The 142,570-nt window shown below is 47.1% G+C and overlaps 4 protein-coding genes across 4 annotated transcripts; 2 read left to right on the forward strand and 2 right to left on the reverse strand.

The window, feature by feature from the left end:
- Positions 1–9,410: 9,410 nt before the first annotated feature.
- LOC309534178 (uncharacterized protein) lies at positions 9,411–31,802 on the reverse strand. The gene is made up of 16 exons (XM_082226272.1): positions 31,540–31,802; positions 31,194–31,320; positions 29,892–29,979; positions 26,457–26,564; positions 24,639–24,764; positions 23,899–23,950; positions 22,360–22,420; positions 20,931–21,022; positions 19,379–19,552; positions 17,321–17,362; positions 14,826–14,981; positions 13,777–13,850; positions 13,364–13,412; positions 12,119–12,176; positions 11,220–11,299; positions 9,411–9,782 (listed from the first exon to the last, which is right to left on the reverse strand). The coding sequence occupies exons 2-16, from the start codon at positions 31,300–31,302 to the stop codon at positions 9,741–9,743; spliced, it is 1,311 nt and encodes a 436-aa protein (XP_082082398.1). The 5' UTR covers positions 31,303–31,320; positions 31,540–31,802; the 3' UTR covers positions 9,411–9,740.
- Positions 31,803–51,058: 19,256 nt separating this feature from the next.
- Positions 51,059–74,010, forward strand: LOC309534167 (BPI fold-containing family B member 2-like). The gene is made up of 16 exons (XM_082226243.1): positions 51,059–51,142; positions 53,005–53,141; positions 55,108–55,213; positions 55,340–55,444; positions 56,444–56,590; positions 58,243–58,300; positions 58,941–59,001; positions 62,050–62,141; positions 64,296–64,490; positions 65,501–65,542; positions 66,669–66,845; positions 69,219–69,286; positions 69,904–69,949; positions 71,864–71,927; positions 72,083–72,159; positions 73,633–74,010. Exons 2-16 carry the CDS (start codon positions 53,036–53,038, stop codon positions 73,672–73,674), a joined length of 1,386 nt encoding a protein of 461 aa, XP_082082369.1. The 5' UTR covers positions 51,059–51,142; positions 53,005–53,035; the 3' UTR covers positions 73,675–74,010.
- Positions 74,011–76,254: 2,244 nt separating this feature from the next.
- LOC309534702 (BPI fold-containing family B member 4-like) lies at positions 76,255–99,666 on the reverse strand (the record flags this gene model as incomplete). The annotated part of the gene is made up of 15 exons (XM_082227009.1): positions 76,255–77,099; positions 79,079–79,155; positions 81,038–81,101; positions 82,304–82,346; positions 83,935–84,002; positions 84,123–84,290; positions 85,384–85,440; positions 88,318–88,494; positions 89,304–89,395; positions 91,087–91,150; positions 91,981–92,044; positions 93,093–93,248; positions 94,032–94,136; positions 96,967–97,075; positions 99,549–99,666. 15 exons carry the CDS (start codon positions 99,664–99,666, stop codon positions 77,076–77,078), a joined length of 1,386 nt encoding a protein of 461 aa, XP_082083135.1. The 3' UTR covers positions 76,255–77,075.
- Positions 99,667–107,257: 7,591 nt separating this feature from the next.
- Positions 107,258–130,102, forward strand: LOC309534156 (BPI fold-containing family B member 6-like). Its single transcript, XM_082226215.1, has 16 exons — positions 107,258–107,332; positions 110,273–110,453; positions 111,630–111,729; positions 113,698–113,802; positions 114,417–114,563; positions 115,982–116,045; positions 116,190–116,250; positions 117,783–117,874; positions 120,130–120,306; positions 121,053–121,097; positions 123,509–123,667; positions 124,124–124,197; positions 126,424–126,469; positions 127,414–127,477; positions 128,690–128,769; positions 129,746–130,102. The coding sequence occupies exons 2-16, from the start codon at positions 110,324–110,326 to the stop codon at positions 129,830–129,832; spliced, it is 1,431 nt and encodes a 476-aa protein (XP_082082341.1). The 5' UTR covers positions 107,258–107,332; positions 110,273–110,323; the 3' UTR covers positions 129,833–130,102.
- The last annotated feature ends 12,468 nt before the right edge of the window (positions 130,103–142,570 follow it).

Consider the following 142,570-nt stretch of genomic DNA (forward strand, 5'->3'; position numbering starts at 1 on the left):
TTCCACTGTCTCCCGCAGTTTGGTCAGACTCATGTTAGTAGCTTCGAGAATACTGTCCCACCATCTCGTCCTCTGTCGTCCCCTTCTCCTTGTGCCCTCCATCTTTCCCAACATCAGGGTCTTTTCCAGGGAGTCTTCTCTTCTCATGAGGTGGCCAAAGTCTTGGAGCCTCAGCTTCAGGATCTGTCCTTCCAGTGAGCACTCAGGGCTGATTTCTTTCTGAATGGAGAGGTTTGATCTTCCTGCAGTCCATGGGACTCTCAAGAGTCTCCTCCAGCACCAGAATTCAAAAGCATCCATTCTTCGGTGATCAGCCTTCTTTATGGTCCAGCTCTCACTTCCATACATCACTACTGGGAAAACCATGGCTTTAAGTATACGGACCTTTGTGGGCAAGGTGATGTCTCTGGCAGGATGATACCTCATAGCAAATCAGGGAGCCCATGGTCCATCTACTCAAGGATCGACTCTGCTGGTGAGCAGCAGCTCTCTGTGGTCTCCAGTGAAAAGAGAGTCTCTTTCCCAGCTCTGCTTCCTGCAGAGTCTGGGACCACTGGCATGCTAGGTCCTCCTCCTGAAAGGCTTTGCCATATAGAAAACCAGCTCCTTCATCTCTGTACTGGATGTGAAATTACTGTCAGGTCTTCTTCTCGGTGAGGCCAGTTTCATGTATGCAAGTGTTATGTACTGAGTTGAATAGGATCCAAACTGCAGCAGTCTGATTGGTCCTAGAAGAATAGGATCCAAATTGCAGCAGTCTGATTGGTCCTAGAACAATGCAGCAGTATGATTGGTTGGCAGGAACCACCCAATCATGCTCCAGATAGAAGTGAATCCACAACCTGATTGGCTTACAGTAGAATTCCGGAATTAGCCAATCATGTGCAGCCCATTGTGTAAATAGTGTATATAAAGCAGATACTGTGAGGGGACTATTATTCATTCCTCCTCACCACTATGGGCTGAATAAAGAGCATGAAATCACTTTGCGACTCTGAGTATATTTCAGCAAGGATGCAACCTGACTACAAGACTGGTAAGAACCAGCTGAAGGGAAACTTACAGGGTCCATGTAAGGTTCAAGGAGTGAAGCAAAGCTTCCCATCATGCCGCGGTCATGTAGCAATGCTTCCCTTCCACCAGAACACAAGCTATACAGTACAGGTAAAACATATGCCATGTTAGCTGTCTCCACTATTAAAACTTTCTCAAAGGATACATGCTCTGATTTTACCATCGACTTAATTAATCAAGAAACCAAAGACACTGTTTTACCTGGTGAAATTGTGCTTATGCCCACCCAATTGGCAGGCCCACTACCTCCTAAAATCGCAGGTTTAATTTTACCCAAATTTTCTGCGGCAAAGGAAGGAATCCAGGTTATTCCAGGAGTCCTGGAGCCTGACTATGTGGGCACAATAATGGTTCAACTTTGGAGCCATATGCCCATGCAGCTAAAGAAGGGTGAGTCTTGGGCGCATTTGGTGGTGCTCCCTTTTCACCATACTGCTTCTATTATGGATAGTAATTTGCACGAGCTCTCTCCTTTCCCCCCCACAGCTGTTAGCTGTAATCCAGCGGTCATCAGAAACTTCTTCGTAAGTACAAAATAAATGGCAAGGTTCTGGAAGGCTTGATTGACACGGGCGCGGACATTTCTGTAATTTCCAGTAGTTGCTGGGACCCCACGTGGCCCCTTGAGTCTGCCTCTGCAGTTTGGGGTGTAGGTGGACCTCAAACCTCTTCCAAAAGCGTACAGTGGCTGCCTGTTTCTCTGCCTGATAGCTCTGAAACCATTGCATATATCCAGCCCTGTGTGTTAAAAATCCATCTCAATCTGTGGGGCAGAGACTTACTACAACAATTACAAGCTACCATTCAATTTAATGAGTAAGCTTGCACTCCCCCTCAACTGGAAATCAACCACCCCGGTATGGGTAGAACAATGGCCCATAACGGGGGAAAAAGCTACTTGCTTTAAAAGGATTGGTGAATCAACAATTATCGGCAGACCATATCGAGTCCTCAGTTAGCCCCTATAATACCCCCATCTTCGTCATAAAAAAGAAGAGTGGGAAATGGAGATTTCTCCAGGATTTAAGGAAAAGTAATGAAATCCTTGAACCCATGGGGCCTTTGCAGTGTGGTCTGCCTAATCCAAATGTTGAAGCACGTAATCGTAAGCAGGTACTCGCTTGGTGTTAAATAAGGATCAGGCAGACTCAGCATTGGAGAATAAGAAGGTGAGAGAACAGGCGAAGTCCCGACAGACTGGAGGAGGGCAAATGTTGTCCCTATTTTCAAAAAGGGGGAAAGAGAGGACCCAAATAATTACCGCCCAGTCAGTCTGACATCAATACCAGGGAAGATTCTGGAACAGATCATTAAGCAAACAGTCTGTGAGCACCTAGAAAGGGATGCTGTGATCACCAATAGTCAGCATGGATTTCTGAAAAATAAGTCATGTCAGACTAACCTGATCTCGTTTTTTGACAGAATTACAAGCCTGGTAGATGAAGGGAACGCAGTGGATGTAGCCTACCTTGATTTCAGCAAGGCATTTGACAAGGTGCCCCATGATATTCTTGTAAAGAAGCTGGTAAAATGCGGTCCTGACTATGCTACCACTCAGTGGATTTGTAACTGGCTGACTGACCGAACCCAAAGGGTGCTCATCAATGGTTCCTCTTCATCCTGGAGAAGAGTGACTAGTGGGGTGCCACAGGGTTCTGTCTTGGGCCCGGTCTTATTCAACATCTTTATCAACGACTTGGATGATGGACTCAAGGGCATCCTGATCAAATTTGCAGATGACACCAAACTGGGAGGGGTGGCTAACACCCCAGAGGACAGGATCACACTTCAAAATGACCTTGACAGATTAGAGAACTGGGCCAAAACAAACAAGATGAATTTTAACAGGGAGAAATGTAAAGTATTGCACTTGGGCAAAAAAAATGAGAGGCACAAATACAAGATGGGTGACACCTGGCTTGAGAGCAGTACATGTGAAAAGGATCTAGGAGTCTTGGTTGACCACAAACTTGACATGAGCCAACAGTGTGACGCGGCAGCTAAAAAAGCCAATGCAATTCTGGGCTGCATCAATAGGAGTATAGCATCTAGATCAAGGGAAGTAATAGTGCCACTGTATTCTGCTCTGGTCAGACCACACCTGGAGTACTGTGTCCAGTTCTGGGCACCACAGCTCAAGAAGGACACTGACAAACTGGAACGTGTCCAGAGGAGGGCAACCAAAATGGTCAAAGGCCTGGAAACGATGCCTTATGAGGAACGGCTAAGGGAGCTGGGCATGTTTAGCCTGGAGAAGAGGAGGTTAAGGGGTGATATGATAGCCATGTTCAAATATAGAAAAGGATGTCACATAGAGGAGGGAGAAAGGTTGTTTTCTGCTGCTCCAGAGAAGCGGACACGGAGCAATGGATCCAAACTACAAGAAAGAAGATTCCACCTAAACATTCGGAAGAACTTCCTGACAGTAAGAGCTGTTCGACAGTGGAATTTGCTGCCAAGGAGTGTGGTGGAGTCTCCTACTTTGGAGGTCTTTAAGCAGAGGCTTGACAACCATATGTGAGGAGTGCTCTGATGGTGTTTCCTGCTTGGCAGGGGGTTGGACTCGATGGCCCTTGTGGTCTCTTCCAACTCTATGATTCTATGATTGCCAGGCAATAAGGACCCAGTTTGGAATCTCTTCCAAAAGGAACTGGGACACCGATTGACAGAAATCCAGAGGTCTTATACCTGAGCAGATCACAGCAAATCATAGATCATGAGACAACCATGAGGGACTCACGATATTGTCAGTGAAAATTAGCCAATTAGCAAGCTTCTTGCCATGCTTCCAGCTCCTGGTCAAGCACTGGTCAAGCACAGAGTTCTAGTTCTGCTTTCCGCTGCTTGCAGTGACGCTCTGTCTAACCTCTCCCCTAGTTATGACAGGACAGGGAGTTTGGAGATTTTGTGGTTTTGCTCTTCCTGTTCTGTGGATTAATTTAGCCTGTATCTGAGGGGATTTTGTACCAGTATCTCTGATTCACGTCTCCCCCTTGTCCAGGGTACACAGATGTTTGTAGGGGAAAGGTCGGCTCCTAACTTTGCTGTTTCAAGCAGTTTGCAGTTAGCTAAGGCACAGCTTCCCTTTGATTCAAAATGGATTTTAAAATACTGTAAGCCCTGATCATGTGTGAGCATATATGAATATATTGATTACTGTTAACTGATTATATGGATAGCATAGGGGTAGCCCTTCTTCCTTGCCTCAATGTGATCCCACATTCTCATCAATTGGCTATAATAGATTTGCAAGATTGTTTCTTCTCCATTCCCCTACAGGAGAAGGATCGTAAATTCTTTGCTTTCACTGTTCCTATGTTAAATAACAGCCAGCCCACGGAACGGTAGTCCTACCGCAAGGAATGGTGAATTCCCTCTCCATGTGCCAACAAACATCAGCCATGGCACACCCTGTTGCTTAAGCCGTTTGTCCATCGTATTACCCAAAAAGCATCATCTGTCCCGCTCTCGATATCGCTGCAATATTGAACTGACTAACAATTGTGATAATTCTATTTCTCTTCCCAGTAGGTCTGAATATATCTCTTTAGCTGTTTCTCTCCTAGGAGTCCCTGGATTGGCTGTACGCAATAGTAGGAACATTAACTCTTTAGCTTGTTCTGCAGCAAAAGCCCTGGATTTTACTTCTCAAGCGCTTCATCTTCTAAATAAAGAGCAGAGTGAACTCCAGCATGGTCTTCTGCAGAACCGCGCTGCTATCGATTATCTATTGATGCGTCATCATTACAGCTGTGAACAAGTGGATGACATGTGCTGCTTTAATACTACTGATAATTCCAAAGCCATCCAAAAGCAAATCTCTCATTTGCAAAATCTTACACACCACATTAAACAGGACGTTGGACTTTCTGGCCTGTGGGATTCATTCACCCAGTGGCTCACTGGCTGGTTGCCAAACCTGAATTGGCGTCGTAATCTCTTTCAATATGCCATTGTCATAGTATGTATATTGATTTTGCTATGTTGCTTCCTCCAATGCATTCCTGGACTCATAAGTCTTTTGTCTCGGCTTCTCTCTCCCCCTCAGCCACCCAATAAAATCATTGCTGCCTACTTTGCGAAATTGCAGCATCAGCAGTAAACATTAGGGATCATGTGGGCAGACTTATTTCGGGCATGCGCTGGCATACCACGTATCCCGAAGTATTTTTGTCCCATCTGTGAGGAGAACCTGAGCTTGCAGGGTTAAACAGCTCAGAGTGTACGCCCTGCCTACTGTTGGGAGGGGGGAAATTCTGCGTCATTTCCAAGAGTCTCCTGCCTTTGTCTCTCTCTTCTTTCGCTTTTGAGGAGAGAGGACGTGTTTTCACGATGCTGTTCGCTGTGATAGATAATGGATAGTCTGCTGTAAATAAAACTGCTTTTAGCTGCTAAGATCCTGAGTGGACTTTATTTAAGCACACTGAAGGATGCACTGGAGTTTTTGCAGCTTTCTCTTACCGCTGCTGATCTCTGCTTTTGCTCAGAGCATCGGAATGTGGAGTTTGGAATGCAGAGGCCTGGCCAAGAGACTGCACAGCCGAAGCGGGCCAGACGCCAGGCTTATCTGAGCAATAAATCAATCTCCTTCAGACCATCAACCCTGGCGAACTTATTTCGGGCATGCGCTGGCATACCACGTATCCCGAAGTATTTTTGTCTTATTCACCCAGAGCACCTCACAAATAAGAAAAGAAAGGGGGAGATGAAGGGAAGCATTGCCACATGACTGCGGCATGATGGGAAGCTTTGCTTCTGCACATAACTGTGGCATGATGGGAAGTCTTGCTTCTAAGCTTTACTTCTGCTCACGCTGCACAAACTGTGCTGATGCTAAGACATTCTCTCATCACCCTGGTACATTCTGTTCACCTTGAGTTCACACCATATCAATCTGTACTTATCCCTCTGTGTACATTCCTTTTCGTACCGCCCTGGTACGGGCAGTCCATTAGTAGCACCACATCGATCATGATAAGAAGGAAACCATGCCGGTCTAAACTCCACGTTCCTTTTCCCAAACTTTAACCTATCAATGATTAATGTCTTATATGCAATAATTAATGTCTTATATGCAACCCTTGCTTTGTACTTATGTTAACCAATCAGCAACAAGCACATACGTGGCAAACACTGTAATATCCATTAAAAGGGACTCTCCGGGGCTTGCTCGGAGATGCCTTCCGTATGACACCTACCTACTCGCCTGTCGTTCATTTCAACCCAACAAAGGAGGGTTCCAGCATGTACAGTAAAATAATGGGTTGAATAAGGTTGCATTTCAAGGCATGTGGTCAGAGGTGAGATAGTTGGGTGAAAGCAGGTGGTCGGGTAGAGAATGAACAGCTAACATGGCATATATTTTACCTGTACTGTATAGTTTGTGTTCTGGTGGAAATTCTTTCAGCTCTGTCTGGTAATGCCATCCCAGATAAAGTCTGTCCAGCTGGGAATCTGGATGTGAGCCTCTGTACTTCAAGTAGACCTGAAGGAGCATCTCCAACCCCATCATTCTGCCCAGACACTGAGGTCCAGCTCCAAGGGCCTTCTGGCGGTTACCTCTGTCAGTATTTGTAAAAAAAAAAAAAAGGGGGGGGTTTCTGACCTCCCTTTGTCACCTCAGCCTGGTCCTCGGACCCTTATCGGCATAAAAGAGTCCACGAGAAAAGTATCCTTGCAGAGTACTTTCTGCTTTTATTCTTAAAAGTCTTTCTGCAAAAGCGACTGACCAACTGTATACACACCAACACTTCTAGCTTTCACTAACCAACCAACCAACCAACCAACCAACCCAACAACAAACTAACATTTCTCACTCTATATATACAACCCGGTGCAGGCTGCTGACTCATGCTGACCCAGCTTTTTAAGCATTAAAGAAACAGCGGCCAATTTTTAGCCGTGACAACCTCGCTGCGAGATGCCAAGTTATAGGGAACCAGGCAGAGGGCCTTCTTGGTGGTGGCGCCCACCCTGTGGAACACCCTCCCATCAGATGTCAAGGAAATAAACAACTATCTGACTTTTAGAAGGCAGCCCTGTTTAGGGAAGTTTTTAATGTTTGATGCTTTAGCGTGTTTTTAATATTCTGTTACAGGACATGGGTGGTGCTGTGGCCTAGGGCTTGCTGATCAGAAGGTCAGCAGTTGGAATCCCAGAGATGCGGTGAGCTCCCATTGTTTGGTCCGAACTCGTCCAAGTGCAAGTAGATAAAAAGGTACCGCTCCAGCAGGAAGGTAAAAGCTATTTCCGTGCGCTGCTCTGGTTCGCCAGAAGCGGCTTAGTCCTGCTGGCCACATGACCCGGAAGCTGTATGCTGGCTCCCTCGGCCAGTAAAGTGAGATGAGCGCTGCGACCCCAGAGTCGTTCGTGACTGGACCTAATGGTCAGGGGTCCCTTTCCCTATACCTTTAATATTCTGTTGGGAGCCGCCCAGAGTAGCTGGGGAAACCCAGCCAGATGGGCAGGGTATAAATAATAAAATTGCTGCTGCTGCTGCACACACACACACACACACACACACACTCCATTTTTACCCCCATCCTCCTGCCTGATGAGTTCTGCAAGGGCAAAACCTGAGGCCAAGGACCCAGAGGAAGCTCTCTGGCAGTGCCACCCCCTGGACTAGGCTGCTTCTAAGTCAGAAGTCAGCAAAGTCGGGGCTGGCTGAAAGAAAATTGGAAATGTGCAATTTTTGGAAAAAAAATATCTGAAAAATGAGGTCACTCCCTCCTCACTTTTCTGTTATTTCCCCAAATCTTCAGAAACAAACGGGGAGGAAAAGGGGGTGGAATTGGGGTGGTTTCTCCTCCCCAAAAAACCTTTTTGATCCTTCTTCCAGGCCTTCACACCCCTAGGAAAAACTGGGGTTTGTCAGGCAGTGCCCCACCCTCTTCCGTAAAGCGCTTTGGGTTTCGAGTGCCCGGGCGACAGTCAAAGCGAGTGCCAGGCCTTGTGTCTCTGTGGGGTCTCTTCCACTCATCAGTTCCTCACTTCTGATCTGAATATAACCAGAGTGCACTTAGCTGCCTCTTTGTTTCCTCCTCACTTGCAGAGCCAGCTGCATTGTGGCACCGGCGGGAGCTTTGATCGTAATTCCTCCGACATCAAAGCGTCCTCCGCGCTTTTAGTCTCTGAGCAAAAGGAGCTCTTCTAATGTGCCGCCTGCTAAGTTGGCATCAAAGGGAAGAGGAGCCCGTGGGGAACTGGCACTAAACTGAGTCAGTCGGAGTGCGGAAAGTGGCAGCAAGAGAACTGCAATTTTCTAAACCAGCCTCCGCCAACGTGGCGCCCTCCGGGAACTACAAGTCCCATCAGCCCACAGCCATTGCCTGGGCGCCTCCCGATCTGTGGGGGTTTTGTGGGCGTGTTCTGCAATGGGCCAATGGTGCCCTGGGCCATCCTAAAGAGGATGGGGCAAGCTTGTTTTCTCCTGCTCTGGAAGGTAGGAAGTGGTTTCAGCTGGCTGCTCAGACCGCATGGCTCTCACCAGCCACTCCTGAGATTTTATACCAGCAATTTACTTCCCCCCAGGGGCCAAGAAATACAAAGCCTCTGTTTCTTTCTCCTCACATTATACACTGTTTTTGTTCAGGCTAGTCAGTAAAGTGCTATCTGGATATATTTCTCTCTGGACTCCATCTGAATTATTTAAGTGACTTTGTTAACACATAAAGGCAGCTTTTCCACATCGATTGATTGGGGTCTGCCTGCACCATACTGTGGTCCTGTCTCTGTTAGCTGTGGCTTCCATTTTGGATTGTGCCACACACACACATCATGGCATTTTGTGATGGATGCCCATTGCACTTCCTTCAAATTCCATATGGGACCAGTGTCCCCAAAAGATTGGAGACCCCCCGTACTAACATGTAAGCAATGCAGCTGCGTGCAAAGCAGAGCCTTGGTTAGGTGCGAATATCTCAAGCAGTGAGGAGCTAGCTGAGAATTTGATCATTTAGTGCGATAGCGTCTCAACTTTGGAATTCTCTGCCTCTTGAGGCCAGGCAGCTGTTTTTGCCATATTCTTTTCGGTATCTGCCGAAAGTGTTCTAGTTCACACGAACCCGTCCAGTGGCTTAGAAAGTTGATGCAAGTTTTAATCTGTTTTAACTCTCTGCATGTTTTAAAGTATTGCAGATTATTCCTGATTTTGTCATTTCACCTTTTTGTAAACCGCTTTGAGGTGTGTGTGTGTGTGTGTTTGTTTGTTTGTTTGTTTGTTGAATCCAACAGTGCATAAATTTGACAAAGCAATTAAATAAAGAAATATCAAACACCACAACTCAGGAATGCAGCCCAAAGATTCTTTAATGAAACAACTGTCTTCTCACCCTTTAGCACTTAAAATCACCCCTGAAAAACTGCCCTTAAGCAAAATAAGCACTGCTATTTTCCTAGAAAAATAGGTGCCAGAACTCACCACAAACGCCTCCCTTGTTCTCTTAGAATGGCACCAACTGAGTTCCAGCTGAAAAAAGCCCTGATTGCAAGATCTAAAGATGTGCACAATTGAAGATACACCCCTGTGCATGATTGACCCCATTCCATTAAAGAGAACATAGAGAAATCAACCACCCGGGTTTCCCCGCCTTTCCCCCTTCTGAGCGAAGCAAAGGGACCGCTCTGGCTTCCGTCGAAGGGTCTTCTCCAGCCACCCGAGGTCATCAGGGCAGGTAGTTCAGGTTGCAGCACCACATGGCAAATTTCTGTTTAGGAAAAAAAAAGGGCCAGAAGAGATTGGGTGAGAATGATGAACCTCCCATTTCACCACTGGATTCCACCCTCATCAACTCAGGCCCCTATAAATTCTGGCACCTGAGGCAGAAAAGCCAAACAGTGGACACATGCCCTCCGGGGAAGGGGAATTGGGGCCACTGCATTACGTTAACACCCGTGTCGCCTTTGTAAGAACTCCATCATTTAGTGTGGCAGCATCCAAACTTTGGAACTCCCGGCCTATGGACATCAAAGTGGCAGGACACTTTTTGGCACCTGCTAAAAACATTCTTGTTTCGACAAGCCCATCCAGGTGCTTAGAAAGCTGACGGGACTTTTAATCTATTTCAGTAATTAAACTTTCCGTATACATTTCCCTTGTACAATTATATTTCTTGCATTGTTACACATTCCTTGTACACATTTTCTTTTCTCTTTTTTGCAAGGCCCCTCGAGGTTTTCCTTTCCCAACCATAGGGTGTATATAACTTTTATGAAATAATAAACTCGGGGCACAATTCCTTTGGGAAGTTCTCCTGCACAGGCCCTTTTGGAATGAATGGGGGCATGGGGGGGAGGTGGCAACGGAAGGAATCCTGGCAAACAGGGACCCTTTCAGGACACAGTAAAGGTAAAGGGACCCCTGAATCTGGGGTTGCGGCGCTCATCTCGCTTTACTGGCTGAGGGAGCCAGCGTACAGCTTCCGGGTCATGTGGCCAGCAGGACTAAGCCGTTTCTGGTGAACCAGAGCAGCGCATGGAAATGCCGTTTACCTTCCTGCCGGAGCGGTACCTATTTATCTACTTGCATTACGTGCTTTCGAACTGCTAGGTTGGCAGGAGCAGAGACCGGGCAACGGGAGCTCACCCCATCGCGGGGATTCGAACCGCTGACCTTCTGATCAGCAAGCCCTAGGCTCAGTGGTTTAACCCACAGCGCCACCCGCGTCCCTCGGGAAACAGCAGGAGGGAGATAAATGAAACGAAGCTTTTCTATGGGAAGTGAAAAGCGGGATGGGTTGAAGCGTAAGCCTGTCAGGGGCAGCTAAAGAGATCCTTGGTGGTAGTCAAGCTATAGCCAAAGGTAGACCTTCCTCACCCCAAACTCCCCCCGTTCTCATGGCTACTAGCCAGAATGGCTCTCATCTGCCTCCAGAGCTGGAGTTAAAATACCAGAACAGAATAAAATTCACACAAGCGTTTCTGAGCTCAACATCAAGAGGCACGGAGTTCCAAAGGGTAGCTGCTGCCACACTAAATGATCAAGTTCTTACGAATACAGAAGAGGGATTATGGAACACAGTGCTCCCCCCCCCCCGCATTATTTCCCAATTCTCCCGTTTCTTACATCCCCCATTCTCTCCCCAAATGGAGATTTAGGCACTCCCACCCAACACTGGCATACAAATTATAGTCTCTCTTCTCACCGGGATAACAATGACGTCACGGCAGGAGGAACAGGCACAGTTTATGGGGAAAGGCCAGGGGAATCCGCCCACCAGCCTCTCTGCAGGAGAAGATGGGGAATAAAAAAATGATCATGCAGTTATGGCTGTGCCCACATCGCAAGAGCTAAAGATGGATACCCCTGGCATTTTTGCCTTGGAGCACTTACGATACGATACAATATCTTTATTGTCATAGTCCCATACAGAACAATGAAATTGAAAATCTACATAAGACATTCAAAACCCCCTAAAAACTCTGAAACCCCATCTTAAAACACAATATACTATAGAGACCCCTTATGCTGTGTTTAGAACCAGAATTGCATTTGTGTAGAAACTGTTTCTCAGGTGGCTAGTCCTAGTCTTTATAACCCTGTACCTTCTTCCAGAAGGCAGAAGCTGAAAGAGATCATTTCCGGGGTGCGCACTAACCTGCGCTAACTCTGCAGCTTTCTTATGGCACCTGGAAGCGTAGATTTGATCCAAGGTGGGAAGAGGGCACCCAATTATTCTCTCCACTATATACTGCAGAGAGGGAGTCCGGCCTGCATTTGGTGCAGATAAAGTCCCACCAAGCAGCTTGGGCTTTTTGAGTCCTCCAAGCCTTTGGCAACACACAATATTTGAGTTATTTTTTCTGCCACACTTTTTATTTTATTTTTTACCCACACGGAAGTTGCCATTCTCACAAGGCTTTCCATTGGGGGGCAAGTGAGGATTGGGGGCCCCCCGACATTCATGTCAAGTGTCCCCGAATGCTGGAACCTTTAAACCGACCATCCCCTAGATTTCGCTGCGGCGAAGTCGCCAGGGGATGCTTGAGGCGGTGCAAATCTCACCAGCCGTGTCAGCAAAACGCGCCCCTGAGCGACACTCACCGTTGAATAAGTTCTGGCAGTGTGTCCTTATCGGAAACAGTTCCTCTATCACGGAGCCCTGCGAAAAGAAAACCCTCCACGCGTCAAGAGAGAGGCAGATGGGAATCATGGAACTGTGGACTTTGAAGGGGTCCCCGAGGGTCACGTAGTCCAACCCGCTGCAGTGCAGGAACCACGTCTAAAGAATCCACGGCTCATGGCCACGCAGCCTCCAAATGAAGGAGAATGGGGCCACCTTCTGAGGCATCGCACCTTTCCTGCATTTGCTCTTGCTTTCCGTATAGGGAAGAAAGGGAGTGGGGCAGCAGGGTGAGTCGGAGACCACCAGCCTTTGGGCCAAAGGGGTGGACTAGATGCCTTTTGGGGTCCCTTTCAAAGCAACTGGAAAGAGACTGGGGGAAAGGTAGGTGAGTAGCACTTCTACCAGGGTGTGTTGGATAATAATAATAATAATTTATTATTTGTACCCTGCCCATCTGTCTGCGTTTCCCCAGCCTCCCTGGGCGGCTTCCAACAAAGATTAAGAAACATTAAAAGCTTCCCTAAAGAGGGCTGCCTTCAGATGTCTTCTAAAAGTCTGGTAGTTGTTCTCTTTGACATCTGGTGGGAGGGTGTTCCACAGGGCGGGTGCCACCACTGAGAAGGCCCTCTGCCTGGTTCCCTGTAACTTGGCTTCTCGCAGGGAGGGAACCGCCAGAAGGCCATCGGAGCTGGATCTCAGTGTCTGGGCTGAACGATGGGGGTGGAGACGCTCCTTCAGGTATACTGGGCAGAGCCCTGAATGGCATAGATCAAGAGTTGGGGGCTTCGACAAATGCTAGTAATTTTAGAGGCGTGAAGACCCCAAGGAAGACCACGGGGAGAACCATCGAGCCCAGAAAGTGCAAGATGCAAGGCGGGAGCGTATTCTCTGCATTGCAACCAGCATCGCTTCAGCACCAGTTCCACTCTGCCATGGCTTCCCCTCAAGGAATCATGGGAATTGTAGTTGGGTGTCAAGGCTGGGGGGTCTCTGCTAGAGGTCCCTGCCACCCTCAAAACCACAGGGCCCCGATTCCCTAGAGAGAGGGAAGAGATGTGTCACTCGGTTTAAAATCTGTGCGGTCGATCTGCCCTACAATGGCCTGGGCAAAAATTCATGAGATGTTGATTTTGCCCAACTAAAAGCTGGAGGGGGGAAAGGGCTGAGTGAGGTCAGCTCCACCCATGAGCCCCGCTGCCCCCATTAAATCACCCGATACTTACATAAACCGTGCAAGGGCTCCCGCTGCAAGCAGCTGTAATCTGGAGGTCGCTGGGGAGAGAGGAATGAGCCGCTGTGATGCGAGGCAGAGCCACCCATCCCCATCCATTCCCCAACTTTCAATCCCAAGCCAGCCCCAGGTCTCTTTGCAACTTTCAATCTATATGCCCTCTTTCCTTCCTTGCATTCACAGCCTGAGCCCTGCATCCCTGCTTTCTGAGACAGGCCTCTCCAACATCTGGGGACCTTTCCAGAGCCAGGAAAAGTCAGGTTGTGTGCGGGGAGGAAGAAGCGTCACGGGTGCCCACAAACAACGCTCTCTGCCCCAAGCCCACCACAGCTGCCCACGAGGGCCTCCATGCACAGTCCCAAGGGACCTAATCCAAACCAGGGGAAGGGTCCTTGCATGCATTACCTTATCACATCCACCGACAACAGTAGCAGTCCTCTTTGGCAGTCAATGGCCGGGCGGAGAATTAGTCTCACTCTCTGAAATTGGAATGCAAAGAGCATCAAGGTCGAACCGAGGGCCAGGGGAGATTGAGAGGAATCCGGGTTTTTTTTAGGATGGAAGAATGAGGAAATCCCGACTAAAGAACAGTGGGAAGAGAAACTGATGGATTATGTGGAATTGGCAAAATTGACACATAAACTACGTGACAAGGATAACTGTGACTTTAAAGAAGAATGGGAACCTTTTACGAAGTACTTAAAGAAACAACAAAATGAACTGGACTCCTTGGCAGGTTTGGAATAAACATTCACAAACTCTTTATTGGTAATATAGATAAAGGGTAAAGGGACCCCTGACCATTAGGTCCAGTCGTGGCCGACTCTGGGTTTGTGGTGCTCATCTCGCTTTACTGGCCGAGGGAGCCGGCGTACAGCTTCCGGGTCATGTGGCCAGCATGACTAAGCCCTTCTGGCCAACCAGAGCAGCGCACGGAAACGCCGTTGACCTTCCCGCCAGAGCAGTACCTATTTATCTACTTGCACTTTGACATGCTTTCGAACAGCTAGGTTGGCAGGAGCAGGGACCAAGCAACAGGAGCTCACCCCGTCGCGGGGATTCGAACCGCCGACCTTCTTATCGGCAAGCCCTAGGCTCTGTGGTTCAACAGAGCCACCCGCATCCCATAAAGTGAAATAAGCATGTGCAAAATTAAACGCGAAGCTCAGGTCGCACAGAGGAGTGGCTCGTCTTTCACCAATTTATTGCCTTTCATTTATAGCTGCGTGTTGCTTGCTTTTAGGAGCCTAGAGAGCACGTGTGCCTAATAGTTCATATTTTCAGTACAGCAGGGTGGGGAGATCGGGGAAGACGCACTTCTTGTTGAGACCAAGGAGCAAAACAAGAATTGGAGAGGGAAATAGGTGTAGATAAAATCTTCATTGAGGTTTTCAGAAAATCCCACCCCTGATTCTCGGCTCCTGAAGGGTCACTTGCCCGGTGTTTTTACTTACCGCTGTGGCTTGAAGGAGGGCAACAAACTCTGACTGGGAATAGCCAATATCGATATGCAGCTCAGCATCAAGATAGACATAGTTAGCAGTAAGCTGGATGGAGATGCTTGTGCAGGAGAACTTCAGCAAAGAAGGAAGATCCGCTGGACATTCAATCTGTCGGAAAAGAGGGTAGATGTGATCTCTCAGGATCATCTATCCTGGCTCTGGTGCACGTCATCAGTGGGGTGGAAGTTATCAATCAATCAATCAATCAATCAATCAATCAATCAATCAATCCTTATTACGGTCCAGAGACCCAGCAAAGCAACGCACAATTCAGACAGTCTACCTCCAGGTTAAACAACTTAAAGATAGGGATCCTTGGTTCTTGCAACCACCGATAAAAACTTTGCCACGGCTAATGTTCTAGCATTTGTCCGGTCTTCCAATAGGAACCTGACATAGTGAGCCTCTGATTTTCCCGGGAAAGGTACCAGCAAGGGTAATATCAGTTCAGCCCTGGCTTGCTCATATTTTGCACAGTGCAACAAAATATGTTTTATGGAATCGATGTCTTGAGCACACGAGCAAAGTCTGTCCTGGTAGGGAACTCCTCTCAACCTGCCATCCAACACTGCAGAAGGAAAGACGTTTATTCTGGCTTTGGTGAATAACCTTCGGTCATTTGGTACTGTCAGGTTTTTAACGTAAGGTGTTATGGAAGTTATCTTTTAGAGGGAAGACCAATTTGGTATTTAAGGAGCTGTCAGTCAGTCAGTCAGTTTTATTGCACATAGCCAAAGGCTGCCGCAATGTACACAGAATCATTCAGCAATTAAAAGAAAATATACTGAATTGATACTTAAAACATTTATATTATCAAGACATTACCTACTCTAAACAGAGCTATAAAAGTACCTTACTATACAAATTAAGACATCAAACAATAAAATTTGTAAGCTAAGATTACCACATGGCCACTAATATATTAAAAATAATGTTAATTAATACAATGTGCAATTATATTCGGAGTTTGGTGATAAAGATAGAATATAGCTTGATGTAAAGGTAAAGGTAAAGGTAAAGGTACCCCTGCCCGAACGGGCCTGTCTTGACAGACTCTGGGGTTTGTGCGCCCATCTCACATCTATAGGCCGGGGGCCAGCGCTGTCCGGAGACACTTCCGGGTCATGTGGCCAGCGTGACAAAGCTGCATCTGGCGAGCCAGCGCAGCACACGGAACGCCGTTTACCTTCCCGCTGGTAAGCGGTACCTATTTATCTACTTGCCCCCGGGGGTGCTTTCGAACTGCTAGGTGGGCAGGCGCTGGGACCGAGCAGCGGGAGCGCACCCCGCCGCGGGGATTCGAACCGCCGACCTCTCGATCGGCAAGCCCTAGGCGCTGAGGCTTTAGCCCACAGCGCCACCAGCGTCCCATAGCTTGATGTAGATAGGGTCAAATAAATTCATCTCCTTTACAGTTGGTGGCTACCTTGGGTATATAATTTGCTCTAATTTGATAAAGTGATAGAAGAAAACACAAAATTATTTTTAAAAGGCATATAATATCCTTTTGGAATGGGAGACCAAAGATGAAGAAGGAAAATCAGTAATGATTAAATGGGCGCAAGATGTAGGACATAATATACAATTTCAATAATATACAATGACCCTGGGTCTCCCTTCCAACTCTCCCGTTCTATAATTCTATGAAATCAACTTCTCTCACCAGGAGATGCTGGCGTTTTTGTTTAGAAATTGCTAAACATTGGTTTTCTGCAGCAGGCCTGTCGATAAGATTCGTGGCATGCTCAGGTGTGGCCCTGTTGCTCTGGTCGAGAAACTGACCTGCCAGCTCAGGGAGGCCAGAGGCAAGATCTCACCATATGAGATGGGACAATCAAGTGAGACAACCTCCCCAGACCCACAGAAACATCTGGAGAGATTTCAATGTGCAACATAAACTTGTTCTAAGCAGCGGTTCCAGCTATAAGCTGCTGCTGTTGGTTGTATTTTAAATTGTGTTTCTCTCATGTGGGAGAACAATAAAATGCTTTTGAAAAAGCCAGCCCAGAGGATTCTTCACTTTCAGGCGGAGCTGGCTTCGCAGTTTGTGCGACAGACCAGCAAATCCTGATTCAGCTGGCAGTCCTTCCTGTCCCCATTGAAGCCCCTAAAAACATCTGCAAAGCTGCTCCATGGACAGAGCGGAGAGATGTGCTGGCGACAACACAGGCGCTAGCCAATTGGCTCCCGCTGCGCAGCATCAGCTGAACCAAGCTGCAAACTTGCAAGGCTGGTTTCCAGAGCTTCTCCTGGGGAGAGGAAAAGGGTATCGTTGTCCGGAACTTGTTGAGGGGTGTTTCCAAAGTGGTTGTTATCGCTCCCAAAATGTTGTGTCCGTCGCTCACACGCAGGGGCCCCAGGAAGCCATTTTGCCACCCTGCCAGCCCATGAACAAATCTCTGAAAATCTCCCCCTCCCCTGACACACAGCCAAGGAGGATCACGTACCTCAGGGATGTGGCTCATTATTAAAGTGGTGGTCACAGTCGACTGCGGAAAGAAAATACATCTTGATTATAATGTTCTGCCATGGTCCCCCCCCCCCCATGCTGAGCTCTGTTCAAAGAGTCAACCAGGAGATTTCTTAAATTAAAAGAAATTTAAGGATTATTTAGTAAAATATCCTAAGATAATATAAGTAGTAATATTTGTGAGTACCAAATTGGCTTGGGAGTTAAATGTTTTAAATTGTATGACACTATGGATAGAAGTGAATATGATAAGAAAGAAAGATGTTAATTGATTAAGTTAATCTTATTGGAAATTAGTATTGGAAAACTGCTATAATGAAATATATGGAAAATCAGCTAGAGGGATTTGAAGAAGTCAACTAACAATGGTAATAAAAGTGGGAGTATAATAGTTAGGATGAATGTTTGTATGTTTGTTTGGTTTTTTATATGTATTTTTTTTCTTTTTTGTTTATGTTTGTTATAAATTTGGAAAATCAATTAAAAAATGGGGGGGGGGGGAGGAGACACGCTGTCTGAAAGGATGTCTCCCTGGATACTTAAACTGAGGCTTGAGGTTGTGTGAAGCCACAGAGAGAAGACGAAACAGATGTCCTGTTGCAAATGGCACCGGATACTACCCTTCTATTTATGACAGGGGCTGGATCTACATTGATCTTACAGAACGTTATTTTTTAATAACGTTTAGAACGCTGAATGGCAGTTTCCCACTGTCGGTGGCTCTCTGCTCTGCAGCACCCCCTGGTGTCACATTTTAATAACACATTTTAAACGTTATCAATGGCAAGTGTAGAACAGCCCTAAGGGGATCGTGGCTAATTGTTCTGGGGTTTTTAAAATCTGGCGTTTTAATTGTAGTTGTTCCTTTCTGTAGATTTCCCCATTTTTCTAAAAACGCACACATCTGCTTTGCGATCCAGATGTGAAAAGCGGAGAGTGTTTGTGTGGGATGTAATCCTTTGGCGAAGTCAAATTGAGTCAATTGAGTCAATCACCCATCTCCTACTACCCTCCTGAGAAAAACCCCACCCTCCCACTATATATAAGGGTCTGGTGACTTCTGTTTCAGTGTACCTGAAGAATTGTGCATGCAGACAAAAGCTTAGAAGAAGTGTGCATGCAGACAAAAGCTTATACCCAGAACAAACTTAGCTGGTCTCTAAGGTGCTACTGGAGAATTTTTTAATTTATTTCGACTGCATCAGACCAACAAGGCAACGTACCTGACTCTAGTAAACTTCTTGCTACTTTTAAGGAAAGACTCTCGTGTCTTTATTATTTTAAGAAGGATAAAAGGCGACACCAGGAATTATCCCTCTGAGAAAGCCAAATTGGATTGTTTAACTAAAGAGATTCAAACAAATCTGCAAACTAGTTTCTTGCAGTATTGAGGGGAAGGAATTATAATACTTAATCAATATAGCCTTTCCTACTATCCTTACTTTAAGAAGTATGAAGCAGAGAATTACCTGCCCAGATAAACAAACTGGTCCCTGAATCTCGGGATCCCAGGGCTTCAGCTGAATCGGATCAAGCTGCCATCTTTGCACAGGCTTCATATTTCACTGAGCGGGGCAAAAATATTTCCGGTGTTGACTCTCTGACTCAGTGCTTCCTAAAGGTGGTGGAAGCAACTGGGGGGGGCAGTAGGATTTGGGGGGGCACTAAGAAGCAGAGGGGCAAAAGGGCACTGAAGGTGTCAATGACTTCCAGACTTTGAAAAGCTGGTAGACCTGGATCAAGCTGATCACCTCGGCTGCATTAATTAAGCTAAACGAACAAATAAATTGGGTTGTGGATAAATGTGCAATTAATTGTTACTGGTTTGGATTTTATTGTGTTATTCTCTTCCTTGGCAGGTTGTGCAAACCGCTGCTCTTTTGATGATGCTTTTTTAACAGGGTAAAGTTAGGGGGCACTGGGGGTGATCTTGTGGAATCAAGGGGGCAGTGGGCTCCCCCCAAAAATCAGCGCACACTGCCTCCAGCTTGTTGTCAATTGCCCAGGGAAAGGGCCCTCATTGTGCAGAACTCACCTGGGTGACCTCACGGCTGAACAAATCTCTTGCCCTCAAAGTTGAAAAGATGTTGCCCATGTCAGCTTCGTTGAAATAATAACAGAAGTGTCCGTCAGGAACGAGGGTGGCTGGCGGGTAGTAGATGGGATAGGTGGGCCAGGGAACCACAGCTCCTCCGCAGGACATTTGAGGCTGCAAGGAGAACAAGAGGGGGGAAATTCAGTGGGACCCAACCACAGTCGCTGTGATGGCCTGGGATTCGGACTCGGAGGCGGAACCTGAGGGATCCCGGCCTGCACAGGATTCCCCGCCTCCAGATCCAGCTGAGCCGGGGCTGGGGCTTGAGCCTGAAGGGTCCTCCTCACCTGTGCTGGATCCTCAGGTGCAGGCGTCAGCTGAGTCTGCTCTGGCTCCTGGGGTGATGGAGGACCCATTGCTCCACTCTCAGCCCCGTCAGAGGAATCTGAGGTTGCCTCTGGGTCTGGTCACCCTCCAGCCTCTCCTGAGCTGCAGAGGCTCAGGGCAGAGAGGCGGAGGGAACTGGGTTCCTGCAGGAGGATGGCTCGCCTCCAGGGCAGGAGAGGCGAGTCACCTGAGGATCAGGGCCACCCTATGCCTCAGGACAGATAAAAGCCGGCCAGCCCCAGTCCCAAGTTGTGGGAGCAACATTGTTGGTTGCTAGTTCCTGCCTGAACCCTGTCCTGCTTTCCTCTCTGAGCGCCTGACCTGCCCTGGCTCCCAGCTTGCAAGCCTGTTCCTGACTTCACCCGACTCCCTGCCCTGCACCCAGCTCCAGCTACTACGGACTGCCTCCACGTTGCACCTCTGACCATGGACCGGACTTGGACCTCGCCTCTTGGGTAACCCACAGGACCAGCACAGTCACCGTGAGTCAGCCTGCACCCGAACATAAGATCTGGAGGCAAGAGGAAAGTCACTGGCTGGAAAACGACCCATGGCAGGCCCAGCGGCCTTTCAGAAAGCAGGTGGGAAGGTCAGAGCGCCAACTGCTAAAGGAACTGCCAGCCCAGAGAGCAGCAAGCTGAGATTCCTGCGCTGCAGCCGGTTGAACTAAATGACCCTTGGGGCAGGAGCATAGCGTGGGTTGCTGGTACCCGGGATAGGGCAGGTGTTGCAGTGCCCTGGTGGACTGGTCAGTCCATAGCTATCAACGTTTCCCTTTTTTAAAGGGAATTTCCCTTATTCCAAATAGGATTCCTCGCAAGAAAAGGGAAAAGTTGACAGCTATGGGTCAGTCCCTTCACCAGCCAGCGTCTAATCAAGGGAGTCTCTCCTTGCAAGCTTGCCGATCAGAAGGTCGGCGGTTCGAATCCCCGGGACGGGGTGAGCTCCTGTTGCTCGGTCCCTGCTCCTGCCAACCTAGCAGTTCGAAAGCACGTCAAAGTGCAAGTAGATAAATAGGTACCGCTCCGGTGGGAAGGTAAACGGCGTTTCCGTGCACTGCTCTGGTTCGCCCGGCCCTAATTCTAGCCCTCCCTCCCTGCATCCATTATTCAGACTGACTCCCTCTGAGCCTGTAACAAACCTCCTAGAAGATGAAGCCACTCACCACTACAGGCAAATCCAAGTAGCCGGTGTTGAGTTGAGGCGGATAGGGCCTTGTGCAGATGTACTGGCAGCCTGTGAAGAACGGCGTTGGCTCTGGGGGAGAAAGATTGGGAGTTTTCCAAAGCTGGACCACAAAGCACAGCAGAACAGTAGCCCAAACAGGGATGGCTGGCAGCTCTTGCGACTGATGGGGCAGGAGGCCGGGAGTCAGGCAGTAGGTGGCGCCAGAGAGCCAATGTCAGGCAGACGCAACCCGGTCTGGTCTCCATCTTGCCCCCTGCTGAGTTCTGCAAGGGACAGCACTGAGACTAAGGGGGGGGCGAGAGGTGGTACCAACCTCTCGGCTAGAAGTACATAAGAAAAATGCTTTTTGAACCAAATGGCCACACCTTTAGCATTTGTCAAAGTATCCGTGAGGTATACCTGTTACCCCCCCAATCTTTCATTCATAAAGATTTATCCTGTTCCATTAAATGAGCCTCCTGTAAATAGGCAACGTATGCCCTCGAAATTTTAAATACATTAAATTACATTTTGATTCTCAGATTCTCACAACTCTTTTACATTAAGACTAACTGCATCCCTTAATTTAACCTTAATTTCCCCAATACCCATTCATTTTATGACTCGTACCATTTAACAAATATCTAATACAGTGGCACATCTGGTTGTGAATGGGATCCTATTGTTTTACATGTGGAATGTGGGCAGGGCAGGGGTCATATTCTGTTATTTATTTTGCAAGAGCGATATAACGCTTTGCTTTAATGGAAAAAAAACCTCTTAACCATTTACATAGAACGGTGTGCAATATCCATTAACAATAGCTTTAAAAACAATGCATTTTTTAAAAAACCTGTAAAGATATAAGCAAAAAATCAGCAGTTTGAAAAAGCAAATGCATAGTAGGCTTGCCTAGCGAAAAATGGCTTTAGTGGGTGTTGAAAAAAGTACCAGCCAAGGCATTGATAGGGAGGGAGTTCTGAAGAATAGGGACTTTCACCCCACCCCAAAAAATCCAAATGAAACTTTTTTCTCTCAAAACCTTTACTTCAAAAACAAAAAAAAGGAGAATCCCAGGACTGGGAACCAAAGACCTATTTAATGCTATTTTTGACCCTCAGACCATCAGCTTTAGCCTCCTCCCAGGTGACCTCATTCCTAATGCCATTTGTGTCCTCTGCGTTGGCCAAAACCCATTTGCGTTCATTTTCAGAGCAGAGTTCAGCTGCGCTATTGGTTTCTGCAGTGGCCAACTCTGGCCATCACTGGGTTAATGTGAAGGCGCAGAGTTTTCTGGCTAAATATCATCTTATTGTGCCTGTTTAGACATTCTATTCTTTTGCGTACTACTTTGCGATTTTCTTAAAATATCAAAGCGACTCGTGAGTCTTTTAAGTAAACCAGTGGTGCACCCCATTAGCGCTTACGAAGTTGGAGGCCTAAGCCAATGTTCAGCTGTGTGATTATCTTCTGGGCTTGGCCACAAACCTGCAGAAAAAGAGAAGGTCCAGTGGTCAGAAACTTGGAACTCCTGCCTCTTGAGATCAAGCAGGTGCCTTCATGCCCCACTCTTTTTGGGGACTCTTTTGTGGGATGTGATCCACTGGAGCAGTCAAGTACAACATTACCTGTATTGCTAGAGTGGACATACAGGGGATGACCGTCCAGCCAGTCAAGCTTCCTGTTCCACTGGTCTGGAGCGTCCTCCCTCTGCATGTGACCTGGGAGATGGGCACAGCCCTGGCTGACTCCATAAAAGAGCAGAGTCACGCACCCATCTTAAGCTTTCTCTCACACACATTCACCTGCTCTCTTGCTTGCTGATCTCTTACTGCAGTGCTGCTCTCCTGCTGCCATTTTGTTCTCTTAATGTAATTTCGCTGTCTGCTGGCTCTCAGCCAGCAGCACATGAGTTCAATCTCCACGTGAGATGAACTCACAGATTCTGATAAACTACTAGCTAAAGCCTGCCTTTCAGGGATCAAATCGTGAACTGAAATGTGAGTGAACCTTTTCAAAATAAATTTTAAAATTCTCCAGTAGCACCTTAGAGACCAACTAAGTTTGTTCTGGGAATAAGCTTTTGTGTGCATGCTTTTACCTGGTCTTGAAAGGTCATGGCCACCTATTAGTCACATGAAATAGAAGTCACCAGACCCTTATATATACTGGGAGGGTGGGGTGGGGTTTTTCTCAGGAGGGTAGTAGGAGATGGGTGATTGACTCAATGGGTATGGTGAACCTGTGGACGACTGTTAACAACTGCAATTAGTCCTACAGGGAAAAGCAAAGGATAGCATGCAGATAGTATGCAATGACAAACCTAGACAGCATCTTAAAAAGCACAGACATCACCTTGCCGACAAAGGTCCGTATAGTTAAAGCTATGGTTTTCCCAGTAGTGATGTATGGAAGTGAGAGCTGGACCATAAAGAAGGCTGATTGCCGAAGAATGGATGCTTTTGAATTCTGGTGCTGGAGGAGACTCTTGAGAGTCCCATGAACTGCAAGAAGATCAAACCTCTCCATTCTGAAGGAAATCAGCCCTGAGTGCTCACTGGAAGGACAGATCCTGAAGCTGAGGCTCCAAGACTTTGGCCACCTCATGAGAAGAGAAGACTCCCTGGAAAAGACCCTGGAAAAGACCCTTGAGAAGGGGACGGCAGAGGACGAGATGGTGGGACAGTGTTCTCGAAGCTACGAATATGAGTCTGACCAGACTGAGGGAGGCAGTGGAAGACAGGAGTTCCTGGCGTGCTCTGGTCCAGGGGATCACAAAGAGTCTGACATGACTAAACAACAACAACAATAAAGCATAGATGCACAAGAGACACCAGATTCGCCTGAAGAGAGCATTGCAGAGGTAGAGGCCTCCGATCAACTGACTTTCCTTCCTGTTTTTTGGAACTGCTTTGTTGATGTGGGGCTGCTAGCAGAGGGGAGATAAAATGCTTTGTGAGACCTACCACAGGATTCAGCACAGGGGCCAGGATTTGCGCCACTACTGGCAGCTGCAAACTACAAAAGAAGAAGAAGAAGGAATTAAGTTAGCAGAGAGGTTCTTTGGAATCCTGCTCCTCTTTCCTTTCTTCATATTCTGTTTTTATCGTTCATTTCATTTATGCATCGCTTCCCATAAGTGCAATTGAACCAGCCCCCCGGCAGAGATCCCCCTTGTGCCCTGCCAGCAGGGGGTGCTGGAGAGCATGGAGGGTGAAGTTCAGATCCTGCTTCCTCACGGCCGGCCCAGCAGCTCTGGCAGAAAGCGGGTTAGGGTTGGGTTGCAATACTGCTGCGCCCTCTCCAGGACTGGGGGGCAGGAGTGAGCCCCTGCCCCATTGCATGCAACAGGTTCCCTCCGCACCACACCCCTGGGGGAGGGGCGCCTTGCACACCCCACCTGGGCAGCATTTTCATGCACTCCAGCCCTGCATGGAAGCTGTAGCCCTTTGCCTCCCCGGGTCTTTCTTCTTGGGCGATGCCTCGTAGCCGAGGAAGATTGTCTTCCATAAACACAGTTTGAACAGTGAGCCCGTAAGTGACTGTGGAGGCCAGTTCTGGACCCACACCTCCTTCCACAGTGGCCCCTGAACAAGCTGCTTTGACAGCTCAGGGCATTTCCCCTTGTTGTGGGAAAGAGAGGCGCTCGACCGTCCCCCGCCTGTCCCGTCCCCCCGCCAAGGAAAGGTAGTTGCGCATCACCTACGTGATCAGTGGGTCTGCACTGATTTCCACGTACTCCGAAGAGCAGCTGCCAACGCTCAGCCCCAAAGGTACCAGCACCAGCCGGGTGGTAGCACAAAATGCGACGCGCACTGTGGCCGGTAGCAGCCTAAGCAGAGAGGAGAGGAAGGTCAGCTGCTATCCATCCCTGATTCGAGAGGTGAGGCCGAAACGAGGGCACTATGGCCGCCAACACCACCCCAGACGAGGCACGGCTCAGTGGCCAGGCGTGCGCTCTGAACACAAATGGTCCCAGGTTCAAATCTTGGCATCCTCAGATAAGACTGGAGAGCCACTGCCAGTAATGGAGCAAAATCAGATTTAGGGCGTTGGCGGTGGTTCCTCCACACAGGGTGCCTAGCCAAGGGGGCACAGAATTGTGCAGATCTATAATGGAGAAGATCCATTTGGGGCTTGCACAGGGCGCCATATTGGAGGAATCAAATGGGATTTAGCTGCCCCAGCGTCCCTGGCATCCCTTCACACCCCCCCCACTCCCGTGATGGGTGAATCATTGCAAAAGACAGCAGTTTACAAGAAAGGAATAAGGAAGTGAAATTATCTTGAGAGGGAGACTAATCTTGAAATTTGCTTATAAATCATGCTCCCTAGCGGAGGAACCGGTGGGGTGGAATTCTTCCTTGCTTCTAAAAAATTTATAATCTTGCTCTGGGAATGCTCATATATCCTGCAACAATATTACAAAAGATTACCTTCCTCCCCTTGAAAATTTAAGGGCCAATATTTGCAGCCTATTAAAGTGCTCAAGGAAATGGAATCTGTAAAATATAGCCACTAATTTTACTCTTCGGTTTAATTTGCATGCAAAAGGCAGGAAAATGTCAGTAGAAATGCTCCTCTAGACAAAGATGAGAAACATCAAACATTTTTTTTATTCCCTTCTCTTCTGCTCAATATTTCCTAGATAGATAGAAAGATAGATGATGATAGATGATTGATACATAGATAGATAGATAGATAGATAGATAGATAGATAGATAGATATAGATAGATAAATAGATAGATAGATAGATGATAGATAGAGATACCTATTCAAAGATATACAAAAATACAAACCCACAGCAAAGTATATTTTTATAATATACGGAATTAAAACAGCTACTTAATTGGGAAAAAAGAACAAAGGCAGAAAGAACGAAAAGAAAAGAAAGGCCTTGAGAAAGAGAAAGAGAAAGAGAAAGAGAAAGAGAAAGAGAAAGAGAACGATGGCCATATTATGAAGGTCCATCCAGAGCACAGACAGCATGCAGTTAGAAGACCATGCAAAAAGCAGCCCCCGATGTTCCTATGTGCCCTTAGCCATGCTGTCACGGGACGATGTGAAATGACAAATCATCTGGAGAGCCACCCTCCCATCCGATTTTTCTTTAGCGCTCTTAAATGCAAGACAGAGGATGTCATGAGCCAGGCCATGTGTTCCTTTCATTCATTCTCCTGCATATTTCATCTTGGCGTGTGGAGATGTTCCTTCACTTGCCTAGTGAGCAAAGGCCAGGTTTGCCTTTGTTGATCTGCCCCTTTTCACCTCTGGTGTGGCCTTTCCCACCCAGCCAGAATAGACTGGCCCCTTACGCCCAGCAGGCGCCAAGGGGAAGGGGTGCCAAGAGATCACCACCCCCCTGTCCTCAAACCACAGAGCTCACGGCCAAGGGGAGAGTCTTGCCGTGCGCGAGCAGCCGGGCAGAGCGGGCGCAAAGGCTTTTGCAGTTTTGTCTTCACAACTTTCAGCAACGAAGGGTCTCCCAAATCTGCCCAGAGACCCAGGATGCATCTTACTCACAGCAAAGAGCACTTGATCTGGACCGCGAAGCACCCAACAATGTCCACTCCATAGGGCGGCCTGAAAGCCACGCTCACACTCTTAAATGTCAGGACATCGAATCGGCAGCTGCAGAAAAGGAAAAGGAGCTGTTAGGAGGGGGCTGAGCAGCACCAGCCGAAGTTTCCACGACCCAAGGAAAACATGCTCCTTGCGACACAACCCTTTGCCAGCCATTTCCATGGTGGACAAGGGATCTTCCGGCTATGGTCATCGCAAGCTCCGGCGTGTCAGCATTTACTACTATGCGACTGCGTAGTAGCAAAAAAGCAAGGAGGCTGCCCAAGAATTGGGGTCTTGGGGTTTTTTACCCCCATGTAGATATATGCACCTTTGAAGCAATTCATTAAGATATGGGCCACATGAACTCCTGCATTGATTTTGCAAAGTTTTTTGCAGATAAAGTCGCTCAGATTCGGGAAGAGGTAGACTCCACCGTGGGAGCAGGGCTGGGGCGGGAGAGTGCTAGAGTCCTGTCTAGTCAAGTGGTGTGGGATCAATTCCAATCTGTTACCTTCGAGGATGTGGACAGGCTGCTTGGACGAGTGAAACCAACCACCTGTTTCCTTGATCCTTGCCCATCCTGGCTTATAAAAGCTAGCCGGGAAGGGCTGGGCGATGGGCTTCGTGGGGTGGTGAATGCTTCCCTCTGTGAGGGAGCCTTCCCAGACCCGCTGAAAGAGGTGGTAATCAAACCACTTCTTAAAAAACCATCTTTAGATGCGGCCAATATTGCCAACTATCGCCCAGTCTCAAATCTTCCATTCTTGGGCAAGGTGACTGAGCTGGTGGTTGCTGAACAACTCCAGGTACACCTGGAAGAAGCGGACCATTTGGATCCCTTCAAGTCGGGATTCAGGCCTCATCATGGGACTGAAACTGCCTTGGTCGCACTGGTCAATTATCTCCGGCAGGCTAGGGACAAAGGTGAGAGCTGTTTCCTAGTTCTGCTGGATCTCTCAGCGGCTTTTGATACCATCGACCAAAGCATCCTTCTGGACCGTCTTGAGGGGCTGGGAGCTGGGGGCACTGTCATACAGTGGTTCCGCTCCTTCCTCCTGGGCCATGTCCAGAAAGTGATGGTGAGGGATAAGTGTTCAGACCCCTGGGCTCTCACTTGTGGGGTGCCTCAGGGTTCTGTCCTCTCCCCCATGCTTTTCAACATCTACAAGCAGCTGCTGGGAGAGATCATCAGGGGGTTTGGGCTGGGTGTCCATCAGTATGCAGATGACACCCAGCTCTACCTCTCTTTTAAATCAGAACCAGTGAAGGCGGTGACGGTCCTGCGTGAGTGTCTGGAGGCGGTTGGAGGATGGATGGCGGCTAGCAGATTGAGGTTGAATCCTGACAAGACAGAAGTACTGTTTTGGGGGAACAGGAGGTGGGCAGGGCTGGGGGACTCCCCGGTTCCGAATGGGGTAACTGTGACCCTGAAGGACCAGGTGCGCAGCCTGGGAGTGATTCTGGACTCACAGCTGACCATGGAGGAGCAGGTCAATTCTGTGTCCAGGGCAGCTGTCTACCAGCTCCATCTGGTACGCAGGCTAAGACCCTCCCTGCCTGCAGGCTGTCTTGCCAGAATAGTGCATGCTCTAGTCATCTCTCGCTTGGACTACTGCAATGTGCTTTATGTGGGGCTACCTTTGAAGGTGATCTGGAAACTACAACTAATCCAGTATGTGGCAGCTAGACTGGTGACTGGGAGTGGCCGCCAGGACCACATAACACCAGTCCTGAAAGACCAACATTGGCTCCCAGTACATTTCCAAGCACAATTCAAAGTGTTGGTGCTGACCATTAAAGCCCTAAACGGCCTCGGTCCCATATACCTGAAGGAGCGTCTCCACTCCATCATTCTGCCCGGACTCTGAGGTCCAGCTCCAAGGGCCTTCTGGCGGTTCCCTTGCTGCGAGAAGCCAAGTTACAGGAAACCAGGCAGAGGGCATTCATGGTGGTGGCCCCCACCCTGTGGAACGCCCTCCCACCAGATGTCAAAGAGAAAAACAACTACCAGACTTTTAGAAGACATCTGAAGGCAGCCCTTTTTAGGGAAGCTTTTAATGTTTAACAGACCACTGTATTTTAATATTTTGTTGGAAGCCGCCCAGAGTGGCTGGGGAAACCCAGGCAGATGGGCAGGGTATAAATAAATTATTATTATTATTATTAAGCATCTGAATTATTAGTAAAGTTCTATTCAGGTGGGTGACAGCCATTGTTTTAGAGACCAATGATTCCCAAAGTGGGCAGTACTTGTAGGAATGTTTATAAATGCTCTGAGAGGATCTATTTATTGGATATTATCCTTCCTTGCTCACATTTGTGAGTTCAGCAGAGTGCCATCACTTTGCAGCTTAAAAGGGAAGCTTTGATAGGCTAGCTTTAGCCTTGTAGTTTAAGTAATCCAGGATGCTTTAAGGCAGACTGGATTCTCCTGGGTCTCTCTTCTTAAGTAACTCTACTGGCATCTATCAATAATCAATTCTGGGCCCATAGTCTTTGTACGGATATGTATAGATGCTAGGAGAGGGACTGCCACGGGGGGGGGGCAGTGGGATTACCCAGGGTGGGGCGCTAAGAGGCAAGGAGGTGCTGGAGTTGCAAAAAACTTATCAGACCTTGAAAATCTGGCATCACTGGATAACATTCATCCATTTGATTGAACGGTTTCATTTGGATTTTGAATAAATGTACAAGTCATCATGACAGTTTTGAATTTCACTGTGTGGTTCTTCTTAGTAGGTCATGCAAACCACCATTCTGAATAAGGCTTTCTAGAGGGTAAGGCAAGGGGCATTGGGGATGGGTTTATGGAACCAAAGGGGCAGTAGCCCCCAAAAGTATGGGGACCACCGATTTAGACGTATTTAGATGTTTGCTCCAGTCGTATGGCTTTAACCAGCCTCTTTTGTTTCAGAAAGAATGGAGTCTGAAACTAGCATTTCTCTCCTCTACTTTTACCTTTTATAACTAAGCAACGTTTTAAACTGCCTGTGCATTTTTTCTGATTGCTGTATGGAAAAGCACATGAACCTGACCTTTGGACAGTTTGTAAGTAAAGTACTTTATGACTTACCGGATATGTGGCCTCTCTCTGTGCTAGGGAAGTGGGATAGCTTGGGGAAAGCTTTTAAATGGGGACATTGTGCGAATCACCAGAAGGACACATTTGAAAGGTTTCACAGCCCAGATTTCTACACTTCTCTTTGCTGTGTGTTTTGCCATGCTACATCTCTGCTGGAGAGTCTTCTCACCAAAGAGCGCTTGCCCCAATCTTGGGTCTTGGCTTCCAGGATTCCAAGAGAAACAAGAACCCGGAGCAACTTGGAGAGGTGAACTTGTCTCCCATGAAAGCATCTAAACTAATGACTTCCCGGCAGGAAGATCATTACTCACCCAACCAGGCCAGGAAGGGCGGGGCCAGGGAGCTGTTGGATAGGACCTTGCATTGATTGCACCCAGTAATCTTTTGTGGAAAGGCAATCTGTAAAGACAACACAAACAGGAGATTATTGGAGAAGGGAGAGGCAAGGACCAGGTTCTTCAACGCCCTGGAACAAGCCAGGGTTGGTGCAAGCCAGCAGTCTTCCACCTTCAGCATTGGGAAAGTCGTGGCCATGAGAAAAGTTCATTTATTTCAGCAATTCAACTGAAAAGGTGAAACTAATATATGAGGTAGACTCATGACATGCAAAGCGAGATCATGGCGTACAGCTATTTGCAATTCTTCTTTTGCTGATTTCATTTAATATTCTACTTTTTTGAGATTGTTTATTTGGGGTTTTCATCAGCTGTACACCATGATCATCACAATTATAACAAATAAAGGCTTGACATATCTCACGTTGCATGTCATGAGTCTATCACATACATTAGTTTCACCTTTTAAGTTGAATTGCTGAAATAAATGAACTTTTCCACGATATTCTAATTTTCCGAGTTTCACCTGTATATAAAGCTGTATAAAAAAAAATTATAATCAGAGGTCAGCTAGCTCTTACAGAAAGATGCCATTCTTAATTGCCTGCTCAAGCCTGATGGAATAATTGCAAAAGTTTTCAGCAGGTATCTGGAAGTTGGAACGTCTGGCTGAACCTTGCCCGCCTGGGAAGGGAACCCATCTAGGAGAAGGAAAGCGCTCATCCAAAACCTCCACTGCCTTGCAGGGAATCTTTGGGAGAGGAAAAGGCTCCATCACATTGCTCTGCTTTCCTCTGGACCACATCAGTGGGGCTGAGAGGGAGGTCTTGTCCTCTGGGCATCCCAGGACCTCCAAAGACACTGCCCAGTCTTGTCCCCCAGAGAGGTCGCTTTGGTGCTGCTAGTGCAGCAGTTTGACTTCACCCCTGGAGGCACACTCCAATGTCTCTGAAGACAGACAGATGCCAACCACAACCCTATAGATGCCACACAGCTCCAGAATGTCTTAAAGGTCGTAGCTGGTGGTGCACAAGGAAGGAATCCCAGGAAAGGTGAAGGCTCAAGAACTCTTTGCGCCCTCGGAAAACTACAGTTCCCCTGGTTCTCTGAGGGAGGGGAGGCAGGGGAAGGAACCGTGTCTGGAACCTGTTCGTATGGGTGGTTGTTGCATCCGAGAAACACACCAAGCGTTGAGCTACCTGGGGGTTTTCTGCAAAATAAATAAATGGTTGGCTTGGGGATTTTAAGTGGCACATTCGCAGGGGCAGATTCCCTTACAGTTTTCCAGCCCGGTTTGAGTGACTCTGCAGCCACTGATGCCCAAGGCGCCATGGAAGGAGAGGACGACACTCAGAAGGGCGACACTCAGAAGAACAGTCTGTGCCATGGCGACTTCTGCAGCTACCTGGAGAAAGAGAGACAGCCAAAATGCGTCAAAGGGCTTTGTTTGGCCTCCTTCATTAAAGCAGCACGTGTCTAGCTCACAATTTGAAAGTATGTTTAATTACTGTTGAAAATGATATGTTGAAAAATTAATTTAAAATAATATTTCTTTTAAAAAGGCACCCTTTCAAGTCTACCCCACCACTTCATCTCGAACCGCCCCTCCTCCCAGTCTCCTTACCTTCTGTTGCTGGTTGATCTGGGCTGGGTGGTTGGTGGCTGCCTTGGACAGCCCTCCCCCAGGTGGCAAAAGGTGTGCATTATATAGACCAGCAAGGCAGGGCCAGTGGAGCCTAAAATTAGGAAGGCGTGGCCAAAATAATAGCTGAGAGAGAGGGGTCGCGCTGCAAAGAGCCAAGCCACTTCAGACTGTGAGAAAAGGTTGAATGTGTCTCCTTAGCTATGAACAGGCCATTCAGACCAGGAGCAGCCTGGCTGGTGCACATCATGGGCTCTGAACTCAATGCTTGTTGGGTGTGCTGTCTCTGGTGAGCTTAGGGGAGGAAGAAAGAGAGGAAGGAAGGAAGGAAGGAAGGAAGGAAGGAAGGAAGGAAGGAAGGAAGGAAGGAAAGTCAGGGTTTTTTTAAACAAGTTTCCTTCCCCCAGGTTCTACAGGTTGTTTGGCTGCTATCTGCAAAACACATTTCTATCCATTAAGCCTGAAAATACGTTATTTTTCAGCTTCCAGTTTGATGCCATTTGTTCTAGATAAGAATCAGCAGCAATTTAACTTTGAGGTGGCATCACCAAGCGATGCAAGCAGGACAAACAGAGGCAGGGAAGAGCTTCCATTTATTCCTGAGTTAAAGGCAAACCTATAGAATCCACGCTTTCCAAGACAATGCGCTAACAGAAAGGCTGGAGCCAGCCTTTGGAACTGGCGCTTTCCTGACCGTTGCAGTGCTGTTTGCCAGCCCAGGGATGCGTACAAAAACAAATATACCAGGGCAAACGGTGCATAAAAATGCATGCTGTAATAAAAACAACATGCAAAAAATATATGAGAGTGGGAAATGTGCACAGTGGGAGAAACTGACGCTAAAAGTTTGATGTATTTTCATGAGGACTTAAAAAAAAGATCACATGGAAATGTGCACAGCTAAACTCAAGACTGAAAAGTCAGAAAGAGTCACCCATCCCTAATTACATATTGTGTATTTACAGACCTCTTGTGTTTATATATAGTTTTAATTCTATTGATGTTTAGGTGTTTTTTAATGTTTGGGTTTCCCCACCAGGGGCGGAGGAAGGGGGGGTGATACGCCCCGGGTGTCACCACTGAGGGGGGTGACAAAATGCCAGGCAGCACTCACTGCAGGGCCTGCAGCACGTCTGAGCCATGCGTCTCTCCTGGTCCGCCCACTGCCTCCCCCCCCCAGCATCCTGCCCTGGCTCACACCGCCCCGCGGGCGACTGGCCCCTCGGCACAGGGCACACGCGCCGCCCCAGGAGCCCAATTGGCTTGCTCCACTGCTGTTTCCCCCCCCCCCTATGTTTTTAGCTGGCTCTGTTTCATGTGTAAGCTGCCTTGAGTCTCTGCCAGGGGAAAAAGCAAAGCATCAATCACTCTATAACAAATAATAATGTTAATAATCAGGGCATGGGCAGAAATGGTTGGTGCCCACCCACTCCAACGCCACTGCTGTGACCAAGACCAAGACCCCGTATGCTTCAGAATATTTTGGAAAAGGAGATGATATTAATAGACAGGATTGTAAGTTGTTTTTATATGCAGCGACAGCAGCAGGAATATTATTGGCACAAAAATGGAAGCAAGAAGAACTGCCAAAGAAAGAAGAATGGAGGATGAAGTTGATGGACTACGCAGAATTAGATAAATTAACAGGAAGGATTCGAAACCTGCGGGATCATAGATACTTAGAAGACTGGAGTAAATATATGAACTATTTGAAAAGTAATTGTGATGAGCAGATTATGCTAGTAGGACTGCAGGAGGTTTTGTAAGGTGGATTATTCGAAATATTGCAAGAAAGACTATGAAGAGAATCATTAGTTAAGGACAATTAAATGTAGTATAGAAACTAAGAAATGCATAAAGGTAAAGGTAAAGGGACCCCTGACCATTAGGGTCAGTCGTGGCCGACTCTGGGGTTGCAGCGCTCATGTCGCTTTACTGGCCAAGGGAGCCCGCATACAGCTTCCGGGTCAGGTGGCCAGCATGACTAAGCCGCTTCTGGCGAACCAGAGCAGCGCACAGAAACGCCGTTTACCTTCCCGCCGGAGCGGTACCTATTTATCTACTTGCACTTTGACGTGCTTTCGAACTGCTAGGTGGGCAGGAGCAGGGACCGAGCAACGGGAGCTCACCCCGTGGCAGGGATTCGAAACGCCGACTTTCTGATCGGCAAGTCCTAGGCTCTGTGGTTTAACCCACAGCGCCACCCGCATCCCTAAGAAATGCATAATAAGTGATAAAGAACGGAAAATCATCAGAGGTGTTGATGGAAGTCTAAAAAATATTGTATAAGATTAGAAGTTATGTTGTATGACTGTTGGAACTGATATGTTAAAAAATCAATAAAAATGTATATTAAAAAAAACCCACAGAATATTTTGGGAAAGGGTTGGATGGAACCGGAGGAGGTGGAGCCGGGATACGGAACGCGGGGCGAGCGAGCGAGAGGGTCGTGTGAAATGGCGTTTCGTGATAGCTGACGAGATCAGCAAGGCGCAGGTGGCGCAGCCAGGAGGGGACACCATCTTTGGGGAGGGAACAGAGGTTTCTTAAGCTGGGCACACAGCTTTGTGCTTTCTCTTTCGCTGCGCACACCGGGTCACCTGCCCACCCTCCCTAATTTTAGGTCTCGTGTGTTGACCTTGCTATGCCTGTCATGGGGTCGTCTGCAGGGACCTGGTAGGAATTTTGTCCAATTGGCTGATTGGTGCCATTTGGTTTTTGCCTACTGTTTTAATTCCGTATATTATAAAAAGATACTTTGCTGTGGGTTTGTATTTTTGTATATCTTTGAATATGTATCTATCTATATATCTATATATCTATATATCTATATATCTATATATCTATATATCTATATATAATATAATATAATATAATATAATATAATATAATATAATATAATATAATATAATATAATATATATAATGAGCAGAAGAGAAGGGAATTAAAAAAAAAGACATTTCTCATCTTTGTCTAGATGAGTGTTTCTAATGACATTTTCCTGGCTTTTGCATGCAAATTAAACGGAAGAGAAAAATTTTGTGTGTGTTTTATAGATTGTTTGAGCAGACCATGCCATAGTTATGACCCTGCCCTCATTTTACAGTTTCTGACCTTCTTGTCCAATGTTTCTCGTTTTTAAAAATATATTAATATTTTTTATTGGTTTTTCCTCATATTTTCCAGTATATCAGCCTTTTAAACAGCATTTCAAAATCTTTGGCTATCACAGCCTAAGACTTCCTTCAGCCTCAACTGGTGGTTTTCTAAATTCCTTTCTAATTATGCATTTTGTTACTAAAGTTATTGCTATAAATTCAAATCTAAATTCTTAATTCTTTTCACAATAATTTCTATGTTACTCCTTACAAAACTTCTTTTAACCCTACAAGCGATGTCAATTGGTTACAGCTGCTTTCCAAATATGTCGAAAACTTCTTCCATTCCTTTAGGAAAGTCTGGTCCTGCTGGTTCCAAATTTTCCCGGTGAATCTCGCCATCTCAGCATAGTTCATCAATTTCTCTTGCCACTCATCTTTCGTTGGCATTCCTTCTTCCTTCCATCTTTGGGCGAACAATATCCTTGCTGCAGTTATGGCATATAAAAACAATTTTTTATCATTCATATGAATTTCTGTACCCACAATACCCAACAGAAGGGCTTCTGGTTTTTTAACAAATGTATATTTCAACATTTTTTTCAATTCGTTATAAATCATTTCCCAGATGTCCTTCACTTTCTTACATTCCCACCACATTTGGTAAAAAGTACCCTCCTTTTCTTTACATTTCCAACATTTGTTATCACTTTTGTACATTTTAGCTAACTTCACTGGTGTTATATACCACCTGTACATCATTTTCATAATGTTTTCTTTCAATGCACTGCAAGCAGTAAATTTTATTCCCTCTTTCTATAATTTTTCCCAATCCTCTATTTGTATATTATGACCAATATCTTTGGCCCAATGAATCATAACCGATTTAACTCCCTCATCTTTCAAATGCCATTCCAACAGTTATTTATACATTTTAGATAATATTTTAACTCTGTTATTTAATAACTCCAATTCATATCTTGATTTTGTGTAGCTGAATCCATTTTTATTTTTATCTTCTTTAAACATTTCATTGACTTGACGATAATGCAACCAATCATTCACCATACATTTTACATCTTCATGTGGCTTTAGCTTCCATTGGTTCTCCCTCTCTATTACTAATTATTCATAGGTGGCCCAATTTTTACTCATATTTCTCTTTTTTACATTCATTGCCTCAAGCGGTGAGAGCCACCATGGTGTCTTACGTTCTAATAGATTTTTATATCTATCCAACACCTCATACAATGACTTTCAAAATATGTGGTTTCCAAATCCTTTATGAACTTTTACTTTGCCATACCATAGATATGCGTGCCATCCTAATCTGTTGTCAAATCCTTCTAGATCTAAAAGATCTGTATTCTCCAATAATATCCAGTCCCTTAACCAACAAAGGCATGATGCTTCATAATACAATTTCAAATGTGGTAGGGAGAAGCCTCCTCTTTCTTTTATATCTGTTAACAGTTTAAATTTACCGGTAATTCTTGGCTTCTTCCCTTGCCAGATAAATCTTGAAATTGCTTTTTGCCACTCTCTAAAGATACCAACTCCATTAATTATTGGGATTGATTGAAATAAAAACAAGATTTTCAGTAGCACACACATTTTAATAACTGAAATCCTACCCATTAAGGATAGTTTCATTCTTCCCCACACTTCTAAGTCACTTTTAGTACCATTCCATACCAGTGTGTAATTGTCTTTAAATAAATTTATATTTTTCGATGTTAACCAGATTCCTAGGTATTTAACTTATTTAACAACCTCTATTCCACTCTGATGCTGCAATGTATCAATCAAATCTCAGTTCATATTTTTCAATAACATTTTTGTTTTTTTCTTATTTAATTTGAAACCTGCTACTTGTCCGAATTGTTCTATTCCTTCTAGTGCTTTTCTAGCACTAGTTATGGTTCTTCCACTGTTCTGAAGGGTAAAATTAGTGGCTATATTTTATAGATTCCATTTCCTTGAGCACTTTAATAGGCTGCAAATATTGGCCCTTAAATTTTAAAGGGGGGGGGGAGGTAATCTTTTGTAATATTGTTGCAGGATATATGAGCATTCCCAGAGCAAGATTATAAAATTTTTACAAGCAAGGAAGATCACAAGAATTCCACCCCACCGGTTCCTCCGCTGGGGAACATGATTTATAAGCGAATTTCAAGATTAGTCTCCCTCTCAAGATAACTTCACTTCCTTATTCCTTTCTTGTAAACTGCTGTCTTTTGCAATGATTCACCCATCACGGGAGTGGCGGGTGTGTGTGTGAAGGGATACCAGGACGCTGGGGCAGCTAAATCCCATTTGATTCATTTGATTCCTCCAATATGGCGCCCTGTGCAAGCTCCAAATGGATCTTCTCCATCACAGATCTGCACAATTCTGTGCCCCCTTGGCTGGGCACCCTGCGCGGAGGAACCACCGCCAACGCCCTAAATCTGATTCTGCTCCACTACTGGCAGTGGCTCTCCAGTCTTATCTGAAGATGCCAAGATTTGAACCTGGGACCATTTGTGTTCAGAGCGCACGCCTGGCCACTGAGCTGTTCCTCGTCTGGGGTGGTGTTGGCGGCCATAGTGCTTCATCAGCACCTGCCGGGCCTTGACCACCCAGCCCTCGTTTCGGCCTCACCTCTCGAATCAAGGATGGATAGCAGCTGACCTTCCTCTCCTCTCTGCTTAGGCTGCTACCGGCCACAGTGCGCGTCGCATTTTGCGCTATCATCCGGCTGACGGTGCTACCTTTGGGGCTGAGCATCGGCAGCTGCTCCTCGGAGTACGTGGAAGTCAAAGTAGACCAACTGATCGAGTAGGTGATGTGCAACTTCCTTTCCTTGGCAGGGGAACAGGTGGGGGTTGGTCGAGCACCTCTCTTTCCCACAAGGGAAAATGCCCTGAGCCCTCAAAGATTCCAGCCACGTCTATCACCAGATCTAGGAAAGCAGCATGTTCCACTGTGGAAGGAGGTGTGGGTCCAGAACTGGCCTCCACAGTCACTTACAGGCTCACTGGTCAAACCGTGTTTATGGAAGACAATCGTCCTCGGCTACGAAGCATCGCCCAAGAAGAAAGACCCGGGGAGGCAAAGGGCTACAGCTTCCATGCAGGGGTGGAGTGCATGAAAATGCTACCAGCATGAGTTTGACCAAACTGCAGGAGGCAGTGGAAGACAGGAGTGCCTGCCGTGCTCTGGTCCAGGGGGTCACGAAGAGTCGGACACGACTAAACGACTAAACAACCACAACATCATCCTGCCATTGACTGGGTGGGTGCAGAGGAATGGTGTGAGGAACCAGCTGGGAAACCCCCAGGGGAAGAAGGTTCAGAGCCTGGGGATTGGTGGTGGGACAACAATGAGTGGTCAGAGGGAGAAGAGGGAGAAGACTGGGAGAAGGAGGTATCAGAAGGTGAAGAGGCAACAGGGCTTAGTGAGCGGGGAGAGTCTGTGGCAGAGAGAGGTTCAGACTCAGAGGCAGAAGCTGAAGTGGGAGGGAGGCCAAGAGACAGAGATGGTTCATGCTGGTGAAGAAGCAAAGGTGTCTTTTCCTCCTGCTGTGATGAGCTCCCCTTAGCACTGGTCTTCCAGTACCAGGAGAGGCATGAAGAGGGTGGAGGAGAAATTAGCGCCATGCAGGCGCAGTCTCAGATTGCTTGGGGAAAACCCTGGAGAGGAGGCAATTTTGGGGAGGCAGGGACCTTCAGTCTCAGCAACTGCTTCTTGGGGGCTAAGACTTGCGGGAGATGAGTTGCTGTGCTCATTAGGCCTGACGCTCCTGTGCAGATCCCGCTTTTGCTAATAAAGATTTAACTCTAACTCGCTCTGTGTAATTTACCGCAGGCTCGCTCCTGTCACATACTATGAATCCTATGTCCTGTAGTTAACTATTCTATTCATAGCAATTCTGCACTCGGGTTCCTCCACCCAGGTGACCTGCATCTCCTGCATCCCAGAATAAGTGTCTTCGTTGAGCTGTGACCGTGAGCAGGAGAAACCCAGAGAGAAACGGCTGCTTCAGATTTTCCCAGAGTAGCTGCACTCATGCTTGCTGCCACTGGGGAGCACTAAAAGACAAGGCAAAGATTGTTTCCAGCTGAGCTTGCAACTCAGTTAGCTCAGAAAGTGCCCCCCCAAACCCTAGTTTAAACTAATGAAAGCAAGCAAGCAAGCCTGGTTCGAAACTGACTTACATTCCCGTAGTCAAAATAAAAAAATTCCTTCCTGTAGCACCTTAAAGACCAACTAAGTTAGTTCTTGGTATAAGCTTCAGTGTATCTGAAGAAGTGTGCATGCACACGAAAGCTTATACCAAGAACTAACTTAGTTGGTCTTTAAGGTGCTACAGGAAGGAATTTTTTTATTTTGACTATGGCAGACCAACACGGCTACCCATCTGTAACTACATTCCCGTACTTCAGCTCAGTTTAAGCTGAGCAGATGGCTACTGCATTTGAAAAGGGAGGAAAGCAATGTGTTGGGTGTGTTGGGGCTCCACCCCCATGGGAATGACTTCTGATGATGATGATGATAATAATAATAAAAATAACTTTATTATTTCTATCCTACCCTTCTGGCTGGGTTTCCCCAGCCACTCTGGCGGCTTCCAACAGAAGGTTAAAAATACATTTTTAGACTACAATGAACTGGGTCATCTCAACTCTTTCTCTCTCTAAAGCAATTAATTGCAGCTTCTGCACCTTCTCACTTCTCTTGAGAAATCTGGAGTCGTCCTGAACAGGAGTGGAAGAATCTGTCAATTTCGGGGGTTTTCCTCAGGTTCTCATTTTCACAATCTTAAACCCAGTTCTCCATGTTTCTATATCAGTTTTTTTACAATGTCTTCACGAACATTCATCAATATTTGAGTGCAAATTTCTCCTGGCACATTATATTGTTTGGTATACACAAATGGGCATACCATACCCTCCAACATTTCTCTGACGAAATAGGGACGTCCCATTACACAAGTTTGTACCCCAAAGATCTGACTGGGTTGCCCCAGCCAGCTACCAACTTATATAAAAATATGATAAAACGTTAAACATCAGAAAAACCCTTCCCTATTCAGGATTGCCTACAGAGGTCTGGGAAGTTGAATAACTCCATACCCTCCAACGTTTCTCCAATGAAAATTGGGACATCCTAAGGAAAAGTGCAGATGACACAACCTTGATGGCAGAAAGTGAGGAGGAATTAAAGAACCTTTTAATGAGGGTGAAAGAGGAGAGCGCAAAATAGGGTCTGAAGCTCAACATCAAAAAAACGAAGATCATGGCCACTGGTCCCATCACCTCCTGGCAAATAGAAGGGGAAGAAATGGAGGCAGTGAGAGATTTTACTTTCTTGGACTCCATGATCACTGCAGATGGTGACAGCACTCACGAAATTAAAAGACGCCTGCTTCTTGGGAGAAAAGCAATGACAAACCTAGACAGCATCTTAAAAAGCAGAGAGATCACCTTGCCGACAAAGGTCCGTATAGTTAAAGCCATGGTTTTCCCAGTAGTGATGTATGGAAGTGAGAGCTGGACCATCAAGAAGGCTGATCGCCAAAGAATGGATGCTTTTGAATTATGGTGCTGGAGGAGACTCTTGAGAGTCCCATGGACTGCAAGAAGATCAAACCTCTCCATTCTGAAGGAAATCAGCCCTGAGTGCTCACTGGAAGGACAGATCCTGAAGCTGAGGCTCCAAGACTTTGGCCACCTCATGAGAAGACTCCCTGGAAAAGACCCTGATGTTGGGAAAGATGGAGTGCGCAAGGAGAAGGGGACGACAGAGGACAAGATGGTTGGATAGTGTTCTCGAAGCTACCAGCATGAGTCTGACCAAACTGCGGGAGGCAATGGAAGACAGGAGTGCCTGGCGTGCTCTGGTCCATGGGGTCACGAAGAGGTGGACGTGACTAAATAACAACAAAGGAAAAGTGGGACAATCTGGGATCAGATCAGAAACCGGGACAGCTTCTCTACATCAGAGATGTCCCTGAAAAATAGGGACACTTGGAGGGTCTGGTATACACACATAACTATTATACACACATGTGTATGGCTGTTGGGTCCATGGGCATTTGAACAATTACGATACGAGGCGGATGCTGTACTCAGCAGTGAACTGGTCCTCAGTTTTTGTACCTATTTAGACTTTCTTTAAAAAATGAGTAGAACTTTTTGGAATTAAACAGAAAGCACAGAAACCTTCCCACTTCTTCCCTGCTCAGAGTGGGCTGTTTTAGTAGCTGATATTGGTTCACAGAATCTAGTGTGTCTCATTTCCGCCCTCGAGTGCTGCTTCGGCCTGTCGCCTTCCCCCTCGGGCTTTGACGCTCCCGTCGCTGATGCAATTCCAGCAACACCTGTGGCTCCCTGTCAGAAGCAATCAGTTCCAAGGGACTGAACTCACGGAGGTGGCGCTGGAGATGGTTTATGGGCTCAGCCGCCTCCATCAGGAGCTGTCTCCCTTTGCAAACAGATTTGTTAGCCTTTGCCTCAAAGTAATGGGATTTGGTTCGGGGATATTCTTAATAAGCAGAGGCTGTGCAATTTCTTCCCTTCTTGCCCGCCTGCTCTTCTTATGTTTTCGACAAATGACAAAGAAAGCGCCACCCTTTGCCATTGGAGGAAACGGCAAATATCTTTTCCGAAAGTCTCTCTCTGCCATCCCAAATCCGCTGCATATTTTGGATATTTTCTGCTCCCAAGTCAAATGGACAAATTTGGGGGAAACGAGACAGGGGACTCGTTTTAATATTCTGTTTTTAATATTCTGCTGGAAGCCGCTCAGAGTGGCTGGGGAGGCCCAGCCAGATGGGCGGGGTATAAGTAATAAATTATTATTCTTATCAGTACTTTTTTTCCTTAAAAAAATGTTTAGGGGTACTCTCATTTTCCTACTCATATTGAAATACTGCCCCTCAATGAGGCCAAACTTAGATTCACAAAATGTTTAGGGGTATGTCAATAAAAAGTTTGTGAATGTTTATTCAAAACCTGCCAAGGACTCCAATTCACTTTGTTGCGTCTTCAACTTTGAAATCACAGTTATCCTTGTCCCATACCTTATGTGTCAGTTTTGCCAGTTCTGCATAGTCCATCAGTTTTTCTTGCCATGATTCTTTAGTTGGAATTTCTTCAGTCTTCCATCCTTGTGCTATCAGGACTCTCGCGGCCGTTGTCGCATACATGAAGATGTTTTCCAGCTTTTTTGGCAGGTCTTTCCCTACAATCCCTAACAAAAATGCTTCAGGTTTTTAAAAAAATGTTAGATGGAACATTTTCTTCAATTCACAACATTATGATGGAAGATTGGGAAAAATTATGAAAAACTGATTTAAAATTTACAGACTGTTCCCTGTCGAAGGAGAATGATATGAAGATGATGGACAGATGGTATATGACACCAGTGCAGTTAGGGAAAATGTACAAAACTAGTTCAAATATATGTTGGAAGTGTAAGGAAAAGGAGGGGACATTTTATCATATGTGGTGGGATTGTAAGGTAATTAAATTTTGGGGGGAAATGGTATACCCCCACCTGCATTTTGACTTTGTGTGCCTGAAACCCCCCTTTTATGAGAGCCCATGCCAGTTCCTATTTCATTCCCTTGCAGATCATTTCCTAGTGATTTCCAACCGCCCCCTCAGCCAAGCCGTTTTGTCAAACTGAAAAGCTGGGAGAAGACGAGAGGAGCAGAAAGAGAGATGTCAAGATCTGGTCTGGCAGGTTTTTCCAAGTGATCAGAGGGAGCGCTGAGTAAATAGCCAACTTAGAACTTCAGGACATAAATCAACCTGCCAGTCAGCCAGGCCAAGGGGAGAAAAAGAGATCAAGCTGTAACAGCATTTAAGGAGAACTGGAGAATGTCTGCAGACCATACGTAGAACAGGTTAAATCATTAGCAGGTTTAGAGTAAAATTAGCTGTAAAAGTTGCATTGAGACTAAGATGAGAAAAATAACGTATGGTTGGATTATAATGTGCAGCAGTAATTGTTATTTGGAGGAAACCATGGAAGGGAAGTCGACGTTTAATGTACTGTTATTAATAAGGTGTGAATAAAAGTTGTTGTTGTTTAGTCGTTTAGTAGTGTCCGACTCTTCGTGACCCCATGGACCAGAGCAAGCCAGGCACTCCTGTCTTCCACTGCCTCCCCCAGTTTGGTCAAACTCATGCTGGTAGCTTTGAGAACCCTGTCCCACCATCTCAGTCCTCTGTCATCCCCTTCTCCTTGTGCCCTCCATCTTTCCCAACATCAGGGTCTTTTCCAGGGAGTCTTCTCTTCTCATGAGGTGGCCAGAGTATTAGAGCCTCAGCTTCAGGATCTGTCCTTCCAGTGAGCACTCAGGTCTGATCTCCTTCAGAATGGAGAGGTTTGGTCTTCTTGCGGTCCATCGGACTCTCAAGAGTCTCCTCCAGCACCAGAATTCAAAAGCATCCTTTCTTTGGTGATCAGCCTTCTTTATGGTCCAGCTCTCACTTCCATACATCACTACTGGGAAAACCACAGCTTTAACTATACGGACCTTTGTTGGCAAGGTGATGTCTCTGCTTTTTAAGATGCTGTCTAGGTGAATATATGTATTGTTGAAAAATTATTGTTGAAAAGAGAGAGAGAGAGACAAAGCTTCTGAAGGTTTAGGTTTAAACAGCATCCACAGAGGGATGGTGTGTGTGTGTGTGTGTGTGTGTGTGTGTGTGTGTTGGGTGTGTGAATTGCTGGTTGTGCTCATTTTTCCACACAGACACACACAGGAACCTGTATCTTGGAATCTTGGGCGCCTGTGATTCATGCAATTCAGGAATCACAGCTAAACACCCCTGAGAGATGGCTATCCAACCTCTGCTTAAAAACGTCCAAGGAACGAAAGTCCAGCGCCTTCTCGATTAATAATGTCCCTCTCCTTTTTACAGTATGTTTCCTTTGCATCAAAATAAGTGAGGTGCAATAACGTAACACCAACAAATTTCACATAATTTTGCCGCAGTGGGCAGCGATACAAATAATGTGCTTTTTGGTGGAAGGCAAACTGCAGCAGAACGGGGAAACCTTCTTCAGAAAAAGCATTTCAAGGTCCGGATAGCAGTTTTCACATCTAGGAGGGCTTTGGTCTCTCCCCAAAAGTTGGCTGCTGATTCCAAGAGGAGAATATCACTGCAGGGGCCACAGTCAGCCTGTTTGATAGTCCAGCCTGGCTTTTTGTTTAAGAAGCGGCCTTTATCTCTGTGAGAAAAGAAAGAAAGGAATGCAGGGCGTGATCAGGCGAACCGCCCTGAGACCTCTGGGTATAGGGCGGCATATAAATTCGATTATTATTAATAATAATAACAATAAGGTACAGATATCCTCGATTGTTCTGCAACCTTATCATGGAGCCTGCACTGGAAAATTCAGTTCATGAAGTTCACAGACCACAGTGTGAGAACCTCATTCTGGTCAAAACAGATCAGGGTCTTTCAAGTGTGTGGGACACACTCACCACTTTGTGGAACGACAGATTCCACAGCACAACACCCCACCATTTTTTTATTTTTGGCTACTGAGAACACTTCATAAGAAGAGCATCTGCTGGTTCGGCCAATGGTCCATCTAGCCCAGCCTCCTGTTCTCACAGGGGCCGACCAGATGTCCATAATGGAAAACCTGCAAGCAGGATGGTTTTTTTTTTACAGTATTAACTTGTATTAACATAGCTGTTAACTTTCCCTTTTTTTAAAAAAAAATGATATTTATTAAGAATTTTCAAATTACAAGAAAAACAAAGAAAAGAAGAAGGAAAAGGAAAAAAACCCCAACCACAATCACAATCAAAAAACAAAAATAAACCACAAAAATTTTAAAACAAACACAATATTCCCAAATCCTTAACTGTCATTGCCTTATTTCATCGACCTCCTCACACCTCCCTCTTTTGTATTCTGGTTATTAATTATCACAGCAAATCCTTTCCATTTTTCAAGCAGGATTTGATTGCAAGAGCAGCTCTCCTCTCCTGCAGTTTCCAGGGACCAGCATTCAGAACCATTGCTGCCTCTGACTTAGAACTTCGCCATTGTGGCTAATAATAATAATAATAATAATAATAATAATAATAATAATAATATTTTTTTATTTATACCCCGCCCTTCCTGGTTCAAAAACCGGGCTCAGGGCAGCTAACAACAAATTTAAAACACTTTAAAACACTTAATTATAAAAGCAGCATAAAATACAGTATAAAAATATGAATAATAATAAAAATCAAAAATCAATTAGATAATCCCCAGGGCTAGCTGGCTGAATTGGTCCTACTTGGGCCAGCGAGGAGACCAGGGGAGAATTAGCTGTGGGATCCCAGAGCGGGTAATCTTCATAAAAAGGGGAGTGGGAGGGAAGAGAAGGGAAATAAAAGATCAGGCTGAATTCAAATTAAAGGCCAGGCGGAATAGCTCTGTCTTACAGGCCCGAGGGAAGGAGGTTAAATCCTGAAGGGCCCTGGTCTCATGGGACAGAGCATTCCACCAGGTTGGAGCCATCACTGAGAAGGCCCTGGCCCTGGTGGAGGATAGGGCCCGGGACCTCTAAACTATGGTTATTCATGGACCTTAAGGTCCTCTGAGGGGCAGACCAGGAGAGGCACTCCTGTAGATACAAGGGCCCTCAGCCACAAAGGGCTTTAAAGGACCAGCACCTTGAACCTGACCCAATACTCCACCGGGAGCCAGTGCAACATAGCCCCAGACCTCCAGGGATGTCAGCAAGTAGCGCTAAGGACACGTCAGCCAAGGATTTGCCTTTGGAGAGGGAAGAGAGCAAAGCCCGGGCTTAGCTTTTGAGTAAACACTTTCTGTTGAACTTTGAGGAGCCTGTGCCCTTTCTGCCGTGCTCACACCCTCTTTGTAAGTCGCTGTGGTTTTCTAAGAGCTTTATGCTTGATAAAGCGTGGGAGGGCTGCCCATCCCATCTCACCATGTCCTTGACGTTAGTTTTGAATTTCAGAAGCAGAACACAAGGGGGAGGGTCTTCTGAGGGCTCCATCGACACAGCCAAATTGGTGTGGCAGAAATATACATAGCTGTCAACTTTTCCCTTTTCTTGCAAGGAATCCTATTTGGAATAAGGGAATTTCCCTTAAAAAAGGGAAACGTTGACAGCTATGGAAATATAGCAATGTGTAAGACATTATCCACATCTTGTGAAATATACTCGGAGTCCTGTAGTGATTTCATGCTCTTTATTGTAGCTTGTAAAACAGTGACTGAATTGCTCCTCAAACCTCAGGCTTTTATATACATTATTTACACATTGAGTCCTTTTTGATTGGCTCATTCTGCTCCCCTCCTGGAGCCTGATTGGTCTTTTCCTGCAGGTCAATCAGTTGTTGCATTCTAGGATCCTCCTTGCCTATTGCTCTAGGATCCAAGGTTAGTACATCTTGCCTCTTTGCCCCACTCACTCCCAGTACCTGCAAGTCAGTGGGAAGACCGATACAGTGGTACCTCGGGTTACATACGCTTCCGGTTACAGACGCTTCAGGTTACAGACTCCACTAACCCAAAAATAGTACCTCGGGTTAAGAACTTTGCTTCAGGATGAGAACAGAAATCGTGCTCCAGCGGTGCAGCAGCAGCAGGAGGCCCCATTAGCTAAAGTGGTGCTTCAGGTTAAGATTAGTTTCAGGTTAAGAATGGACCTCTGGAACGAATTAAGTACTTAACTTGAGGTACGACTGTATGTTGGACTGCAGTTTTGCATATGTCATCCTCAGGTACCACTTGCCAGATTTCTGCAGGCATCTGGCTGGCCACTGTGACAACAGAATGCTGGTCTGATCCAGCCGATGCTGTTCTTAGAATCATAGAATTGTAGAGCTGGAAGAAACACCAAGGATCACTTAGTCTCCCCCCCTGCACCACCACCTTCTGTTGAACAGCCCTCAGAAAGTTCTTCCTGATGTTGAGTGGGAATCTCCTTTCTTGGAACTTGAAGCCATTGGTTCGGGTCCTGCCTTCCAGAGCAGAAGAAAAGAAGTTTGCTCCACCTTCCACATGGCAACCATGAAGATGGCTATCATATTTCCTCTCAATCTCCTGTTATCCAGGCTAAACATACCCAGTTCCATCAACTGTCCTCCTAAAGCTTGGTTGTGTGGCGAGTTCCCGTCCGCCCCAGTGGAAATAATGACACATGACACAATTATTAAGGTTAATGGGCCAAATAAAGCCACAACTTTATTGGTTACAGGTGATGAGCAGTATTGGCTTAGGCATTGGTCCTAACCGACTATATCTGGCTTCAGCCCATCCACTTGAAGTCCGGGAAGGGTTAACCACCAGTAGGGGGAGTCCTGCTGATGCACATCAACTAGGAACTCCCCCAGGGTCACCGATAGGCTTCGGATTGGCTGGCCAGGAGGTGACATGGCTGGGGATCCCCGCCATCGCACGGGGGCTGGGTTCCAGCTGCCTCACGCGTGGTGGGGCTGTGAAGCCCGCAACTCCACCTCCTCTGAAGGGCGGAAGTAGCTTTTCCAGACCCTTGACCATCTTGGTTGCCCTGCTCTGCACACTTTCCAGCTTGACAACGTCCTTCTTAAAATGTGGTGCCAGAACTGGACACAGGGCTCCAGGTGCAGTCTGACCAAGGCAGAATAAAGTAAAGGTAAAGGGACCCCTGACCATTAGGTCCAGTTGTGGCCGACTCTGGGGTTGCGGCGCTCATCTTGCTTTATTGGCCAAGGGAGCCGCTAAGTTCTTGCACAGCTCTTACAACTCTGGCACATGTTGCCATACAACTCTGGTCCTCTCATTGGCTTGATCTAGCAGAACTCTTATCATGTTCAGAGAATGGCAACCAAAATCACCCAGTATATGGAGAAACTCTCCCATGAGGAAAGGTTGCAGCACTTGAGATTTTCCCCCCTTCAAGTTTAGTTTACAGAAAAGGTGACTAAGAAGCAGGTGTGATGATGAGGCCCTAACTACTGAAGGTAAAATAAAGGTAAAGGGACCCCTGACCATTAGGTCCAGTCATGGCCGACTCTGGGGTTGCGGCTCTCATCTCACTTTACTGGCCGAGGGAGCCGGCATACAGCTTCTGGGTCATGTGGCCAGCAGGACTAAGCCGCTTCTGGCGAACCAGAGCAGCGCACGGAAACGCCGTTTACCTTCCCGCCAGATCAGTACCTATTTATCTACTTGCAATGGGAGCTCACCCCGTTGCGGGGATTTGAACCGCCAACCTTCGGATCGGCAAGCCCTAGGCTCTGTGGTTTAACCCACAGCGCCACCTGCATCCCTCAGAATAGAGTAGGAGACGCGGGTGGCGCTGTGGGTTAAAGCCTCAGCGCCTAGGGCTTGCCGATCGAAAGGTCGGCAGTTCGAATCCCCGCGGCGGGGTGCGCTCCCGCTGCTCAGTCCCAGCGCCTGCCAACCTAGCAGTTCGAAAGCACCCCCGGGTGCAAGTAGATAAATAGGTACCGCTCACCAGCGGGAAGGTAAACGGCGTTCCGTGTGCTGCGCTGGCTCGCCAGATGCAGCTTTGTCACGCTGGCCACGTGACCCGGAAGTGTCTCCGGACAGCGCTGGCCCCCGGCCAATAGATGTGAGATGGGCGCACAAACCCCAGAGTCTGTCAAGACTGGCCCGCTCGGGCAGGGGTACCTTTACCTTTATTACTTCACTTGATTGAAACATCCGACTTCTGTCAATGCAGCCTGGATTCCCATTCACTTTTTTTTGTTAAACTTGTGGTCTGCTAAGACACCCAGACCCTTTTCACCTGTGCTACTGGCAAGCCAGGTGTCACCCATCTTGTATTTGTGCAGCTGGTTATTCCTGCTTAAGTGCCGAACCTTAAGTGACCTTAAGTGATGCTCTTCAGTGTGATGGGCAGGTGAACCCAAAGGTGAAACCTTTGTGGTTTGCTCCTAAGTGGCAGAGAAGGTAGCCCTTTTGCAACGTCAAGATCTCTTTAGCAAGTCCAGGATCAGGATGCTGAAAGATGGGAAAGGACTCGGAAAGCAAATAAACCTGCTAGTTCATAACAAAGGGATGCCTAAATGGCTTAGGAACTCAGGAGAAAGAGTGTTGACTCAGAGATGCTCTGCTCTTGCAACTTTCACTGGGGCGTTTCAAAAAGAGCCATTAACACACATGCCCCGTGCCCACTTCAGGTGCTGTCTCAACAAACAAAAGAGCCAGGAGAATAAATCCCATATCCAGGCATGTCGTAAGCGATGCACACAGACCTCCTCTCCTTTGCAAAAGTTATTTGGGCAATGAACTGAATTTTAGGAAACTGGCCCCAGAGGGGGGAGTCACATTTGTCTGTGGCAGCCAAACCAAGATGATTCCTGCTTGGTCTCTTCCAACTCTATGATTCTATGATTCCCTAACAGCTTAGACGGGGGTCAGCAAACTTTTTCAGCAGGGGGCCAGTTCCTCAGACCTTGTCGGGGGCCGGACTATATTTTGAAAAAATAATAATAAAATGAACGAATTCCTATGCCCCACAAATAAGCCAGAGATGCATTTTAAATAAAAGGACACATTCTACTCGTGTAAAAACACACTGATTCCTGGACTGTCCGTGGGCCGGATTGAGAGGGCGATTGGGCTGGATCCGGCCCCTGGGCCTTAGTTTGCCTACCCATGGCTTAGAAGATTAGCTAGAAGGCAACCTTGAAGCCTATGGTTGCTGTGGAATGGTTGAAAGGCTGAGCTTTGAACCCGGAAACGCCTCTCTTGGACTCACTCAGTGCACGGGAGGGAGAGACTGTGTTGCGTAGTGGTTAGAGTGTTGGGCTGGAGAGGCCCAGGTTCAAATCCACAGACTAACCTACCTCAAAAGGCTGTTGTGAGAATAAAAATGGGGTGGGGAGGAGGACTATTCATGCCCCCTTGGAGGTCCTTGGAGGAAAGGCACCTAGGACAGGAGCCAATGAATGATGTGAGGATTACTGAGATAATACAGTTATGTGCCACCCCATTCTCAAAGCAGTGAGAGGCTCTGGGAATTCCAGGTCCTTACCCAGAGTTTGGTTTCCTTGGGATGGGGGTCAGCAGAGACTCTGGAGTTTTTAACATATATGGTTTTATTTACACACTTATACAACTTGAGCATAGACGTGAGTGGCGCTGTGGGTTAAACCACAGAGCCTAGGACTTGCCAATCAGAAGGTTGGCGGTTCAAATCCCCGCGACGAGGTGAGCTCCTGTTGCTCGGTCCCTGCTCCTGCCCACCTAGCAGTTCGAAATCACCTCAAAGTGCAAGTAGATAAATAGGTACCGCTCCGGCGGGAAGGTAAATGGCGTTTCCGTGCGCTGCTCTGGTTCGCCAGAAGCGGCTTAGTCCTGCTGGCCACATGACCTGGAAGCTGTACACTGGCTCCTTCGGCCAATAAAGTGAGATGAGCGCCACAACCCCAGAGGTGGCCATGACTGGACCTAATGGTCAGGGGTCCCTTTACCTTTACAACTTGAGTACAGGATAGGGGGTGCTCACAGCATCAACACCCCAGGAGATATTTCTTCTCCATCAGTCACAGCTTTGGTTCCAGCACAGAGCAAGCCGGTCCCTGTTTCTCCCCCCACAGCCAGGTGAGGTGGGGGGAGGGGAAGAGGAAAGGCCCACCCATGAGCCTGGAGGACATAATAATAATAATAATAATAATAATAATAATAATTGATACCCCACCCATCTGGCTGGGTTTCTCCAGCCACTCTGGGAGGCTTCCAGCAGAATATTAAAATACAATAATATATTAAACATTAAAAGCTTCCCTAAACAGGGCTGCCTTCAGATATCTTCTAAAAGTCTGGTAGTTGTTGTTCTCTTTGACATCTGGTGGGAGGGCGTTCCACAGGGCGGGTGCCAATACCCATCCCTTCATTGCAGCTCCTGCAACACAGCTTCTTCGGATCAGGACCCTTGAGTGGACAGCGGAGGTCATTGCCTTCCAAAGAAACTTGTTCAGCAGTAGAATCCGCCATTAGATTTTAACTCACACCGGGTACGGGACTCCAAGAATTCATCCAGATAGACCCCTTCGGACAAACAATACAAATGAAATGCCTTTCGTCCTTTGCAAACGAAAAAAATGTGTCATAAAGGGCTAGCAGTTCCCGCTGGATCCTAAAGATTGACTTGGTGGGGTGTGAATCCCAGATGCCTTGTCATCTCAGAAGCTCTGACTTGCTAATCCTCTCCCCGTTTGACCAGGCACGGTGCTTCTTTGAGAGTGATGGATGGATAGATTGATTGGTTGCATCCCAAATATACATTGTGGGTTGTGTGCAGAAAGCAGGCTCCCCATTTTCCCACAAGTAAATGTTTCACGCCCTCGGCAAACCTGAGCTTGACATGTCTCCTGACCTTCAGTTTTTTGTCCACACCTGGTAGTCAAATAAAAGCCAAGTCTCCTTTGCCCACAGAAGCAAGGGAGGCAGCAGAAGTGGTCCAGCCAGCATCTCTGGGACCTATCACCTCCCCAAAGCAGTAAGGTAAGATCTGAGTCTCTGGGTGGGCTGGTGAGCTAAAGTACCCCTGAACAACAGCCACCCAACCTCTCTTTAGAAACCTGCAAGGAAGGAGAGTTCGCCACCTGCAGCCAAAGATGTACCACCTTTTCCAGTGCACCTGAAAAGCCAAAAAATCACAGCATCCGAGAGCTAGAAGGGAATCTTGTGGCTCGTCGCAGGTTGTAACTGCAGCATCCATGACCGATTGCTCTCCAGCCTCTGCTCTTTATTATTATTATTGTTTGTTGTTGTTTAGTTGTTTAGTCATGTCCGACTCTTTGTGACCCCCTGGACCAGAGCACGCCAGGCCCTCCTGTCTTCCACTGCCTCCCGCAGTTTGGTCAATGCTGGTAGCTTCGAGAACACTGTCCCACCATCCCATCCTCTGTCGTCCCCTTCTCCTTGTGCCCTCCATCTTTCCCAACACAGGGTCTTTTCCAGGGAGTCTTCTCTTCTCCTGAGGTGGCTAAAGTATTGGAGTCTCAGCTTCAGGATCTGTCCTTCCAGGGAGCACTCAGGGCTGATTTCCTTCAGAATCAATAGGTTTGATCTTCTTTCAGTCCATGGGACTCTCAAGAGTCTCCTCCAGCACCAGAATTCAAAAGCATCAATTCTTTGGTGATCAGCCTTCTTTATGGTCCAGCTCTCACTTCTTCTTCTTCTTCTTCTTCTTCTTCTTCTTCTTCTTCTTCTTCTTCTTCTTCTTCTTCTTCTTCTTCTTCTTCTTCTTCTCTTCTTCTTCTTCTTCTTCTTCTTCTTCTTCTTCTTCTTCTTCTTCTTCTTCTTCTTCTTCTTCTTCTTCTTCTTTTATTATCATCATTATTCTTTCATGCAGTAAGAATTTCCAGGCTGCATAGGGTGGGAATTGGTATTTGGTAGAATCATAGAGGGTCCTCTAGCCCATCCCCTGCAATGCAGCAATCTCAGCTAAAGCATCCATGACAGGTGGGCATGCGCAGAATGTTACTAGTCCCTCTGTGGTCTAAACCTCTGAGCCTCTTGGGCTTGCCGATCGGAAGGTTGGTGGTTCGAATCCCCGTGACGGGGTGAGCTCCCGTTGCTCCGTCCCAGCTCCTGCCAGCCTAGCAGTTTGAAAGCACACCAGTGCAAGTACATAAATAGGTACCGCTCCGGCGGAAAGGTAAACAGGTTTCCGTGTGTTCTGGTTTCTGTCACGGTGTCCTGTTGAACCAGAAGTGGTTCAGTCATGCTGGCCACAGGACCCGGAAAGCTGTCTGGGGACAAACACTGACTCCCTCAGCCTGAAAGCGAGATGAGTGCTGCAACCCCAGAATTGCCTTTGACTGGACTTTACCGTGTAATAATAATAATAATAATTTATTATTTATACCCCGCCCATCTGCCTGGGTTTCCCCAGCCACTTTGCGCGGCTTCCAACAGAATATTAAACTACAATAACCTATTAAACATTAAAAGCTTTCCTAAACAGGGCTGCCTTCAGATGTCTTCTAAAAGTCTGGTAGTTTTTGTTCTCTTTGACAACTGGTGGGAGGGCATTCCACAGGGCGGGTGCCACCACCGAGAAGGCCCTCTGCCTGGTTCCCTGTAACTTGGCTTCTTGCAGTGAGGGAACCGCCAGAAGGCCCTCGGAGCTGGACCTCAGTGTCCGGGCAGAACGATGCGGGTGGAGACGCTCCTTCAGGTATACTGGACAGAGGGGCCCTTTCCCTTCTTACCTTGTGAGTGAGTAGGCATTTCAGATTGTAGCATGTTGAAGGCACTATTTGCTCCCGTGGACCTTCTGTTGCTGGTGTTCAGAAGCTGCAAGATCCTGTGGGTTTTGACCATTGTCCTTTCTCTCGTGCCTCTTCCTTTCCCCCTAGGTTGCCCAACGGCTGCACCACAACGCAGAAGATGTTGAAGCTTTGCGTCCTGAGTGTCCTCCTTTGCCTCCTTGTCCCCTCGCAAGGGTCCACCCCAGGGACTGTAGTGAGGGTCAACCAAGAAGCCCTTGAGTATGGTGAGTGCCCTCTCCACAGCACCTTTCATCTCTTGAAGACCTGGACTCAACATTAATGAATTTTTGCATTCATGCAAGAATTAGCACGAATGACACAGCCCAACCGACTCACGTTCCTGGATGCTTGTAGGTCTTTCGGTGTTCTGTGGTGCTATGCACTCTATTCAGAACCTATTCTGAATGGATTTTCCCCAAATTGATTTTTGAATTCTGAATTTATTGTTATTCACGTTTTATACTGTATTTTATGCTGTTTTTTGTTGTATCAATTAAGTGTTCTAAATTTGTTAGCTGCCCTGAGCCCATTTTTTGAACCGGGAAGGGCGGGGTATAAATAAAAAATTATTCTTATTCTTATTCTTCAGAGTAGACCTGTTGAAAGCAATGTGTGAAAGCCCGTGTAGTGTAGTGATTGGACTAGGACCTGGGAGCAGAGGCGCTGTCTTGCACCCAAGATTAGGAGCTGGGGCTGGCATGTGGGGCACATGCAATGTCATGCATGCAACATGCATCACACATGTGATATCATGCGCACAACGCACATCACATCACATTGGTTGGGGAGGCCAAGCCTAGAGCCCAGCGTGGCGCAGCTTCCTCTCTCATGCTCAGGAGGAGCCAGCGAATGATCTGCTCTCCACTCGGCCTCTTCCACCCCCTGCCAGCAGATATTGAGGGGGACAGAGACTTCTCCACACCCAAGGAGTTGGCGCAGCTGCCTGGGAGACACCAGGGTTCAAATCCCCACTTGGCCATGCCACTCCCTGGGGGGCCAGACACTGCCTCTCAGCCTAGCCAACCTCACAAAATTGTTGTGAGGATTAAATGGGGGGGGGGGCAGGAGAACCAGGTCTGCCATGTTTGAGCTCCCTGGAGGAAAAGGTGAGATATAAATGCAATAATCAACCTCCACCAGGGCCAGGGCCTTTTCAGTGGTGGCTCCGACCTGGTGGAATGCTCTGTCCCATGAGACCAGGGCCCTGCAGGATTTAACCTCCTTCTGTCAGGCCTGTAAGACAGAGCTATTCCACCTGGCCTTTAATTTGAATTCAGCCTGATCACCCCCCCTTCCTTCCCTCCCCCTCCCCTTTTTTGAGACCCCACAGCTAATTCTCTCCAGCCTCCTTTCTGGCCCAAGTAGGACCAATTCAGCCAGCTAGCCCTGGGGATTATCTAATTGATTTTTTATTCTTATTGTTATTCATGTTTTTATACTGTATTTTATGCTGCTTTATAATTAAGTGTTTTAAAGTGTTTTAAATTTGTTTTTAGCTGCCCTGAGCCCAGTTTTTGAACAGGGAAGGGCGGGGTATAAATAAAATTCTATTATTATTATTATTATGGATCTAAGTTGCGCATGCCCATTAATTAGGGCTGCCATATTTCAAAAAGTGAAAATCCAGACACAAAAGTTGTTGAGCTCTTTTTTTGGGAAATTCAGCCACTTCCAAATGCCATATACTGTACCTGGATTTCCCCAGACATTTTCAACCCATTTTGAAAAATTCTGGAAGGACACATATTTTGATGGACAAATCCCAGATATGGAATGGAAAACAAGCGAGGGCCCAGACAAAGAAGAATTGCCACTTAAGCTGGTGGAATATGGGCAGCTTGCAGACTTAACATATAGAATAAGACAACAAGAAGAACATAACATTTAGAGAAGATTGGGAAATGTTTGTTGAATATATGGGGGGAAATTGTGTACACTTGAAAACACAGGCAGCATTAAGATAAACTCAACAGTGTAAATAAGTTTTGATGGATGCAATAATGGAATACTGGATGGTATAGTTTTTGTAAAATATGCAGAGATTTAGGATATGTAAAATGAACAATGGAAAGAGAAGAATGGAAGTTATTGATATTGTAAGGATGTTTAAATGAGTATTTAAAATTGTAAAACAGAAAATCTAATAAGAATTATATAAAAAAAGTGCCCCTTCTCTTAATATCTCCACAGTCTGCCAGCAAGGGAAGCCATCCTTGCTGCGAGGTCTCATGGTCATTCAGATCCCGAATTTCATGAGCCCACGAACCATTATCGGATCACTTCTGAAGGTCGTGGGGTGAGTGATGTCTCTCGCAGGGGTTTCTGGAACCCAAGGAGGTGGTGGTCCAAAAAAGTTTAGGAACCACTGCATTCGAGTTTTGATGGTTATTTATTCCCCCCTCCCCTTCCCCTCCTTTTGCAGAATCCGAGTTTTGAACGCTCAGCTCCCTCATCTCTCCGTGAAGCTGATCCCAAGGACTGGCGTCCAGCTGTCCCTCAGTGCTCAGCTGCACATCCGAGGCAGCGTGTGAGTGCCCTGCTTCCGGTTCGGAGTTCTACGGGGTGGTTAACTTAGGATACTAGCAGTCGCTATCAGACCCAGGTGTCAGGGCAGGTGCCGCAGGATCATGAGCTAGGTAATCTGGAAGGCCTGGATCTCCAGGTGGGTGAGAGGGCCTTGAAATACGTTTTAAAAGGTATTAAGAAGACCTCATGCAGTTTGCAAGCTTCAGCCCATCAGAATGTGGCTGCAAATTGAAGCATACTCTATGGGAGATCTGCTCTCTTCCACTATTGACTATGGATACGGATATGGATGCGAATATTATATTATTTATACCCCACTCATCTGGCTGGGTTTCCCCAGCCACTCTGGGCGGCTCCTAACAGAATTTTAAAAACAGGATAAAAGATCAAACATTAAAAACTTCCCTGAACAGGGATGCTTTCAGATATCTTCTAAAAGTCAGATAGTTGTTTATTTCCTTGACATCTGGTGGGAGGGCGTTCCACAGGGTGGGCGCCACCACTGAGAAGTCCCTCTGCCTGGTTCCCTGTAACTTGGCTTCTTGTAGGGAGGGAACCGTCAGAAGGCCCTTGGAGCTGGACCTCAGTGTCCAGGCAGAATGATGGGGGTTCTCTGTCTCTCCTTCTCTCTCCTATTACTTTCTTGATCTTTCTTTCTTGATCTTTCTTTCTTTCTTTCTTTCTTTCTTTTTCAGAGTTTTAGGTGCAAGTGATGTAAAACAAGACTTTAGGTTGAGTAAACTTTGATAGTAAACTTTGGAGTATGAAAGCTCCATGTTTGCCAACTTGACATTTAATAAGAGGTTGAAAAATTCAATTGTGTAGGAGGTTTTGGAGGAGCACTTTCAATTTAGCTACAGAACTGTGGGCGGGTTAAGCCAGCTCCCATGAGAGCAGCAAGCCGTGCACTCCTTAGTCTTGGGGCGAACCGAGAGGCGCGAGCTCCCTGGGCTGACCTTGAGCACCCTCAACTGACCTTTCCCCTTGCCCCTTGGTGCAGCTTGATTGCTCCAGTGGAGCTGAGGGTGGGCTCCTCCATCCTGCTCGACGTCCGTGTCATGAGGAGCCCCCATGGATTCCCCATCCTGAGCGTCACGGCCTGCAAGTCCCTTCTGGGAGACGTGGACATCCTTCTGGGAGGTAGCAAGTGAGTAATGGATACCTGTGCGCAGGTTGGGCTTGACTTGTGCTTTCTTGCAAGTGGGATGAAGTTTCACCTTAGCTAGATTTCGTTCTCCTACCCTGAAAAATATAATAATAATAATATAATAATATCTTTATTGTCATTGCCCCCTCTCGGGGACAACGAAATTACTTGGCTGCTCCATCCACCCAGGTAGGGCACTCCACACAAAATCAAAACAACTATAAAAACACTAATTAAAACAATACAGTATAAAACAGCAAGGAAGATTAGATGACTTTCAAAGTCCAGGCTTCCCATTCAGGGCCGAGATTGCTCTGGGGAAGAAGCTGTTCTTAAGACGGCTCGTTCTTGTCTTCAGCGTCCTGTATCTCCGTCCCGACGGCAGGAGCTCAAAGAGACAGTGACCAGGATGCGATGGATCTTTTACTATGTCCAGTGCCTTCCTATGGCACCTTGTGGCATAAATCTGCTCTAAGGTGGAGAGTGGGCAGCCAACAATGCTCTCTGCTGCCTTAACAACTCTGCACAACCCCAACATGTCCCGGGTAGTACAGCTTCCGTACCACACACATAAGCCATAAGTGAGCACGCTCTCAATGGCACAGTGATAGAAGGCAAGCAGCAGTTTCTGCGGAAGATGGTTTTTCCTTAGAATTCTCAAAAAGTACAGTCTCTGCTGCGCCTTCTTCACAAGCCCCCTTGTGTTGACACTCCAGGACAGATCCTCTTGTAATTCAAAAAGAGAGTTTTGTTGAGCAGCCTGGGTCTATTACTAGATTCATCTCCTGCTAGCGAACTCTCATCACCTGAAGAACATCTGAAGAACATTTCTATGTAATCTGAAGAACGTTTTTATCTAATCCTCTCTGCTATGTCCCACTTGTCTTCCATCATGGAACTCAAGGTGGGAAGCAGATGGGTCCTAGGCAGTCTCCCTCCAGCCCACCCCACAATTTTTTGGGATACAGACTCTTCTCCCTGGGAGAGAAATCTCTGTCCATAGATTTGCAGAGGGGGTGAGGGTGGTGGAAAAAAAGACAAGAGGTTCCCTAGGAAACAGTGGGGTGGGGAAAATGTCACCCTCCTGCCAAGGATTCTATCTCCTTAAAGGTCATTTGTGGGGATGGTCTTTTGTCCCTCTCCACTGTGGATTGTATGGGACTGAGGTGGCGCTGTGGGTTAAACCACAGAGCCCAGGACTTGCCGATCAGAAGGTTGGTGGTTCAAATCCCCATTACGGGGTGAGCTCCCGTTGCTCGGTCCCTGCTCCTACCCAGCTGGCAGTTCGAAAGCACCTCAAAGTGCAAGTAGATCAATAGGTACCGCTCCGACGGGAAGGTAAACGGCGTTTCCGTGCGCTGCTCTGGTTCACCAGAAGTGGCTTAGTCATGCTGGCCACATGACCTGGAAGCTGTACGCCGGCTCCCTCGGCTAGTAAAGTGAGATGAGCGCCACAACCCCAGAGGCGGCCACGACTGGACCTAATGTTCAGGGGTCCCTTCACCTTTTTATTGTGGATTGTGGATGATCACCTCTTGGCTCTCTTCTAATGGAAAAAAAATATGCATATGAAAGTTGTATGCAAGAGGAAAATTGAAAGTGTTTGAACACTTGCTCTTTCTGATTCTTCGCCTCTGTGTCCTGCTCTCCAGTTTGCTGGGCTTCCTGAAACCCCTTCAGAACCACATCCGTGCTGTCTTGGTTGACAAGGTAAACTGCTTTGCTCATTCCTGTCCATTTTAGCACGCACGCACGCACGCGTGCACACACACACACACACACACACACGAGAAAGGTCTTTGCTCCGGACCTGATCATGAGGCAATGCGAGGCAGTCATCTCAAGCAACCAAGTATCTTGGGTTCTGCAGGGTTGCTGTCGACAAAGTGTGTTGGGATGTGAGAGGCAGGACGCCTTGGACTTGCCTCTTCTCTTCCCTCCCCTCCCTCTCCCTAAAGACAGTAAGACATGGATGGAAGGGTAAAGTAATCAAAGATGTAGAAGGGTTGGGGGGAAAGCGAGTCAGTGGCTCTATGTACTGGCTCCACTGTACTGTGGAGAGTGTATTAACTTACGGTCTGTGTGTGTGGTATGGGAGTTGAACAGTCAGGGAAAAAACAATGCTGTCCAGGGTTGTAAAGACTGTGGAGAGAATAATTGGGTGCCCTCTTCCCACCTTGGATCAAATCTATGCTGAGAGGAGATAGGAGAGCCACAAGGTAGGGAGGCCCACCTGATAGCTGCACAGCGATCTGTTGATGAAACTCTCGCGTGACGAGACAAAGAGCAAACCCCTTGCAGCTGACTCACTGACCCTCCTTCCCCATCCCTCACTTTCCCTTTCACACAGATGTGCCTGAGTCTCTCCAGCGTGGTCCTGGGACTGAATGCCAAGCTGGGCACTTTGGTTGGTAAGTTGCCGCACGAAGGGAGGAGCTTCTGGGTTCCCCTGCCCGCCCATCCCATAAAACTCATAGCAGAATCGAGGGCTATCTGTGCACCACACATTGTGGAAACGCAGAGTAAAAAATATTCTATTATTTTCGATAACATCATCATCATCATCAACAACAACAACAATAATAAATTAAGAAGTGCGCCACCTCCCAATGGTGAAACAGCCATGTAATGCATTTCAATGCATTTAAACTGACAAGTGTGACCTCAAGGGCCATTACAAAATGCACCAGAGAAAGGACTTCTTCATGGCCTAGGACCCTCGTACCTATGGGACCGCCTCTCCCGGTCTGCCCCACGGAGAGCCTCAAGGTCCATAAATAGCAACACCCTAGTGGTCCAGGGCCCTAAGGAAGTTAGATTGGCTTCAACCAGAGCCAGGGCCTTTTCAACACTGGCCCTGGCCTGGTGGAATGCTCTGCCTCATGAGACCAGGGCCCTGCGGGATCTGATTTCTTTCCGCAGGGCCTGTAAGACAGAGTTGTTCTGCCTGGCCTTTGGCTTGGAATCAACTTGATCCCCTCTTTCCTTTTTTCCTTTCTTCTTCTGTAATGGAACTCCTATCTGGGGACTTCCCTGGCTTTTTTCTGGCCCACGTAGGACCAGTCTGGATAGTTAGCCTTGGTGACGACTTGACGTTTTCATCCCCCAAAAAGCTTTTGAGTTTCTGCTGAAATGAGGCAGCATTTTAATGTTGTATTTTAATCTTGTTTTTTAAAGTTGTATTTCAATCAATTGTTTCATATATGGTGTTAGCCGCCCTGAGCCCGGTCTTGGCTGGGGAGGGCGGGGTATAAATAATAATAATAATTATTATTCTGAAGCAAATAGTTAAACTATGGAGCTCCCTTCCACAGTAAGGGCTACTAGCCTAGATGACTTTAAATGAGGACTAGGCAAATTCATGGAGGAGGGGAGGGCTATTGATGGCTACTAGGCAGGATGGCCTTACTCCACAGCTGGCGGTAGTGATGCTTCTGAATTCCAGGGGCTAGAAGCCACAGGAGGGGAGGATGCTCAAATCCTGTTCAGTTGCTGTGAGAACAGGATTCCGGACTAGATGGGCCAAAGCCTGATCCAGTGAGCTCTTTATATATCCTTAGAATTTCTCATGATGGCATCAGAAAATGCCAACGATGAGAGGAAAGGTGAAGAAAGGGGGAACAGCCTGAGTCTTTTACATAACTTGCTTGCAAAGGGATTGGGCAGAAAACCAACTCACCCGATAGGTGTGGGGACCTTGTTGATGCAAGGTAGAGCTCAGTTTACCTGTTGGAGGAGGAACGTCCTCTTTGCTCCGCTCCAGAGCCCAGTGTCGGTTTCTCCTGAGCCCCTCTGCCCTGTTTTGATCCCTCTTAATGGGAAAATTAAATATGCTTTAAGGGCCGTGTAAGGAGGAAGGTCAATATTGACCAGCACCTGCTCAGTCAACAGAAGATTACAAGAGCCACCTTCCTGCAACAAGGTCCTGGAGCTGAGCCAGCTGGGAAGATATTTCGGAGAATTGCAGTGGCCTGTGTGTTTATGTGTGTTCCTGGTGAATGTTAGGGAGCCTTGAAGGTTCCTTTTCTTTTGAATATCAGATATATTTTGCTGAGAAAACAGCTGCAAGGTTCATTCCCTGACTGGCTCTCTGTTGGCCTACTGGCTTTGACCAGGTCCATACTGGTTCTCTTGTGAGATCTTGGGGCTGTGCGGTTTTGTGTGGGTTCTCATAGGCAGTTTCAACAGCAAGCCGACAGATCTGGGTCAAGGGCAGAGCTTCCCCATGTTCAGGATACCCACACAGCCCCATTGGGTAGATCTCATGCATCCCTTATAGAAGGTTCAACTTCACTCCTCCCTTCTGAGGCTGCTGAGATAGCAAAGACCACTGCAAGGCAGAGTAGAACCTAATTTGTTATCAACACAAAAATATGACGCTTCAGTGTGCAGGGTCAGCCCACTGAGCCGTCTAGTGGCTGTATGATTATAGTTCGATAACAAATTATTTTGCATCCTTTCTTATTTACCCAATTAGAGAGTGCAAGCTTGTAGGCAGGGATTCTCCCCACCGTTAAAAAAAAGCTTTATTGAAAATTGTAAAAACATTTGCCAAACACAACGTGTTGTCTCCCAAGACGAATTCATGTACAGATGTTACGTCTTGTATGCAGCCATCCATACAGCATCAAAACAAACTTTTCTATTACAGATTAAGCTCACAGCCACAGGATAGGCTTCAGTCTAAAGCGTTTAGGTCATTTCTCCATAGCGGTGTATTTTTAAGTCTTACTCTTCTTACTCACAACATATTATACCCTGCTCTATATATAAAAAGGCCCTCAGATTGGCTTATAAAAACCAGTACTAAGTCCTCGGTCCCTGACGTCAAGCTCTAAAAAGGCACAACACACAAGGAAAGAGGAAGGTGCGAGAAGGAGGAAAAAGCAAATTCATGCAGAAGTTCTTAAAAGTTGCAGCTGATGCCCGTGGCAGTTCTTAGTGTCTTCACCGAATCATAGGACTTTGGAGTTGGGGGGACCCCAAGGGTCATCTAGTCTAGCCTGCTGCAATGCTGGATTCTTAAATTGCAATTTAACCTGTATTTTAAATTGGGTTCCCCCCCTTCTCCCTCTCTTTCCCCCCTATTATGTTTTAACTGTGATTTTATTTTATTGGTGTTAGCTGCCCTGAGCCTGGCTCTGGCCGGGGAGGGCAGGATATAAATAAATAAATAAATAAATAAATAAATAAATAAATAAATACATAATAATTATTATTATTCCCTTGAGAAAGAGCAGTCCTGCCCTTGAATCACCCTCCAGATCAGACCCAGGAGCACAGGTAGTGGACAGGGTGCAGACCAGAGGGCAGGGCACCTTGTACAGTACTTGAATTGGAAGGTACTTCATTACGACGATTGATTTATGAATGATGATGAAACTGCAGAGCTAAAACTGCACACAGAGTCCTCGGTGTAACCCAATGTCCTTTTTGTGCCATCATTTTGCCCCCTGCAGGCCTGAATTCCATCAACCCCATGTCAAGCCTCCAGTATGCCATGATGGAAGATCCTGAGATCACCGAAGATTACATCGATTTGGATTTAAACGTAGGTTCCCTACACCCCACCCCAAGCCTGCAGGGCTCCCACTTAGCCTGGGAACCAGACCTCGCATGAACACTGATGTGCCATATAGCTCAGGAGCAGGACAGCTGCCCTGCATGTAGAAGGTCCCAGGAAGATCTCCAGTTAGGAGCAAGGAAGTCTTCTGCTAATGGGCATTGTAGACCCGCCTTCCCCAAGCTGGTGCCCAACAGAACTTTTGGACCACAAGACATATCTGACATAGCCAGCTGGACTCATAGTCCTAAATGACCGCAGGGGATCAGGTCGTAGAAGATGGATGGAAACAATATTGACGGATCCTCGGTTTGTCTTGCAGGATAACTTGGAAAATGATGACCAAAAGTCCAGAGGTAGCATTATTATCAATTTACAACAGGGTAGAAGGTTCGCAGGCTATGAAGGACTTGGTCACAAATGTATTGACAGCTGCACAAATCATGATAGCCAGGAAGTGGAAGGAGCAAGCAGAATATAAAATGGAAGAATGGTACAAGGAGCTGTGGGATACAGCTATTAATGATAAATTAGTGTGGGCCATTAAGGTAAAGACGGGGAATATGCAGGAGAGATGATTTTGAGGAGATATGGAGAGTGTTTGGAGAATTTGTACTGTTAAAACGGAAAGGGGTCAAGCCATCGCAAGAGGTGTTGAAATTTTGGGAGGTTGGATAGTTACAATGGAATGGTCTTGGTGGTGGGGTACACAATTTTATTCTTATATATGTATGGTTATTGCTTTGTCAAAAGAAAAAGGAAGAAAATGAATAATTCCCTTGGCTAAGTTCTTGCACAGCTCTTACAACTCTGGCGCATGTTGCCACACAACTCTGGTCCTCTCATTGGCTTGATCTAGCAGAACTCTTATCATGTTCAGAGAATGGCAACCAAAATCACCCAGGGAATGGAGAAACTCTCCCATGGGGAAAGGTTGCAGCACTTGAGATTTTCCCCCCTTCAAGTTTAGTTTAGAGAAAAGGTGATTAAGAAGCAGGTTTGATGAGGCCCTAACTACTGAGGGTAAAATAAAGGTAGAGGGACCCCTGACCGTTAGGTCTAGTCATGGCCGACTCTGGGGTTGCGGCGCTCATCTCACTTTATTGGCTGAGGGAGCCGGCATACAGCTTCCGGGTCATGTGGCCAGCATACTAAGCTGCTTCTGGCGAACCAGAGCAGCGCACGGAAATGCCGTTTACCTTCCTGCTGGAGTGGTACCTATTTATCTACTTGCACTTTGAGGTGCTTTCGAACTGCTAGGTTGGCAGGAGCAGGGACCGAGCAACGGGAGCTCACCCCATCACGGGGATTCGAACCGTGACCTTCTGATCGGCAAGCCCTAGGCTCTGTGGTTTAACCCACAGCACCACCCGCGTCCCGTACTGAAGGCAATGGGGCCCTTTATATGTCCAGCTGTCCTTTGTCAACAACAAATTGTCACTGTTTTTTGTGTTGAATATATGCTATATGGTAATTTATGGACCTAATAGGTATCTAAAGCCATTTGCACATGTTGCCCCGCAACCAGTCCATGCAGAATGTAGACACCCTATATATAGAAATGAGCAAACTAATGATATTTTAGGGAGCAGGCGAGCAGGCGGGGCCCATGACTTACATCATAGGAGCCTACACAACACAAAACACTGTTGCTGTATGTAGGTTTTAGTTTATTAGTTTTTTAAGCTTATATTTTGGAAATGTTCGTTCATTTTCTTTCCTTTAAGTTGTTTTTTGTTGCCCCCAAGAGAGTGGGGCCCTAAGCTAGAGCATGTTTAGCTTATACGTAAATCTGGCACTGCTAAGAAGGCACATGATGGAAGCTCATTAAAAGCCCCCCCCCCTTCATAACACAAGAACACCCAACAAAGAGGAATGAGATTCAAGACAAATAAATGGAAGTCCTTCCATTGTGTAATTGTGGAACTCATTGCCTCAGGAGGTCATGATGAACCCAGATGGCTTCAAAAGAGGATCGGGCAAATCCACGGAGGAGAATAAGGCTACTAGGACTATTAGCCAGGATGGCGATGCCGTACACCCACAACTGGAGTCAGGAAATGTCTCTGCGTACCAGTCGTTGGAAAACGCAGGAAGGGAGATGGCACTTAATTCTCTCTGTCTCTTTCCAAATCTCCGCAGGCTGTCATTGCGCTGATGGGGAAGCCAGTCGACTTCGAACCTGCCGGCCCTCTGCCCCCTTTCTCTCTGCCACCCCCAGAGACGGTTTCCGACGACTCCATGGTGAACATGGGCCTCTCGGAGCATCTCTTTGCCAGCCTTTTCGCCAGCCTGGAGCAATCGGGAGCCCTGAACCTCCAAATCGGAGGCCAGTCGGTCAGTAGAGGGAGTGTTATTTGTGCGTAGTGAATGCCACCCTAAGCCGAGGCGAGCCCAAACCTGTTTATTTCTTTCCCAACATTTATACCCTCCTTGATTGCAATACACACGCACTCACACTCAAAGTGGTTTATGGAAAATATAAAACAATGGAATCGCCAATGAGAAGAAGTCACAGCAATAATTTAATTATTTAAATATCCTTTATTCATTAAAAAAAAAATTTGCCTACTGCTGTGTGATTTAAAAAAATCTATCAAAGCAGGTTTTTGTTGTTGATGATGATGTTTATTTAAATCCCTCCTTTTCCCCTGTCAAGGACTCAAAGTGGCTTACAGATAAAATAGAAACTGCTAAACACAGGAAAACAATATTTAAGAAGGAATTAAACATCACACACACACACACACACACACACACACACGTTTAAACTTCCATGTATGTTTGTGTGTGTGTGTGTGTGTGTGTGTGTGTATGTATCTACACACTATTCTAAAAGAAAAAAAAGTGTTTGGAGATAATGCAGAAATGAATCATAGAATAGAATCATAGAATCATAGAGTTGGAAGAGACCACAAGGGCCATCGAGTCCAACCCCCTGCCAAGCAGGAAACACCATCAGAGCACTCCTGACATATGGTTGTCAAGCCTCTGCTTAAAGACCTCCAAAGTAGGAGACTCCACCACACTCCTTGGCAGCAAATCCCACTGTCGAACAGCTCTTACTGTCAGGAAGTTCTTCCTAATGTTTAGGTGGAATCTTCTTTCTTGTAGTTTGGATCCATTGCTCCGTGTCCGCTTCTCTGGAGCAGCAGAAAACAACCTTTCTCCCTCCTCTATGTGACATCCTTTTATATATTTGAACATGGCTATCATATCACCCCAATGGGACAGACTTCTGGAAACAGACAAACCTGGAATGCCCTGGACTCTCAGGGCAGGGGGACAGAGGAGAAACCCAAGCTATTCCTAAGACCTGAGACTGAGAATTCTTTGCTTCTTTTCAGAGCCACCTCACCACCTCCATGCTGGAGCAGGCCATCCCCTCGGTAAGTGATGCCCAGGAACCGATGCAGGCCTGGCAAACCCTTTATTTGATCTGAGAGGTATTTTAGCTGGGTGGAAGGATGTCAGGGGCCGCATTCCAGTAGTGGGTGGGGCCAAACCCACTCGCAATAACACCCCTCTTTCTCTCTCTCTCCACCACACACCTTTTCTGTGGAGAGACTGAATTGCTGTGGTTTTTTTGCGCTTTAGCCTTAAAGAGCAGTTGTTTTTTTTGCAGAAAAAGCTCTGCAAAAGAAAAAGGGGAAAAAAGGGAGGGGAAAAGAGTGCTCAGATGTGGAGTTTTAAAGTTTTTAAGAGCAGGCCAAATGGTAAGTTGGAATAAGTCCTTAAGGGAGTCTGAGGGAGAAGGTAGAGGCAGTGGTGTAGCAGGGGTTGCCAGTGCCCAGGGACCATAGCTGTCAACTTTTCCCTTTTCTTGCGAAGGATCCTATTCGGAATAAGGGAATTTCTCTTTAAAAAAGGGAAACGTTGACAGCTATGCCAGGGACGGGGTACGCATGTGCCTGCAACTGCCTAAAGGCATCCACGTCACCCAGGAGATTGCAGCTGCAGAGATAAGAAAAGAAGAAGAAGAGTTTGGATTTGATATCCCGCTTTATCACTACCTGAAGGTGTCTCAAAGCAGCTAACATTCGCCTCTCCCTTCCTCCCCCACAACAAACACTCTGTGAGGTGAGTGGGGCTGAGAGACTTCAGAGAAGTGTGACTGGCCCAAGGTCACCCAGCAGCTGCATGTGGAGGAGCGGAGACACGAACCCGGTTCCCCAGATTACGAGTCTACCGCTCTTAACCACTACACCACACTGGCTCTCAGTGGAAGAGTTGTTCCATTGTCCGGAGAGGTCACTTTCTGGTTCGCATGGAGAAGCCATTTTCAACGGAGCCCAGCGACGGAAGCGTGCAGCTGTATTGAGGCAGTGTTGACATTTTGCGCCTCTAACAATTTTGCACCCTGAGTAACCGCCCCTTGTGGTTCCCCCCACTACGTCATTGGGTAGAGTGTCTCTGCCAGGGCTAAAGGGGCCGAATTCAGCATAAGGCAGCTTTGGGTGTGCGATGGGCCACAACAATGCAAATAACAACCCCCTCCTTCCACTCCCACTATAGATCTCAAAGCGTTACCCCCAGGCTGTTGCCTTGATGCTCAATGTGGTGGTCAGCAAGCTCCCCATCATTAGCTTCCATGAGGGCGCAGCGATCCTGCGCCTCAGTCCCGCCATCCAGGTGGGCGTGGCTGAATCCGGATCTTTCCAACAGTCGCAGGCACTCTTCACCTTGGGCGTGGTGAGTAAAAACACCTAGTGTTTGTTTCCTTGTTCTCCTGCCTTGGCGACTTGCAGCTCTCAGGGAGATGACGGCCTGCTCAGCAAGAAGGTTGGATGTCAAAGCTCTTGCTGGACACCAGCCGTTGTGCTGGGCTCCATCTGAATGCAGCCGGGACGAATCTCACAGTGCAAATGCACATCTTTGTGTGAACCGCCATCTACAATGGTTGCACATGCATATGGATCTCCTAAAGGAGCATCTCACCTCATATATCCCTGCGCTGCAGCTATGCTCCTCAGATGAGGGCACTGCTGAGACCACCATGTGACCTAGGGATGTGCTTAGTATGTACTAGAACCTGGGCTTTTAGTGTTGCAGCTCCAGCCCTCTGGAACGAGTTGCCAGCTCAAATAAGACAAATGTGTAGCACATTGATATTTTATGCCTTGTCCTCTTGAAAATCAAGCAAGCGATGCATTGAAGAAGAAGTCTCCTCTTGAAATCTGACCTGGTCATTTTAGGGAAAATTAATTGTACTATTGTAGAAACAGGGCTATTTCTTTTAGTTTACCAAGTCTGCAATTTTTATTTGCAGTCTGCTATCTGTATTTTACCTTACTACCTGACTCTTTGGCAGCTTTCAGTTGTCAAGTGGTTTATAAATATTTGCACTTGTCCATCGACACTCTGGAGACTGAGTGTGCCTGCCCACGTAGGATTTTAAAATATAGGATTTCTGCTCTCAGTGGGCAATGGGTTGGGCGAGCTGTGGGTGGGTCAGGGAGCTGAAGCAAGCTGCACAGGTGGGGTGTGTGTGTGCAGCAGGTTGGGTGAGGTGTAAAAGGAAGAGGGTTGGCAGTGGGTGGGGTGGGTTCGGCAGGGTGTGGGGTGTGTGTGACAAGCAACACAATCACAGCTGGCAGCTCCTATTATTGCAACAGTTGTGCCTTGGTTGTGGAACGCCTTGGTACTCGTACGTTTTGGCTCCCGAACTTTCGAAACCTGGAAGCGAGTGTTCAGCTTTTTGAACTTTTTTTGGAAGCCCAACGTCCGATGCGGCTTCCGCTATTGTTTCCGGTGCGCCTGCGCAATCGGAAGCCAATCAGAAGCCGCGCCTTGATTTTGGAATTCGAACGGACTTCATGAACGCATTCTGTTCAAAAACCAAGTGTCAGGGGTTCAGGAGCAGAGGCAAGGGCAAGGGAGGAAACAGAGAGCGAGGGGGAGGAGGCAGAAGAAAGGATGAGTGATGACGACGACCCGAGATCTCCGAGTCTTTCCAGTGAATCAGAAGATTCACAGAAAGGAGCACCAGTGGCCAGGGCAAGGGGGGAGCCTAGGGGGACACCCCAGGAAGAAAGAGCCAGAGGGGACTCAGAGGGGAGCAGTTGGAAATCGGGACCAGCGTCACCGCCAGAGAGCAGGGGAGAGGAAGGGAGTCAGGTATCAAGCGCTGGCAGCTCACAACAGGGGGGAGGGCACGAGTCAGGAGTGGCCACACCTCCATCGGGGAGCGAAGAAACGGTCAGACGGAAAGTGGAAGGTTGGGCACGCGCGCCAAGTTCAAATGCACAGGAAGGTGGCGCAGTAAGCAGCCCGGAAAGGGAGCCAGGTCCTAAAGCCCGGCGCAAGGAGACAGAAGGGTCCGGGGGGTCAGCGTCAGAAGAGTCCCGGAAGGAAGAGACCCCGGGGGGCAGAGGGACCCAGAGAAGAACAGTCAGGCGGAAAAGGTGGAGTAAGGCTAGGATATTAAGTTGGTGTACAGGAGGCGGGGACCCAGACAGAGCTTCGCCGATCTAACCATAAGACGTAGAGTTGCACGCAGCAGCTTGAGAATGGGAACTGTAACTCAATAAAGACTTTTACTAAATGATCGCTGGCTAGCGTGATCCTCTGTGAGCTAGGATCGGGGAGCAACTCTGACACCAAGGTACGACTGTACAGTCATACCTCGGGTTGAAGTTGCTTCAGGTTGAGCACTTTCGGGTTGCGCTCCGTGGCGACCTGGAAGTAACGGAACGCGTTACTTCCGGGTTTCGCCACTCGTGCATGCACAGACGGTCAAAATGATGTCATGCGCATGTGCGGAAGCAGCAAATCGCGACCCACGCATGCACAGACGCGCAGTCGCCAGTTGCGTTCGCTTCAGGATGCGAACGGGGCTCCAGAACGGATCCCGTTTGCATCCTGAGGTACCACTGTATATTACTATTACCATTACTATTACTATTGCTATTACTATTAAAATTTGAATACCACCCTTCATTTGAAGATCATAGCATGGTTCACAACATAAAAGTATTATAAACAAACAAGGAAACAAACAAGCAAACGAAGGATAGAGCCTTTGTAGCTTTCTCTCACGAAAACGATCCCTTCTTCTGTTTGCAGGACCTGACCTTAGCTGTCAAGCTGGATGTCACCATTACAAGTCTCCATCTGACAGTTGCCGTCCATGGGTGAGTTCAGCCAGACATTTTACTTTCCTTTTTTATTATTATATAATAATATTTATTCCTTTTCCAACAATTTAAACACTTACAAAAAAACCCATAGAAAAAACAGTACATTAAAATACAAAAACACTACATAGAAATTAACAAAACAAAATGAAAACAACTTAAAAACACATCAAAAAAGAAAAAACTTCCAATATCTTATCTTTCTTTCACATATTTCCACGGCCTCCTCACACCCCCCTTTTTGTATTCCACTTCTATTAATTATTTCAGCAGTTCCTTTCCATCTTCCCCTGTTTTCTATCCTATAATTATCTTAACACATTTTAACCTTATTTTCCTTTAATACTCTATTAATCTATTTATACTTAATTCCTTATAACATTTCTACTGAAGCCATATAACTTCATTCCAACAGACATTTTGCTTTCCTTACCATTTTACTTCCTGCCTCACCCCCCACCCCGCCTGATGAGGGTCAACTGTTTTCTGCTTTCCTTGTGGCGAAGGATGAAAGGGACACTCCAGTCCCCGTCCTTTCCTGATGGTCCTGAGTGTCCAGTTCAGTGGTGCAGATGATGCCATCATGGCTCATGTCGTTCTGCTTTGTCTTGCAGAGATGTTGGTCTGGAGGTGGAGTCTTCTAGCGTGGAGATAACAGAGGTACGCCACCCGCCGTTTGCCTTCCTTGCTGCGCTCCATGGACGTAGCCAGGATTTTTGCTTGGGGGGGATTTAGCTGGGGTGGTGGTGGTTTGCTGTGTATTTTACACCCATGTTGTGCTCCCAAGTGGGTCCAATAGATGTTCTGAGCCTGTTTAGGCCATGTCTTCTGCAGCATCCCAAGACTCTAGGGGGCTCTGGGTGCCTGAGCACCCACAAAAAAATTGTTGTGGGTGCTCAGCTCCCACACCGCAGGGTCCCTGACGCAACCTCTGAGATTCTACAGCAGGGGTCAGCAAAATTTTCTCTGGCCGGCTTTCAACAAAATATTAAAATACAAAATAAAAAAATTCCTTCCAGTAGCACCTTAAAGACCAACTAAGTTAGTTCTTGGTATGAGCTTTCATGTGCATGCACACTTCTTCAGATACACTGAAGCTCATACCAAGAACTAACTTAGTTGGTCTTTAAGGTGCTACTGGAAGGAATTTTTTTATTTTGACTATGGCAGACCAACACGGCTACCTATCTACTACTAAAATATTAAAATACAGTAATGCACCAAACATTAAAAGCTTCCCTAAACAGGGCTGCCTTCAGATGTATCCTAAAAGTCTGGTAGTTGTTCTTCTCTTTGACATCTGGTGGGATTCCAGATGTGTAAAAGTTGTGTAAAAGCCCCAGGTCTGACCCTTAGAGTCATCTCTAACTTTTGGCCTCTCCTACTGTATGTTGATCCTCTGTTGTTTCACCAGTAATGAATTGTAGCCTCTCTCTGTAGAGACTTGTTTCATTCTTACTCTATGCGCACGCGTATCCAGGGGTCAGGCGGGCCAAACCTCCCTTGCTTATGGGGGAAGGACCACAGGGCAGTGGGTGGCACACCCGTTTTGCTTGCAAGAAGCCACAGGTTCACTTCCTGGCAGAATAATAATAATAATAATAATAATAATAATAATAATAATAATAATAATTTATTATTTATACCCCGCCCATCTGGCTGGGTTTCCCCAGCCACTCTGGGTGGCTCCCAACAGAATATTAAAAATGCAATACAGCATTAAACATTAAAAGCTTCCCTAAACAGGGCTGCCTTCAGATGTCTTTTAAAAGTAAGATAGTTGTTTATTTACTTGACATCTGCTGGGAGGGTGTTCCACAGGGCGGGCGCCACCACTGAGAAGGCCCTCTGTCTGGTTCTCTGCAACCTCGCTTCTTGCAGGGAGGGAACCACCAGAAGGCCCTCGGAGCTGGACCTCAGTCTCCGGATCTCCGGCCTGGACGACAGCATCTGCTGCTAGGGCTGTGAAGGAGCCATGAGTCTACAACCCTGGGGAGTCGCTGCAAGACATGGAAGAATCTGTCCATTTTGGCTGCTACGGTTTCTCTTTCTTCTATTCTTAAATTCAGTTCTCCACATTTTGCAGCAATTTGTGATGTTTCATAAAGTGAAACTTCTCTAGCGTCTTAGTGCAAATGTTGCCTAATAAACACATTTGTATATGCAGTTTTGACCAAACAGGCATTTTTTGCAAGCAATTTCCCCACATGCAATGTATTTTTTTGCCTCTTATATCTTCATTTTCATGCACTCTTCCCCTTCAGCACATGCATTCTTGTAAACGTTGGTTGCTTTGAGAACTGCACTGCGAAATTCAGGCGAGTGCGGATTTCAAAGCTTAGTCCCGTGTATCGTTCTGCCTATTGTTTCTGAACGTGTGAATTGGATAGAATAGACTTTCGGTGCTTTGTCAATCAAATTTCTTCCCCATCCCTAGTTGCTGTCAGTCAGAGCAGATGAAATTGTGCTAGGAAGACCGGTGGTCTGACTCTGCGTAAGGGAGCTTGCTTTGCTCCTCTGTGATCACTCATGTCAAGATCTGGGACCAACCCATTGCCTTTTCTCCCCTGGCAGATCTCCTATTTGAGACGTGTGGTCCTCTCTGAATTTCAGGATGCTTTCCTGGCTAACGTGAACGGTAATGCAGGCAAATCGCTTCAACAGCAGCTCCCCTGAGGTCCTAGGAGCTCAGCAACTAGAGGGAGGGGGGCTGTATGAAGAACATGGGCCCATGCCCCACAGTTGTCCCATCAAGTTGGGGGTGTTGACCGTGTTGTCGTTTTCGCTTTGCAGCTGCTCTGAGAGTGGGGATCTCTCTTCCCAAGCTCAACAATGTCCAGTACATCGAGCCCGAGATCGAGATTCATGAGGTGAGACTCCTTGGGCTGTGCTGCCTCCGTCCTTTCCTTCAGCCCCACTTATTTAGCTAAGACTGACCTGCCTGGGGGTTTCCCCACAACGGGCATCTGGTTGGCCACTGTGAGAACAGGAAGCGGGACTAGATTCTGGGCCCATTGGCCTGGTGCAGCTGATGTTCTTCTGAGTGGTCCATGATGAACACAAGAGCTGAAGATGCTCAAGGTCTTGTCCTTAAACTCTGAGCATAACTGAGGTCAGATTGACCCACCTTTGGAAAACATGGGAGCCTGTCCATAGCAGTAGCAATAATAACAATTTATTATTTATACCCCGCCCATCTGGCTGAGTTTCCCCAGCCTCTCTGGGCAGCTCCCAATCGAGTGTTAAATACAATACAGCATTAAATATCAAAAACTTCCCTAAACAGGGCTGCCTTCAGATGTCTTTTAAAAATAAGATAGCTGCTTGTTTCCTTCACATCTGTAAGGGAGGGCGTTCCACAGGGCAGGCGCCACTACCAAGAAGGCCCTCTGTCTGGTTTCCTGTTACATTACTTCTTGCAATGAGGGAACCGCCAGGAGGCCCTCAGAGCTGGACCTCAGTGTCCAGGCAGAACGATGGGGGTGGAGACGCTCCTTCAGGTATACTGGGCCAAGGCCGTTTAGGGCTTTAAAGGTCAGCACCAACACTTTGAATTGTGTTTGGAAATGTACTGGGAGCCAACACAGATCTCTCAGGATCTGTGTTTGTGGTTTTGGCGGCCGCTCCCAGTCACCAGTCTAGCTGCCACATTCTGGATTACGTAATTGCAGTTTCCAGGTCACCTTCAAAGGTAGCCCCACGCAGAGCGCATTGCAGTAGTCCAAGCAGGAGATAACCAGAGCACGCACCAGTCTGGCGAGACAGTTTGTGGGCAGGGAGGGTCTCATCCTGCGTACCAGATGGAGCTGATAAAAAGCAGCCCTGGACACAGAATTGACCTGCGCCTCCATGGACAGCTGTGAGTCCAGAATGACTCCCAGGCTGCGCACCTGGTCCTTCAGGGGCACAGATACCCCATTCAGGACCAGGGAGTCCTCCACACCTGCCCGCTTCCTGTCCCCCCCTCCTGTCTGGGCAGAACGATGGGGGAGGAGACGCTCCTTCAGGTATACAGGACCGAGGCCATTTAGGGCTTTAAAGGTCAGCACCAACACTTTGAATTGTGTTCGGAAACATACTGGGAGCCAAATGTTGTTGGACCACATATGACTCCCATCACTGCTGCCCCTTGGCCATGCTGGTTGGGCCGATGGGATTTGGAGTGCAACGCCATCTGAAGGGGCACTGCGTTGGCTCCTGAGTGCATCTTGCACCCGGTCTCCTGAGCCCCAGAAATAAACTGCGTCTGTGTAGGATAATTTGAACACCTTTCCATATTATTCCTCTACCCAAGATCCCTCTAGCAGCATGTATTGACTCTCCCCTTGCCTTTTAACTTACAGGGTTATGCTCAGGTCAACTGTGACCTTGACTACCAGCCCTGAGCTGAAAAGAAGAGCACAGAGGCAGCCAAGTCCTTCTCTGCAAGGCACATTTATCTCTGCTCTTTGCACCTGCAAATCCTTTCGCTTTTGAATGAAGGAGAGTCTACCTTTCTTTGCTGCATGACACAGAGGAAACACACCTGCTGGTTTGGCGGCAGGCGATGAACAGGGATGTGATCTGGAACTCAGAAATAAGGCCTGCCTATTTAAAGGAAACTTACTTCCCAGTAACACGCGGGTTCATGCATTCATTAGGTGTTCTGCTTTCTCATTTCTTTTCCTGTAAATGTTGTTGAGTGAAATAAATACTATGGGCAGCAATAGAGCCAAAGCAAAGTGTGTTGATTTCAATGGATTCTTAACTTTTCCTGAGGAAATCAATGGGATTTGCAAGTGCTGAAATTCAACTGGATCATGTCCATCATTTTGCCTCATTAAAATACTCTTTCTGATCTCAATTGGTTGGGGTGTTGCAGCCGTTTTCAGAATGAAATAGGCAACCATCATGCTCTGTAGGGTTTTAGCCAATGAAGTTTTCCAGTTACAGCACAAGGGCTTTCGCCTGCACAGTGGGACTTCCTCTTCCCATACACCTCATATCTATTTTAGGGGTTCCCCCAGTCCCTAGTTTTCCTGGTGGGAGATGTATAAGGCCAGAGTTAAAATACGAGAGGACCACGTCCGGCTCCTTTGCAGAGGGTGCTCAAGAGGAACCCTTGAGCGGATCTTAGAATCATAGAATCATAGAATTGGAAGAGACCCCAAGTGCCATCGAGTCCAACCCCCTGCCAAGCAGGAAACACCATCAGAGCACTCCTGACATATGGTTGTCAAGCCTCTGCTTAAAGACCTCCAAAGTAGGAGACTCCACCACACTCCTTGGCAGCAAATTCCACTGTCAAACAGCTCTTACTGTCAGGAAGTTCTTCCTAATGTTTAGGTGGAATCTTCTTTCTTGTAGTTTGGATCCATTGTTCCGTGTCCGCTTCTCTGGAGCAGCAGAAAACAACCTTTCTCCCTCCTCTATGTGACATCCTTTTATATATTTGAACATGGCTATCATATCACCCCTTAACCTCCTCTTCTCCAGGCTAAACATGCCCAGCTCCATGCCTGATCCACAAGTTGGATTATAGCAGCCTGCGCTCCATGTGCAGCTATCTCCCTCCACATGCTGCTCCCTCCTTACTTTTAAAAAGCACACGGTGGCATTTTTATTTTCCAGGTGTTTTAGGGGCATCACAACCGCCTCCTCCCCTGGGTCTCCTTCCACTCTAATTCCAGCATCTTTCCCCTTCGTCTTTGCTTACAGCAGCCCTTGTGCCAGACAGTGATGCAAAGAGTTGCTGTGTAAATGACGACATTAGTTACGTAATAGTGAAGGGCGTTTATGGTTTAATACCCCCCTGGAGCCCATAGCCGGGAGAGTAACTCTCCGCAGGGGCCCACAGCAGTCGTTGCCTTGATGTTTTATGGATATCAGCCCTGAAATACTGAATGGAGCGGCTGTTTCTGGTTGTGGCCAAAGGAGCCAAAGCAGTCGCAAGGATGAGGGGCAGCATCACAAAACAGAAACACTCTCTGGCCGTTGAGAAAAGCGAAGAAGTTTTATTGTGAAGAGAGACACCATGAGCGTAGAATATCACCCACAATCCAGTGCTCAAAGCTTAAAAAGCACCTAAATTGTACGGGTGACTGTGGGACAGGAAACCTTAGCTGACACCTGTCTATCTCGGGAGGCAGTGGAGAAGTGTGCCTTTGGGCATGAAGTTTAACAGTGCCTTTGAATAAGGTCATTTGAAAACTGTGCTTATCAAACTATTGTTTTTTCCCTCTGGGGCGATTCCTCTGATTCATAGAGTGGAGTGGTGAAGGTCATACCTCAGGGGGAGGCTTGCATGTTTGAATGCCCCCCCAAATTGTGCCTCCCTCCCTGCACACAGAAATGTAGCATGCCAAGAAGAAGCCTATGCTGAACTCTTCGTTTCAATCTGCTAGCTTTCTACGCCTAGGGCAGTGTTTCCCAACCGGTGTTCCGCGGCACACTACTGTGCCGTGAGACATTGGCTGGTGTGCCGTGGGAGGGAGGCGGGCGAGTCGGGCGGTGAGAGGCAGCGGCGGCGAGGATCCGCGTCGAGCCGGGGGCGGCTCCGCGGTGGTGGTGCCGAGCGGCGGGGCAGCGCGTGCAAAAGGGAGGAGCGCGAGACAGCGGAGGAGGAGGAGGCCGGCATGTCCGGGCAGCAGCAGCAACAACAGCAGCAGCAACTCCCGGCGACGGCTCCTCAAGCCCCGCCGCCGCCCCCTCCTCCGCCCGCTATCGCTGCCACCACCACAACAGCCGCCGCCGCCTCAGTTGCCGCCATCCCTCAGTCCCTCGCTCTGCTGCCTCCTCCCACCCCCAAAGCTTGGAGGTTCCCCGGCAAGGGGGAGGGAAAAAACTTTCACTTTCGTGCGTCCCTCCCGGCGTGACGCTGCGCGCTGACGTCACGGGGCGGGGCTTTAATGGTGGTGTGCCGCGAGATTTTTTTTCAGTAAACAGGTGTGCCGTTGCCCAAAAAAGTTTGGGAAACACTGGCCTAGGGAGATGCTCTGTTTCCATAGGAGAGCTCTAAGATGTGAGATCTTTCACCTGCAATCTGGAATAATTGAGCTACCTGGTCTTCTGTGTTTTACGCTTCTGCTCCTTTGCATTCGACCCGCAGCCTAACACAGAGAAGAAGAAGAGTTTGGATTTGATATCCTGCTTTATCGCTACCCTAAGGAGTCTCAAAGCGACTAACAATCTCCTCACTCTGTGAGGTGAGTGAGACTGAGAGACTTCAAAGAAGTGTGACTAGCCCAAGGTCACCCAGCAGCTGCATGTGGAGGAGCGGGGAATCGAACCCGGTTCACCAGATTACGAGTCCACCGCTCTGAACCACTACACCACACTGGCTCCCTGAAGCACACTGAAGCACATTCAGACCTAGACTCATGCTAAAATTCAGCATGGGTTTGCAATGCCAAACTTAAGAGTCCACTCTTACCTTTCTAATATTATTTTTTGTATCCATCTTTCCCGTTAATGGAAAACACCCAAGGCCTAACCACCTACAGACTATGCAAAGACTCCTGCCTCCTATTTGAGAGTGCCCTGCTCCTAGCATCTAGCATTTGTGCAAATCACCCTCAACTTGACCACAGGCAGGAAACAAAGTGCAAAATGTTATTGTTGTTTTTATTATTATTATTATAATTTATATACTGCCCTATACCCGGGGGTCTCAGGGCGGTTCACAGTTAGGAAAACAAAGGATAAGATAGGTATAGGTTCTTCTTTCTTGCTAAGATATCCCTCTTGACTTTCTGCCGCAGCCGAAACCAGGTGGAATGTCTTCGGATGCGAGGTCCCCTTGGCCATCTCACACACACAATGCCAGCATCCCCTGCAGACGTTGGAAAAGTGAAAGGTTTAGCTCATTGTTGCCCATAAATAACAGATGGTGACATCTGGGAGAAAAGCATTTTCTCTTGGGAAGAAAAGCAATGACAAACCTAGACAGCATCCTAAGAAGCAGAGACATCACCTTGCCAACAAAGATTCGTATAGTTAAAGCTATGGTTTTCCCAGTAGTGATGTATGGAAGTGAGAGCTGGACCATAAAGAAGGCTGATTGCCGAAGAATGGATGCTTTTGAATTCTGGTGCTGAAGGAGACTCTTGAGAGTCCCATGGACTGCAAGAAGATCAAACCTCCCCATTCTTAAGGGAATCAGCCCTGAGTGCTCACTGGAAGGACAGATCCTGCAGCTGAGGCTCCAAGACTTTGGCCACCTCAGGAGAAGAGAAGACTCCCTGAGAAAGACCCTGATGTTGGGAAAGATGGAGGGCACAAGGAGAAGGGGACGACAGAGGACGAGATGGTTGGACAGTGTTCTTGAAGATACCAACATGAGTTTGACCAAGCTGCGGGAGGCAGTGGAAGACAGGAGGGCCTGGTGTGCTCTGGTCCAGGGGGTCACGAAGAGTCGGACATGACTAAACGACTAAACAACAACTCCCATAAATAAATGGTGGGGATCGTATTAGGACAGGTCTACATAATTTAGGAAGAAGTTGAGTGCTGGAGGAAGCTCTAAGCAGTGAAGAGCAGAAGATCCAGGAGTCTTCATGCCTTCTCTCTGCATTCCAGCCCATGGAAACTAGGGATAGAAGAATCTATCCATTTTCAATTCCTCTCCATTTTCCCAATCAGCTATCCACATCAGTTTGTAATTTTATTTAAAGTCCTCCTGCTGGGAATTTCTGGGAATTGCAGCAGGAATTGCACAAGTGCAGAGACTGCATTTGTGCTTGGATCCTGCTGTCTGCTGGGTTGGCTGCTGTGAGAACAGGCTGCTGGACTAGTATGGAAACATACTGGGAGCCAATGTAGGTCTTTCAAGGCCAGTGTTATGTGGTCTTGGCCGCCGCTCCAAGTCACCAGTCTAGCTGCCGCATTCTGGATTAATTGCCGTTTCCAGGTCACCTTCACAGGTAGCCCCACGTAGAGCGCATTGCAGTAGTCCAAGCGGGAGATAACCAGAGCATGCACCACTCTGGTGAGACAGTCTGCGGGCAGGAAGGGGCTCATCCTGCATACCAGATGGAGCTGGCAGACAGCTGCCCTGGACACAGAATTGACCTGTGCCTCCATGGACAGCTGTGAGTCCAAAATGACTCCCAGGCTGCGCACCTGGTCCTTCAGAGGCACAGTTACCCTATTCAGAACCAGGGAGTCCCCCACACCTGCCCGCCCCCTGTCCCCCCAAAACAGTACAGTCATACCTCGGGTTACAGATGCTTCGGGTTGTGCGATTTCGGGTTGCGCACCGCACCAAACCCAGAAGTACTGGAACGGGTTACTTCAAGGTTTTGGCACTTGCGCATGCGCAGAAGTGCTAAAACACGCTTTGCGCATGCACAGAAGTGCCGAATCGCAACCTGCAAATGTGCAGACATGGCACTGCAGATTACAAACACTGCAGGTTGCGAACGTGCTTCCCGAACGGATCACGTTCGCAACCCGAGTGTCCACTGTACTTTTGTCTTGTCAGGATTCAACCTCAATCTGTTAACCTCCATCTTATGTTATTCTTATGGGATATGCATCTCCATCCAGAGCCACTAGTTCTTACTCATAGTTTACCACAGCTAGAGCTGAATCAGGGCTACACTGTAGAGAACACGGTCCACTAGGGAAGTTATATATAAGGAATATTTCTCCTGGAAAGCAGATTATTTGGCTGGTCCAGTAGTCCTAGCATGTGGAAATTCATGGGAAAGCATCTTACGTGTGGCATTTGTTAATGGGGAGAATATGGAGCAGAGAGCCCAGACATGTTTGGATGCGTGGCTGGAAGGAAGGTACCACTGGCAGACTTACCTGCGTAAAGTGAATCACTGGATAATTCCAGCGAATGTGCAGCACTGGAGGCAGAGGGATCCCAACGTCCAGGCACTCTGAAAAAAGCAACCAGAATAAGCACCATAGCAAAGAAGAGCAGAGAGGAGCATTTTCTTTTGGTCATGTCTGAGCCATAGTCTAGACTAACATTCCCAAAACTTTTCATTGGCCTAGGCAAGTCAAACCGCTGCATTAGCAACACTGAAGTGACCTCCCTGGGTGTGATGGCCTGGGACTTGGGCTCGGACTCAGACTCAGACCCAGAGGAGTCTCAGTCTGCACCGGATCCTTTGCCTCAGGTGGCATCTGAACCTAGTCTGGGGCCTGATTCTGAAGAGCCCCAGTCCACACAGGTTCCCCTGCAGCAGGCACCAGCTGGGCTGAGTCAGGGGCCTGATCCTGCCCTGGCTCCAGATGCGGGGATGACCTTGTTGCCTTCAGCTGGGCCATCACTTTCAGCTGCTCCACTACCGGTTGGGTCAGGGGAGGCTGAGGCGGCCTCTGGGTCTAGTAACCCACCAACGTCTCCCGAGCTGCAGAGACTCAGGTCTGAGAGAAGGAGAGACCTGAGTACTTGCAGGAGGAGTGCTCGCCTTCGGGCGAGACAGGGAGGTGAGTCACTGGGGGATCAGGACCGCCCAGACAGAGATAAAAGGCTGCTGGACCCCGCCCCAGGTTGCGGGAGCAATGTTGCTGTTTGCCTGATCCTGCCTGTGATCCTGTGCCTGACCTCGCCTGGTTTCCTGCCTCGTGTCCTGCCTTGGCCCTGTTTAACTGGCTCTTCGCGGAACCCTTGGATTCGGGACCGGACCTGGACCGCATTACTCGGGTTACCCCTGGGCCCAGCACACCGGGGCACAAGCCTGGGCAGTGTCCCCGGAGGTCCTGGGATGCTCACACAACAAGACCGCCCTCTCAGCCTCACTGATGTGGTCTAAAGGGAAGCAAAACAAGACCTTTGGCACCAGTTGGGCTGCAGGAATTACCGAAAGGAGGTGTACAAAGCACCATCCAAATCCACATACAAAGAAACGCACCAACAAAAATGGAAAACAGATTTTTTAAAAAACCAGAAGCATTTTTACTTGGTATTATAGGCCAGGATATTGATAGGCAAGATGTTAAATTGTTTTTATCTGCAACAACTGCGGCAATAGTATTGTTAGCCCAGAAATGGAAACAAGAAGAAATTCCGACGAAAGAAGAATGGCAGACAAAATTAATGGACTATGCAGAATTGGACAAAATGACAGGAAGGATTCGAAACCTGCGGGACCAGAGATTTACAGAAGATTGGAAGAAGTATATGAATTATTTGAAAAGCAATTGTAACCAACAAATTACGCTAGTAGGACTACAAGAAGTTTTGTAAAGAGGAATATATGAAGTGCTACAAAGTAGATAAAGAATAGAGATATTGGTTTCTGAGTTTTAAACGTAACAGGGGGAAAAAGAAATGTATACTAAGAGCTGACATTGGAAAATTTTCAGACAGGACTGATGGAAGTTAAAAAAATTGAATAAGATGTAAAAATATGTTTAATTACTGTTGAAAATGGTGTGTTAAAAAAACTAATAAAAAAATTATATATATAAAAAACCAAAAATGGAGAATCTAAACGCTCTTATGCATCGGTGTTGCAGTTGTGGCTCTATGAACATGGGAAGGTCGAGATCAGTATTAGAGCTTATCTGTACTTCCAGCTGCTTTCTCCAAGGAAAACTGCTCTTTAGTGCTCCATCAGAGCAAACAGCTATTTGAATTTTCTCCAGATTGCCATTTGCTCTGATTTAGAGCTAGGTGGGTTTTCCCTGGAAAAGGAGCAGGACAGGGAAAGCTACTTGGACCCGTTCTTTCTAGGCACAGCGCATGTGGAAGTGTGAGAGGGCTTTTCATGTATAGAGGGTGTGCCAGAGATGGGACTTGAGTTGCCTTACCGTTGACTTGTGGCACAAACGTTTCTGCTATAAGCAACTTCATCAACTTCACGAGGACAGAGACCTGTAAGACAGAACAGCGGCGGCAGTGATCTAGGAATCAAACTGGCAGAGGATGTATGCGCCATCACAAGGGGGATTCAGACTGGATCCGGCTCAAGGGGGGCATTTTAACCGAGGTGCATGGGCTGGGGCTGTTTGCTTTCTGTCAGTGCAAATGACCTCCTCAACAACTGCTTCTTGTGAGATGAGTTGATAGATCCCCATGGAGGATTTAAGTCTCGAGTGGTTTGCAATGCTTCCATAATCAACATCTCTCCAGGAAGTACGATCTAGAGAAGATTGTGTCAATTGCACAGCAGCAAAAAAGGGTCCTCCAGTGGAATGCATTCAGAGTCAGGATCCTTTCCATCCGCAGCTTAGCAGTCGCTTCTTTGGCTCTGAATACCCACCCACACCAGTTTAGCATTTAGGCAGCTATTCCCAGGTTTGCACTCTCGGGGCATTTGCAGCAACAGTAGACCACCCCCCCCACCAGTTTATGTACCTCCCCCCAAAGGACTGTGTGCATGCAGCCAGAGACTATGCCTGCATGGAAACTGCCTCTGCTCCTCCCTCTTCAGCCCCCTCCTGGTTCTGGGATACTGTGGTGCAGGAGAGGGGGGAAGGGGAAGCACCTGGCCCTTCACTTGCCTGACCTGCTTCCTCCTCCTCTTCTGACCCATCCTGTGCCCCACCTTCTAGCCCTGAAGCTTCCTCTGCCTCCGACTCTTGTCTCCTGGCTGGTACACTTCCCTACAAATCACTGGCCCCCTCTCCTGAGTCAGAGACCTGCCCCTACCCCCCTGAGGCTCTCTGGAGCCAAACTTCATCTCCCTTCCACAAACACTGCTCCACCTCCCTGTTTTGCCTGGCTTCCCATGGCCAAGATGAAGCTTCTAGAACAGGCATAGGCAAACTCAGCCCTCCAGATGCTTTGGGACTACAACTCCCATCATCCCCAGCTAACAGGACCAGTGGTCAGGGATGATGGGAGTTGTAGTCCCAAAAACATCTGGAGGGCTGAGTTTGCCTATGCCTGTTCTAGGGGGGCCCTATTTAAGCAAATGTTTGCGTGTCAGATTGTTCTGTCTATCTGTCTCTCTGTCTAGCTAGCTGTGTCTCTATTTCTGCTCCTTTAATACTGTAAGCAATTCTTGTCCCTGTGGAAGGTGCAATCAAGGTGTCAAATCAATTCGGTCAATCACTAAATGGAAAAGAGCTTACGTTAACAGGTCCAACTTGGGAAGAAACCAGGAGCAGCTCAAGACTGTGGAAAGAAGAATTTGTACATAAGGGTCAAGGGAGACATGACGGTGGACCCAAGTGAGCCAGTTACATCCCAAAAGAAAGGATGGACGTGGCAATTCACGTCATGCTGCCTCCCAGGACTGGCCAAAATAGGGAACTGCTGGACGCCCAGCCACACAGGCAACTAATCCAGAATGCGGCAGCTAGACTGGTGACTGGGAGCCGCCGCCGAGACCATATAACACCTGTCCTGAAAGACCTACATTGGCTCCCAGTAAGTTTCCGAGCACAATTCAAAGTGTTGGTGCTGACCTTTAAAGCCCTAAACGGCCTCGGCCCAGTATATCTGAAGGAGTGTCTCCACCCCCATCGTTCTGCCCAGACACTGAGGTCCAGATCCGAGGGCCTTCTGGCGGTTCCCTCACTGCGAGAAGCCAAGTTACAGGGAACCAGGCAGAGGGCCTTCTCGGTGGTGGCACCCGTCCTGTGGAACGCCCTCCCACCAGATGCCAAAGAGACAAACAACTACCAGTCTTTTAGAAGACATCTGAAGGCAGCCCTGTTTAGGGAAGCTTTTAATGTTTAATAGACTATTGTATTTTAATATTTTTTTTTGGAAGCCCAGCCAGAGCGGCTGGGGAAGCCCAGCCAGATGGGCGGGGTATAAATAATAAATTATTATTATTATTATTATTATTATTATTATTATTATTATTATTAAGGCTCTTTATCCCAATAGACCAGAGTAAGTAAGGTGATATCCCTTGAGCCTTATAAAGGCTTCTGGTTCCGGGTCAGGGTTGCTTTCTGTTCTGGACAAGACTGTTGGGCTTTTTTCACTCCAAGCTCAACCGCACAGCAGCAGAGTCTGACTGCAGCCGACGGGAGCTATAGTACAAAAGATATGGAGGGCACCAGGTTTTGGAAGTCTACTCTATTGAAGGACCACACATATCTGCTATTGGGTCCCCGAAGCACAGATTCACACAAAGCGGCAAAACGTCCTTGCAGGTTATTAACAGGATATTTATTTGAAGTGCATATGCAAAACAAAGGTACAGGTCGATCAGTACGCAACCTGCACACAGTAGTCAGGGTGCGCCCCCTTTATATAGATTTGCAGAATAGAATACCACCTGATCTCCTGTAAGCCACCTGATTTCTTGTAAACCGAAAGTTATGGCAACTTCCTATGTCCTTACATGGGCTTGTCCCCCCCTTTCCTTCCTGCACCAGCCTCTCCGCGCCATGAGCCTCAACACGTGTTCAAATGTGAAACATGTGATTTATACTGATAGCAATAAGATGGGGCTTTGTCTCCTGCATTTTACTCCTCCCGACTGGGGCCCATTCAAGCTTGCTCTTATCTTTATTGCCCAAACTAGACATTCCAACGAGAGTCCCATTTGCGCCGTAACATTTAAGCAAGAAAAAGCCTTGTTCTTCTGGCTGGTGAAAAACCTCAACCCTCTGGAAAAAGCTCGCCTTAAACAGTTTTTGGGATCATATAGAGAACAATATTCTAATGGCCCCTTCCAAAGAAGTCCACCCCTGCTCTGCTTCGACTCCCTGAGACTAAGCGATCGTGCAACAGTGAGGCAAGATACCTGGTCAGTTTCGTAGTGAAGAACAGTCTGCCGCCGAAAACAGAGGCATGGACACTCAGTTTTAAGTTCTGCAATCAGACAAGGGGGGAGGAAAACGTCTCAGATGGTGGGGAGACTGGAAAAGTCCTTCCTCCCTGCCATTCCCTGGACTTGAAAGCCAAGCCACACAGCTTGATTCCAACACTTACAGCCTTCATGACAAAGAGCCCAACGAGGGACCCGGACGGACCTTTCGCCAACAAGGCAATCTCGACGGAAAGCTCAATGACGGCTCTCTTGGGCTCCAGGATAATCCTCCGGATCCCGACCAAAGAGATGGTGATTTTCAGCGGCGCCTTCAGCGGACACTTGGGGCACTGTGAAGGGTGCAGGCAGAAAGGATATTTTTGATGCGTTTCTCTCTCCTGGTTTTAACGTATCTGTGTGGGGCTTATTATCTGTTTGTTTGGCTGTAAGTTGCTTTGCTGGGCAAGAAAAAGTGATGGACAAATTGGACCAACAGACGGAAATAAAAGATGCCTGTACGTGGGCATGTGGTTGCGGCGAGTCACTGGGGCACCCCATCGGAGGATCTTTTCCCCAAGGTCCCTCAGACCTGCAGCTGGTGGAGGCTGGTTCATTAAGGCAAATAGGGCACCGCCCCACAAACATCAGCCTGCCCCCAATTGCCTGCCTCCCTAACTTATAACCAGTCTAGGGCAGGGTTTCCCAAACTTAGGTTCCCAGGTCTTTGGACTACAGTTCCCATCATCCCTGACCACTGGTCCTGCTAGCTAGGGATGATGGGAGTTGTAGTCCAAAAACAGCCAGAGACCCAAGTTTGGGAAACCCTGGTCTAGGGCAGGCAGAGGCAAACTCCGGCCCTCTGTTTGGAACTAAAATTCCCATCATCCCTAGCTAACAGGACCAGTGGTCAGGGATAATGGAATTGTAGTCCCAAACATCTGGAGGGCCGGTGATTGCCTAGTTTCCTGCTCTTCCTTGGCCTCAGCAGAACTCAGCTGGGAAAAGGAAGATGGGGGGGCATTGGCTCTGCTTCTCTGTGGCTCTGGCTCCCCCTACTGTTGGCCTCCTTGCCTTCCGCCTGCAAGTCTCACATTGCACCAACCACAGCTGTCTGCAGCAATACTTTCCCTTTTTAGATGCCCGGCCAAAGACTTGTCTGCTTCAACAAGCCTTTGATTCTTTTTGCTGGGGGCTTTTTGCACATTTTCTGCCCCCGCCCCCGCTGCTTGTGACAGGGCTGCTGTGCCCTTTATGAACTCCTCCACAGTTTCCTAAATAAATGTTTTTGTTGCATTTTTCCTGCTAAGGGTGATTTGCTGCCACCTTGCTTTGCTGTGCTTTTTTTGTTTTTCCTTCGGTGGTTTTTATCGCTATCCTTATCGACGGTGTGGCTTTTGAAGATAAAACAAGGCACACACTTCTTAAAAGCAAACACCCGCTCACCTTTTGATGTGACAGAAGAGACGCAATGACGGTCGTCAGCTCGCTGGCAGCGGAGAACTGTTGGCACAAAATGGCGTTGCGTTGAAAATGGAAGAACTTTTTAAAAGACAGAAGTACTGTTTTTGGGGGACAGGAGGCGGGCAGATGTGGAGGACTCCCTGGTCCTGAATGGGGTAAATGTGCCCCTGAAGGACCAGATGCACAGCCTGGGAGTCATTTTGGACTCACAGCTGTCCATGGAGGCACAGGTCAATTCTGTGTCCAGGGCAGCTGTTTACCAGCTCCATCTGGTACGTAGGCTGAGACCCTATCTACCTGCGGACTGCCTCACCAGAGTGGTGCATGCTCTGGTTATCTCCCGCTTGGACTCTTGCAGTGCACTCCATGTGGGGCTACCTTGAAGGTGACCCAGAAACTACAACTAATCCAGAAAGCGGCAGCTAGACTGGTGACTGGGAGCGGCCACCAAGACCACATAACACCAGGCTTGAAAGACCTAAATTGGCTCCCAGTACGTTTCCAAGCACAATTCAAAGTGTTGGTGCTGACCTTGAAAGCCCTAAACAGCCTCGGGCCAGTATACCTGAAGGAGCGTCTCCACCCCCATCGTCCAGTCTGGACATTGAGGTCCAGCACCGAGGGCCTTCTGGTGGTTCCCTCATTGCAAGAAGTGAGGCTACAGGGAACCAGGCAGAGGGCCTTCTCGCTAGTGGCACCCGCCCTGTGGAAAGCCCTCCCACCAGATGTCAAAGAGAAGAACAACTACCAGACTTTTAGAAGATATCTGAAGGCAGCCCTGTTTAGGAAAGCTTTTAATGTTTAATAGGTTATTGTATTTTAATATTCTGTTGGAAGCCGCCTGGGGGGCTGGGGAGACACAGCCAGATGGGCAGGTGTATAAATTATTATTATTATTATTATTATTATTATTATTATTATTATAGCTTCATTTAAATTAAGTGGGTCATTGTTGCACTGCAAAGACCCTCTCAGTTTGACCCTCCACCATGCAAGGCAGTTCATGGGGTGCTCTGACGTGTCAGAATGCCCTTCCCTAAGGACATAGCAGAAGGAACAGCTGAATCCATTTGGCTTTCTGCGATGAAGGGTGACACAAGGCCTCTCCTTATTCTTTTATACCCAGCCATCCAATGGCGGAAAGCGTTTAACTGTGTTGAGATGTTTTGACTATAATGTTGTAACATCAGCATGTTTACCTCCCTGGGCTCCTTTGGTGGAAGGGAGGGATATAAATTTAGTGAATAAATAAATGAAATCTTTTTTTTTTAAAAAAAGCTACTGCACTGTCAACTGAAACATGCCTAAACATTGACGGCAGGATAGATAAGCGTCCTCTACTAAAAATGTTTAAAATAACTTTTGTTAAAAACCCAGAAGCGTTTTTGTTAGGAATTTTAGGTACCGACACGCCAAAAGATCAGAAAAGACTTTTTATGTATGGGACAACAGCCACTCAGATGAAAAGAAGGCAAAGTCGCTACCAGAGAGGAATGGCAAGTTAAGCTGATGGACTACGCCGAAATGGCAAAACTGACTGGAAAACGCAGGAACCAAGAGGACAAAAACATTAAAAAATAAATAAATAGTGGTGCAATTGAATTCCGACAAGCACACAGAGCGCGAACAAGACTGAGTGTATGGGGGGGGGGGCTTGTTTAATTTCACTGCACACAGGTGGTGTAGTGACAATAAAGGTTTATTATTTATTATTATAACTTAAAAAAAAGATGGGGATAATTTTTAAGTTATTTAAGAGACCACTGCAAGCAGATGGAAACATCAGCAGAATTTTGATCTCTCTTGTAATGTAACAAATACCATGGATAATGTGGATTGATGTAGAATATAGATTATGGAATAATATGCAGTTGTAAATGTTGATAATAAGACCCACGGAGGAGATGGGGGGAAGTCGCGAGATTCAGAGTAATCTCTATATATGGAATATCTTAAAGTTTTAAGTGTCTGTATGCTTATCGCATTTATAAGTTTTAAATTTATTGTTGTACATTGTTTTAACTGTATGTTTTCTTTCTGGGAATGTACCCCCAAGTGTGTTTTATAAGCTGGTCTCCAACGGTAATAAATTATCTGTCTGTCTATCTATCTATCTATCTATCTATCTATCTATCTATCATCTATCTAATCTATCTCTATCTATCTATCATCTATCTATCTATCTATCTATCTATCTATCTATCTATCTATCATCTATCTATCTATCTATCATCTATCTATCTATCTATCTATCTATCTATCTATCATCTATCTATCTATCTATCATCTATCTATCATCTATCTATCATCTATCTATCTATCTATCTATCTATCTATCTATCATCTATCTATCTATCATCTATCTATCTATCTATCTATCTATCTATCTATCTATCTATCTATCTATCTATCTATCATCTATCTATCTATCATCATCTATCTATCTATCTATCTATCTATCTATCTATCTATCTATCTATCTATCATCTATATCTATCTATCTATCTATCTATCTATCTATCATCTATCATCTATCTATCTATCTATCTATCATCTATCTATCTATCTATCTATCTATCTATCTATCTATCTATCTATCTATCTATCTATCATCTATCTATCTATCATCTATCTATCTATCATCTATCTATCTATCTATCTATCTATCTATCTATCTATCTATCTCTATCTATCCATCTATGGAAATACGTTTGGACTGTTATAATTTTGTATTTGTAAAATCAAATAAAAATGATTAGAAAAATAAATAAAAGCTAAGCGTCCTCTTCTGCACCCAAAGGCGAAAGGCTAGCTGGGTGCTGGGGTCACATGACTCAGTCTCTGCCTCCACCTGCAAATTTTGATGAGCCAAGCATAGAAATTTGCAACCCTTCTACCTGACGTGCTGCCACTCACCACTTCCGGGGTGGAAATGAACTCTTGCACGCGGATCTGGATCAGAACCATGAGGATGGCGTCCAGGCTGGCCTGAGACATCCCTAAGCAGAAGCCATGGTGATGCAAGACAGGGAGGGTGACAGGCCCTGCGCCGACAGGGAGGGTAATGTATCGTCCCCCAGTTCGGATGATCATCTGGAAAGCGGTTGGAGAAAGAGCCAAAAAGCACAGTGGTGTTACTCAAAATAATGGTAGCCTTTATCACTTTATCAGGTGCCGCTGTGGGTTAAACCACAGAGCCTAGGGCTTGCCGATCAGAAGGTCTGCGGTTCAAATCCCCGCAACGGGGTGAGCTCCGTTGCTTGGTCCCTGCTCCTGCCAACCTAGCAGTTTGAAAGCACGTCAAAGTGCAAGTAGATAAATAGGTACCGCTCCGGCGGGAAGGTCAACGGCGTTTCTGTGCGCTGCTCTGGTTCGCCAGAAGTGGCTTAGTCCTGCTGGCCACATGACCCGGAAGCTGTACGCCAGCTCCCTTGGCCAATAAAGCGAGATGAGCGCCACAACCCCAGAGTCGGTCATGACTGGACCTAATGGTCAGGGGTCCCTTTACCTTTTTACCTGAGAGCACTGCTTTGGTGAGAGAAAACTCCCAACACCCCATTTCAATTGGAGGTGGGGGAAGGGTGCAGGTGAGTAAGGAAGCCTTATTGGGCTAGCAGAAGTGCTAGGACAGGCTAGTGGGATTGGTGAGTTAAACTGGCCGGTTTTGGCTGCCACGGCTAACGGCCGCCGACCAAACCGGTTCCGTGAATCCTTTAAAAAGAGCCTTTTTTGCAGGGTGGGGGGAGCAGCCAGCGCAACATCCCATGGCTGTGAATATTCCCTAGGTTAATTCTGAGTGGAAGGCGGATCTCCTCTGTGTACGTTTTGTATGGAGCTCAGCTTCCCTTCAGGGGGAGAGAGACCCTGGGCAGGGGGGCTTTGCAGTCACACACGCTCCTTACGTTGAATTCCAGCGCGACGTAGTTTGAAGTTATCAATGGCAGGCTGGCGAGCTGATATTGCATGGTAGCCACTGTGCCCACGGAGTAAAACACTGCAAGGAAGAAAACACAGCGATGGTGTTACAGTCTCATAAACGCACGTTTCAGACGCGCAGGTCCTTGCCAGCAATACCATATGTTGTCTGCAGTATCCAGCTGCTGATAGCCGGGCTTCAGAACGAGGGTATGGCTCTACATCTTGTTCACAAGGAGCCATTTCCTGCTAAGCGCGGGCATCACGTACAGACCACGCTTCGTTTGCCTGGCACAAGGGATGTATTTAGTGCATGGTGCAGGGAGTGAAGATAAGGAAAGGATCATAGCGCTCTATGTGGGGCTGCCTTTGAAGGTGACCTGGAAACTACAACTAATCCAGAATGTGGCAGCTAGACTGGTGACTCGGAGACCATATAACACCGGTCTTGAAAGACCTACATTGGCTCCCAGTACGTTTCTGAGCTCAATTCAAAGTGTTGGTGCTGACCTTTAAAGCCCTAAATGGCCTCGGCCCAGTATACCTGAAGGAGCGTCTCCACCCCCATCGTCCAGTCTGGACACTGAGGTCCAGCGCCGAGGGCCTTCTGGTGGTTCCCTCACTGCAAGAAGTGAGGCTACAGGGAATCAGGCAGAGGGCCTTCTTGGTGGTGGCACCTGGCCTGTGGAACGCCCTCCCACCAGATGTCAAAGAGAACAACAACCACCAGACTTTTAGAAGACATCTGAAGGCAGCCCTGTTTAGGGAAGCTTTTAATGTTTAACAGACCACTGTTTTTTAATACTTTGTTGGAAGCTGCCCAGAGTGGCTGGGGAAACTCAGCCAGATGGGCGGTGTATAAATAATATTTTATTATTATTATTATTATTATTATTATTATTATTATTATTATTATTATTATCATCATCATTATTATTATCATCAGTGCATTCTATCTGGGGACACCTGGACCTCTCCAAAGGAGTGGCAAAACATCTCTTTTTGTTGACCCCCAGTTAGAGCTGTTGCTGAGTAGGGTTGAATGAAGAATAATCACTGTACATAACAGGAAAAACAGGGAAACTCTTTTAGGCCCTTGTGTGCCCACATTTAGCCAGGAAGGTTCGCTTTTGGATGACCCAGCTGGCTGTAACAGATTATTATTTACAATAAGAAATTGCTTTGGGGGTTTTTTAGTGGGCAACAATGGAGAAATTTAACTAAACTAACAGCAATGACAATAATGAGTTATTGCTTAATTCCAAAATAGGCTTCTAAGTGGTTTACAAAGCATAAGAACCAGGGTACTGCAAACTCTACTTTAACCACTGAATATTGGTCCAATACACCAAATGTTAAGACTAACAATAGGAAACTGTGTTTTTATGCTCTTGGGAACCTTTTTCACCCTATTAATAAACCAAGGTGAAAGAACGACCTCTCTGCTCTCATGCAAAGAATACAGTATATGTGGGCGGGTCAGGAACTGGTGTTGCCTCTTGGCACCCACCGGGAGCAGTTTGTGAAATTATCTGTGTTTCCTTTATGCCTATTTATCTACCACGACCTTGTAGCTGAATGTATGCATTTAACCAATGCATTTATAAAGCACTGATGCTGCTGACAACAGAAGTTGATGCTGCCCATAAGTACTGAGGCCCAGGAGCCTTTCGTGACTCCTTTTCTAGAAGAAAGAGGAACAAACATTCAAGAAGTTGGCAAGGAGAACGAAGGAGAGAGACGTTTGGGCAGCTAGTCAAAGTAACTCACCATTGGCAGTGTATAGAAAATCGATCCCTGAAACGTTGATGACCACTTCCACCGCTTTGCACACCTGAAATGCAAGGCAACGAATTTAATACAAAGGAGAAGCCTTGGTTTCCCACCCTTGAGCTTGTTTGCTTCTGGGTTGTCTTCAAAACGTCTCCAGGAGTAAGGATTCATGCTCTTTGCATCGATCACTGGACCCCACTATTGCTCTGTCCATGGTTCTGTTCTCCCTCTCTGGCCATTTTAACTTGGAATTTAGGCTTTGCGCTTATGCCTTATAGTTCCCATGGAGTGATCCTCAACCCCTTTTGATTGTCGTAGTACTGGAGGAGACTCTTGAGAGTCCCATGGACTGCAAGAAGATCAAACCTCTCCATTCTGAAGGAAATCAGCCCTGAGTCCTCCCTGGAAGGACAGATTCTGAAGCTGAGGCGCCAAGACTTTGGCCACCTCATGAGAAGAGAAGACTCCCTGGAAAAGACCCTGAGGAGAAGGGGACGACAGAGGACGAGATGGTTGGGCAGTGTTCTCAAAGCAACTAACATGAGTTTGAGCAAACTGCGGGAGGCAGTGGAAGACAGAAGTGCCTGGTGTGCTCTGATCCAGGGGGTCACGAAGAGTCGGACACGACTAAATGACTAAACAACAACAATCCAGTTATACACAAGTTGTGGCTTCTCCAACAGAGCAAACAATGGCTGATACAGGATGCCAGCTGGAAAACTGACTGAGCCTCCCATTTTAATTTTTATTTAAAAAGCAGCCAAAGACATCATTGTAGGGGCATCTTGTCTACATTGGTAATCTGCAAATATATGTATTATGATATCCCCAAGACTTATTAAACCCTCTTTCATGGCTGAAACACACAGGGTCCATGGAGCTGCAACTCACCGTCTTGTGGAATGATGCTGTAAGGATGGTCGTTACAATGGGCCTCACTTTATTCACCAACAAGCTGCAGGAAAAAGCAAGTAAGGAAAGAGGGAAGGAAAGGGTCTGGGACGGCAGCAGCTTGTTATAAGCTCATTCTGAAGCCCACATTCTTGGTGAGTGCAAAGCTTATCTTACAGATGTGTAGGACACTCCCAAGAACTGGAGAAGTTGGGCTGCATGGTGTTTTCCCCACATTGCGATTTTTGCTGGCACCTGCTCTTGTGATTTATTGCCTCCCTGAATGAGGCAGAATTAACCCTGGACCAATACAGTTACCAAGGGCTGCAGGAACTGAGAGAAGAACTGGCTGGTTCACGGTTCCCCCCCCATTGTGAATTTTACATAGCACGCACACACACACACCATGATTCATGATATATTGCCAGGTCAAAAATTATTAAACCGATATCACAATATGGATTTCATACCTCGGGTTAAAGTTGCTTCAGGTTGAGCATTTTTCGGTTGTGCTCCGCGGAGACCCGGAAGTAACAGAACACGTTACTTCTGGGTTTCGCCATGCGCGCATGCGCAGATGCTCAAAATGACATCACGTGCATGCGCAGAAGCGGCAAATCGTGACCCACGCATGCGCAGACGCAGGTTGCATCCCGTTCGCATCCAGAGGTACCACTGTATCAATATATTGCCCAGCCCTAATCTCCAGTCATGCTGCCAGAAGAAGCAAAGTTCCTTCTTCTGCCACTAATGGTATTTTTGCATTGCTTGGAATGTAAACATGCTTTCAGTATTGTTAGTGATATTGTAGTACTGTACTGTATTGTTATATTTTACATTTCTATCTTACTCTTCCTCCTACAGAAGCCCAGGATGACAAGCAGCAAGCAATGAAACAAAATAAAGAATGTCTCAAAACTTCTTCAAATGGTTATCCTTTAATGGTCCCACAACACCACCTTTGGGCAGTGAAGCCGAGTGTGTGCTGCGGCTGGGAAGGGATCTGGTTTCCTGAAAGGATTCCGGGACCAACTTTGGCAGCTCTCTCAGCCAAAAGCATGCACACGAAACTGCAGGAACGAGCACGTTGAGCGAATTGCGTCAGCACTTACTGCGAAGGGCAGATGATCCTTGCGATTGCGAATTCACTCCTGCACACTTGCATTCTGATGTGGAAGCCGCCCGCGAAATAGCTCTCAAACCTGACTTCTGCTTTTATGTCTACGTCTAGGATGATGTCAATCCGCTCAAAGTGTTTGCCGAAAAAGCTAGGAGACGAAAAGACATGGAACAGAACCCCAGTGAGATTCCTCCCCCACTGCATTCCTTAACCGCCAGCCAAACCACTGTGTTTCTGGGCAAAGCATTATGTTTTTAATCCAGCAGAGAGCATCAGTATTTGGGGTTCTATGGCTTGTGTCCAAAGCTTGCCCTATATAGAGACCTCTGGCCTGTGCTCCTACTTAAAATGATCAGCTGGTAGCTGCCTTATGGTGAACCTAAGCATATATAGTCCAAGGGCTGAGCTCCAGCAAGTCATTGCCACCCAGTGGTGTTAATCAGTTTTGCTCAGACTTATGGGTTCAGTAGCAGATCTCTGAAGGCCAGTGGCTGCGAACAAACACCAGGAAGGAGCTAACACCTTCCTGCCCTGTTCGTGAGCATCCTGAAAAGGCTTCTGTTGGAACCAGGATGTCAAGGTCAATGAGCCTTTGGACTGACCAGTGGGGCTTGTCCTATGGCTTTCTGTCCCCGGTGGATGGCACATTTCTTAACGACTGCTTGCTCCCAGGTCACAGTCTTGTGGACCCCCACCTGAACTGGCAGTGCCACTTGGACAGAACACTTTAAAACAACAACAACCACCACAACAACAGGGGAACAAAATGTTCAACCCTGCAAGTGATAAATCGTGCCTTCCAGACCCTCCCCTACAATATCCACAGAGGAACGCCTTAACTTGGGAAGCAACCCACCCACCCACCCAAAACAAAGGCAACCAGTAGCAATGAAATAGGCGGAAAGCATGCGGGGGGAGGGGTGAAACTCACAATTTACCGCTGAGATGAAATCTGGCCTTGATGCACACTAAGGAATCTACCTTTTCATACAGCTCCAGACTGACCGATGGAGTGAAGACCCTCACGACATGCAACCTGAAGATTGAAAATCAGGCAGCAGAGAGAAATGAAGTGGGCATTCAGTTGGCCATGGCTGACTATATATTGGGGGGGGGAGGACTAATGCTGGGGTGGTGGTGATGCAGGAGGCTCACTCAAATTCAAGAGCATGAGATAATCCACTTTACAGCTGGGAGCTGGTGGTCAAGCAGTGGTGAGGAACCTGGATCCCTTCAGATGTTAGGATCCAGCTCCTATAGAAGGCTGAGTCAATGTAGCCCATTATTATTATTATTATTATTATTATTATTATTATTATTCAGTGATGGTGGTAGCTTTGCCATTCGCCCCCTCCTGCAAACTGGTAAGAGCTTAAGAACATAAGAAGAACATTGGATGGATCAGGGCAATGGCTCATCCAGCCAACATCTTGCTCGCCCTGTGACCGACCAGACGCCTTTGAGAAAGCATAAGAGCAAACGGAATCTGAGCAAACACCCTCTCCGTGGCATGGATTGCAATATTGCTCAATTGCACCCAAGGGCGGAAACAGGGGAAAGAGCTCCAGACGGTTCTTTTTACGCTCACTTCAACCTTTCACTTGTCCTTTTAAGATATCTGAGATCAACAAGAGCCTGGACTTGGGAGAAGCGTTTGTGTACACAAGATGTAAAAGAGATCCTTTATTTCGGGTAGGCTCCGTGCCAAGCTCTCAGGTCAGAGGTCATGGCAGCCTGTCCGTTGTCTTGTCACAGGACAACAACAATTCTCTTCTCTGAGTGGCCATGTAATGGCAACCCACAACTCACTGAAAGTGGTCCTTTGGTGGTTTTTGTTTAACTAAAACTATGGAACTTCCTCCCACAGGAGACAGTGGTTGTCACCAACTTGGATGGCTATAAAAGAGGTTGAGACAAAGCCATGGAGGAGAGACCTACTGGGGGCTCCTAGCCAGAAAGGCCCTGATCCGCCTCCACAATCGGAGGCAGCACTGCTTCTGAGTACCACTTTCTGGAAACCTCAGGAAGGGAGAGTTGTTCTTGGGCCCGGATCCTGCTTGCAGGTTTCCCCATAATGGTTGGCCCCTGTGAGAACAGGATGCTGGCTTACACGGTCCCTTTGGCCTGATGCAGATGATACTCTTCTGAGTGGTCCATGGTGAACATAACAGCTGAAAACGCTTAAGGTCTTCTCCTTGAGTGGCGTGGGCTGGGATTTTATTGACATGCCAATAAAGGTCTGACACTGAGCATGCAAGCCTTGCTGCACTTGGGTGCAACTGTACTGAACTCATGCAATTAAAGGGAAGGGGAAGGATTGCCAGGGAGGATACATGACAGAAATTTATAAAATCATGCATGAACTGGAGAACGTATCTAGAGACAGATTTTCTCCTCTCCATCTCCTATAGCATCAAAACGAGGGGATAGGGAAGCATGAATTGGTCAACTTTATATTCACCCAAATTCCCCCCCCCCAATCTTAAGTTAATTTCACCAGATTTCCACATCAGCCTGCAATTTCCATGCCTGTCGTTTAAACCCTTCTTACAGGATTTACTATAATGTAAAAATAACACCAGAAAATTACGCTGGTATCCTTCAGAGAAGAAAATGAAGAACCAAAGTGGCAGTGAGTGGGGGGAGTTTTTAAGTCCTTCTCCAGGCCTTGCAGGGTCCCAGGTGTGGGCAGGTTCTCCCAGCACCTGCAATTCACATTTCTCAAAAGATTCATGCAGCTTAAAGAGGGATGTGTGCACTTTGCTCCTTTAGCCGGGAGGTCTCTTGGGGATAGGAAATGGAGGCAGTGAGAGATTTTACTTTCTTGGGCTCCATGATCACTGCAGATGGTGACAGCAGCCACAAAATTAAAAGGTGCCTGCTTCTTGGGAGAAAAGCAGTGACAAAGCTAGACAGCATCTTAAAAAGCAGAGACATCACCTTGCCAACAAAGATCCATATAGTTAAAGCTATGGTTTCCCCAGTAGTGATGTATGGAAGTGAGAGCTGGACCATAAAGAAGGCTGATCACCGAAGAATTGATGCTTTTGAATTCTGGTGCTGGAGGAGACTCTTGAGAGTCCCATGGACTGCAAGAAGATCAAACCTCTCCATTCTGAAGGAAATCAGCCCTGAGTGCTCACTGGAAGGACAGATCCTGAAGCTGAGGCTCCAAGACTTTGGCCACCTCATGAGAAGACTCCCTGGAAAAGACCCTGATGTTGGGAAAGATGGAGGGTACAAGGAGAAGGGGACAACAGAGGATGAGGTGGTTGGACAGTGTTCTTGAAGAGACCAGCATGAGTTTGACCAAACTGCGGGAGGCAGTGGAAGACAGGAGTGCCTGGCGTGCTCTGGTCCAGGGGGTCATGAAGAGTCAGAGATGACTAAATGACTAAACAACAACAACATCAATTGCCTTGTGCCAAGTGACCACTTGCACCCATTGACCCATTGGCCACCTTGATCTTGGAGGTTGTCTTCTTTGTTGTTGTTTTTTTTTTTTGGGGGGGGGAGGATGGGGCTTGGCTCCTTTGGGCATCAAAGTTTGTTTTTATTTGCCTGCCATGTTCTCTTTGCACCTCATCTGGCTTTGAGTTTGGGCTAACAAAAGCCAAAGGAGATTAAGCAGTCAGATGCTAAAAGAAATAAATAAATCCAGATGTATTCCTGGCGAGCCCTGAACAAAGCCAGCCAAGAACTACATTGAATTATATTTAAAATCACAGCATGTTCCCCGCTGTTCTAGAAAATGAGATAAAGGCCCTCTTGTAACCATCACAAGGCCTCCTTTGGGTCCGATTCTTTTCCTCGATTCCCCTTCCACTCTGAAATATGGCGCTGCAAATGCCTCGTCATTTACTTACTCCTTAATCCAGTTTTCCGGGTGCTTATCTTTGTGAGGGACATCTGGGAACTGAATGGCCAAGAAGTGGCTCTGGAGAAGCTCATTCCGAAGGAAGACGGAGGAGACATCTGAAACATACAGGAACAGGATCACGGCACAGGATCTTGTGGGTGGAAAATAATTCGCTTGGCATGGGTTGTCTGTTATCTCACCCCCGGCAACTATTAAACACACACACACACACACACACACACACACACACACACACCATTTTCGGTGTTTACTGAACACTGAGATACATTATATTGTATTTCTCTACCAGTTTTCTCTCACCAAAGCAGTGCTCTCAGGTAAAAAGGTAAAGGGACCCCTGACCATTAGGTCCAGTCATGACCGACTCTGGGGTTGCGGCGCTCATCTCGTTTTTTTGGCCGAGGGAGCCAGCGTACAGCTTCCGGGTCATGTGGCCAGCATGACTAAGCCATTTCTGGCGAACCAGAGCAGCGCACGGAAACGCCGTTTACCTTCCTGCCAGAGCGGTACCTATTTATCTACTTGCACTTTGACGTGCTTTCTAACTGCTAGGTTGGCAGGAGCAGGGACCGAGCAACGGGAGCTCCCCCTGTCACAGGGATTCGAACCGCCGACCTGATCGGCAAGCCCTAGGCTCTGTGGTTTAACCCACACCGCCACCCGCGTCCCAGGTAAATCAAAGTAAATGTTCAATGAGCCATTCAGCCTTATTGCAATGACTTTCAGGAAATGTTATGCTGGAAACTGGTTCAAGAAATCTTGTTTCTTTTTTGCCAGGGCTCAGGGCCCTGCAGATGACGTGATGGAAGGATTGGGGTGGTGAACTTTGGAGCAGAGGAGAAGATACGCGAAAGGCACAGTCTCAACAGTAAATTATCTAGGATTGCAACCGTAGCTGATTAGGCAGATGACATGCTAAGAGAGCTGCAAAAAAATTTGTAGAAATTCTAACTCGGCTAAATTTTACCCAAAAGACTCTGGGGTTCCTAAAAGCAGGCGATGACACACCTTTCCCGACCTTTTTTTAAATTGCTGTTATTTTTTTAAAGATGGGGTTTTTGTTGCTGCATATTTTAGTGGGTTTGATTCATTGCATACTACAGTGGTACCTCGGGTTAAGAACTTAATTCGTTCCAGAGGTCTGTTCTTAACCTGAAACTGTTCTTAACCTGTTCTTAACTTTAGCTAACGGGGCCTCCTGCTGCCGCTGCACCGCTGCGCTGCGATTCCTGTTCTCATCCTGAAGCAAAGTTCTTAACCTGACGTCCTATTTCTGGGTTAGCGGAGTCTGTAACCTGAAGTGTCTGTAACCTGAAGCATCTGTAACCCAAGGTACCACTGTACTTGAATGAGGGAGCTTTATATTGCAATGCTTGCGAAATTGGCTTTTGCACTTGTAAAGCATGTAGATGCCACTTTTGGCAGCAGTCAAGAATAACAGTGATATCAAGATAAAAAAATTCCTTCCAGTAGCACCTTAAAGACCAACTAAGTTAGTTCTTGGTATGAGCTTTCGTGTGCATGCACACTTCTTCAGATACACTGAAACAGAAGTTGCCAGATCCTTCTATATAGTGAGAAGGTGGGGAGGGGTATTACTCAGAAGGGTGGTGGGAATGGGAGATTGGGTATTACTCAGAAGGGTGGTGGGAATGGGAGAATGGGAGATTGCCAATCTCCCATTCCCACCACCCTTCTGAGTAATACCCCTCCCCACCTTCTCACTATATAGAAGGATCTGGCAACTTCTGTTTCAGTGTATCTGAAGAAGTGTGCATGCACACGAAAGCTCATACCAAGAACTAACTTAGTTGGTCTTTAAGGTGCTACTGGAAGGATTTTTTTTATCTTGACTATGGCAGACCAACACGGCTACCTATCTGTAAGTGATAGCAAGATGCAAGATGTGCTGTAAGCCAAGGTCAACTCACCGCTCCTCCACCTGAACATCACAGCTCAGCTCAGTCTCCTCTGTTCACAAACCTGCTCTTCAAAACAACTGTGATGGCCTTCCTTAAATACCCAGATTGACTTCCTGTCCACTACCACACCCAGCACAAATTTCTCCACCTTGATCTTCAAAACGTCGCCATGCCAACCCCTCTGTTCTCGTAACTCAAACTATCTCCCCTCCAGGATTCCTATTTCTCCAGCTCAACCAAACTCGGCTCCCTGAAGCATCCTTGGGCTGCCTTGAAGGTCTCTGCTCCTTAACCTTTGTGGTTGACGCTTATCCCAGAAAGATGCTTCCCAGAACATGACTCTTTTTCTTCTCCCAAGCCCCTTTCCATAGCTCCCACAAAGCTCTTGGCTTTAACCCCTAAGTCTTTCTGACTGCTGCTCCGTCAAACGCCTTGCACCCTGGTGGTGCCAAGGAAAGAAATAAGCAGGTGTCGGCAACGGGCAGCAAATCACCCCCCCTTCCTGAAAAAATCCATGGAAATCAATAAAAAGGTTCTTTCACAAGTTTAGGTGGTACCAGTTTTCAACGGATGTGATTCGGAGCAAGCAGAAAAGGGAGCTACTCGCGCCTAACCAGTGCAAACATGAGTCACGAAGCATTCTTACATTTGTGAGCAGTGGCCGGACTGACGATGGACACGATCCCATGTGAAAGTCCTTTTGGGCCTCCTTGCGAGGGGCTGACCAGGCTGCAGAGAACAAGCAGCCCCAAGAAACTCCACATCTTCGAGCCTGGAGACCTGCTGGGAAAGTTGGGTCAGGTCATCACCCCTGCTGTGCAAAGAAGCAGTAATCCGGTAAAAAGCTCCTGAGAGAGATCTCTGGGGCTGACAAATCCCGTTCTCCTAGTCACTGGAGACTTGATTTGTGCGAAGAACCGGGCTCATTGGCCACACACAGATTTATAAGCAAGGAGATCCACAGGATTTTGCAGAATTCCTGATACAATGGAGAGATCCCGCCACACGTGCGCCTTTGTGTGTGCAAGTGTGTGCGTATCGGATTCTCTGTACATATTCTAATGAGTAGGTTAAAGTAGGAGTGTAGTCACACTATGCTTTTCTCATTTACATCCTTTTTAGCCCTTTTAAATATCTGAAAAGGACGCCTCCTGTCACTTACTCAAGTGGGGAAAAATGTTGGTAAAGGTTCTATCTATCATCTAGCTATCTAATTTTTATTAAATTTTCTGTTTTGCAATTTAAAATTCTCATTTTACATCCTTACGATATCAGTGACTTCCCTTCTTCTCTTTCCATGGTTCACTTTACATATCATAAATCCCTGCATATTTTACAAAAAACTATACCAATCAGTATTCCATTATTGTATCCATCAAACTTATTTACACTTTTGAGTTTATCTTAATGCTGCTGGCATTTTCAGGTGTACACAATTATCTCCCCTATATTCAATAAACATTTTCCAATCTTCTTTAAATGTATGTTCTTCTTGTTCTCTTATACTATAAGTCTGCGAGTTGTGCATATTCTGTCAATTTAAGTTGCCATTTCCACATTCACCTTGAATTGCACATTTTTTGGGGAATACGAGGGCCACGCTCCACTGTGAAACATCTCTACAAGGAAAGGCCCCTGCCTGTTTCTCTACTGTTATCGCGCTGGTTATTAGCACGCAAAGTTCTCTGCATGTATTCATGTCATTGGTTTGATCCTTCCAAAAACTGACAACCTTCATTGCAAGCAAAACCTTCAGTGAAAAGACCTCTCAAATCTCTGCTGTGTTATCAGGTTTGTGGTCCCATTGATTGGCTGGGGGAAATGTGCCAACCAGTGGCCCTAAACCACACCATGCAGTTTAATGCATGCATGGGACTCAAATGATTCTTTTTGTTCTATTCTGTGACACTCCCGCCCAGTGGCGTAGCGTGGGTTGTCAGCACCCGGGGCAAGGCAAGTAATTTGCGTCCCCTAACCCGTGGATTTGCGCCCCCTAACCCCAACCCCCAGATGTTGCACCCGGTGCAGCCGGCCCCCCCTGCACCCCCACGCTACGCCACTGCTCCCACCCCACTCCCTTCCAGAGCCTTCGCACAGAAATCGCAGCATCTTGCAATTAATGCTGATGTCTAGAGTAGAGGCTTACCTGCCCAGGTTGCTTTCCAACCAACCCTCTGCCCCATTCCCCCCACTCATTGGCCAATTCAACCATCTACCTGCAACTTTCCTTACCTTTGTCCTTACTGGAAACAAAATATAAAAAAATTCCTTCCACTAGCACCTTAGAGACCAACTAAGTTTGTTATTGGTATGACCAACACGACTACCTACCTGTAACTAGAACTTTGTCCTGACTGGTCACTCCTGAACTTTCTGACCTTCCTAGGCTGGAGAAAGCAATTTCCTCTGAGCTTTATATAGCGGCCACAACTGGACTGATACAGTGATAAACATCAGCCGGGTAGCTCCTCCTGGCTCCATTGTAAAGACGTTGCAGGGGATCTAAATGTCCCTTGATGTAGGCCATATGTAACACAATGTGATTTACATTGTTCTCCAATGCCTTCAATTGTGTTGCTTAGCGGGCTGAAGTTTTAAGTAAAATATTAAGCTGGTGCCATGGAAAATGCACTTCTTTTGAATGGACTTCAAATGCCAGCAATAATCTTTGAAACCAGCTCTACTAAATGTGTACCTATATTTATTATTATGTACTTAATTTCTGTCTTGCCCTTCGTTTGAGGATCACAGGACAGCTTGCAATATACAACACAAAAATGTCTAACAAAGTCAAAAAGAATGCAACCCCCAAATCCAAACTCTTCTTCTTCTACTACTAATAACAACGTCTCAGACTTATCTGGGTTCACTACCTAATCAAAGCATTTGCTTCAATCGTATTCCTTTGGCTGGTGGACGTCCAGCAATACTGTTTTGGAATTATAAGGATGGTTTTCAGGTTTGACAAGGACAACATCCAAAACCTTGTCTATTAAGATGTTTCTGCTCTGGTTCTCCAGTCATTTGAGGCAGCTTATTAATATATTTTGAATTCTGGTGCTGGAGGAGGCTCTTGAGAGTCTCATGGAATGCAAGAAGATCAAACCTCTCCATTCTGAAGGAAGTCAGCCCTGAGTGCTCACTGGAAGGACAGATCCTGAAGCTGAGGCTCCAAGACTTTGGCCACCTCATGAGAAGAGAAGACTCCCTGGAAAAGACCCTGGTGTTGGGAAAGATGGAGGGCACAAGGAGAAGGGGACGACAGAGGACGAGATGGTTGGACAGTGTTCTTGAAGCTACCAGCATGAGTTTGACCAAACTGCGGGAGGCAGTGGAAGACAGGAGGGCCTGGCGTGCTCTGGTCCAGGGGGTCATGAAGAGTTGGACACGACTAAACAACTAAACAACAACAACATTAATATACAGTGGTACCTCGGTTTTCAAATGATTTCAAACGCTTTTCAGAAGTTGAACATGCCACACAGCTTCCATATTGAGTTTTCCGGAAGTAAATGCTTCTGGAAGTGAATGCTTTGGTTTTTGAGCGTTTCAGAAGTCGAACGGTCTTCCAGAATGGATTACATTCAAAAACCAAGGTACCACTGTAGTGCAAACTAGGAGAGATGCTCCTGAGACCGCCATTAGGCAAGATTTTCTGAATGTCTTAGACAATCAAGGCCTTAACCGATTTGCTCTTTGCAAACTGGACTTTGCTGCCCTAACTCTTCCAGTTCCTTCCCATTTTCTTCTGCTGCCCTTTCTCTCTTCTCCCCTTTCTTCTTGCATGAGAAGTTGCCAAAGCAGAGGCAAAGACCCGCTCACAGAATATGTCAGGAAATTTAAACCACTTTCAAAACTGGCTCATTGTTGCTGCACCAATGCAAAAAACATGGGAGATGTGACTCTGTGAGAGATCAGTTTCTCATTTTTCTTAGAATGACAAATGTAGGGGAACTGCACCAGAGAATGGCCTCCTTCTCCTGGCTTTCTCAAGACTGGAGGTGTGCTAGACCTCTTCTCCAATTTGTCCCCCCCCCCACCTCCCCCCAACAACCTCCATAAACTCCCATCAGTACTGGCCTACAGATTCATGCTTCTTGCAGATTACACAGAGTGAATCCCCTTTTCTCACCATACTACCTGTTCTTACTCTCTGAGTACATAGACAAAGCCAACAGCTGCAGCCAGGTTTCCATGACACAAGCAAAGCACGCCAAGAACCAGAGATCACTATCACCTCGGTTGCACCATGCGCTGCCTGTGATGTTATCATCAATAGTGCACAAGTTCAAAAGCACCTCGGAAACAATGGGCTCTGCACTCATGGGCCGTGGAGATGATGTTCCACAATGCACTTCCATGCACAGGTGCGGAAGCTTCATGTGCACTTGGCAGCATGAGGCGCAGACCTCTGGTGTGTGATGGGTGCAAAAGATGGGCGCTGCAGACCCTGTGCCCTTGGGCTGTGTGGCTCCATGTGTGGGTTGGCTGTGGCCATTGCCTGTTGTGGATTGTGGCTGTTGCTCGATGCTGGCGGGACCGTGGGCTGCCTCTGTCATGGAGTAAAGCAAAACATTTCAGGGGTGAGGGAAGAAGGCAGGAATGTGCATCTGAGTGGTTCTGCAAGGATTCTTAAAGTGTTGGCCATAGCAAGGGGCTATGATGTTTCAGCTTCATGTTGGGACACACAGACGAGCTTAGCATCTTTAAACCTCTTTTGTTGACCACTAGCATTACACTTTCCCTTTTTAAGTTCGGAATAGAGTAATTGCTTTGGAAGATGATAGTCAGGCATCCGCACGGCATGACCAGTCCAAGGAAGTTGGTGTTGAAGGATCATTGCTTCAACACTGGTGATCTTTGCTTCTTCCAGTACACTGGCATTAGTTCGCCTGTCTTCCCAAGTGATGTGTAAAATTTTTCAGAGACACCGTTGATAGAATCTTTCAAGGAGTTGGAGATGGCAGTTATGAGTGGTCCATGTTTCACAAGCATACAGTAAGGTTGATAGTACAATAGCTTTGTAAACAAGCGTTTTGGTTTCCCTGCGAATGTCCCGGTCCTCAAACACTCTGCACTTCAGTCGGGAGAAAGCTGCACTCGCAGAGCTCAGGCGATGCTCTGCTCTGTGATCCATAGAATAAATCCAGAGGAACAATGGTGGTGGTGGAATAATAATAAAATATAGCCAATAATACTTCCTCCTCTTTTGGTCAAGAAGGTGGGGAAGGCAGTTATTCTGTAATCTTCACATTAGGCAAAAAGAGAGCTTTTTACACTTACAGCTCAAATGAGGTTGTTGCGACTTTGTTGTTTTTAAATCTGCAGAGACCGGAAGAGGTGAAAGGGGATCTCACGATGGCACCAAATCACACTGAAATGTTTTTGACGTCCTTACTGCACAGAGTGTCTGTCAGTGCCCAGGGACTTCCTGTCTTCGCAGAGAAGGATATGGAGTGATTGTATTACATACCACAAAGTCATCTTTAGTGTTCTACAGAGTTCTCTTAAACCCCTGCTAATTGTGAAATCTTAAAGCCCTATCAGATAAAGGTGGAAATCTTCTAAGGTGGAATTTAAGCCACATGTCGTGCTTAGACAAGGCAGAATGCAAAAAGTTGTCGTGGTGACTTTGGGGCTAGCAGGTACATTATGCGTTGGGAGTTTGTAGGAAAGTGCATGTTTTATCAGAGGACAGGCAGAAGGAGGGCAGGAAGAGAGAGGGGGGGGGAGTTGGAAGTGCAGTGGAGAATAAACCAAGCTAGTGAAAGAAGAGCAAAGGATAAAGTTGTGCAGCAATAAAACTCCAAGCACATTTGCAAAGATAAACAGGGTCTGACATGGTTCCAAATTGGATGAGGGACTGCTTGTTGAAATTCCAGACAACCCTCTGGGTCTCTTCTATGATTCTATGAACAGGAGTGCAGCTATACAGCTGCAAATAAAACGTTTTGACTGTGTTGTCAAGTGCAATATACAACTGTGACCCTAGGCGGCAGCTCTGAGCTACAGCAAATTCAATGCATTTTTCAAAACTATTTTTTATTTTATTTTAAAAAAAGCATTTTCACAATTTTTTGAACATGCCTGCAGATTCCACCCTAATTGCCGGCATGTATACAAATGTGTAACCTTTATCTGGGCCGCAGAACCATACATGTTGAGAATACAGTTTCTAGAGGTAGAAGAAGAGGAGTTTGGATTTGATATCCCGCTTTATCACTCCCCTTAAGGAGTCCCAAAGCGGCTAACATTCTCCTCTCCCTTCCTCCCCCCACAACAAACACTCTGTGAGGTGAGTGGGGCTGAGAGACTTCAGAGAAGTGTGACTGGCCCAAGGTCACCCAGCAGCTGCAGGTGGAGGAGCAGAGACACGAACCCAGTTCTCCAGATTACGAGTCCACCGCTCTTAACCACTACACCACACTTGCTCTGGTACATGATGCAGTTCTGTTATGAATGTTAAACTGTCCAGCCCTGAACTGGGTAGGAGACCCCTGGGACTGGAACCACAAGATCAGTTGCTCCAGGTTCCTTGGAGGAAGGACAGGTAGGGTTGAAACAATGAAACAGTACTCCTTGAGAACATAATGAGAGTCTTCTGGATCAGGTCAACGGCCTGCAATGGTCTAGCTCAGTGTTTTTCAACCACTGTTCCGCGGCACACTAGTGTGCCGCGAGATGTTGCCTGGTGTGCTGTGGGAAAAATTGAAAAATTCAAAAGATTTTTTTTTTAAAAAAGTCAAATTTTCGCCCACTAGGCGGGCGCCGGACTGTGTCCACCCTATTTTTCATCCGTCCTGGGTGGGGATCAGATCGGATGGGATCGGATGAGAGCGGACAGGCGGTCCACTCTCATCTGATTCCCTATAGAGAGCAGCGGGGCTCTGACATCTCCCTCTCTGCACACAGTGCGGAGACGGAGCTGTCATCCGCCGGCTCAGCGGGGATCAGCGGATCGATCCCCGCTGAGCAGAGAACGGTCTGCAATGTTTTTGTTTGCCATTAAAGAAAAAAATATTAAACCATGCTTGAATGTTAAACCATGCTTCTTTGTGTTTATTTGATTCCTATTCAAGAGAATTACTTTATATATAGTCATTATAGGCACAGAGTTAAATTTTTTAACCTTTTCTAATGGTGGTGTGCCTCGTGATTTTTTTCATGAAACCAGTGTGCCTTTGCCCAAAAAAGGTTGAAAAACACTGGTCTAGCTTTGTGTTCTCTCATGTTGACAACTAGATACCCCAAAGTGAGCACAAGATGACTCTCCTTTTCTCCAATTTTCAGCAACCGGGGTTCAGAACCATTACTGCCTCTGATCTTGGAGAAACAGCCACGTTAAATGTCAGCTAATCTCACCGGGAGAATCTGCGACTAGAAAGAAGAGGACTACCAAGAAGATTGGAAGGAATTTAAAGACTATTTGAATAAATATTCTAATATTAAAGATATGTAACCACTTGAAAGAACCAATCAGGCCTAGGACTAAATTAGACTTAAATGCATAAATAAGTAAATGTACAATGAGAAAGGTAAAGAAATTGGAATACGACTGTAATATTGTTTTATGAAATAATGATATTGGAAACTGCTACATTCAAATTAAGAGGAAATTCAGATGGAGGAGATTAGAGGAAGTCAACTAAAATGTTTATGAAAATGGATTTTAATTAATTAATTGAGTTTCTTTCCCCCCCTCTCTTTAGGTATGTTAAGTTTGTTATTCTTTTTTCTCCTTTTTCACTTCTTTGTTGTGTTGTTGTTGTGTTGCTGCATATTCTCTTTTTTGTTACATCTATTGAAAATTAATAAATATTATTGTGGAAAAAAATAAATAAATGTTAAGGAGGTGGCGTCTATTTAATGTGAAACAGTTTATAGGACCAGGCTGGAGTGGGGGAAAGTGTCGGCTGCTTCCTCCGTCAAATGAAACCCCCCTTACCAGGAGGGACAGGGATGGAAAACCATAAAAAGTAAACCAATAAAACCATAGCAGGGGAGAGGAGCCAGGGCTGGTGAACCCCTGGTGATAAAGTGCGAGCCACGTGTCGCACGGTGCACGTGTGTGTCGTCCTCCTCTCTGGACAGCCCCGTTTTCTGCCCATCTCCTCCTGCTCTTTTTAGCATCACCTGCTGGGCTCCTGTGGCCTGATCCTGTGCCTTGCCTCTGTGCGCCTCCCAGAGAGTCATATGATCCCTGGCACTTGGCGACTTCTCCAAAATTTTCCAATATGTCAGTAAAAATATTTACCTTGGAAGATGCCACCGTGCGCTCACTTTGCACATCCCAGCGCTTATCGAAGCTCTGAATTGGTTCTTTCATTCCTGGTGTGAGTATATAATATCTGACGCTTCCCTATCATCCAAGAGGAGATTAGCAGGTGAAGCTCTGTCTGCTCCTGAGGAATCTCCAGTCCAGCAGGACAGGTAAGTGAGCAATGCAGTTGTCCAAAGACACCTCTGATGGTAGGAGATCTACAAGAAAGAGAAAGGTTCTGGAGACAGCCTTTGAGGCTGGAGACTTTGCTGATTTCGCATTCTCTGCACAAAAAGTCCTTTTCATCGAGTGCGATTATGAAACAAGCCTGTAATTACTACTACGTCCAAAATGGCTCGTATGTCACCATTTGCTTGCAGCTAATTCAGAGAGCCTCCAAACCGCCGTTAATTGGCAGGAGGGAAACAAGCACATATCAGAAATTTAGGTTTGCAAGATTAGCGTGGTACAAAGCGCTCTGCTACCAGTCACTTTCAGACATCTTTTTAAAAATGAACATCCGTTCTGATTTGCTTGTAGGGAGATTAGGTGATGCTGCATCAAAAGCAAGCATTTCCAGCATTTATTGTCGGGCAAATGATATATTTTTGCAAGCTTGACTGGAGTCATGTACCACCTGTACATCATTTTCATAATATTCTCTCTTGAGGCATTACATGCCGGGATTAAATTTACGGCATGTAATGCCTTAAGAGAGAATATTATGAAAATGATGTACAGGTGGTACATGACTCCAGTCAAGCTTGCAAAAATATATCATTTGCCCGACAATAAATGCTGGAAATGTAAGGAAACTGAAGGCACATTCTTTCACCTTTGGTGGACGTGCCCAAGGATTAAGGCTTTCTGGGAAATGATCTATAATGAAATGAAAAAGGTATTTAAATATACTTTCCTGAAGAAACCAGAGGCTTTTCTCCTGGGCATAGTTGGCCAATCGGTGTTAAAGAAGGATAGAACTTTCTTTATGTATGCTACAGCAGCAGCAAGAATTCTCATTGCAAAGCACTGGAAGACACAAGATTTACCCACCTTGGAAGAATGGCAAATGCAACTAATAGACTACATGGAAATGACGGAGATGACTGGCAGAATTCGAGACCAGGGAGAAGAGCTTGTGGAAGAAGATTGGAAGAAATTTAAAATTTATTTACAGAAACATTGTAAAATTTTTGAATGCTGATGACGTTGAAATGAACTGAAGGGGTTCTAGCAACAAGGTAAAATGTAAGATGGGATTGATAATAGATAAGCTAAATTGGATATGAATTTGCTGAACCAATTTTTAAAAAAAGGGATACAAAAAAGGGAGGTGTGAGGAAGTCAGGAAAATAAGTCAACTAAAGATGAGAAATTAAAAAAGAGGGAGTTTTGTTTTTATGTGTTTCTTTTTTTCTTTTTTCTTCTTCCCTTTTTGTGTTTAATGTTTGTATTTTTGTATTTTGTGATGTTGTATTTTTCTGTTTCGTACTTTTTTCTGAATTATTTTATTGATAAAACTTAATAAAATATTAATTTTTTAAAAAAGCAAGCATGCGCCAGTCCAGTGCATTTCCCTGTAACTTTCCTTCTTGCAAAAGAGTCCAATCTTTTGGGGAAGCAGGTTTGTTTTGCAAGAACTCCAGATCAGCTTGAATTGCCCTGAATTTGCCAGGGTGTGATTGAATCCGGCTTGAAAATAGCGACAGCCCGGAAGCACCCACCCTGGTGCAACAAATCCACTTTCGTGGCTAGGAAAGGGACGTGGAAAATGTGCACAAAAGTGTGAAAATAGTGAACCATTTACAGGAAGGCATAGAATTGCCTCACAAGCAAATCGGAACAGAAGCTCAATAAAGCATAGACGTAGTCTGACCTCCGCAGAAGCTTTGTGCAAGCGAATCAAGAAGGCTCATTCTCATATAACTGGCCCCCAAATAAATCAGAATGAATGCTCAGTAAATACAGGACTGTGTCTAACCTCCAAGTAAGCCTTAGGCAAACAAAACATGGCAAATGCAAGGTAAACAGGCCATTTGGACAAACCCTAAAATGTTGCATCAATTAGAATTTAGTTTGATGATAATAATAATAAAATTTTATTTATATCTCCCACCCTCCCCAGCTGAAGCCGGGCTCAGATTTCGTTTAGTGTGGCAGCACCTGCACTTCAGAACTTTGTGCCTTTTGACACCCACTTAAAATATTTTTCTTTAGGCAAGCCTTTCTCGGCACGGAGGCACGGAGATGCTTTAATGTGCTTTTAGCTTATGCTTGATTTTAATTTTTTCTTGACTGTTTATTGTTATGAAATTGTTGCATGTCATGTGCTCTAATGCAAACAGAGCTATATCTCAGTGCAAACATGTCAAACAGTTTAAAGATGAAAATGAATAAAAACCACGTTGCAAAAATCATTCTTTAAATGATTTTTGAAAGTTCTAACTTTCTAGTCAACAGATTTAAGTTTTTTATTTTACATTTTTGTAAACCACTCAGAAGTGGTTTTTTTAAACAATCAAGTGATATATAAACCTTGCTAAATAAATAAATGAAATATGGTGGGAAACAGAAAACGGTAGTAGATAGGTCTTTCAGAGGTTTGCTCTGCTTTATAAGGCATGTACAAAGTGAATCTAGGACTGCAGTGAAGCATTCCACTCCTATCTTATTCAGGGACTGGACCTCTACTCTGTATAGCGTTTTGAGAATTCTGTCCCATTGCATCTGGTTTTCATCTTTTTGCAAATCACTTCGAGATTCTTGTGAATATAAAGCAGTTAAGAAATATTCTAAATAAATAAATAATTTCCACGGGGGGGGGGGAGCGGATCCGATTGATTCATAGATATTCTCAAAAGTAACTGCGGCTGCGTAAGAGCTCATTTGCTTCTCCCCGCAGAAAAGTTAAAAATACAGCAATGGTGACTTAATGTTTTTGTGACTTAGACATTTAATTGAATGAAGAAATTCTGGCGACACATTTGAACTCACCCTCAAAGTCCCTCATTTTGGGTTCTAAATCTCAACCACCGTAATTCATTCCTAAGCCAAACTAATAACGTGTTGTTGTGGGTTTGTTTTTTCCACGTTTGCTCCTTCCACCTCAGGTCCTCGGTCTCGTCTTCTCCCTTTTCTTCCATCCGTGGTGGTGACGCATCATGGGGCTCTGTCTCAAGGCATCGCAGGTCTGCCTGCTGCTGCTGTTCTGCAGCCAGGCAGCCCTTTCTGATGAAACCTCCGAGTGCAGTCAGCCCATGGTGAAAATTGATAAGCATACAATAATGGTCGGTAAGTGACATAAACTTAAACATAAACTTGTTGGATGTACAAATATGTCTCTCCTGGGAAGCAGTCGATCTGCCATGACTCCCAAACCAGTCCCTTTCGCTACCCTGAGAAAGAAGCGGATGAGGAAGGGAACAGGCTGTTCCACTCTGGGTGGGGGAGAAAGACCCTCATCCCCTTTCCCAGGCTTCTCCTGAACTGAGGATGTAGCTTGCTCAGACTCAGAGAACCAGTTCTTCCCTTACACACCATAAACGCAACATAAACCTAGCTCCCTAGGGAGGCAGGGCCAACCACGGGATAGAGGGACTCAGCTCTTTGCTGAGACAACATCTTCTGAAGCTCAGCCATTGGGAGCTGCTCAGGGAGATCCGCCTTCACCTTTGCCTGGACTTGACTCAGCCTTCTTGCCTGGTTAGACTAGACTTTCACGCTTCAAGAGAAAAGGAAATATACCTCCCCAAAATCACCTCCAATGCAACTCAGTTAAAATGATTTAAATGGGAATAAAACATATCTTTCTGTTTTTGTGGTCCTTTAGAGACACATCAGATTTTCATACCGGACAGGCACATTGTTGCTGTTGTTTAGTCATGTCTGCCTCTTCGTGACCCCCTGGACCAGAGCATGCCAGGCCCTCTTTACCTTCCCGCCAGAGCGGTACCTATTTATCTACTTGCACTTTGACGTGCTTTCGAACTGCTACGTGCGCAGGAGCAGGGACTGAGCAGCGGGAGCTCACCCCGTTGCGGGGATTCGAACCACTGACCTTCTGATCAGCAAGTCCTAGGCTCTGTGGTTTAACCCACAGTGCCACCCATGTCCCTAAAGTCATCATGTATCCAAACCCTATAAGGAAGCTTTACAAAGCCTGGTTTAAAATCTTGGTTAAACAAGAACCCTGACTAGACTTAACTCTTTAAAGGGGGGAAATTTAGAGAGGGGGTGTCCTGCTAATAAGACGCTAAATGGAGGCTGGATGATGATCTGTCAAGGATTCTTTAGTTGTGATTCCTGCATTGCAGGGGGTTAGGCTAGACTCTTGGTGTCCCTTCCAACTGCACAGTTCTACAATTCTAATAGTAATGGAGGAATGGCCTTGCGTGTGGGCTGCTTCATAGTGAGCTATGGCAACCGGGCTCTGCTGGTCTAATTCACGGGCTGGCATATCTCTTTCAGCTGCCAAGAAATCCATGACTGACAGCAACATTATGGAGGAACTGGCAGAAGCTGCGGCCAAAAACCAAGGTGGCGCGAAAGCTATCAAAGGCATCAAAGGGTGAGGCATTTTGGGGAGGGGGGCGCTATGTCAGCCTGTACCAACAGGAAGTGGACCTGGCATGCCAGTGCGCCAGTAGAAATGTGTCGAGAAGACCTTCTCTGGCGATCCCTTGCAGCCGCGTAAGATTGTCTTCCATGAATATGGTCTTAACGGTGTGTCCGTAGGTGACTGTGGAGGCCAGTTCTGGATCCACACGTCCTTCCACAGTGGGGATATTGGTTTCCAGGTGGGAGTTTATCACGGTGAGGGTTTGCCAAGCGTGCCTTCTTCTTAGCATGTTTCTCCCTTGTGTCCTGAGTTTGAGTGTCTTCAAAGCCCAGGACACCTTTGGGAAAAGCTGTTCTCCAACTGGAGCGCTCGCAGGCCAGTGTTACCACATTATCAGTGTTTATACCACATTTTAAAAGATTTGCCCTGAGTGAGTCTTTAAACCTCCTTTGTTGACCACCAGCATTACACTTTCCATTTTAAAGTTCAGAATAGAGTATTTGCTTTGGAAGACGATCATCAGGCATCCACACAACACTACCAGTCCAACGAAGTTGATGTTGAAGAATCATTGCTTCAACACTGGTGATTTTTGCTTCTTCCAGTATACTGGTATTAGTTCACCTGTCTTCTCAAGTGATATAAAAAAATATGAAAAATATGTAAAAGTGTGGCTTTCTCCTGTTTGAAGTGCAGAGTGTTTGAGGACCGGGACATTCGCAGGGAAACCAAAATACTTGTTTACAAAGCTATTGTACTACCAACCTTACTGTATGCTTGTGAAACATGGATCACTTATAAACCCCATCTCCAACTCCTTGAAAGATTCCATCAATGGTGTCTCCGAAAAATTATACATATCACTTGGGAAGACAGGCGAACTAATGCCAGCGTACTGGAAGAAGTTGAGAAGATCAACACATATTTTAACTTGGCCCACGGAATGCTGTCCCTGTATGCAAAAACTATAAGTGACAGCCTCTTGCAATGACCTGTTTTAATGTTTTAATGCTGTATTTTAGTCTTGTTCTTAAGTTGTATTTCAATTTATTTTTATATCGGGTGTTAGCCGCCCTGATCCCGGTCTTGGCTGGGGAGGGCGGGATATAAATAAAATTTATTATTATTATTTGGAAAGCGCTGTCCTGTCACACAAACATTTGGGTCGGTATGGGGAAGGAATTTTATTTAAAAATGTATTGACTGGGGTAACAGCGTCTGTAAAAATGCCTACTTTATTGGGGAGGGGTAAATACAACAATGCGACTCCCTTTTTCCCTCCTAAAAAGTAAGGGGAAATGTGTGTGCGTCTTATGGAGCAAATGCAGGCTGCGCAGCTATCCCAGAAGCCAGAACAGCAAGAGGGATTGCTGCTTTCACTGCACAGTGATCCCTCTTGCTGTTCTGGCTTCTGAGATTCAGAATTTTTTTCTTCTTGTTTTCCTCCTCCAAAAACTAGGTGCGTCTTGTGGTCTGGTGCGTCTTATAGAGCGAAAAATACAGTATATTAGGGAAGAACTGCTTTGCCAAAAATATGTAAATTTGGCAGAAGTGCATAGAAGCCTGTGCAGATTAGGAAATTTTTCCCCCACAGTGCTGATGATTTTTTTTGCAAGGACTTTTTAAAGAATAAATAAGTGATGTGGAAAATAAAGACTAGAAATAAAGAGAAACTGATATATTTCTCCTAATTTATTCCCCAATGAGTTGCATTATTTAATTTAATTTAATTTATTAAATTTCTATAGCGCTGTCCACCTGAGGATCCCAGGGTGGTTTACACTATAAAAAACACAAAAATGCATAATATGGTAACCTCCCCCCCACCCAGTTTTTGTTTGGGGGTCCCAGCGCTTTCCCCCAGAAAGCCCTCATTTTACTATTGAATCAGAGCTTTACGCTGATGGCTGCTTAGACTCCATGCCTGTTCTTTCCATGGTCTCTCTGCTTCAATGCATTGTGTCTTTTGTCCCATAGGCTGAAAGTTAAAGATATCCAGCCCCCCGAGATTGAAATACACTTGCAACCACCTGCGAACATCAAAATGCCAGTGGTAACTCAGATAACAATTGCTGGGAAAAGGTGAGCCAGAGCTTGCTTCCAAATACATGGCAAGATCTCAGAGGGTGGTTCAGAGAAAGACACAGCAGCAGCCCAGTCCTTTAGGTGACCCCAAGGGTGGACTAGGTCAGGGGTGGCCAACATGGTGACCCCCAGAGTTTGATGGGCTCACTTGCGTGGCAAGTCCCCTCCCCAAGTGAAATGAAGACACTGGACACGTTATTTAAGGTTAATGGGCACAAGAAGGCCACAACTTTATTGATTACAGAATTGAAAGGTATTGGCCTTAGGCATTGGCTCCTATCGACTACCCGGAAGGGTTATCCACAAGCCGTGGGAGTCCTGTTGAAGTACGCCAACTAGGATCCCACGGGTGTCACCGCTCGGGGGCTTGCCGGGGGCCCTTACCTCCCTAGGTTTCGGACAAGGCAACGCCCCCCGGAGTCCTCTACCGGACTACCCTTTTCCTTGGGGGAAGGTGATGGCGCTTCCTCCCCCTCCCATTCATTTGCATAACAATAACCCCTGCCAGTAGATTCTGAATTTAGACAACGGTTTGGTCACTGTGAAGTGTGAGGGAGGGCCAAGTATGTCAGAAACTGCTGTACCTAAGAACCAGATTTCATTTTGTGCAGCTTCATTGGTGGCACCATGGAGATCACGGTGAAATCAAAAATGACAACAGTCAGCTGCATGGAATACGATGAGAATAAAGAACTCAGGTTGAAAGCAAAGAATTGTATGGTGGAGCTGGTAAGCTGCAAAACCAACCTTCCCAGCAGGTGAGTCCCAACAAGATTCCAAGGAAGAGCTTTGAATTCTGCTCTGGCCAGCAGTCCAGTTCTCTGCAGTCCATATTCTCTGAGTATGCAGAATAGGGGTGTTTTCGTCCTGTGTTTTTTGATGGCAGCATCCAGTCGAAAGGTTTCCCATCGCTATTGGTCTGCAAGGCATTCCCTGAGCAGGCAAAGCTGCTCCGTGTTGCCAGTTGCCCCGTCTTAGGACCCAGACTCCCCCTGCCAACTGCTATCAGAAGGGGCAGAGAAGGAAATTGTGTTCGTCATTGTGGCGATCACACAGGGTCCCCAGACATTTGAGCTTCCTGCAGCCAATGGGAAGCTGGGCAGCATCGCCAAAGGCGGTCCCCGCTCTGCTCCACGCTGGTTTAGTGTGGTGCATGGAAGCCCATGGGCCTTAGGTTGTCAACTCCTGCCATAGATGGTTTCATTAGCCAAAGGCCTGCGAGAAGAGGGATGTTTTTGCCTGGTGTTTAAAGACATGCAATGAAGACACCATGTGAACCTCCTTAGCATGCTTTCAACCAGAGGGTAGAAAACAAGTCATGATTCGCAGGAGGTACGGTATTTTTCGCTCTATAGGACGCACTTTTCCCCCTCCAAAAATTAGGGGGAAATGTGTGTGCATCCTATAGAGGGAATGCAGGCTGCGCGGCTAAGCCCAAAGCCAGAACCCCGCTGCTCTGCGGAGGCTTCAAAGGCTGCGCTCTGGGGGCTCCAGGCACTTGGAAGGCTTGCGGATAGCTGCCTGTTCTAGGGGTTGGGGTCGGGAGAAGCTCGGGCTTCCCCCGCCCCAGCCCCGTGGCTGACAACGAAGCCAAGACAGCGAGCGGGATCCACCCCGCTCGCTGTCTTGGCTTCTGCCAAAGCTGTGTGCAGCCTCTCCCGGCTGGAGAGGTTGCGGCGGCTAAAGAGGAAGCCAAGACAGCCAGCGGGATGGATCCCACTTGCTGTCTTGGCTTCTTTGCTTTTTGGGGCTGGGGGGGGGAAATAAGATTCCCCCCTTGATCCTCCCCCCTAAAAACTAGGTGCGCCCTATGGTCCTGTGCGCCTTATGGAGCAAAAAATACGGTATTTGTATTTGCTCCCCAGCAGGGGTAAAAGTAGCTTCCCTGGAGACTGGGGTTGGGGTGTTGGCACAGGACAAGTGGAAGTGTGGACAAGCTGTTAGATACCCTCTGGAGGAAAAAGACCCCCAAAAAACTTCAATTCATTGGTGAACAGAAGTTCCCTGGGCATTGCTGGTCTCAAAACCTATGAGGATTGCTGTGTATCAATGGCAACTCTTATTAAAAGCAGCCGCGTTCATAGGTTTTGATGCCAGGAAAGAAGCGAATGTCTCTTGTTCTCAGCTCGGATCTCCCAACACCTCGTGTTCACAAAGTCCCTTTCCCTCCCCACAGCATGCTTCCGAAGATTGTGAACAAATTTCTTAATTCTACCCTCACTAAAGTCCTCCCCGGCATGGTGAGTCTGATGGACCTGAAAGAGAACTTACGGGGGTGGTCTGTTGAGGTTGTGCAGAAATATGCTTGGTGCACAGCTCACATGAAAACATGTTAATAGCAGCTGAGTCCGCTTCAATGCCCTTCGGGTTTCTCTCTCTTCTAGATGTGCCCAGCAGCAGACAAAGTGCTTCTACACATAGAAGAGAAAATGAAGAAAGCATTTGGTAAGCTCAGCTGGCACCTTCTATGCCAGCCTTGGTCAACCTGTGCCCTCTGGGAGCGTTGGTCTTCAGCTCCCAGCCAGTGTAGTCCAAAATGCCTGGAGGGCACCAGGTTGACCAAGGCTGTTTGTTCTATACTGCTCCTTTTAACTCTTAAAAACTGGTGGCTCAGTTCAGGTCAGTGCCCCAGGTATGTGACGAACTAGGACCAAGATGACCCACAAGCTTTATGAATGAAGGACCCTGTTCATTCCGCTATATCTAACCCAGGTGGTTATCTGAATATGGATTTAAACAAACAGCTCCTCCAGTGGTCCTCAACCTGTCCACAGTTCTTTCCACTTTGACTTACCTGCCAAGGAAATCCTGCGCATTGCAATGGGAATCTTGCAAGTGGGCATTCGGCAGAGAATGTGCACGTTCATTTTTCTCAGACTGACTGAGCCATAGCTTTGGAATAGAGCTCAGGAACCAAAGCTACGGCCTCTGGCATCCTTCTTTCTTAGCCACCTGTTCTGGCTTATCATAGAATCTATGACAGAGTTGGAAGGGACCCCAAGAGTCATCCAGTCAACCCCCTTCCCTGTAATAATAATAATAATAATAATAATAATAATAATAATAATAATTTATTATTTGTACCCTGCCCATCTGGCTGGGTTTGCCCAGCCACTCTGGGCAGCTTCCAACAAAGATTAAAAATACAGCAAAATGAAGGAATCTCAACTAAAGCATCCATGGCATCCATGGTCTTCCAACCTCTGCTTAGAAACCTCCACAACCTCCCAAGGGAGACGACACATACCTTTCCTCCATTCTTTCTAGGCACAGCCTGTGGTTTAAAGCTCAGTGTCCACGTACCCTTGTTTTTGCTCTGGGCTTTCCCCATGAAAACCTGCCATGAAAAAGAGCCAGTGTGGTGTAGTGGTTAAGAGCGGTAGTCACGTAATCTGGGTAACCGGGTTCGCGTCTCCGCTCCTCCACATGCAGCTGCTGGGTGACCTTGGGCTAGTCACACTTCTCTGAAGTCTCTCAGCCCTACTCACCTCACAGAGTGTTTGTTGTGGGGGAGGAAGGGAAAGGAGAATGTTAGCCGCTTTGAGACTCCTGAAGGGGAGTGAAAGGCGGGATATCAAATCCAAACTCTTCTTCTTCTTCTCTTTAAAACTCAATCAGAGCAAACTGCAATTTGAGGGAAACCCAAAGACGTTTGCTCCAATTGAGCGCTAAAGAGCAGATTTTTGCAGGGAAAGCTCAGGGTGATGATGATGATGTTTGGACTTGGAGCTTTCAAGCATGGACCTGTGCCTGGAAAGGGCAGGGCAAAAGGTGAGTGCAGATAAGCCCCGAGTCAGATTTATTCATGGAGGAAAACATTATTCTGCCAGGACTTAGCTTAAGGACTTAGGAATTGCTTTGCAAGAGTGGACAGGCTTCCGGGAAACCTCAGGCAAGGTGCGAAGGCAATAGTTACATCACCCATGGTTATTTGCCCTGTCAGATGCTGCAAATCATTTTCCATGTCATTTTCCCAGAGGAATGCCCCATTGGTGAGCGGGGAACAATGCAGTATACAATGGACGGGCTGCCAGAAGTATATGATGACTCCTTGAACATGAAGTTCAAGGTAAGTGTGGATAGCTCTGCTGTGTGCCAGTTATATCTTCTTGCACTTAGTATCACTTTTCATGATCTTTCACAGCCTCCCCCCTTTCTATGAATTGAAATTGCCCAGTGAAGGCTCTTAAAGGAGCGAACCAAGAGCTGTTCCCATTCTGCAGCCTGTACCCCTTGACTTTGACAAAAGCAGGGGATCTGCTCAGCTGTGAAGCAGAGGCAGAAGGTTATAGGAACATAGAATCATAGAATCATAGAATCATAGAATCATAGAGTTGGAAGAGACCACACATGTGAAAAGCCCTGCTGGATCATACCAAAGGCCCGTCTAGTCCAACATCTTGTTAGCCAGTTTTATTTGGAACCGTGGAGTCATAGAATTGTAGAGTTCAGTATATCTGAAAGAGCGTCTCCACCCCCATCGTTCTACCCGGACACTGAGGTCCAGCGCCAAGAGCCTTCTGGTGGTTCCCTCACTGTGAGAAGCCAAGTTACAGGGAACCAGGCAGAAGGCCTTCTCGGTGGCGGTGCCTGCCCTGTGGAACTCCCTCCCACCAGATGTCAAAGAGAACAACAACTACCAGACTTTTAGAAGACATCTGAAGGCAGCCCTTTTTCGGGAAGTTTTTAATGTTTGATGTATTTTAATATTTTGTTGGAAGCTGCCCAGAGTGGCTGGGGAAGCCCAGCCAGATGGGCGGGATATAAATTATAAATAATAATAATAATAATAATAATAATAATAATAATAATAATAGAGTTGGAAGGGACCCTGAGGGTCATTCAGTCCAACCGCCTGCAATGTGGGAATAACAGCTGAAGCATCCATGACAGATGGCCATCCAACCACTGCTGAAAAACCTCCAAGGAAGGGCAGTCCATCACCTTCCAAGGGAGACCATTCCACTGTCAGAAAGTTCTTCCTGACTTCAGTCAGAATCTCCTTCCTTGTAACATGAGTGCGATGGGAAATTATCAGGAAGACTCTCACAGAAAAAAGTGTTCTCGCCATGCTTGAGGTTGCAAAGCACAGCACCTGCTCTCCTATCCACTTAAATCTCCCTTTGTGTAGAGATTTCCAAAAGGGATACATGACAAATCTGAAGAAACATGAATTGTGTAGGCTGTTTATGTTGGCCAGATTTAACATGTTTCCCTCGGTGGTAGTGAGAGGAAGATACTTAGCTATCCCAGAATCAGAGCGTCTCTGCAAATGCAGAAAACAGGAACCCGATACTCTAGAGCATATATTCTTTTCCTGTGATTTTGGCAGTTATGCCAGAAAACAATTATTTGAGGCCCTAAAATTTAATAGACAGATTTTTAAACAACCAACTGTTCAGGACCTGCTGGTGGACAGCGATGACCAAATTACTTTAATAGTGGCCGAATTTTTAAGTGCTGTCCACGAAGAAAGAATGGGCCATGATAAAGAAACTTAGTGGTTCTTAATGGTAGGTGATGTTGCTGTGTTGTATTATACTATCTATGTACATCGATTTATTTCTTGGAGTTAAGAATAGGACTGGGATAAATTGTGTTCGCTGAGCCCGTATTTTATACAGTCTGTATATGATGTTTGTTTGTTAATGTGTGGTGTGCTATGCCTAATAAAGGATTTTGAATTGAATTGAAATTGTAACATGAGTGCTACCCATAGAGCAGGAGAAAACAAGCTTGCTCCATCTTCCATGGGACAACCCTATAGATATTTGAAGATGGCTCTCGTACCATCTCTCAGTCTCCTCTTTTCCAGGCTAAACATTCCCAACCCCCTCTACCATTCCTTATGGTGAGAGCCAGTGTGGTGTAGTGGTTAAGAGCGGTAGACTCGTAATCTGGGGAACCAGGTTCACTTCCTTGCTCCTCCCCATGCAGCTGCTGGGTGACCTTGGGCTAGTCACACTTCTCGGTGGCCCCCCAATTTCTTACCCAGCCTTCACCGTAAGAATAGTTTGGTCCCTGAAAATATGTATCTGAAGTGTCAAAGGCCAGGGCAAAGAGGTTCATGTTCAGCATGCAATGGAAACTAGATAATGAAGGAGCCAGGTCTACCTCTGTGGGGAGGGAATGCCACAACTCAGGGGCTGCCACAGAGAAGGCCCTGTCAAGGAGGATGTAATTCACCCACATACTTGGAAATGACCAAAAGAACAAAGAAAAAAGAAGGTGGCCAAGGTCCTACATCCCATCGAATGTAAATGTGGATTATGTTTTTGGGTTGTTTTCAAATGATGCAACCATTATTCTTACCTTCTCCTTTAGCCGGTGGTCCGTGACAGAGATGGAAATGAAATTCCAAATGTCTGTGAAGCACCAGGTTTTGAAGGCTCTTCCGCAAGACTTGATGGCATTACTCAAGTCATCATACCAACGGGTATCCTGAACACTGTGCTGGAACTATTCAAGAAAGACATGGACTGCGACGCTACTAGTGACTCGGTGAGTGAGCAGATATTTGATTCCTTGAATCTGTTGGCATGTCCACTTCTGTGCCTGTGACAGAATTTCCTCTAAAGGTGATGCACCATTAATTCTGACTGGAGAATGTCAGTGGTGGCTGCTGTCAGAGCAGAGGTCCTCCTGACAGTGGCGTTTCTGCAGCTCACCTGGATGGGGCAAAGAAGACCAGTGGTGAGGTCAAGGCTATATAGATGAACCAGTGGAAGTGGCTCTGTTGGTTCCGACTTTGCCGCTGCCCCGCCTAGGGATGGGGGGTCAATTTCAGTTTCTTGTAGGTTCTCATATTTCTGGTCTTCAGTCTTCAGACACAGCCAGAGATCAGGGATATCAAGAGGTAGGAAGTAGGTGGAGATTTGCTGAGTGGCACTTTGAGGCAAGCAAGAGTGGGTAATTTGAAAGCATTCACAACTAGAACTGCTGGTTTTAGGTTCCTTTTTGTTACTGGAGCCATCTGGCTGCTTGCAAGCTTTCCAGAATTTGCCATCTGATGATGAGTTTGTACCTTTGAAAAAGAAACATTTCCACTTGCATTTGCTAATAATGATTTCCATTGACCGAGCCTAGGCTCCACCACTACTGAAAGCAGAATTCCCTGCTTTTGTGGCATCTCTTCACGTTGCTCCCCTTGGCTCTGCCTTTGAAAGAAGCTGTTCCTACTTTTGGATGGAGCCACTGCTGCATTTAAAGCTGTCCATTCATGTGGTTTTTCCTCACTCTTTTGGCAGATTTCTGATCTAACAGTGGGCAAGATGAAAGAAATGATACCAGGGGTGAGTTCTCACTGCTTATCACAACACTGCTGTCAGGGAACTGCCATCAGGTCAGAGGCGAGAGGGGGAAGGGCAGTTGTGTTATGGGGAACCTCTGAAGGTCTTGCGAAGCAGCTCCTCCTCTGGCGAGGAGGAAAGACCCACCTCCAGTGGAGAGGAGGTGATGGGACCAGGGGATGCTCGGGAGAGCCCCAGTGCCGAGGCAGAGGAAGCCGGAGAGGAGAGAAGGACCCCTTTGCCAGCACCCAGTCTGTGCAGTAGGTTTCAACGCAAGGAGAGGAGGAGAAAGATGGGGGTCACGGGACTGTTATGCTGGGGGAGGTACAAGGACCGCCCACTCCCAGATTCTGCTAGTGACTGAGCCAGACATGAACTTGCGACGCTCTCACTGTAAATTGGTAAAGGTAAAGGGACCCCTGACCATTAGGTCCAGTCGTGGCCGACTCTGGGGTTGCGGTGCTCATCTCGCTTTACTGGCCGAGGGAGCCGGCGTACAGCTTCCGGGTCATGTGGCCAGCAGGACTAAGCTGCTTCTGGTGAACCAGAGCAGCGCATGGAAACGCCGTTTCCCTTCCCGCTGGAGTGGTACCTATTTATCTACTTGCACGTTGACGTGCTTTTGAACTGCTAGGTTAGCAGGAGCAGGGACCGAGCAACGGGAGCTCACCCTGTTGCGGGGATTCGAACCCCCGGCCTTCTGATCGGCAAGTCCTAGGCTCCGTGGTTTAACCCACAGCGCCACCCGCATCCCTTCACTGTAAATAGGTTGCACTAAGAATAAAGCCTGGAAAAGACAGGTCAAAGTCTTGCCTGTTTGCTCTCGAGCAACCACACCACCACCTGACAACTGCCATTGAGAGATCTGGGGGAAGAAAGGCTGTGTCTGGTCGTTCTTCAGGAAGGTTGAATTCTGAGGGTGCAGAAACCCCTGTGAAACCACCCTTTGATTTGCAGCCACAACAAGGGTGCCAACCTGACTAAAATATTAGGGGGGCAGGTAAGCCCCACCCACACAACCAATCACATGATGTAGTGTTCACACACCATTTGAGTGGCCATGCCCATCAGCTTTGAGGTGACTCAGCCCCCTCAAATATTTTCCCCCTTTTCTTTTTTATTGGTTTTCACATATTACATTACAATACAGATGTACCAAAGCCAACACCATTTCCTCCCCATCCATCATATTATTTCCTCCATCCATCATTATCCTTTTCTCCCTCCTCCCACTTCCCTCCGCCCCCACTCGATTTCCTCCACATTATAAAATTCACAATAATCTTTGCATTCTTCTCAAATCATCTATATATTCTTATTATCTTTCCTTACTAATTTTTCTTCCATCCAGTACTTCACATTTTAATCTAGGCATATTAGCGTATCGTTTTCTGAGCAATATTTTGCCATATATTCATCAAAACATTTCCACTCCTTTTTAAATTTTTGATTTGACTGATTTGATTCGACAGGCTTCCAGCGAGGCACTCTCACAAATGGGTTGGGGAAAGTGCTCAGACCTTCACACCCACCCACCCCTCAAATATTTTAGCGGGGCTGAATACCCCGTGGCTGCTAGGGGCTGGCTCCTATGACCCACAGTGTGATTGGGTGAAAAATTTATTCCCTTGACATTCTATGATCCGAAGAACTCAGTATAAGAAGGACATTTTCTGGATCAGGCCAATGGCCCATTTGGGCCAGTCAGATGCCCATTATGGAAAACCTGAAAATGCTTCCACTTGCCCCACTACTTCCCTCCCGGAATCGGAACACAACGTCAATCGGCTTTTCTGCAGAAACCAGGGTCAGGGACAGCAGAAAACTATCACAGAGCCTTAGAGAAGCATCTTCAGACAACGCAAGCTTAACGATAGGTTTCCAAAAACAAACGTGGCGCATGTTCTCAGAATGCACTCACTATCCCCCCCCAAACAGAAAGTGCCAGAACACTGGCCCTTCTTAGCTCAAGAATGACCAGCATCTTAAATATAAATGTAATGGGGCAGTTGAAAGTTGTTCAGGGCTGAGAGCAAGACACCCTGTGCTTTTCTTTGGTCTTTGATAACATTTGGTATCCCCCCCTACAGTGGTACCTCCAGATGCAAACGGGATCCGTTCCGGAGCCCCGTTCGCATCCTGTCTGCGCATGCGCAAGCGGCAAAAGCAGGAAGTAACGCACTCCGTTGCTTCTGGGTCGCCGCAGAACGCAACCTGAAAATACTTAACTTGAAGCACATATATCCCGAGGTATGACTGTCTTTAAAAAAGGCCTTTGGGAAATATTGAATGGGTGGCAATACCTGAGTCGACAGAGGAGGAGGAGGAGGAGGAGGAGGACTAGACTTGGAATAAGAATACCTGCAAGAGCTTTTGGTTCTCTCCTCCCTTAATTGCATTCTGACTTCCTGCAGCTTCCAGATATGGACCCCTCAAAGAAAGTGAAGCTGGAAATCAGATCTGTAGAAACGCCCAAGGTTCTCATCGAAGACGGCAAAAGTGTCATGGCAGTCCATTCAACAATAGACGTCAAAACAGACCCAGAGAACGAACCCGTCTGCACCATAGACATGGTAGGCAGAATTTATGTCTCACTCCCAGGGGCCAGCAGTTCCTGACATGTTATACTTGCGCTGTCTCCCCTGCTGGGCTTTCCCCCCACAAGCCCCCCCCTGCCCCCTCCCCAAAACATATTCAGGATTTGAATGAACTGAGCAGGTATTTCCACCCCAGGTTTTCCAGATACCTGGTGCCATGTTTTAGGAACTGGCTGATAAAGTTAAAAACAAGTCCATAGGATTTCTGGCCTCATTGCTAATTTGCACATCGACAGTTGAACACCTCCCTCCCTCACGCACACACACACACACAGCCCTTTTAAACTCAAATTTACAAATTAAAAGTTTCACATTTCTCTATGTACATTTGCAAAGGGTGGAGTCTTTGTCATTTTCTCCCTCTGCTGCAGACTTGCGTCACTTTGGAGGGCAATGTGCTCACTTGGGCTTCCTTCTGTTGTTCCATTGCAGGAGCACAAATGGGATGTTGGCTATGAGCAGGCTGAGGATACCATGAAAGTCTTCTTGCAACCAGAAACGGGCAGGTACTGAGCTGGGTATTCTTCCCGTCCTTCAACAAATCCTCAGTTGAAGAAGATGGGCTGGGGGCCTTTTCCAAGTCTATGGCTGTTTTTATACATGAGGTTTAAAACTTTGTTTTTTTCTAGGGATGTAAGAAGCACCCCATGGCCCATTCAAACCCCTTAAACATTCTCGTTTCTTTTATTCCATTTCTTTTATCACATTTCTTGGTATGTGAAGTTTGAGTGACAGGTCTGGACATGTGCACTTAAAACCTTGATTAGTCAATCTGCTCATTAGAATCATAAATGCTGCTTACTTTCAGTAGCAGAGAGGGCACAGTTCATGGCATTTCCCTCTCACACCCATGAAGACCAACCCCCCCCCCACCATTTTGGTGGCATATATGAGGCTGGACATTTTCCCACAAGGTGTGCCTTCCTGATCCATATTTAGGCTCAGACTGAGTTGAGCAGGTATTTCCACCCGTTTCAGTTTTGCTGGCATCCAATCCAGTGTGGTGTAGTGGTTAAGAGCGGTAGACTCATAATCTGGGGAACCGGGTTCGCGTCTCCGCTCCTCCACATGCAGCTGCTGGGTGACCTTGGGCCAGTCACACTTCTTTGAAGTCTCTCAGCCCCACTCACCTCACAGAGTGTTTGTTGTGGGGGAGGAAGGGAAAGGAGAATGTTAGCCGCTTTGAGACTCCTTAAAAGGGAGTGAAAGGCGGGATATCAAATCCAAACTCTTCTTCTTCTTCTTCTTCTTCCATTGCATCCTGTCGTTTGCATTTTCTGTATACAGTACAAGATACATACTATTTACCCCAGGCATGGCCAAACTTGGCCCTCCAGCTGTTTTGGGACTACAACTCCCATCACCCCTGTTAGCTAGGGATGATGGGAATTGTAGTCCCAAAACAGCTGGAGGGCTGAGTTTGGCCATGCCTGCTGTCAGAGCTGCCCTAGGTCCCAGCTCACAAAGGACCAACGCTGATCCATCGTTATATACAAAAGTCTTTATTGAAGTACAGTTTTTGCTTACACAGCCGCAGCGCGCAGCTCTACGTCTTAAACGCTAGACCGCTGAAGCTCCATCTGAGTCTCCTCCCCCCATACACCAGTTTAAGACTCTAGCCTTGCTCCACCTCTTCCTTTGCTCTTTGCGCCTCTGGGTCCTCCTGTCAGCTGGAGTCTCGCCCCTTCTAGACTCTTCTGACGCTGAGTCCCCTGAGTCTTCCCCCTGCCTCCGGCGGGCTTTAGGACCTGGTTCCCCCTCCGGGTTTTCTGCTGTCCCGCGCGCCTGTACATTTGAACTTGGCGCGCACGCCCAGCCGCCGACCTTCCTCCTGACCGTTACACTGCTCCTGTCACTGCTTCCCCCTTCGGGGAGGCTAGCTGGACCTGACCTCCCCTCCGTTCCTCCACTCTCCGACAGAGGTGTGGTCAGTTCTGACTCATCTTCTCTCCCTGCCGGAGGAGATGCTGCCCCTGACACCTGAGACCCTTCCCCCCCACTATGCTCTGGTGAGGAAGCTGGTCCTGATCTCCAGCTGCTGCTTTGGGAGTCCCCGCTGGCCCCCCTTGTCCTGACCATCGGCGCCTCCTTCTGGGAATCTTCTGATTCGCTGGAGAAGCTCATGGAATCTCTCGGGTCACTGCTATACCCCCCTACGCTGCCCTCAGATTCTTCCCCTTCGCTCTCCATCTCCTCTCTCCCCTGTGCCTCTGTCCCTGAGCCCCTGACACCTGCTTTACACTAAATAGACACTTTTCAATTCTGTTCGATGTGTTCACTAGGATGACACAATTTATGGGTGAATCTTTTATGAAGTACATGTATTTTCACATGTACTTCTTGTACATCAAAAACCCAAAGCAAAATGTGTGCTGTCCGACTGGGGGTTCTAGTCTAATCCAAAAGCTAGTTTGGGAATGTTGGATCCAGTTGGTCCTCTCCAAAAATGGATGGAAATGAATTCCTTCCTCTCTCAAGCTCCCCGCCCCTTCCTCTGCATTGTGTGAAGGGGAGAGGGCCTTCCTTTTCTCCGTCTTGAATCTACAGCCCTTTTGTGGAAGAAGTACGGGGCGTTGAGGAAGGATTTGAAGGGAGGTGAGAGGAGGAAAGCAGTAGTGGAAACCTTCAATACGACAAATAATGAAATATCACTAAGCACAAGGAAGCAGCCAAGGAGGAAGCGATGGAGACACTGACATGTCCTCTCATGCTGCCTTTCTTTCATTTTGCAGGACAACAGCAATATCTGTGACTTCTCCCCCAGTCGGCGATATTAATGTAAGTGTGAGGTTGTCTTGGGCTACTCAAGAGCGCACACGGAATTGCTGTCTTATCTCTTGAAGGATTTAAGGCATGGTGGGGAACTTCAGGTCCTGGAACTAAATATGACCTTTCAGAAACATTGCCTAGACCACCCCACCTCTGCTCTTCTCCCCACCCTCTTTGAGAATCTGGAGATAAAAATTCTTCAGGAAATAGTGGCTTTAGCTCTGTGAGAGATTCCCTGGTATACAATCGCATGCAGCCTGAAGAGGAATTCTTCAAGATAGCAGGTCCCAGGACGTTGTGCCTCAACATCTTAAGAGGCTTTCTAGAGAATTCCCACATAGTGCTCTGGGAACTTTCCCCCTTCTAACGTTTGTTCCATCCTGATCAGTGATCCAAAACCTGCCTTGCCTGTGTGTAAGGTCTCAGGTTTGATGCCCGCTGTTGAAAGGATCTCAGGTTGCAGATCTCAGCCATGGGAGGGAGGCAGCCCATCCATTTGTCCTCCAGCACAAAGCAACTTCCCCTCTTATAATAATGATCCATACTTAAAGGTAAAGGGACCCCTGACCATTAGGTCCAGTCGTGGCCGACTCTGGGGTTGTGGCGCTCATCTCGCTTTATTGGCCGAGGAAGCCGGCGTACAGCTTCCGGGTCATGTGGCCAGCAGGACTAAGCTGCTTCTGGTGAAGCAGAGCAGTGCACGGAAACGCCGTTTCCCTTCCCGCTGGAGTGGTACCTATTTATCTACTTGCACGTTGACGTGCTTTTGAACTGCTGGGTTAGCAGGAGCAGGGACTGAGCAACGGGAGCTCACCCTGTCGCGGGGATTCGAACCACCGATCGGCAATTCCTAGGCTCAGCGGTTTAACCCACAGTGCCACCCACGTCCCATACTTAGGGATCCATACTTAGGGGCCATCAACTCACCAACTCTCCTCTTCCTCTTGTTTTAGGAAGACCAACTAAAGGAATCTATGCAGAATGCCATAGCCAGCAATTGCGTCCCAGGGATGAATGGTAAGATGATAATAATAATAATTTATAATAATGTATTTATTTATACCCCGCCCATCTGGCTGGGTTTCCAGCAACTCTGGGCGACTTCCAACAAAATATTAAAATACAACAGTCCTTCAGATATTAAAAGCTTCCCAAAACAGGGCTGCCTTCAGATGTGATGTTTGCTTAGGGTGGTTGCCATATTTCAAACAGTGAAAATCTGGACAGAAAAGTTGTAGATCTTTTTTTTTTTTTAGTTTTGCACAAAGTTGTTGAGCTGTGTTGGCAAATTTCCTGTTTTTGAGGGAAATCACCAAAAACTAAACTGCTGACACGGGTTGCCATACGTACGGATTTCCCCAGACATTTTTTCGATTCCCACCCAGACGTTGCTTCTGACTGCAGTATTCTGGATATGTCCGGAAGGGCTCATTCCTACGTACGTTTTACTCCATGCTTTCTAGGCCCAGGTCCACGTTTTCCCCAGTCTGTGTCTGAGTCCTCCTCGCCCCTCCAATCTCCCTAGAAAAACCTGCTCTTTAACTCTGAATCAGAACAAATGGCAACTTGGGTTTTCCGCCTGGAGGTGGCGCATAGGCAGGAGAAGGGTTTTGGCAGTGCAATGACTTCAGCCTTCAGAAGTAAGACCACAGCTGTCAACTTACAGATTTGAAAATAAGGGACCAGCAGCCTCGAAAATAAGGGATCAGCAGCCAAAATAAGGGATTTTCAGAGCACAGGTATGTTCAACTTCTGAGCCCCTCCAAGCCAAAGGCAGAAAGCCCAGCCAGCAGCCAAACGAAGCCTCAAGCGGTGGTTCCCACAGCGCAGCAACCCAGCAAAGGGGATGCAGCAAGGAAAACCACCATCACCTCTCCGCTGGGAAGCGCTGAGCAAAGGCGAGTCCCCAGGCAACGTGGCCGATTTGATCGGCACAAGGCATGCAAGCCCCACCCCCCAGTCGTTCTTAGACTCCTTATTGGGTGAGCAATGCAGACAAGCAACACAGTTGGAGCCTCCCTCCTCCCTGGCCGGCAGGGAGGGAGGGAGAGGAGCTGCTTCCTTTGAAACCCGGGAAATTTAAGGGACATCATCCATAAGGGACAGCAGCAGGACACAGCGCTGGGATAAGGGACTTTCCCGCCAGATAAGGGACGGTTGACAGCTATGAGTAAGACTTCCTGCCACTATCTCTAAAGCCAACGCGACTTTCTTCTTTGCACTTTCCAGATGCCCTGGAAAAGAACCAGATGAATATGCCCAACCTGATGGGGGCTGACTATAATCACCCTGAATTCAAGATGGTGGAGGTCAGTGTGGGGCAATGCGCTTGCCAGCCTTGCGTTGGCTTTTCGTTCCTGCGTGGTTGTCTGATGAACAAGCAGGCTGGTTTTAGCTTGCGCTATGAGATCCCTGCATTGCAGGGGGTTGGACTAGATGACCCCCAGGGTCCCTTCCAACTCAACAGTCCTACGATTCCATGACCCCTGTACTCCAGCCACTTGGAAACAGCCTGAACTTTGTGTGCTGTGTTTCGTTGGTGTCATGGTGGTGGCACTTGTGCCCCCTTTCTGATAAAAATACTTTGCAGAGATGAGGGGAGCAAAAAACAGGGGGTCAAGGTTTTGGGATACTGCCGGGGAGACGGGGCATTTGGCAGGCCCCCAGCTGGCTCCAGCCACCGGCCAGCAGCTGAGCGATCTCCAGTTACAGCATCAATCAGTGACACGAGCCTCAGATGCGTTTAGAGACTCGGCATGCTCTTATCAGCAGAGTGAATAAATCCTCACAACAGAAGTGGCGGATAGAGACATGTGTGCGCGTTATTTACAGGAGTTTATTCAGCATAGTTCAGGAACAAAGGAAAAACATGTCTGCTTCCCTTCGTCTCCAGCAAACAGCAATAGCAAAAGCAACATACAACGAAAGTTCCCAGCAGACTTGTGCTGGAAGTAAATAGGCATGTGACACACAACGGCCATGCCTGTTCCTCTTAAGGTGGAAAGGAACTATATCCTAACACAAGGAGGGTCAGAGAGTGAGAAATGTTCCTATTTCCATCTGAGGAATGTTGGAGGTATGATATTAGCTGTGCCCCCCCCCAAACGAATTCAGGACAAGATCCAGAGTGGATCTGAGTTGGTCCAGGGTGGGTTGGCCTGATTTTTTGGGTGAGGGGCAGATTGAGGCCATGGGGCAGATTGAGTTGTGGTTGAAAGGACACACAGAGCCCTTGTTTGTTTTTTAAATGGCAATACTAATGGCTTTTCCCCGCCACCTTTGCAGGGTGGCGTGATCATCGAAGTGGACCACAGCAACGTTGAGGACGATTCCATGGTGCACTTGGAGAAGTTTAAAAACATGGCTGTTTAAAAACAGGCCAGAAACCGGCACCTACACCCAAGAGGTGTTCACCCAGCCACTTGATCCAAAACGAAAACAGCACATCCACCTAGAATGGGTCCCTTCCAACTCTACAATTCGATCTGGAGTGGGCAGCAATTGGAGAACTCTTCTTCCTCGCCTGCCTGATAAACGCTCACCCCCATTCCCAGTTCTCTAGGCTGTAACTCTCTGTCCAGAGGCTTGGAATGATATTTTGCAGGTTCCTTCAATAAAATAACCCATGTTTCCTCTTCTGCATTTCTTTTGTTTTCCTTTGGCCAGAAGCCTGCCAGGAATCTGTGGATGTTCAGAAACATGAACGTCATGTCAATGAGTTGGGCTCAGTGTCCACGCAATTCTGCAGACAGAAGCAGGCAAGCTTTCAGCCGTTCACTATTGTCTGCTTTCTGTGAGATTTTGCTCTGTTATTTATTTTTCAAAAGACATTCATATACTGCTCAATCCCTCACACTTCTATGCTGTGGACAGAAAGACAAATCATGCATGAAACGAACTGAAAAAACTATATCGTAAACTGAAACACTACCTTAAAATGCCTGATGGAACAAGATCCGCAGGCTTCAGTCCACAACACTGAACAGATGGCCTCTAGCAGTTACAAGACATATTTCAAAAAGTAAAGGACCAGGATGCCCCAAAATTGTTGATTTTTTTTTATAGGATACACCAAAATCACACACAATTGACTGACTTGCCTAAGATCCAGGTTAAAGTGCCACCTTTCAGAAATCCACCCAGATGTCAATTCCGCCTTTGAAATCCCAGTAATGTCCAGGAAAACCTGGATGTATAGCAGAATTGCGACACATGCGTTTGGGCCATGGGTGCCACAGAGACAGCCCCAAAGGTCTCAGTTATTGGGATGGTATGTAAGGGATCAGGTAGTCTTGAAAAGAAGAACGTAAAAAACCATGAGCATAAGAACATGAGAAGAACATCTGCTGAGTCAGGTCAATGGTCCGTCTAGTTCAGCATCCTCTTCTCACAGTGGCCAACCAGATGCCTGTGGAGAACCCATAAATGGGATGCAAGCACAAGACCAACTCTCCCCTGCCAGTATTGAAAGTAGGTCCTGAGAGACCTACATTGGCTCCCAGTACGTTTCTGAGCACAATTCAAAGTGTTGGTGCTGACCTTTAAAGCCCTAAATGGCCTCAGTCCAGTATATCTGAAGGAGCGTCTCCACCCCCATCATTCTGCCCGGACACTGAGGTCCAGCTCCAAGGGCCTTCTGGCGGTTCTCTCACTGCAAGAGGCCAAGTTACAGGGAACCAGGCAGAGGGCCTTCTCGGTGGTGGCGCCCGCCCTGTGGAACGCCCTCCTATCAGATATCAAAGCAATAAACAACTACCTGACATTCAGAAGACATCTGAAGGCAGCCCTGTTCAGGGAAGCTTTTAATGTTTGATGTATCACAGTATTTTAATATTCTTTTGGAAGCCGCCCAGAGTGGCTGGGGAAACCCAGCCAGATGGGCGGGGTATAAATAATAAATTATTATTATTATTATTATTATTATTATTATTATTATTATTATTATTTCCAGGAACTGGGATCCAAAAGCATTTCTGCCTCCAACTGTGGAAGCAGAGCAGAGCCACCTTGGCTAGTATCCATCAATTGTCCTCTCCTCCTCCATAACTTTGTCTCATCCTCTTTTAAAGCCATCCAGATTCGTAGCCATCACTGGGGGAGGGAGTTCCAAAGCTTAACGATGCATAAAATCAACACCATTTGGATCCCTTCCAGTCGGGATTCAGGCCTCATCATGGAACTGAAACTGCCTTGGTCGCACTGGTCGATGATCTCTGGTGGGCTAGGGACAAAGGTGAGAGCTGTTTCCTAGTTCTCTCAGCGGCTTTTGACACCATCAACCATAACATCCTTCTGGACCGTCTAGAGGGGCTGGGAGCTGGGAGCACTGTTATACAGTGGTTCCGCTCCTTCCTCCTGGGCCGTGTTCAGAAAGTGGAGGGGGGATGAGTGTTCAGACCCCTGGGCTCTCACTTGTGGGGGGCCTCAGGGTTCTGTCCTCTCCCCCATGCTTTTCAACATCTACATGCAGCCGCTGGGCTGAGGTCCAGTGCCAAGGGCCTTCTGGCGGTTCTCTCCCTGCGAGAAGCCAAGTTACAGGCAATCAGGCAGAGGGCCTTCTCGGTGGTGGCGCCCGCCCTGTGGAACACCCTCCCATCAGATGTCAAAGAGAACAACAACTACCAGACTTTTAGAAGACATCTGAAGGCAGCCCTGTTCAGGGAAGCTTCTAATGTTTGATGCATTACGGTATTTTAATACTTTGTTGGAAGCCACCCAGAGTGGCTGGGGAAACCCAGCCAGATGGGCGGGGTATAAATAATAAATTATATTCTATTCTATCACCACATCAAATCAACAATAAACTGAAAACACATTGAAGCATACACCCACCTCCTGGGTGGCTTTCTTTGGTCAGGAGGAGTTTTTGCGGACAGTGAGCTAGGACCGCGATCCAATTCTGCCCCGCTCCTTCCCATTCTGCTGTTGAGCCGGCCCTTAGCTGGTGCCCTTCAAGGCTTCCTCTCTCTGAAAAGGTCTTTGCATACGTTTCGCCAGAAAGCTCTCACAGCATAACACAGAGAACTATCTTCTTGTTTCTTCTGTGTCATGGAGAAGCCTTCTTTGAAAATTATGCAACTACTTTTTCAGAGGAGGAACGTACGAGAGACAACTTCTGCAACTCATCCGGGCACAGTTATGGATACTGTCACAGTTCTTTGTTTCCTTTGACTGACTTGTGCAGCTGTATTCTTGATAATTAATAAAGACTATATATATATGAAGGACTCAAAAGGATGACATTGAAAAGTTTTTTGCCCTTGGGAATATAGGGAAGCAGTGCCTGAAAAATCCAGAGGAACCACCCTTAAACCTTCCCGCCTGTAGATTTATTATTATTTATTTTATTTTTTAAAAAGTTGTATACCGCCCTTCATCCTAAGATCACAGGGCTGTTCACAACATAAAAATACAAAAGGAGGACACAAAATACATAAGAAAGAAGAAGAAGAAGAAGAAGAAGAAGAAGAAGAAGAAGAAGAAGAAGAGGAGGAGGAGGAGGAGGAGGAGGAGTTTGGATTTGATGTCCCGCTTTATCACTACCCAAAGGAGTCTCAAAGTGGCTAACAATCTCCTTTACCTTCCTCCCCCACAACAAACACTCTGTGAGGTGAGTGGGGCTGAGAGACTTCCGAGAAGTGTGACTGGCCCAAGGTCACCCAGCAGCTGCAGGTGGAGGAGCGGGGAAGCGAACCCGGTTCACCAGATTACGAGTCCACCGCTCTTAACCACCACACCACACTGGCAAAGACAAAGACCAAATAATGGCTCTTCTAGGGCGCAAGGCCAGGCTCAAGGGCGAAGAAGTGGACTCTTGGCTCTTTCTCCAGTTATTGCTCATTTATGGTCGTCAAGGTGCAACAGGACCCCTCCACTCATTGGAGGGAAGAGTAAGGGCTTCACCACCAGAAATAACATAAATGACAAAAGGAAACTGGATGTCACCAAAGTCCTGCTTCCTGCCTGCACCCCTCACAAGCTACCTACATTCTTGAAAGGCACCCAGACAGGACTGTGTCCCATATATATGTTTATTCGGGTGTCAAAGGATCATTCGGAGTTCCTTGGCTGTGCAATTATGAGTCCAGTGGCTGTAAGGAGAAAATGAACTTATCCTTTGCAGTTACAGATAGGTAGCCGTGTTGGTCTGCCATAGTCAAAATAAAAAAATTCCTTCCAGTAGCACCTTAAAGACCAACTAAGTTAGTTCTTGGTATGAGCTTTCGTGTGCATGCACACTTCTTCAGATACATTCTTCAGAAGTGTGCATGCACACGAAAGCTCATACCAAGAACTAACTTAGTTGGTCTTTAAGGTGCTACTGGAAGGAATTTTTTTATTTATCCTTTGCAGTTAAGCATAAAAAGGTAAAGGGTAAAGAGATCCCTGACCATTAGGTCCAGCTGTGGCCAACTCTGGGGTTGCGGTGCTCATCTCGCTTTATTGGCCGAGGGAGCCAGCATACAGCTTCCGGGTCATGTGGCCAGCAGGACTAAGCTGCTTCTGGTGCACCAGAGCAGCGCACGGAAATGCCATTTACCTTCCTGCCGCACTGGTACCTATTTATCTACTTGCACTGGTGTGCTTTATAACTACTAGGTTGGCAGAAGGAGGGACCGAGCAACGGGAGCTCACCCCATCATGGTGGGGATTCCAACCACCGACCTTCTGATCGGCAAGTCCTAGGCTCTGTGGTTTACCCACAGCGCCACCTACGTCCCACAGTTAAGCATAGTGTTCGTAATAATAACAATAATTTTTATTATTTCTACCTCACCCATCTGTCTGGGTTGCCCCAGCCTCTCTGGGCAGCTTCCAACACGAATAAAAACATAAGAAAACATCAAACATTAAAAACCTCCCCACACAGGGCTGCCTTCAGGTGCCTTCTAAAACTTGTGTAGTTCTTTATTTCCTTGACATCTGACGGGATGGTGTTCCACAGGGAAGGTGACACCACCAAGAAGGCCCTGCAACATCTCTTCTCACAGTGAGGAAACCAGCAGAAGACTTGGGGGGGGGGGTCCAGGCTGAATGATGGGGGTGGAGATGTTCCTTCAGGTATATGGGGCTGTCAGGGAACTGACATCAGAGGAAAGGGAGTTGGTAGGGCTCCCAGAGACTGGGAGAGAGTCAGCAGCCAAAGCAGGGACCAGTAGGGGGAGCGAGGGGTCTCTGGAGGAGGATCTCAGTAATGCTGAGAGAGACGCAGCAGCCCAGGCAGGAAACAGCAGGGGAGAGAAAGGGGTGAGAGACACATCCAGCGAAAATAGCGGGGAGGTGTCAGAAGCAACTGCAGGGAGACCCATGCTTCGCCGGAAGCTGCCACGTCGTGAGTCCAGGAGACGCGTTTCCGTTAAGGAACTTCTTTGCTGGAAGCGCTTCCGCAGGCAGCCACTGTCAGACTCTACTAGTGACTAGAGCAGACATGTCTGAGGAGCTCTGTCACACACAGAGGTTTGTGGGGCCGCACAAACTCTGAAGGGGCACAATTTTAAGCACAAGCAGCTAATCATCCCCTGACAGCAGTCTGACAGTCTCTGTACGCTGCCTGTGCAGGAGAAAGCATCATGAGCGACCCAGCCGGAGACGGAGAGGCAGGGGTTGGAGCTGGTCCAAGCTTGGAAGAAAGGTATCAAGCTCTGGAGGTCCAACTTGCGCTGCAGACGGCGAGGCTCGAGGAGAGAAGGGCTCAGGATGCTGACAAAAAGGGGAGAACCACTCAGTTCCCCAGAAAGGTACCAGGATTGGTGCAGAAGTTTGGGGGGGACCCCAAGGATTACCATGCCTTTAGGACCGAGATGCAATATGCCCTGAATGTGCAGTTTGATGAGTTCCCTGATGAGGAATCGCGAGTTGCTTTCGTAATTGGGCATCTTGAGAAGGGGGCGCGGGACTGGGTTCGACCCCTGATGGCAACGCACAACGATATCCTAAAGGACACTATGAAGTTCTTTCGTGCAATGGATATCATGTTTTCCAGCGATATTGAGGAAGGGGTGGTGCGCAGACAGCTAATGGCTTGCAAGCAGGGAAGCAGATCTGTCCGTGAGTACTGGACTGAATTTACCATGCTGATTCACAGATTGGGGTGGGATTTATCGGCAGCACCCATTCAGATGCTATTTGAAGAAGGTCTTTCTTCGGCTGTGAAAGACGAGCTGTCCAGGAGCCCCAGGGCGGTGTCTATGGATCAGCTGACCAAATCTGCGCTGACCATTGGAGCGCGCCAGGAGGCAAGAGCCTTGGAGAGGCGGGAAGGGAGAGGGGAACGTTGGAAGGAGTTCCGCATTCCAGACATTCCTGAGCCAGCTTTCCCGCCGGCAGAGCCGATGGAAATCGGAACAGCCCGCGCGCGCGCAGTTTCAAAGCCCAGTGAGGGGGCGAAGAAGGAGGGAAAGGGAGCCCGGAAATGCTATCTCTGCCAACAGCCAGGCCACTTTGCCAGAGTCTGCCCCCAGAGGAAGGAATGGCAAGGGATGGTGGGAGCAGTTGAGGGGGGAGAGCAGGGAGAAACGGAGCAGGTAAAAGCCAACGCCTGGTTGCCACCGTCAGGGCACTGCAGCCAGGCCAAAGAGCAGTAAAAGTGCCCGTGCCAGAAGCTCCTCGACCTGCTCTAGTAATTGAAGTGTCGCTAGAGCTGCAAAATGGACACCCCCTAAAAATAAAGGCGCTGTTGGACTCAGGCAGCTCCTGCAATTTTATGAGCAAGGAGTTTGCTGCTGAACATCAGGTACAGACTATCCCTTTAAGCAACCCCCTGCAGGTGACCACGATCGATGGCAGGGAACTGTTGGGAGGAGGAGTTAGCTTGCAGACCGTCCCAATGATAATGAGGGTGGCAAGGCACACAGAACTGATAGCGTTTAATGTGGCCACCTTGGGAGGCGCTCCCATTATTTTGGGAATGAGCTGGCTAGCCCTACATGATCCGCTGGTGGGCTGGCATCAAAGAGTGGTTTCCTTCGGTTCAGCACATTGCTTAGAACACTGCAGGGGGGAAAAGGGGTCAGCAGGGGCCCAAGCCACCCTGGCAGGGACTGAAGTAATGGGGAAGGGGAAGGTGCCACCACAGTATGCTGATCTCAGCGACGTGTTCAGCGAGAAGGAAGCTGACCAACTACCCCCGCATAGGCCCTTTGATTGCCAGATCAATTTACTCCCTGGAGCACAGCTTCCTGTAGGCAAGTTGTATGCCATGTCAGACAGGGAAATGCAGGAGTTGCGAGCGTTCATTGACAAGAACCTGAAGAGAGGCTTCATCAGAGAGTCCAAGGCAGCGGGGGGTAGCCCAGTGTTTTTTGTGGATAAAAAAAAACGGACAAGCCGAGACTTGTATGTGATTTTAGGCGGTTAAATGCAGTGACAGAGCCGGCGGCTTTTCCTATGCCCAGGATTGATGATATTTTGACCAGGGTGCGGAAAGGAAAGATTTTTACAAAGCTGGACCTAAGGGGGGCGTACAACCTGATACGTATAAGGAAAGGGGATGAATGGAAGACCACCATGTTCACCCCTTTGGGGGCATTTGAATACCTCGTTATGCCTTTTGGATTACAAACAGGCTCCGCGTGTTTTCAAGCCTTCATGAACCACGTACTGGGGCCTTTGCTCTACAAGAATTGCGTGGCCTTCTTAGATGACGTGTTGGTGTATTCGGAGAATGAGGAGCAACATGTGAGAGACGTCAGAGAAGTGTTGAGCAGGCTGCAAGCCAACAGGCTGTGGGTGAAACTGGAGAAGTGTCAGTTTCATACCAAGGAGGTGGAATTCCTGGGGTACCGCTTGTCAGACAAGGGGTTGGCCATGGACCCCGGCAAGGTTCAAGCGGTGCTGGAATGGAAAACACCCAAGACCAAGAAGGATGTGCAGAGGTTCCTAGGGTTTGGAAACTTTTATCGTAAGTTCATCCGAAACTTCGCCCACCTGACGGCGCCCATCACGGACTGTCTCAGCAGTAAAAAGAAGTTTGTGTGGACGGGGGAGGCGGAGCGAGCGTTTGAGGAACTGAAAAGGGCCTTCGCCTCTGATGAACAACTTCTACATGTGGATTTACAAAAAAAGCTGAGGGTCGAAACAGACGCTTCTGACAGAGCCATAGGGGCGGTGCTTCTTCTGCAGCCGGGGAAGGAGGGGTCAGAGTGGCGACCGTGTGCCTTCTTTTCGCGAAAGCTGAACAAATCTGAGAGGAACTACACGGTGTACGACCGGGAACTTCTTGCGATTCATGAGGCCTTCCGGAGATGGAGGCACCTGCTAATTGGTGCACAACAGAAGGTGCAAGTGTGCACGGACCATAAGAATCTAGAGTATTGGAGAACTGCGCGAGTGCTCAACCAACGGCAGTTGAGATGGGCCCAGGAGTTCTCCAAATTTAACTTTGAGATTTGTTACGTGCCAGGCCCAGAGAACGTTAGGGCGGACGCTCTCTCACGCAAACCTGAATATTTGGAGGGAGAGGGTGCACCCGAAGAGACCCATGTCATTCCCGAGGACCGCTGGGTGTGTGGGGCGGCATTGGTGGGGCAAAGGGAACTGGTAGAGGGAACGGTGCAGGATGAATACGCCCAGGACAAACTCAGGGGTCTCAGGAGGGAGGGAGACAAACCCGGGGGTTTTGAGGAGAGAAACGGGGCGTTGTACTACAAGGGAGCGTTATACATACCTGAAGGGGAATTGAGGGAAAAGGTACTCAAGCAACTGCACGATAGCCCCACAGCAGGGCATTTTGGGCAACACAAAACCATGTGGCTGGTTACCAGGGAATTCTGGTGGCCCAAGGTCAGGGAAGATGTGCGGGAGTATGTGAGAGGGTGTGACCAATGCCAACGAGCCAAGGGGGAGAGGCGGGCACCGGCAGGTTTATTAGAACCACTACCCACGCCGGAAAGGCCATGGGAGGCAGTGGCAATAGATTTCATGACTGATCTGCCCAGGTCCAAAGGGAAAACAGCCATCATGGTTGTGGTAGACCTGTTAACCAAGATGGCCCACTTTATAGCCTGCTCACATGCGGTCACAGCGGAAGAAACCGCTAAATTGTTTGTGGAAAATGTGTTTAGGCTGCATGGCGCCCCCTTGAGGGTGGTTTCTGACCGAGGGAAACAATTTACTTCCAGGTTCTGGAGGAAGCTCATGAGCTTATTGCATGTAGAGGTGAATTTCTCAACTGCCCGTCATCCAGAAACCAACGGGCAGGCGGAAAGAGCTAATGGTGTCCTCCAGCAATATTTGAGGTGTTATGTGAATGACAGAGAGAATGATTGGGTGGAGAAGCTGGCGTTGGCAGAATTTGCCTACAACAATGCAGAGAACGTGTCCACGGGGATGAGCCCCTTTTTGGCTAATCACGGGTGTCATCCCCGAGCCTTCCCAGGGGGGGAAGGGGAGAACTGGAGCGTTCCAGCCGCAGAACAGTTCGTTGAAGAAATGGAAGCGATCCATCGCCAGCTCCAACTTAATTTAAACAGGGCGAAGGAGGAATATAAGAGGCAGGCAGACAAAACCAGAAGGGAAGGGGAAAGCATTAGGGTGGGGGACCAGGTGTGGCTGTCCACCCAAGGGTTACCATTCAAAGGAGGTTGTAAGAAGTTAAGACCCAAAAGGCTGGGCCCATTTGAAGTCACGCAGCAGGTCAACCCAGTGGCTTTCAGACTCCGGTTACCGAACCACATGAAGTTGCACCCAGTGTTCCACAGGTCGTTGCTGTCACCGTATAAAGGGGACAGAGAGGGGAGGGTCAATAGGGGACCAGCTATGGAGGAAAAAGAACACAGCTACCATGTAGCGGAGATTCTCGATTCCAGGTGGAAGGGAGAGCAAGTAGAGTATTTGGTAATGTGGGAAGGGGAGCCGGAGTCGGAAAACACCTGGGTCAGGGCAGAGGATGTAGATGACGAGGTTTTGATAGAAACTTTTCATCAGAGATTCCCTCGTAAACCCCAGCCAGTGGCGAGGTTCCGGAGGGAATACTTCGCCACCACCGACGAAGAAGAAGAGTTGGAGGGGTTCTCTGATTCCGAGGTGGAGGAGGATTCAGCGAGTCGGAACGAAGACCGATGGAGGGAAATGTTCGAGACGTCTGAAGATGAAGAGGATTCTTTTCGGGGTTTCAGCTCCTCACCGCCCAGAGGAGAGAGTAGGGGCGGGGGAGAAGGGGGCCCTGGAGGGGAGGTGGATGTCAGGGAACTGACATCAGAGGAAAGGGAGTTGGTAGGGCTCCCAGAGACTGGGAGAGAGTCAGCAGCCAAAGCAGGGACCAGTAGGGGGAGCGAGGGGTCTCTGGAGGAGGATCTCAGTAATGCTGAGAGAGACGCAGCAGCCCAGGCAGGAAACAGCAGGGGAGAGAAAGGGGTGAGAGACACATCCAGCGAAAATAGCGGGGAGGTGTCAGAAGCAACTGCAGGGAGACCCATGCTTCGCCGGAAGCTGCCACGTCGTGAGTCCAGGAGACGCGTTTCCGTTAAGGAACTTCTTTGCTGGAAGCGCTTCCGCAGGCAGCCACTGTCAGACTCTACTAGTGACTAGAGCAGACATGTCTGAGGAGCTCTGTCACACACAGAGGTTTGTGGGGCCGCACAAACTCTGAAGGGGCACAATTTTAAGCACAAGCAGCTAATCATCCCCTGACAGGGGCCAAGGCCATTTAGGGTTTTAAAAGTCAACACCAACTCTTTGAATTGTGCTCGGAAACATAGGTAAAGGGACCCCTGACCATTAGGTCCAGTCGTACTGGGAGCCAATGTAGATCCTTTAGGACCAGCCACTTCTGATTGATGGGGTCTGTGTGGAGAGGGTAACAACGTTCAGATTTTTGGGCATTGAATTACAAGAGGATCTCTCCTGGAGTGTCAACACAAGGGGGCTTGTGAAGAAGGCACAGCAGAGACTGTACTTTTTGAGAATACTAAGGAAAAACCATCTTCTGCAGAAACTGCTGCTTGCCTTCTATCACTGTGCCATTGAGAGCGTGCTCACTTGTGGCTTATGTGTGTGGTACGGAAGCTGTACTACCCAGGACAGGTTGGGGTTGTGCAGGGTTGTTAAGGCAGCAGAGAGCATTGTTGGCTGCCCACTCTCCACCTTAGAGCAGATTTATGCCACAAGGTGCCATAGGAAGGCACTGGACATAGTAAAAGATCCATCGCATCCTGGTCACTGTCTCTTTGAGCTCTTGCCGTCGGGACGGAGATACAGGACGATGAAGACAAGAACGAGTCGTCTTAAGAACAGCTTCTTCTCCAGAGCGATCTCGGCCCTGAATGGGAAGCCCGGACTTTGAAAGTCATCTAATCTCCCTTGCTGTATTATACTGTATTATTTTAATTAGTGTTTTTATGAGCAGTCAAGTAATTTCGTTGTCCCCCAAAGGGGGCAATGACAATAAAGATATTATTATTATTATTATTATTATTATTATTATTATTATTATTATTATTATTATGTGGTCTCAGTGCTGTGGATCTTTCAGCCCAGCTCCTTCGCACAGAGTTCCCCCTTTGCGAAGCCTTTGCCCAGGCCTCTGACTCTTCAAAGCGGCTTTTCCAAACAGGAGATGCTTCCCAGGAAGACCTTGGAAAGGTCACCACCGGGGAGGGACAGGACATTCCGCTTTTTCAACCAGGCGTCATCGCCTCCATCATCACACACGCCATGCCAGAGCTTGTAAGCAACCTGGTGACCTTTATCGCAGGAGTGCTGACAGTGGCCTCCCCCCTTCTTACGTGGATCTGGCTCCAATCCTGATGGGGATCAAAGGCCTCAATAACATGATACGGCCCTTGTCAGCAAACCATTGTGCGCCTCTCTCTCTCTCTCTCTCCTCCTCTGGCACAGAAACTCATGGAGCTTGCAACGTCTCAGCTGGGACAATGGCCACCTTAATAAGCTCCTTGTCACCTGAGCAGAACCTTGTGGCAGCAGCAGCAGCAAGGCTTGTTTGCCCGGAAGATCAGCTGTTCCTCTGAGCCTGAAAGCGGTTGGGTACAAGCCAACGCTTTTGCGTATCAGCCCTGCTGCCCATCAGAAACAGAACAAGGCCCTGCCGTCTCCGGGGTATAGGGATTGGGAAAGAGTAACTCTAAAGAGGAGCCGGAGAAAGAATTGAATGAATGAATGATTGATCCCCTTTCTATACTGCCCTTCCTCCCGTCAGAGTGCAGAGCGACGAACCACAGAGAAATGCAATCTAAAAATTGCATTTCTAAAATGAAAAATGCAAAGCAATGCCGGCTGCTGAAATTCCAGTAAACATGTGAAACATCTTTTTTTAAAAAAAATTCGAATCTTATATTTTATTAGAAAATTTTATTTACAAACACATAGACACAAAACAAATTTCATATTACCCTACCACCCTAAATTACAGACATTAAAACACCCTTGTGACTTCCCTCCACCGTCCCTCACCCTCCTAAATATTATATTATAATATTTCATGTTGCAATTTTTATCTAAATTTATAGTTCTTAACTCTTTTAACTATTTTTTTTAACCAGCTTTACAAACATTAATCCAAACATATCAACATGTTAGTTTTTGAGCAGTACTTACCGTATTTTTCGCTCTATAACACGCACCTGACCATAACACGCACGTAGTTTTTAGAGGAGGAAAATCCGTAGGCATGCCACTCGTAGGCATTCCCTCCATAACACGCACAGACATTTCCCCTTACTTTTTAGGAGGAAAAAAGTGAGTGTTATGGTGCAAAAAATACGGTACTTGGACATATAATCTTCAAACCATTTCCATTGTATTTTTATTTTCTGGCTTGATCAGTACCTTAATCCTGCAGTTAATCTTGCTGATTCTATAAATTCAATTAGTTTATTCATCCAGTCATCCTTTGTGGGTATATATTTCCCTTTCCAGTTTTGTGCAAGGAGTAGAATAATAATTTCCCATCTTTACCCATTATACTCAGTAAATATGCCTCTAGTTTTTTCTCTAAAAAAAACTAGAGAAAAAACATGTGAAACATCTATGTATTTATACATATATCCATATTGCAGAGTTGGAAGGGACCCCAAGGATCATTTAGTCCAACCCCTTGCAGTGCAGGAATCTTTTGCGCAACATGGCACTCGAACCCACAACCTTAAGAGTCTC

Source organism: Podarcis vaucheri (assembly GCF_965113315.1).
Source record: "Podarcis vaucheri genome assembly, chromosome: 6".
In the NCBI taxonomy this organism is placed as follows: Eukaryota; Metazoa; Chordata; class Lepidosauria; order Squamata; family Lacertidae; genus Podarcis; species Podarcis vaucheri.

Bases quoted from the DNA above. Each gene is read 5' to 3' on its own strand.
- LOC309534156 (XM_082226215.1), top strand. From the start codon at position 110,324: ATGGGGCTCTGTCTCAAGGCATCGCAGGTCTGCCTGCTGCTGCTGTTC. The intron at 114,564-115,981 runs GTGAGTCCCAAC...CCCTCCCCACAG, and splicing joins AAAACCAACCTTCCCAGCAG to CATGCTTCCGAAGATTGTGA. The intron at 121,098-123,508 runs GTGAGTTCTCAC...GACTTCCTGCAG, and splicing joins TGAAAGAAATGATACCAGGG to CTTCCAGATATGGACCCCTC.
- LOC309534167 (XM_082226243.1), top strand. From the start codon at position 53,036: ATGTTGAAGCTTTGCGTCCTGAGTGTCCTCCTTTGCCTCCTTGTCCCC. The intron at 53,142-55,107 runs GTGAGTGCCCTC...ATATCTCCACAG, and splicing joins CCAAGAAGCCCTTGAGTATG to TCTGCCAGCAAGGGAAGCCA. The intron at 64,491-65,500 runs GTCAGTAGAGGG...GCTTCTTTTCAG, and splicing joins TCCAAATCGGAGGCCAGTCG to AGCCACCTCACCACCTCCAT.
- LOC309534178 (XM_082226272.1), bottom strand. From the start codon at position 31,302: ATGGCACAGACTGTTCTTCTGAGTGTCGCCCTTCTGAGTGTCGTCCTC. The intron at 23,951-24,638 runs GTAGGTGATGCG...CTTCTTTTGTAG, and splicing joins AGTGCAGACCCACTGATCAC to TTTGCAGCTGCCAGTAGTGG. The intron at 19,553-20,930 runs GTGAGTGGCTTC...TTCTCCTTGCAG, and splicing joins ACTTGGATTTGCCTGTAGTG to CCTCAAATGTCCTGCGGAGG.